The sequence below is a fragment of the Eumetopias jubatus genome, unplaced genomic scaffold, assembly GCF_037043125.1.
Source record: "Eumetopias jubatus isolate StellerSeaLion01/CBP00866 unplaced genomic scaffold, mEumJub1_p1.0 scaffold_3, whole genome shotgun sequence".
In the NCBI taxonomy this organism is placed as follows: Eukaryota; Metazoa; Chordata; class Mammalia; order Carnivora; family Otariidae; genus Eumetopias; species Eumetopias jubatus.
Genome location: NW_028274809.1, coordinates 79884627 through 80028805, shown reverse-complemented (window position 1 = coordinate 80028805; position 144179 = coordinate 79884627). Strand labels below are relative to the sequence as shown.

Sequence of the window (144179 nt, the reverse complement as noted above, 5' to 3'; positions counted from 1 at the left end):
AAACAGACTAAGATATACCTCTTAAAATTTCAGTTGAACTTTGTGATGCTGCATGTTCCTATGCTCCTTTGACTCTCCTTTACTGCTATTAAGAACTACCCTTTGATCCTCTTCCTTCTTCCTGAATGAGGTTGCTCCTTCTTGATCCTTCTTGTTTCTCTCTGTAGCTATCTGTAGTCTTTCTAAGAATGAAACTTCTTAAAAAATGCCTCCAAACTTTCTATCATGGCAATGATCTTTCTCAGGCCTACATCTCCAGTTGTTTGCTACATATTTTCTCCTACAGCATGACCCATTGACTCAAAGCCAATGCGATGAAAACTAAACTCCATTTTTTTTTCTCCCTATTACTACTTTAGTTCATTCTTTTATCACTGGTTATCAAGAATGTAATACCTTCCTAACTGGTTGCCTAACTCCCAGATCCCCTGCTCATAATTCATGCAAATGTGAATACATTTTTTAATGAGATTATTTTTTGAACTTTGGCCCTGTTTAAAAACTTTCAGTAGCAGCTATTGCTTACTGAAGTAAACCCAGTGAGAACCTTGCTTTAAAGACACTCTACGATGTGGATATACCATATATTTTCAGGCTTTTTCTTCTAAAACCCTCTACAAATTCCCTATGCTGCAGATAAAACTGACAACACAAGTTTCCATGAATATGCTTTGTGCATTCTTATCTCCATTTCAACAAACTGACATACAAAAATGATAAATAATAGTTTATTTTTAAAATGGGTACCAGTGGATTCACCCTTATGATTTGAAATCATGAACTCGGAGATGCTATCTATCCCTAAACTGTCTCTCAGCATAGTTAAGAAAAAAGGTGGAGTGGAGAGGTATATCTCTGATGTTGTAAGTTGTTTGCCTTTGATCATAACCAGATTTTTTTTCTATGTCTTTCGCCACCCCACCCCCCCAAGGAAGACTATAAGCTCTTTGGGGACAGTATATGACTTACTCTTCCTTATATCTTCCAAAATATGAAGCACACACAATACATATTCCACATGTATTTGCTGAAAGGATATGTGGATGGTTAAAGAATAGATACTGTACATACCATCCTTTGAAACAATATATCTATTATTTATCATGCAAGCCTGGTTTCCCATTCCCAAATGAAAACTCTGTGGTAAATATTGGAAAGCCTAGACAAATGGCAATTAAGCTGCTCCCAAATATATCTGGTGATTACAAGGCACTTTGCGATGCTGTTCCCATTTTATCTTCCAGCTTAATTTTCATCTGGAAAGCAATATCCCGCGATTGGCCCTAGCAAGTGACAGATGCCAGCTGGGGGAATTTTGCCATTTATAGCATGAGCCATTAAGCTTTTTCACAAAATTTCCAGGTTTTTTTGAGGCTGGTGATAACTACAAGGATAATGCACATTCTGTATACCAAAAAATGTGAATTAATGAGGTAAAGGAAACGTTTATCTCTTGCAAATGACCAGAGAAGTTTTGCCAAATCTCTTCAAGTTGTCTCTTCTCTCTTGGCATTTTCTTGGAAAGATTATGTTCTGGTAATGAGAATTGTACATGATTAGAGAGATATTTATGAACTGATGCAGGCCCTACATGGCCTCAATTAGGGGTTTGGGGGATGCTGAAAGTTGACATAGTCTTTGAGACACCTCTAGAATATATATTTAAATGCGATCAGTGAAAAATGTCCAACCTCTAAAGTACATCTACACATCCAATGCAAAGTCATGTGCTGTATATATTTGTGTGTGTAGCCAGTCACCTGGAAATGATAACCCTGTATGATATCACTGTATGATATCATAACCCTCTGCTTTTCATTCACTAGACCACTGGGTAGCGTGTGTGTGTGTGCACGTGTGTGTGTGAAAGGGCAATTGGAATGCTGAAAATAAGGAAACATTCTAGAGAAAAGCCTATCCTGGTAAAACTGACAAAAGCTGATATATTTAAAGTAAAAATCCTGGATGATTGAGGATATAGACAGCCACTCTGGGTGATTCTTACTCTTAGAGTAAGAAAGGAGAGAGTTTCAGGGGTTCGTGCTCTATACTCTGAATGGTTTGTATCCACATAACTACATAATAGACTCTGTACTTGGAGTCCACATACAGTTTTCCTTATGCTCACAGTCTTCAACTTTTAACACATTCATGACAAAGTGAAAATACTTTTTGCTCTGATTTCCTAGGCCAAATAGTCCCTTATCCAGGTCAACAAATTGACCTCCACCCTAAAGGGCATGGGGCAAGTGGAACTCTTTAGGTAGTTTTGTTTTGTGGTCTGTTGGATACCATCACTCCCAGATAGCTAGAATACACTCTTTCCCTTTAGGACTTGATTTTGCTTTTATCTGCCTTTTTTCTTTCTCTCTCTGTCAGATTTTCCCTCATCTCACCCTTTACCTTTCCTGCTCTTTCTTCTGTTCCCTTTGTTTTCAGCTGTATAATTCTAGATGCTTGGAAGTTAATGTGGCTTGTTAAATATTCTCTGCACAGAGCCTGGAGAAAAGTGTGCTATATATGTCATGCAAATAATGATAAGGAATCAAATTCCGCTCTGTGCTTTTGCCACTTACTGGTAATAAGTTATGTAATAATGTACTAAATGATCAATTGGTAGCCTGGTGAGGTGAAAGCACTTCTCTAAGTGCCTTGTGAACACCCTGGGAGTGACTTAGGTATGGGGAAGAATAAAAACCAATAATACATGTCAGCTCTGATCCACTTGAGAATTCACATCCTGAGAAATTTCAGTGGAAAAATGTAATTTCTCATCCAAAATGACATTTGATTTGCATTCAAAGAGGGATACTTTTCTGGTCTGGTTGCTCTAGGAGGGAGTTCAAAACTCAGGAAACCTTTTATATCCTTAAGTTTTGTTCATTTCCCATTGTCAGTGAATGCTTACTAAGTTCATGGCACTGCCTGAAAGGAGAACTGAATTAAGAGCAAAACTGGTCTGGCTGGTGCCTCTGAAAGCTTCTATAGCCCAGTCTTACCAAAAGTGTCTCTTACCTGGAACCCAGCTAAGAGTTCCTTCAAATTGTTAATATCCCGATCTTACAACCTGCATGTACAAAAAAGAAAAGCCTGTTATCTGTCATGCATCGATAATCCCAAATCCAATATAACTCCTGCCCACAACTTTGTTGAAAAATACATATGCACATTTAGGAACAATGTCAGTCTATAAGAAGCTTAAGGGAATGCATACAGAAAGACTAGGGAAAGTAAGATCTGCTACAACTATTAGAGGGAAACTCAGGGGAATGGTATGACCTGAGATTGGCCTTGAAACAAGAAGAGCTCTGGCTATGCTGGCCAGTGTGGTGTAATGAGAAGAGAAGGGATTTTGGGGACAATTTGTCCTGACTGAATTCTGCATGGCTACTTATAGGCTGTGTGACCTCAAGCTAGTTGTTAAACCACTCTGCATCTCAGTTTTCTTCTGAGAAAATTGTGCTGAGATGCATAATAGGTGCTCTTTAAGTCATAGGTTGAACTGGGTGGAAGAGTGTGGAGAGAAGGCACTTTAGGCACCTGGAAGAGCTAAGCAGGTGTGGACCACAAGGGAGCAGGATTGATAGGGTGGAAGAGAGGCTACTGATTGGCTAGTGCAAAAGGTGATCTGGACAGGAGTTAAAATCAGCTTAGATTATGGGAGAAAGTAGAAAGCGTGCAAGTCAAATGTTTTTGAGTTCAGTTAACCAGAATTCGGTTAACCAGAGCACTCAATTCTCTGCTATGAAGCGATCTATTGTATGAATTGACACTCTCCTAATAATGCTTCGGGTCTCAGTTTTCATGTCACCTCCTGGAAAAGCCTTACCTGATCCCATTACATTTCAAGTGTGCTGCCTTTCACTCAAGACGAGTGTGTTGCTTGAAGACAGGTCAAATGGTGCCTATTATTTATTTATATGTGATTTATTAAACACAGAGTATGTGCTTAATAAATATTGACGGCTGGGAAAAAGGGAGGCAAAGGAAAGAAAAGGGGAAGCGTGAGAGGGTGAGGGAGAAGGAAGAGGTAACTAATGCAGAAGTTGGAGTGAGATGATTCCAGTGTGATGAGGACAAGTGCTTTGAAAGCTGGGTGGTCAGCAGGGAGCAAGAGCTGACCTTTGGCAAATCTCTGACTTTGGCTTTTGTTTAAAACAGGCAAGGAATTTAACTTTCCAATGCCTAAGTGATTCAGAGACACTCTACAACTACCCAACAGAAGTGCATTTTCCTTAAAAGCCCTGCTCCTCTCTTTTCTGCAGCTATTTTCAACTGCTTAAGTGCAGCTGCAGAGAGAAGGGAAGTCAACAATTCCCGTAGTCATTTCTTGAAAAGAGCAAGCAACAAGAGAGGACCACTTTCAGAAGTAACTATTTTGCTAAACCTCCACCCCTCAATTATACATTTATCACTGATTCTAAAATATGTTTTTCATATTTTAACATCTCTGCAATCAGGATGCATTTTTAATCCATGGCATATTGCAGTCATAAACAGTTGTGTTTTTTCTTTCTTGGTCATAAATAAAATAGTTATGCCTCTTTTTTTAAGATTTTATTTATTTATTTGCGAGAGAGAGTGTGTGGGGGGAAGGTGCAGAGGGAGAGGGAGAATCTCAAGGAGACTCCCTACTGTGCTCAGAGCTCGATGCAGGGCTTGATCCCAGGACCCTGAGATCATGATCTGAGCTGAAAGCAAGAGTCAGACACTCAACTGACTGAGCCACCCAGGCGCCCTGATAGTTCTACTTCAAGTACATCTTAGATAAGATAAAGTGAGGGTTCAGCGAATTTAGGCTTTTTCTGAAAGTAACCCTGGGATTTGGTAACAGAGCTAGGATGAGAGAACCCTGATCTTATTCCCAATGTGTCACTCTGCTCCTGATTATGCTCTCTTCTCTCTCTTAATCCATATGTCAAAAACTGCATATACTTCATGGTAAAATTGCTTTTCTTTCTCCACTACAATAAGCAAGTCCATTTTGGGATTGGGAAAAGATCACTTAGGAAACCTGAAGAATTTATGATGATCAGTGTGGGATGCAGAATCATTCAAGAAGATGCTTGCCACCAAATTAGTTCAAAGGGACTCAGTTCCACCCCTGTGAAACCAGGGGATGCAGCAGGGACACCATGGCAACATACATTTCCATCATTGTTCTGCTGCCTCTTCTCAGCCCTGAGGGCCTATATAATGAGACCTTGACTGGCCTGGACTGGATCAAATTGTAATGCATTTTGTTGTTCAGTGACTATCTGGATTTTAATGCCATCATGCCCTGGATGGCCTTGCCTGACAATCTGGAAGCCTGAGGGAAATAAGTCTCTTTATATTATGCATGATTTGAGGGTCCCACAGTCAGTCATCTCTGCTCCAAATAATGAATGGGCAAATACAAGTCTCTGTAGGGAAGGAAGATTTGGAACCCTGAGGTTTTGGTCACACTATTCACAGTGAGTGTCTTGCTTCAGAACACTCATTCAGTTACATTTAGCTGGTTCCTGCATATATATATATTATCCTCGTCTCACAAAAAAATAGTTTCTCATGCTAGAATTTTCTACACTCAACATTGGGTCTTGTGTACTTGTCATTTTCTCTCTAGGCTACTTTGTGTAATTTATTATGTTAAATATGTGGTTGAAGAAAATTCCTAGAATTTGCTTGGACTTGGTCATTAAGTTGTTGGGGTATTTTCATGGGGCTCTTATATAACTGTTCCTATATGTTACACCGTGACAGAAATCTATGAATCTTGCTCTCTGGCTGCATCTACACCACTGAAATTCTCTAATTCTCTAGAGAACTTAGTAATTCTCCTAGGATTAGACTTTATCTTTATGATTCTACAAGAGAGTCAAATTATCCCTTAAGCAATCAACTAATTTCAGAAGGAAAAGAAGGAAATTGAATTAGAAGAGGGATTTAGAGACACTTAAATTAATTAATTAAATGTTGAGACAGAAAATAAATGAATAAAATGTTGAGACATGAGTCAAAGACATAAAAAGAACAATTTATGATCTTTCATATGATTGTCATCACCTGCACACATTTACTAAGTTGTTACTTCTAAATAATCATATAACATTTGAGCACATCTATGTGCAAGAGATTAAGTTGTTGGGACTTTAGTCTCTGACTTAGAATTTAGAGAACCTGAGTAACTGGTTATATAGATTCCCACTGATTTTTTTTTTTTTTCTGTCTAGGTCTGATTTTTTTTTTCTGGGAAATCTCTCTCTCTTTCTCTCTCTCTTTTTACTTTTAAATGTCAACTTTTAATAACAAAGGTTTCATCTGTGTCTACACCATACCACCCTGAATGCACCTGATCTCCTCTGGGAAATCTCTCTTATCAAATTCTCTCCTCATTAGAATGGAAATAATCAAGATATTGCATCATCCTATGTTTCTGGTCATAGTCCAGAGGTTCACAAAAGACACAAATTGGGTCTACCAGGGACCCTTCCTTAGGAAATTGGAATTGGGCCAAAAAAATTCACTGGGTGCACCTGCAGCATGTAGACTCAGTACCTGCTAGCCACCTTGCTTTCCCTCATATAGTTATCTGAAAGAGAGATAGAAATATGGAGCTGGAGATGAATAAAGGGTATATGTAAAGGGGAGCAGAGATGAAAGTTGGGAGGTGTTTCTGATGGTATCAGAGGCCCTGTCCTAAAGCTCAGTTTATTTCCTGTCCTTGTAGCCTCCTGGTATTTTTCATTTTATTTTTCTTAATTAATCATGAGTGGGTTTCTGTTACTGGCAACCAAAAAGTCCAGAGTAACAGGGATAAATGTTTAATGTGAACCGATCTCATAGGGCTATAAGATAAAGTAACCCAGGTCCAAACTCAGTTTTGAATTCTGTCCTAATTAGTTTAGAAAAGCTTTGGGGAATAGGTGGGGTGCTCAACTAAATGAAGAAAAGATCTTCTAAATGTATTTTCTGACTATTCTACTTTCTATATTTTGGATTGTCTCCTCAACAACTTTTACTGAGCACCCACTGTATGAAAACCATTGGAAAGAACTATAAATACAAAGATACTTCATACTCCGTACACTCCCCATACTTAAGGATCTTGTAATTTAGTTGAGAGAGAAAATGCATCGAGGAAAAATTCTTAAGTATACTACCAAAGCACCAACTGTATAAATACAAATTCAACAGAACAAACTCATTGCATAAATGCCAAGGGGTGACAGAGTAATGAGCAGGTTCAGGGGAATGATCTCTAAGGTCTGCTTCAGCTGCAAAATGCCAGAGGGTTGCATATGGCTGATAATTGGATAAGGCAGCATTTAGCAAGAACCCTCAGCCTTAGGGAGCTTGAACAAATCAGGCCAAAGACAAGCCTTTGCTTGTCTTTGGATAAAGCTTGAACATTGGGAATGCATGTTGTTCTGGGTTGCAACAGATGCTTTCTTCTCTGATGGCAGCAAGGGGACTCCTGATGGGGATTTGGAATCCATCTGAGAGAGGGAGGCAAGAGAGGACAGACCCCGTGTCCTCTTCCAGGAGGCTTTGGCCAGGAGAGAAAGGGGGATGGCTGCTCTTATCACACTATCTTTGCTGGCCTTCTGGATTATTTCAGTTTGAGTTCCAAGTCAGCATATGTACATATTTTAATTTTCTTATTTCCTGTCATTCATTTAGAATATTTCTTTTGAAGATCCTTGTTTTAAATGAATACTATAGAGGGGAGAGTCTTTGGCTTTGTGTATTAAGAGATTTTGATATGAGCTAAAGCAGCCTAAACAACTTCATTTCTGGAATTATCAGGCTCTATATTAAAGCGATGCTTATTTATCATTTTCCCTCCCTAAACTGTTAGTTCCTTGACCACAAGGAATATAGCTGTTGGAAAAAAAAAAATGTTTTCCCTTGTTCTTAGCACAATAGCTGACACCTAATGAGCACTAAATAGAGGTGGAATAGCTGAATAGTTAAAGAGTATAGACTATGAAGTCAGAGATTTGGTGTCAAGTATTGACTATGCAAATTGGGTATGGACCCTTGGGCAGGTGAATGTCACTTAGTCTTCTTCTCCATAAATGGAGTAATAGTGTATACCTTATGTGGTTGTTACGAAGAGTCAAAAGTGATAAGGGAAAGCACTCAGCACAGTGCCTGGTACATAGTAAGCTCCTAAGAAATGGTTGCTGTTTATTTATGTATTAATAGCTGCTTGTTGAATAAATAGATAAATAAATGAATGGTTTGATAGCATTTTATGAGAGAGAGGTTTTACAATAAATATTTTGACCTAGAAAAAGATATTGAAATAATCAGAAATTTAAAAAAGAACCTCACTATAATTAGAGGCTATAAGATTGGTTTCATTTTCTATTACATTTTCATTAGTATTATTAGAAAGGATGGGAACAGAGCTCTGTGTCTTTAATTCACTTAGATTTGTGTGTAACTGGGAACACTGACATGCCTACAGGCACATGGCTTATAATGTGGAGATGAATCTTACTGCTGCTGGAAGCATCCCTGAAGCCTAGAGATATCCCCAGCTCTCCTCTGGATGTAGTGACAAGCAGATTTGCAGATGCGAGATGGTACTGGCAGAGGCTGATTTGTCAAGCAAATAATGGTAAGTCTTTTGTCATTTAAACTCTGGTTCATTTGGAGGGTGGGGGAGGGAGAATTGCCTTTTGTGCTGAGGCTGTAATACCAAGGCATTGTAGGAGCCAGAGTCTGTGGATCTTATCACTAAACTTCCTTAGGTCCTACAACATGAAGTGAGGATCTCTTTTAATAGTGGAACTCTTTTTACAGCTTAATTTGCAGCAGCAATGGAATTAAGATTAAATTCCATCTCTGAGGCCAAGAGAAGATAATTCACTAAAAGTAAAAATCAGAACAGCCATTCAGCTCCTACTAGTCAAACTCACAAAATAATAATGGGGAGCAAAAAAGGAAACAAAAGAATTTTGGTTAATGTATTAGTTTCCTAAGGCTGCTGTAACAAAGTAACACAAACTGGGTGACTTAAAACAACGGAAACTTAATTGTTTCATAGTTCTGGAGGCTGGAAGCCTGAAATCAAGGTGTCCCAGGGCCATGCTCCCTCTGAAACATGTAGCGGAATCCTTCCTTGCTTCTTCTTAGCCTCTGGTGGTTTGCCAGCAATCTTTGGCATTCGTTGGCTTGTGGATGCACCACTCCAGTCCTCTCTGTGTGTCTTTGTATGGCCCTCTCTGTGTGTCTTCACACCATCTTTCCTCCATGTTTGTCTCTGTGTCCAAATTTCTTCTTTTTAAGAGGACCCCAACCATATTGGATCAAGACCCACCCTAATCACCTAGTATTAACTTGGTTACCTCCATAGAGAGCCACTTTCTAAATAAAGTCACATTCTGAAGTACTGGGGTTTAGGACTTCAACATATTGGTTTGGTTTTGTTTTGTTTTGTTTTGTTTTGTTTTGTTTTGTTTTTGGTGGGGGGGAGACAGTTCAGCCCACAGCAGCTTTGTTAATAAAACAAAGCTCTAAGTCTTTACCTATTTCTAAGGGGCATGCTTACATTAAGCACACTTTATTGAAGCTGAGGAATTTTTCTCTCTAATTAAGTGTTGTGGAATGACCAACTGTAAAAGAAGTCAGCTTGAACTCTGGGATACTAGCTATGAAGGAAAAGAAGTCCTCAGCATAGAAACACCAGTGTTTGCCTTAATAGCAGGGATCATAAGAAGGGTATTTGTAGCAAGTAAGTTAGCCTTTCTTGGGGCTTCACTGCCTGAGCAAGGGGACCATCTGGGGGCTGTCACAGCTGCTCTGACCACTCAGCCTGCCCTTTAAAAACAGGCTGGGAGGAGCTGCTGGGCATCTCTGTCGGGGCAGCCAGGCCCTCCCAGCCTCTGCCCCAGGACCACCCACTACTTCATATTTTAGTCTTTTCCATGTGCAGACGGTGGATGCTGAGGATGTTCTGGGGGTGGTTCTCAGGATCATTCTGTATGCAGATGGACAAATCTCATTGGTATTGCATGTAAAGCCATTAGTACAGCATCTAGCAGATGGGCTCAAAAATAATTTGAGGTGAATTTTAAAGTATAATCAGCAATGAAAATAACCGAACTAGATTAAATTTTAAAAATCAAAGGATTTTTTTTTTTTTTGTCAGCACTTAGGAAAAATGATAATCATGGTGTTTAAGGATAACTGTTTGGGGTAGGCTAAGTGGTCTTATATCCCAAGTAGATTCCAATCTTTAAAAATTAGAAATCAGGGCACCCTGATGGCTCAGTTGGTTAAGTGGCTGCCTTTGGCTTGGGTCATGATCCCAGAGTCCTGGGACTGAGCTTCTGGCTTGGCGGGGAGCCTGCTTCTCCCTCTGACCCTCTCCCCTCTCATGCTGTTTCTCTCTTTCTCTCTCTAATAAATAAATAAATAAAATCTAAAAAAAAAATAAAAAGAAAATAAAAAGAAAAATTAGAAATCACTGCACAACTTATTACTTATTACCTGTGTTGTAAGTATGAAAACTTTCAAATGAATGTAGGACAGTGATTTAACAAAGCAGATATTGATTGATATACATTGAATTTTAAAACTGAAAGTGACTATTATTCATTTCATTAACTATAATAAATTTAATGAGGAGGAAAATAATGCTTCCCATTTTATAAAAAAAGTGTGTAAAGTGGAAGTTTCTCAGAAAGAAGTGTTAAAATCAGAATGATTTATTCTTAGGTACAACATTAAAATTTATGTCATGATAGGCTGTCTGTATTTTAGTTAATTACAGCTTTATGGATTAAGGGTTTTTTTGTTTTGTTTCAGATGGAAAGTGTTGAATCTTTGTCACTATTTGAAGATAAATATAACTTTTAAATATTTAAACTAATATGTATATAAATATAAATATGTATATATATTTATGTATATATATATATATATAACTTATCTCCATATATATTGTTAGAAAATGTCAGTAAGATAGAGGAAATGAGAAATGAAGACTGAAAAATGGGATTGAGAAAGATAAATATAGGGAGTGGGCTCAGGGAGATTCTCTCATTTTAAACTTCCTGGATAAATGCTCTACAATTTCCTGGCCCTGGGGAATGTGCTTTTATCTCTGCAGTTCTGTGTTTTCTATAATTTGACTTATCATTTGTTCAACAGATCATAAAGCTTTGTTTCCTTTGGTCTATAGTGCTGGGGTTGTTACCTTCCCCCCACCTGAGGAATTCTGCTCATAAATCACTGTGTCCAGTCACTTTTTGAGATGGAGGCTACCTTCATGTCTGTAGTTTCCTGACCTTTTATCGGAGGATGGAAACTTTCCGGTAACATTTCCTCCTGCTCTCCGAAGAACCAAGTTGAGATAAAATTTTAAGGTCTCAGGCCATAACTAAAGGAAGTGTTCTTTTCTCTCTCTAGCTAATTTCAGTGCTGCTTATCAACAAAGGTGTGCATGGAAATGGCAGGGCGGAGATGTGGATTATGCACTAAAGGGTGTTGGAAGGCAACAGAAGAGTGGGGACCATGGTAGTAGAAGGCTTTAAAGCTAGCTGTAACATCCCTTGTCTTTGCTTCTTCTCCTGGAATCCCTGTCCTAACCCCACTGCCCATAATTCTTCCTTCTGTCACACCTTAATTTGCAGTCAACACAGTGGACATAGTAATCCCTCTTCCATGCCTTGGCTTACAGTGTTGACCATCAAAATGAAAATTCAGAATCCAGCTCTTGGAGTCCCCACACGATGCATCTTTCCCATTTCATGTGTCTCTCCTAATGGGCTTCTTAAACCTAAAGCTATATTGTGTCAGCTTTGGATTTTAATGTGCACCTGCAGCTTGGAGAATAGCCCAGGACTAGTGTCTCAGTGAGAGGAGAGATGCCTGCAAGGACTTGGGGCAGCAGAGCAAAGGGCTGTGCTGGGGTGTAACTGAGGTTACTGAACCAGGTACACCATGGTATTTCTGCCTCCTGTTGACTCAAATTTTTTCTTCCTGAAACAGCCCTGCCCATGAGTGAAAACTTAGGTAGTCCTTTGACTTTTCTGGTCACTTTTAGTGACCAGACATAAAACACATACTCAGATAAGTAAGTGTAATGTCCAGTCTCATATAATTATCAAAGCTCCCAACTTGATTTTAAGTTGAGGCATTTCTTCTCTCTCCAGTTTGGGATTATTGGACATTGCAGGTGGAAAGTCCCTGATTGGGGAACGGTGTTGAGCTGCTTTTCTAAACTAGTGGTTCTGATCTTCCCCCTCCATATTCCTATGGAGTCTGGAATGTGGGGCATGGTGAGGAGGAGGAGGGAGCATTGCTTTTAGTAGAGCATACTTCCATGAAGGTTGTCAGTGTGCCATGGACTTGGCAGGTGTTTAAAGTGGACTCTGGCTTGTAAGGGTCCCCTGAAGGCCCTTTAGACTGCCCCCCTCCCACCTCCACCAGCCACTGAACATCTCTTGCCTGCAATTCTCTGAAGAAGGGTAAGATTAAATGTACTGCTCCTTCGGCTGGACTCTTGTTCCTTCTTAGGCATTTAGTGGTAGCTCCAAATTTTTTCTGTTACACTTTTCCATTACATTCTTTCATATCTTTCTTTCTCTTATTTACATATTATAAAGTGTAATTAGAAAAAAATTTCTCAACATGAACTATAGGGAAATAAGTCAAATCTTGGGCATAGTCCAGAAATTTTCTTAGTACATTTATTTCTCTTGTATTTCATAGAACAGATGGTGTCGTTGTCGGGAAGACTCTAGACTCAAGTATGTGGAGAGTAAGCACTGCATCAAAAGTGACTCTTCAGTACTTTTGATTCTATTGCAAGTTAATGTGGATTAAAGCATAGTCAGCTCAATGAGTTGTGCCACTTAAGGCAGTTGAAAACTTTATAATAAAAAGAAGACATAAACCAGTGTTCACACGAACATAGTCTTTTGTAACTCTTAGTGATAATCAGTCTGTGAGTGAGGTGTCATCAATTCCACTTGACGATGAAATCAGGTTCAGAGAGGCTAATGACTTGGGTGAGATCACTGAGCAATATAGTGGGACAAAACCAGAATTCACATTCAGAGCTTTCTGACTCCAAATTTTGTAGTATTTATACTACACCCTGTAGTATTCTGGAATATACCAAAATGGTTGAAACTTAAGTTAGGGAAATCTGGTCAATAATTTCAAATATTCAGGAAAAGATGCAGAGGGAGAGGGGCTAAGAAAATGCCTTTGGGTGGGAGGACCATATGAAGGTCACTAGTTCATTCCATTTGGCTGAGTAGGCAGGTGGCAGCTTCTTCCCTTCACTTTCTGATTTTCCTGGGTAGAGGAGCATTCTTTGGTCAAAGGGCTGGGATCCCCGTTCAAGTCTCTAATTAAGCTCTCACTAACATTTTGTAGGGGAATGTAGAGAAGAGTGTATATAATGTGGTGCTGTCACTAGGACTCTTTAAGAGCAGTTTCAATAGTATGTTGGGTGGAGAAGGAAACAAAGTAGCATCCTTTTAAAGACAGTCCAAAATAAAATAAAAAGGGAAAGAAGTTCAAAGAGGGCTTGGTCTCAAATATTTTTTTTTTATTTTAGGTTTTTCAAGACCTAGATACATTTATAAGCAGGGAAAGAAGACACACAAGGAGAGGGACAGAGATTAATTTTGCAAGGAAGGAAGACCATGACATAACTGTGTCATAGCCTAGAGGATATCACAGACAGACAACAGGACTGCTCATGAAAATAAACAAGTTTTCTGAGTCAGAGGTAGAAAGGAGAAAAATTGAGAGAAATAGGGTAAGACGGAGAAGTTGAAAGTCTTCTGTATAATTAAGGGTGATCATAAAATTTATCATCTAAACTACATCCCTTTGAGATTGAAAGGGGCTCCTTCTGGAAGAGATGCTGAGATAACAAACATAAGCTCTAGCTAAAGGTGATGCCTTCCATCTTCTTTCTAAAATTAAAGCCACCCCCCTTTCTTTTTGTTCCCCAAACGTTCCTTACTCTACAAAGTTTACTTCATACCTTTGTGGTAATTAGTCATTAAAAAAATATTTTCCAAGTACTTTTTATGTGCCACTACATGCTGATATATGGTGCAGCAGCCAGCAAAATGTTTCTGATAATGTACCCTATTAGACTTTTTGAACATGAATCCTCAATAAAAATAAACTTATTTATTCATAAATTACATCTGCTACAGAATTAATATATCATGTCCATTTTACTGTAAAAGAGGAGAGTTTGAAGGTGAGATGAAGTTGCAACATGTAATATTTAATAACTGTGTATTCATTAATGACAGAATCATTTTGTTTCACATGAAGTACTAAACTAATTTTTAGTACCGAATTTTACTAGTACTAAACCTATCACAAATATTTTATTATTTTTGAAATTATTTATTTAAAATTTGAAACACAGTGATTCAGAATCAGCTTCTAAGTAGATATACTTATGCACAACTGGACAAACCCCCCCCCCCCAAAGCACAGGATATGCAAATATGTAACATATACTAAGACAATATTTACAATGTTGGATATCAACTCATACCTTCAATAGACTTCATAATTTTTTTTTGGCTTGACTTTGAGTCAAAATCTCATATGTCATCATTGTGTTTATCTGGTTGATGGCTGACAAAGAGCTCATGACTGTGCCATTCACATGGGCTTATATCACTGGCATTCTCACCAATCTCCCACTTCTTTGGAGGAATATTTTGAAGCCATCAGTCTATCTCTGAGGTTTATTAGTTTAAAAGCAGGTAATATAAGTGACTTATCTAGGTCCCATACTCTACAGCATCATTATATACTAAAGCTAACAACTAAATGAGGAGACCACTGTCATCCCCTCTGTTAACCCCTTCTTCCTTCAGGATACTCTGTGAACCATATGTGGTATGTCGTTACCTGATCTGGACTAAAACAGTCCTACTGACAAGCATAAAGAAATAGAAGTGGGAATTTTGAAGTCTTCTTTCTGCACCTTGGCAGGTTGACTTGGGGATGCAGGCATGGATTTTGATGTAATACAGACTTTGATTCAAAATTTGCTCCAACATTTAGAAGCTATGTGATCCTGGACAAGTTACTTCATTTCTCTGAAATTCAGCTAGCTATTTGCTGTAAAATAGTGATAATAATACGTGACTCAGGCTTTCTTTCTATTTCTCTCTCTCTTTTTTTAAATTGAGAATTAGCTACAACAATAGCCATGAAAGAAATCCAACCAAGCCTAATGCATAATACATGCAGGTGCTCATTGACCCATAGGCTGCCTCTCTCCCTCTCTGCTTTTCTTCTCCCATCTTCCTTCCTGACCTAGCATGATCACTCCACCTTTCATGCTTTGTTCCTGTGTTTGAAAAGTGATGGAGAAAGAGAAACTTGGTATATTTCACCAGCTACTCTGAGACCTCAGATTTATGTTCCTAGAATAGCGGTTTGCAAACCTCTCTTCTCTAACAGAAAATGGGCAAGGGAACCTCTCCCCATATTCATATATGCCACACATTTCTCCCATGACTCATCAACCAGAACAACATATGAGGTCACATTAATAGTAGTAGCTCAAAGTCCACTAGTGTTGCTGGCTCTCCCTACTTAATTGGCAAAAGACTTAAAGCCACCCTGCTAGCCCACCCACTGGTATTTCTGGAACTCTCTAAGGGGTGCCTTAAATGTGCTCACAAGCAGTTTCAGCCTATACACAACCAACAACACTGGGAAGTTTGGCCCTTCCTTTGCTCTTCTGTGCATGATGTCTCCCTGACACAGCTCTATATACTCTCTCTTGCTCCTTTACTGGACATTTCAGTCCCTCCTGTGGCTCTACTCAGCATAGTTAGCACCTGGACTGACTCACCAAAGAAGACCTGAGCTCCATCCTGCCAAATCTGCCTAGGGTCTGTGTCAGGGGAGTGAGAAGGAGTAGGAGGTGAGGGAGGAGGTAGATTTTCCTCCCTGTGCCTAATCTTCTGGCAGGATAGGGTCACAACAGATATAGTATACAATGTAAAAGAAATAATTATTTTAATTAATAATTACAGCTCCATTTCCCTCTCTTGGGCTTCTACATGTGTCCAGGAGGCCAGGACAGGGACAGTTCTGGAAAGATGTACCCAGGATCCCTACTCCATTTTGCTAACTAAACCTTTGTCACGGGCTCAGATCATCATTTTTATTTTTTCCCTTAGCTTAAGTTCCTTATGAATAGACTTTCAGCCTCCATCCAAAAGACCTTTGGGCCATCAAGTTATCTAGCTATATACCCAGATATGCCTAAGCCCCAGAAGGAAGTGTGCTTGAGTTCTGGTTCCAAGGGACTGGCATCAATCTGAGAAACTCTGGTGAGTACCATCTCTCCAGTTCACTGGAAAGCAACAGCATCAACCTTATCCTCATTCTGATCTTCATCCTTGGCATAATTATAATAATCATCATCATCACTGTAACAGCTACCATTTAGGTGCTTCTTATCAACTGGATGCACTTCATTAAATAGTGCATGAAGTAATTTCTTACATAAGACTTGCTCAGGCATGACCAAGTCCAAGATGAATTTCTACTACGTCAGGGTCTTTTTGTCACCCCTGACATTACTGAACCCTGCCATACTAGTGAGAGGAGATGCACAGTCAGGAACTGGAGGTGAAGACTGTAGAGATACAGACTGGAGAAACCATAGCATAACTTGTATAGATCTGAGCTACCAAAAGCATGTAAGAAGCTGAAAATGTTCTTTTGGCTCCAAATGATGAAGTTCCACTATAATTTTCATAAGTTTGTTCTACATAATTCATTTAAAGGGCAAAAGTAACTTATTTTTTCTGCATTGTGCATTTTAATGAAATGCCCTGGAAGCATCAGCATCTCCTTATCTTTCCCTCCTTTGGAAAGAGCAATGTATAATGAACATGCTGACATTGAAATGAGTTATTAATATGCAGCTTGTTTAGTCAGTATGAATCAGCGTTTTTATGATGTTTTGCAAGGATAGGATTATAATTGGCAGGATTTCTGCCTTAAGGTTGATAATTCTGGATTCTAGAAGAAACAAATGTATGAAATATTACTGTTAATTTGTCTTATAAAGCACATAGCCTTACAAGGGATGAGTAAAACTTACAGAGGAGACAAATTAATAAAAACTAATTAAATATGTACTGGCTTTTAAATATTCAGGTCACTGAAATTTTGTGACAACTCTCGAATTATTCAGAACAATAATTTTAAAATTATTGTTTTATTTTAAATGTAGGAATTTTCATCCATGATATGTTATCTATAAGATTAATAGATTCTTCTGGATTTACCAGCTTTCCTCTCATTGACCTCAAAATAGTTATAATTCAAAGTGTTTGTTGACTTTTCCAGTTACCTGATTTGCTAGAACATCTATAGTATTCTTTTTTTTTTCCCCGTCTATAGTATTCTTAGAGAAAGCTCACTCAACCAAACCTAGTTTAGAATCCGTGTTTCTTCCATAAATGCAGATTGTTCTCTCCCTTGGCAAACCAGTTCAGCCTCTGAGCCATTGCATAGGCCTCCCTCTTCCTTCTCCATCAAGTTATTTCCCTCTCTCTTTAGAAACCCCACTCCAGCTTTCACAACATTCTTCTGATTCATCCTCTGTGACCCTCATCTCTACTAGGAAGGACTTAGCAAGTATGTTTTTTGGGAGCACAGCTCTTCTGTGATGCTTTGGGTAAAAGAGTTTCATAAAGAATGGAGGGGAATGTTGCTTTTATTATATCCCTCTGAGAGACTAACAGCATGTCTTAAAAGTTTTGCTGTAAGAAGCTTATCTTGATTAACTTATTTGATCACACATTTATATCCCTAGGAACCATTTTGTGGAATGTGCTCTAGGAACCAACTACCACAGCTGTGATATTTGGATTCAGTTTGCTGCTATCATTTTCAGAGTTTTTAGTCATTCTTTCCCCATTTGATATAAAGTTCTTCAGTTTTGTTGTCCCATCTTGCCAAACATCCACATGCACTCTGCTCCAAGCTGGCTTTTATTCACATCTCCCAAATGAAAAATGGAAGGTTACTGTGGCAGACCTAAAAGTTGCCATTCCTATCTAGATTTGAAAAGATTCCTCCTATTTTTATAAATGGGACCTAGCAAGTCTGTCTTCTGTGACCTTGTTTGTCCCTTCTTTAAATTCTCTAGTCACCACCTTAGTCACAAATGCTGCTAAACAAATTCAACTTCAAAGCCTTGTCATGGGCCTTGTATTTTAGTTCCTATTGCTGAAGTCTGGCCCTTCTCGGGTGTGCAAGCCACAGCTGGTAATGATGGGGACCAGATGATGGCCCAGCAGCACATTAAAGGTTTTTACCAGGATGTGGTTTGATGGTTTTGCTTGGGTATTTTGTTGTTGTTATTTTTTCCTTTGGAATGTGAGTTGTGGCCAAGAATTATTTCCCTGATTGCATTTTTGCTATCCCTCTGCATTTGGAGAGTTGGAAAATGTACAGAGACATAAGGAACATTCTTGTAAACTACTTCTAAAGCTCACTAATAAGCTTTTGTACAGTGATTTTTAGCTGTGATCTTTTGTTTATTCAATAAATATGCTTCTGTTATGTCCAAAGTACCATCCCGACATCTTGGTCTTATCACTTTTACCAAGGCTTCATTATACTAAGTTTTTAAAAAACTCAAATATTTATAGGCATCATTCTTTGAATATTGTAGGACAAGTGTCTAACCTTACACTGTATGTTCACATGTTAATGTGGTGGAATGTGCATAGGTATAGGATCACTGGTGGAAGTGCACTGTGCACAACATATAGGCTATTACTATTTAAAATATTTATTGCATTTTTCTCATTATAGAATCATCACATGTTCATTGTAAAGAATTTGAACAATATGGAAAAGGGCAAGAAAGAAATTTAAAATGATCTATTATTTTACCACCATATACATCTTACTCTTTATTTCATGGTTGGCGGAAAAAACAATGAGATAAGTAAAATTGACACTCCAGCCACTAATTTCAGCATTATGGCTGGACAGTTTGCCTATTAGTAATATTTGCCAGACACAGAACCTGTTACTGATTTCATATGCAGAGGTTTTTAATGTGGGAGCTCCCCAATTCTGAGATGCCTTTCTTCCTTCCCTGCCCCTCACCATACTGATCTCTCTTTAGGATATCTTTACCAGTCCCCAGACTTCAAACTACATATCTCTCCCAAAGGTATCTCTCTAACCCTGGCGACTCCCTGGAATCTTAACTCATATACCCAACTGCCATCTTAACATCTCCATTTATATGTCCAAGAGGCCTCTCAAATTGAAAACCAAAGTCAACCCCTGATATTCCTTTCTTCAGACTTTTTCACATCTTAATGTGGAGCATCACATCCATCCAGAGGCTAGATCAAAACCTGAGAAGTTATTCCTGGTTGCTCTTTTTCCTTCACCTCTTGCCCTCATCTAGCATCTGTGAGTCTGGAGAGAGAAAGATTTGGGGTAATGCCAGATTTGCCTGGGCCAAGTCATTATTAAAGAATGTAATTTATAGGGGTCAGTTCTCCCCCTGCTAGAAGCAAATGGTCCTGTCAACTCCTGTGCTGGGGGTAGGCATGGCTTTGGCAGAACAAATGTTTTCCATATTGGAAAAAAGGAAGAACCTTTACAGATGACCCAGCAATATGTAGCATACTTCAACAATTGCTGTTTTTGGCAGCAAAAATGAACCCCAAGGACTGAAATGTTCAAGCAGTGGTCTTCTGAGTAGCTGCCAATAAAGAGTGTTCACCAGGTTGGACAAAGAACAGACTTCCATCAAACCAAGAAATTAGGGGAACTTGGATCAGAGATATCAGAACCAAGAACAGTAGGTTATCTTTTGGGATAATATGTTAATCCATTTCCCCTCTTCTTCCACAAGGCACTTGCTGGAGTGAGCTGTTGGAAGGGGGCTTGGGGGAGAGAATTGGGAAAGGAGTGGAAAGAAAGGAAGGTAAGGATACTCTGGTACAGTGCTTCTCCATGGGAGCTGTTGGCCTCTGGAAGAATGGTTTGTGTTGGTACAAACTTCACTGCACACTGGAAGATATTTAGCATGTCTGATCCTGAATGCCAGAAGTAAATGCTAGTAAATGCCAGAAGGGCCCATCAGCCATTGGGATAAACAAAAATGTCTACATTTCTACGAATATGAAACAGCCCCAACTTCCTTGGGGTCTCTTGGAATCTATTAGGAAGGAAAGAACATTTAAGAGAGATATGAAGGAATGATGTATGTGTGTATGTGCTTGTGTGAGAGAGAGACTGGTGGGTGAGAAATGTTCTTTTACTACCACGGGCGGTCAGACTCAGGAGGATGTGGAGACTTACTGGATCAAGAGCAACGCCTACTTCAGGATCCTCAAGGATTCCTAACACAGGACAGAGTGTCCATTGCCAGGGTCCTATGGGAGAACTCCTTCATCCTCAGCTGACAGGGATTTCTGAGGCCCAGCCAAGATTAGATTTATTTTGTCATATGCATCTAAAATTCTGTTTGAGTAGGATTCTCTTACAAACCCTTAAATAACTACAGTGTGTGACACATATGAACATCTGTGATGTCATTTTCTTTGTGGTAACATTCCACTGGCCTGAGTAATACTACCTAAAGACATATGCTCTAGCTTCCTACAGTCTGTGCTTGGGAGCAGGAATCACTTTGCTGATCACATTTATATAGAAAGATATGGTGAGGAGAATCTTAGCTTAGACTCAAACCTGCCAAGAATATTTAATCTTATAAATACACCAACATACAGCATACCCTTGGGCTGGTTATTTTACTTCTCTAAACCTCAGTTTTCCTATCTGTTAACCAGCGCTGTGGACAGTTACTTTGCAATGTTGTAGCAAAGAATGGATAAAATTATTATGAAAGTATCTGATACACATTTCATGACTTAATAAACATTAATTCCCTAATTGGCCAAATAGTCCAGATAATACCTGGGGTAAGGAGACTCCTTTGGAGTAAAGGCCTTATAGAGTTTTATAGAAGTCTGTGTTCTTCAGGTACTTTCCAGCCTTCCTTTTGACCGTCTCATGATTTTGCACAGCCAGCACTAGACAACTTAGAAAAATGAATCTTACCCTCATATGTTTGATTACACATCATGCTACATTTTAAGCTGGAGCATCAAACATACGGGGCTATAAGCAGGAGAAAAGTTTCCATAATATTTATAGAGCCAAAGGAAGGGTACGGTATACATTTCAATCTGGGTGTCAGATGCCAATTTTGTTCTAACAATTTGGTGGAAACAAAGAGGAAGAGAAAAAATTCCACTGAACTGATTTGTGCTTCAGGCAACCCCAGCATTTATACTCCTCGCTGCATGACTGAGCATTTGTTTGCTGTCACATAAGGCAACGTTGTCAAAGACTTCTGAATTATCTGTGAAAAACTCAAACAATTAGGTTTCTTAAGAGGCATGCAGAAGTTACACAAGTCAGGAATGCCGGTAACCACATAAACATTAAGATGATAAAAATGAAGTCGGGATCCATGTAGTCAAACATGAAAATGGAACGGGATGTTCAAGGTGCTTTGACTGTTGCTCTTTCTTGCACACAGCCTTTATTATTCACGAAGCTCCACCTTCTTTTCCCTAACCCCCATCTCTGGTTTCTTTCTCATCTCGTCACAGCACAGCCCATCTTGTCGCAACACAGCCCCTATACTCTCCTCACTTGGATGTCCCTGAGATATCCGACCAATATCCCCGTACCACAGAATGGATATTAAAACATGTCTTTATAAGTTTACATAGAACATGAACCTAAAAAAATAATTACAAGAATTGCTGAAGCAAAAAATGTAGCGAAGTCCCAATGCTCTCACTTACTAATTAACCCAGACAAAGGCACACTTTCCAAAACTGCTTTCATTTCAGGTAAGAGTGCCAAAATTAATGAACTATTTAACTAATTTACCTCAGCCAGAGTCTCAAAAATGTGGCACCTAGTTCTTAGGAGAAACACTTTTATCTTTTTAATAGAAGCAGAAAAACTGGGAAATGAGCCAATGGCTTCTGCTTCTCTTACAGTATCTTCTCTCTTGGCCCGGAGGTTAAATATACTCATCACAGACACAGGCACAGACATAGGTGACCTCATAGGGGCTGAAAAAGGAATTAGAAATAGCAAGAGAGGCAAAAATAACACTGGATCGTTGCTGAGATTTGTATCATACTTGTGCAAAGTAATCATAGCTGAGCATGAACTGGGTACTTACTATATCTGTGTTGAGCCCCCTGCTGAGTGCTTTACAGGTGTTATTTATCTGTTCCTCCCACAGCTCTAAAAGGTAGGTATGCAATGATGATAATAGCAAATATCCATGTAGCATTTATTATGTGTTAGGGAGAGGTCTCAGTACTTTGTAAATGTCAACTCATTCAATCTTTGTAACAATCATGTGAGACAAGTACTATTAGTAATCCTATTTTACATATAAGGAGATTGAGGCAGAGGGAATTTCAGCAATTTGGCAAAGATCATAGTTAATAAGTGGTGGACCTAGAATTTGAACCCAGAGAGAGTTGGTACCAAATAGTGTTAGCCTAAATTTCTCCTGGGTTAAAAGGATCATTAGCATTTTATATCCAAAGTTTTTGCAGACTTTATACCAAAAGTTAATGTCTTCTAGGTTGCCAAGATTAATATTGCTGAGAAGGGAGACTAGAGTGACCCCAGTTAGGGAGGGAATGAAGAGTGATATGTGGAGAAGATGGGTAAGGATGTGCCCTGTGAAGGCAAAAAAAAAATGGAAGGTGAGGGAAAACCAGTAAACAGGCACCTAACTGGAGGTGAACTCTGGTGGATTTTAGGTGGGAAAGCACTTCATGTCTTTACAGTGTCTTCAGCCTTAATTCCTGAGGGATGCATTCCCAAGTTGCTTAGTGGCAGCAACTGTGTGCAAATAGCCATCATCTTTTATCTAGACTGGATTCCTAACTGCCATTCATGTTCTTCTATCATCCTTTCACCACCTAACAGCCAAGAGAAGGAGCATTTAAAAGTATAAATCAGATTATGAGGCTCCTCTGTTGGGAATCACCCAAAGCCTTCCATCTTATTTGAAATAAAATGCAGACTCCCCATCCTGCTGTTCAGAGTGCTGCGTGACCTGCCCTTTGCCTAACCAGGTGGAACATTTTAGTCTTGAGAAGGATATTACCCAATGGGTATACATTACTTAGCTGAAAATGTCTTCCTTAATATAATATTCTGCATTACCACACATGGTGGGGAAATTTACATTTACCTGCTCAATAGTTTTTGGATATTTAATTGAAAAATCACTCAGGTTTTTTTTTTCCTCAGATAATTATTTAATTCTAATGTTTGCCCCTGTGCACTGCCCCACAGCTGGAAAGCTCATAGTTGTAAAATCACAGCTTGGTTTTAGGGTACTAAGCCAAAAATACATAGCAAATCCTTTCTTGAAAAGCAGTAATGCACACACTGTATTTGAAATATCTTTTAGAATAACCCCTGAACAAATTATATGTTGAGTGGGAAGGAGATCAGAATATGCTACCCTAAAATATGCCACTTTGGCAGAAGGGTCTTGAGCTGAAGGCAATTGAGAATCAACAGATGCAGGAAGAGTTCTTGCCTTCATCTGCCTACAAACAAGGCCTAAATTTCCCTTTAAGAAAGGAACTCCCCTCCGTTTCCCCACCCCCATATCAAGAGAGAATAACAACACTTATCTTTGAAGATGGGGAGTCCATACCAAGATGAGTTTGTATAAACAGACCTTACTAAAATAGACCCTTTCTTCCTAGTTCCCCCATATATTGCCTAGTAACTTCCCCACAATGTATCATCCCTTGAAGCCAAAACCTTCGTTCCTTTGTTAAAAGGGTATATAAACCCCTGAATCTAACTGCTTCTTTGAGTTTCACTTTTTTCTGTGAACTCCTCTGCATATGAATATTAATAAAAATTATATACCTTTTTTCCTGTTAATCTGTCTTTTGTTCGTTTAATTTGTAGGCCTCCGACCTTAACCTATGTGGGTAGAGGAAAAGTTTTTCCTCCCTGACAAATACATTTATACTTGTAATGGGGTTTTTAAATGGAACTAAGGGACATTAAATACCATACTCCAAAGGGGGTGCTAGACTATAGTTAGAATTAACAAAGTAGGTCACAAAAACTTAACCTTTCACCCACATCAAGGGCATAACTGCTGGCATTTTCAGAGAGGTAGAGGTGTTAGTGAGCTTTGAGTCTTTTCCTTCGAGGAGAAGGACTGGGGATATACATGAGTCCTTCTTTCTTTAACTTCATCCAAGAGAGATTAAAAGGTGTCAAAAGCAAATTCACACTTAAATAAGGAGAGACTTCATTTAGAAACTTGCAGGAGAGAGAATGTTCTGACCATAGGATCTGCAGGGATCTGAAAATTAAATAGAAAGAAGGTTTTCATTTATAGGGAGGAGTGAACAGGACTAACAGGAACTCTGTGGGGAGCAGGGCAGGTGATGGGGGGTGTAGACAGCATGATCAGGGAAATTTAACAGGGAATGTTTCTTTAGGGGATCAGCTGATTCTTAGAATGAACCATGAAGGGGGATGTTTTGCACTTGAGTGCTTTAGTGCTTGCTCAGACTTGGGGACAAGCCCAAGTTTAGGGATCTATAGGGAGGAGAGAAGCCTGACTAAAGTTTGGTCAAACTGGTTTACTGGGTAATGAGCAATTGTAAGCCCTTGGTCAAAGGGAATTATCAAAAGAGCTTAATGCCTTTTTGAAGAGACACAGTGGACTGGGGTCTGCTTTCTTTGTGGGAAATACATAAATTGAGAGGCTGGCCTACAGTGGCTAGTGGCAGCAAAAAAATAAAATAAAATAAAATAATAAAATAAAATGGAGGGGGCTACTATTTAAAGAAAATAATTGCACTTAGAGTTAGTTGAGGTAGAGAATGTGGGAGTTTTCCCTGGCCTTCTTGTGAAAGAGGACCGTCTGGAAGAACGAACAGATTTTGGCAGAGAAGTTGATGGTGCTACTAGGTTCTCAGAGGCTGAGTCAGAAGGATAAAGATATGTTTCTCTTTAGCAAAGGAAGAGCAGGCAATGGATCCTCAGAGACTGAGGTCTACAAAGAACTCATAAATGAACTTCATAAGAGAATGAATTAGTTTTCAAATCTTACCAGGCTCAAAAAGCACTGGTGCTAGGTTGACACAACAGTATCAGTCACACATGAACTTTCCTGTGCCTCTTTGCTTTTATTGTACTCCCCTGCTCCTTCCTAGATGTCATAAATTGGTTAACAAAATGTGTAAGAAAGAGAAACTGTGGCTGTTGAAACCTGGCTACTGCAAAGTTTTAAATTAAAAGCAATAATGATTCCAAATAACCAAACAAGGAAGGGAACAGCTTGGAGCAAGAAAGGCATGTATGCCTAACTTTGGAAATATTCAAGCCACAAAGTAAAATTACCTAATCTTGTAAATTATTTATCTAAAAGTGCCATCAAAATAAAGGATAAAGTTTCAACATGTAGGTTGCATTTTTATTTATTACAGGTCATTGTCAAAAATATTAAGGGTTCTTTAATCACTGGTAAGACCTTGCCACTTACTCATTCCTCCATACCACAATGGAAACAATGATTTTCCTTTTGTTTGGAGAATATTTTTGTTAACATTTGGTTAATAAATACCTCAGACTGTTTGGAAAACTATAGAGAAGTGTGGAAACCAAAGTAGTCAAACGGCTGAGTCATCCATTAAGATCCTCAAACCTTTTTGAATACCTTTGGCTGAGTTCCAATTAACAGAGTATGATGACTAATCGCATCAGTTCTCTTTCTGCCACAACATTACCCCTAGGATTGCATCTCACAGAAGCTTCCCATAGATCTCTTCTACAATATTTTGAAGTCTCAATATTGATTTCGTTCAGAGGGGCTCCCTTGAGACATTGTGCTAACCTCATCCAATGCTGACACCCAGCTCACTTAAGGACAATCGATCTATTCTGGACCTGATCAAATTGCTTGGTGTTTCTGTGATTATGCAGCCTCCCGGACTGAGAGCAATCAGGCAGAGAATTATCAGGACATTGACAGATTAGCCTCATCAGTTACCTGCTGTGACCACCAGCTTTCTGTATATTAATAAGAAAAAAAATAGCCTGCTGATTGTCATTTAAATTACATGAGGATATATTTGTCTTTTGGAACTCCAAGGCATTTAAATGTGATGTAAGATCAAAATTCATTAAAGAAGGCCAAAAGATGTTCCAGCAAACATTTCCCAAGAGGCTGAAGTATAACACTTGCACAGTAGAGAAGATAAGTACATTTTGTGCTTAATCATTTTTAATATGAAACACAATTTAATCCAAAAAATGTTTATGTAGCACTTGACTATAGGCAAAGTACTATGCTGGGCCCTGTGAATAAAAGGGTGTCTTGTGGGCATGTACCTTCCAGTGTACACTGGTCGTTTCTCACGGCAACTCTCCTGAGAGCTTTCTTTGGCCGTGGGACATGCTCAGTGAGCATGCAGAGCAGGTTGGAAAAACCAGGGAGTTGATGCCCTTAGGAACAGCCCAGTCAGTGACAAATAGGGGCTTTCTTGCCCCTCAGGTGGGCCAATTCTTGGGTGTATGCTACACCATCTCTTAAAGATACCCTGTAGGACTGCCCTCCGTAGTACAGAGTGCTTGATGCTCATTAACTTACCCTACATTGGCTTTCCTCCCTTGCCCACCTCACTCCTCCACTCTCCCTGTGGGTGCTTCCTGGGATCACTTTCCAAATTAACCACTTGCACCCAAATCCTTGTAACAAATTGTGCTTCTGAGGAATTCACCTCAAGACAGCCGACAAGCAGAAGTGAAATAACCAGCAAACCGTCCATCTTGTTTAAAGTAAGAAGTGAGTGTATAAGGGAAATAATAGCGGAAGCAATAAAGTTTTTGGCTTTTTACTCTTGTGCCAGGAATTATGTAAAGCACTTTTACACATTCTATTGCATTTAAAAATCAGAAAACACCTATAAGGTAGGTACTCTTATAACTCAGAGGTACAGAGAGGTTAAGATGCTCAAGATCACACATCTGTCCAGTGGGGAAAGCAGAATTCAACTGCAGTTCTTTGAGATGCAGAAATTATTTTGAAATTCAGTGCTCTTTTGCATCCCTGATGTTGTGTGGTTATTAAATGCCAATTTGCAGAGTTTCTACCTACCTGGAGGGGCACTGAGTAGCCTTAGAAGTTCCTGAAACAACTGAGGAACAACAGAGGGGATGCCTCAGGTTGGTTGGTATTCTAACAAGAAAGAGGAATGTTAACACTATGAGCAAATCTGCGGTCTGGAAACATCAGAGGAACTCCAGCCATCCAGGGCCCTACCCAGACACCCCCAGTGCATCTGTAGTCCACGTGTGGCCACTGTTTGGGGAGTAAAAATTGAAATTTAGGTTCTGATTCCATAGACAGACAAACCTCAGTCAGAGTTTTTGAGATTTTGAGTGAAGTGGGTTACCTCCATTCTTTGAATCTCAGGCTTATTATTTGTAACAATACAAGTTATTTCATGAGGTTGTTGTGTGACTAATCCATTTAAAGAACTTTGTCTTTTGTTTGGCACATTCAATGTACGTTAGCTGTTATTTATGTGAACTTATGCACGTGCGCTGACCCTTTTCACATCTCACAAAATTTAGCCTCTTCACAAAATTCAAGTACACAAAGCATGGCATTGCTTTACTGAAGATTTGTGGAACTAATATACAGAATGAATAAAGAGACAAATTCTTGGCAAGTTGTTCTCATAAGACCTGTTTCTCTGATCCTTTCTTACTTAGCTGTCAGAGTCTTGTAAGACTGCCAGGTGGGAAGCACAGAGACAGTGGGTCCTGCTGGGAATGTACCCTGGCATGTGTGTGATAAGGCCCACTTTTCAACTGCCCTGGAAAAAGCTCTAGTGGGAATACTTCTGAAGGCCAAGTTCATGGGTGCTGCTGCTGCATTTTGGCATGTATGGGAGTATACAGAAGTCAGAAAAGACATGTTTAGCCACTAAAAGGCAAACTGGTAGAATTATACGCAAGTTTGGTGCTGACTCCAGATGGCTTGGATTTTAACCTATTGTAAAACATTCTTCTATAATACCCTTTATGTTCAGATAATACCACTTTTTTTTTGTCTTAAGTGGAATTTGGAACATGTGTTTCCACAAATTATCGTCCATATATCTGGGGATATTTTTCATTGCAGTGCAATTTGATTAGGTGTGAAGGGTGTTTTGCAACTTAATCCCAGCCTTGTGCTTGATCTTATGAAGAATCCAGAGAAATGCAAGCCACATTTCCTTCCCTAAGAAGCCTATAATTTCACAAGGGGGAGGAAACGAAGGAACTAGCACATGTTCAATGCAGAGAAAGAAGGAAATGGCGGAGTGGGAATGTTCTTAGGAAAAGGGAAATGCAACATGAGCTTTGGTATTTAAGATGGTTACGATTTAGGTGAGAGCTTAAGGTGAAATTCATGAAGCAAGGAGTAACGTGGACAAAGGTGGGAGAAAGAATAGGAAAGCTTTGTGTAGGTGACAGCATACTGGCCTGGCAGGGATGGGAATCACTGAAGGTAGATTTGGGAAAGGGAAGTGGAACTCTTACTGGGGGGGGGGGGGGAGGTGCTTTTTTGCTAAAGGGAGGCAATATCCTCCAAACATTGTTCCAAGCTACCATCTTTTCCCTTTTATTGATGCCACAGGATCCCATCTGGTCTCCTGGAATCCAATCTGTACTGCTTATGTCCAGTGAAATATTTAAAATAAATACTGAACTAACCTTGTCACCTCCCTGCTGAAGCCCTTTCCTAGTTTCCCTTTGCTCTTGGGAGAAAGACAAGACCTTTAAGAAGGCCCTACAAACCTCTTGTTTCTGCCGACCTCCCAGCTTCATCCCACCTCCTTCACACTGTCTTCAGCTCTCCCCCTTTCATACTCTCCCCTCAGGCTCTTTGTTCAGCCACACTAGCCTGGATTCAGTTCCCCAGTGAACACTTCCACCCCACTGGAAGCTTTGCCTGTGCTTCTTCCTCTGCCCAGAAGGCTCTCCCCCTCCACTTACCTGTTTGACCTCTATCTTACATACCGAAGCTCACATAAAACTTTCTAGGGGATGCTTTCCCTAACTCCTCAGAATATATCCCGTGTTGTATGCTCATAAAACACCCTGTGCCTCTGTCTCATTAGACAATCTCAATTTGTGCTTACTGGTTTATTTATTTCCCTGTTTTAATGCCACCCTCTTCTACTGGACAGTGACACCAAGAGGAAAGAAAACACAGCAGTTTGCTCTCCATTGTTTTTCTTGCATGTAGCACAGTGCCTGGCAAAGAGTTAACAAAGATCTCCTAGATTAATGGATGTTTGAATGAATGGATTGGTGAATGAATCATAAATTGACTCACAAGAGTTTGGATCGAATTTGATATCTACTTTCTCATTACTGTCAAGTTTATTTGAAGAATATTAGTTGCTTGTTTTGTTTAAGAGCTTCCTATGCTGTCTTCAGCCAGTTAGCTATCTCTAGAACTGCTGTTTATGAGTTGTGAAACCAATGCTACACCCACCCTTATCTTTCTTTCCTCTGAGTCTTGCTTGTTTTAAAAATGAAGAGAGGAAAGTAAGCACTCCAATTTTGTGGTTCAGTTCATGTCTCACTTTCTCTCTTATTCTGAACATCTAAATGGTTTGAAAAACCAAACTTTTACATTTATATTGCTGTTTTCATTGACAAATTTCTAAGAGCTTTAAAAACATGTATTGAGAGATGATGGACTCTGAAAAACAAACTGAGGGTTCTAGAGGGGAGGGGGGTGGGGGGATGGGTTAGCCTGGTGATGGGTATTGAGGAGGGCACGTTCTGCATGGATCACTGGGTGTTATGAACAAACAATGAATCATGGAACACTGCACCAAAAACTAATGATGTAATATATGGTGATTAACATAACAATAAAAAAATTAAAAAAAAATAAAAACATGTATTGATACTAAAAAAAGAAGTATTGATACTTTACAATAGCATTCCAAACTACAAAAATATATATACATTAAAGCTCCTTTGAGATATAGATGCTATTAACGGATTCCCGATACAGCAGGAACAGTTTCAAATACAGATGACGGTTTTGAGTAAACCCACTAAATTGACTAATGATGAATTCCTCCAAGAGGCACCTGTCATTCTAAACCCAACAACAATAATGTCTGTTTAAAGAATACATGGATTTAGGGAGTTCTGGTTTAAAAACTAAAGGATTTGAAACATTTGCAAAGAGAAAAGGGTAGGATAACATTATTCTATTGCTGACTTCTTGAGAATTATAATTGGATCTTCAGCTCTACATTTTTTCCTAATGTATACATATAAAGCTATCCATTTTCCTTCAAGCACAATTTTTTTCTGTACCCTGTGAATTTTGTTATGCCATATTTTAGTTATTTTCACTTCAACACATTTTCTAATTTCTATTGGAATTTCTTTATTTGGCCATGTGTTCTTTACAAACGTATTCCTTAGTTTTCAAGCATGTGACCACTTTCTATTTACCTTTTTAAAAAATTTACTATTGATTTCAGCTTTAATTCCACTGTGGTAAGAGAACATTCTCTATATGATTTCAGTCCTTTGCAATTTATTAAGACTAGCTACATGGTCTATATGCAAAAATTTACAATTTTTGTAAGCATTCTGTGGGCGTTTAAATACATATTCTTAAATGTGTGTAGTATTACACATATGTCAACTAGATCAAGTTTGTTGTGTTATTCAAATCTTTTATACCCTTCCTGTTTATTTTAGTCTGTGTTATCAATTACTGAGAAGTGCTTGCTAAAATCTCCAACTATACTTGTGGATTTGCCAACTTCTATTTATTCTGCCAAATTTTACGTGCTATATTTTGATGTTATGCTATTAGTGCATACATGTTAAGAATTATTATATCTTCTGAGAAGGTTGGCACTTTCATCACAGAATGTCTCTCTTTATCACCTTTTTTTAACCTCTTTTTTTGGTGATTTCAACATAGCTATATTAGGATTTCTTATTTGGTGGGAAGGTCATTTTACATGGGTTTTCTATTTCTATTCTTTCACTTTCAACTTATCTCCTTATATTAAATATGTGATTTCTAAATAGCATATAGGTTTTTTTTTTGTATCTGTTCTTATAGTCTTTGTCTTTTAATTAGAATATTTGGTTTGCTTACCTTTAATGTATTTGTTAATGTATTTGATTTTTCTCTTTGTCCCACCTGATATTCATTCCTAGTTTCTCTCCTCTGGTCATCTTTTGGGTCAATGTATTTTATTTTCCCATTTCTTTCTACTGGCTTGTTAACACATATTCTTTCATTTCATATTCATTCATTTCATGATTATTCTATTCATTTAGTGGTCACACTAGAGGTAATAATATGCATCCTTAACTTTGTTAGTGTCATCTGTAATTTAGCACTTTTAAACTTCCTGACAGTGGAAGGATGTTAAAACACTTGAACTCCATTTAAGTTCTTCCATCTTTTTATGCTATTCTGGATGTGCATTTCAATTCTATCTATATTTTAAATCTAACATGTCATTTTCATTGTATTATAAAGTCAATAGCAACTTAGATTTTCCTTGCATATTTTACCCCTTTCAGTATTCTTTGTTTCCTGAAATTCCATATCTCCAATGAAATAAGTTTTCTTCTACTTGAAAGACTTTCCCTAGTATTTCTTTTAGTGTAGGTCTTCTGGTAGTAATTTTTTTAAAAAAATATATTATATTGCCTTTTCTTTTTCTGTGCATTTAAAAAGCTTTTTATTTTGCCATAATTATAAATCCAAAGAAGTTGCAAAACTAGTATAGAGAGTTCCCATGTAACCTTTATCCAGATTCCTCTAGTTGTTGCATTTTGCATAATTGTGATAGAATTTTAAAGCTGTCTCCCCAAGATTCCCATCCCTTAATTATCCAAACACTAATCTAGATACTGCTGTGAAAGAACAATGTGGATGTCATAAAATTTATGGATCTTAAAATAGGGACATTATCCTAGATTGTCCAGGTGGATATAATCTAATTACTTGAATCCTTGAAAGCAGAGACATTTCTCCAGCTGCAGTCAGAGAAACAAAGGAGGAATGAAGCAAAAGGAGAGATCAGAAGATTCAGAGTGAGAAGGACTTTACCTGCCACTGCTTCTGTGAGGATGAAGAAAGGAGTCCATTAGCCAGGAAATACAGGCAACCTCTGGAAGCTAACGATGGCTGCAGCCAATAGCTAACATGGAAGCAGAGAACTCCATCGTACAACAACATGGAACTGAATTCTGCCAATAACCTGAAGGAGCTTGAAAGTGGATTTAACCCCAAACTTCTAGAAAGGAGTTCAACCCTGTCAAAACCTTGATTTTGGCTCCATGAAACCAGGAGCAGAGAATCAGCGGAGTCATACTGTGCCCAGACTTCTGACCTACAGATGAACTGTGAGATAGTAAATTTGCATTGTTTAGGGCCACTAAATTTATGGAATTTGTTACTGAAACGAAAATGAATACAATATCCACTTTATAATATCAAATCTAGGAAATTGATATTGGACAGTGTATGTGTATAGTTCTATGACATTTATCATATGTAAATTTATGGAACCACCAATGCAATAAAGATACAATTACAAAGATCTCCCTCATGTTACCCTTTTATAGTCACACTTCCTTTCCCCCATCCATTCCTAATCCCTGGCAACTACTAATCTCTTCTTCTGCTCTCTTCTTCTATACTTGTTAAAATTTTAAAAATGTTATATAAACAGAATCACAGGGTGTGTGACTGAGGATGGGTTGTTTTTTTTTTTTCTCACTCAGCATTATGCCCTTGAGATCCATCTAAGTTGCTGCATGTGTCAGTAGTTTTTTTTCTTTTCTTTTCCTTTTTTTTCCCCATGATATAAAACACACAACATAAACTCAAACATAACCATCATAACTATTTTTAAGTATAGAGTTCAGTAGTGTTAAGTATATTCTCATTCTTGTGAAACAGATCTATTAAACTTTTCATCTAGATTTGAAACTCTATACCCATTAAGCAACAGTTCCCTTTTCCCCTCTCCACAGCCCCTAGTAACTACCATTCTACTTTCTGTTTCCCTGAATTCGACTACGTTGGGTACCTCATATAAGTGGAATCATGCAGTATTTGCCTTTTTGTGACTGGCTTATCTCAGCATGATGTCCTCAAGGTCCCTCCATGTTGTAAGTAGTTTTCTTTTTATCCCTGAGTAGTACTCCATGGTATAGATGTACCACAGTTTATTTAGCCATTCACCTATCAAAGGACATTTTGGATGTTTCCAGGTTTTAGCTACAAATATTTGTGTGCAGGTTTTTGTGTGGACGTAAGTTTTTATTTCTTTGGGATAAATGTCCAACAATGCAATTGCTAGGTCAGATGGTTAATGAATAAATGTTTAGTTTTAAAGAAACAAACTGTTTTCCAGTGCAGTTTACATTTTACATTCCCACCAACAATATGTGAGAGATCCAGTGTCTCCACAAAATTTAGTATTGTCACTTAAAAAAACTTTCAGCTGCTTTCATAGATGTGTAGTGATAGTTCACTGTGGTCTTATTTGCATTTCCCTAATGGCTAGTGATACTGAACATTTTTTCATGTGTTTATTTGCCATCTCTACATCTTTGGTGAAATGCTTCATCATATCTTTTGCCCATTTTCTAATTTGATTATTTGCTTTTTTGTTGTTGTTGTTTTCCATCAAGTTTTTAATAGTTCTTTAAATGTTCTAGATACAGTTCTTTGTGAGATATGTGGTTTGCATATATTTTTTCCTAGTCTTTAGTTTACCATTTCACACTCTTAACAGGATCTTTCCACAGTAAATTTTTTAGTTTTGCCTGTCTAATTTATCAATTTTTTCTTTATGAGTTGTGCTTTTGATTTCATGTCCAAGAAATCCTCACAAAAGGTCCTGAAGATTTTCTCCTACACTGTGTTCTAAAAGTTTTATAGTTTTACATTTTCCATTTAAATCCATAACCCATTTTAAGTTAATTTTTGTGTAAGGTCATGGTTTGATTGAGGTTCATGATTTTGCCAATGTATATCCATTATTCAAATATTTTTTAGTCATACTCTTTTTCTCCTCTACTCCTAGGATTGATACAATACATATATTTGATATTTTGCTTCTATAGGTTTCTGAAGCTCTGATCACTTATTATTTTAGTTTATTTCTTTCTGTTGTTCAGATGGGTAATTTCTATTGTTTTATTTTCAAGTTCACTTTTTTTTTTTCCCTCGGTCCTTTCTATTCTGCTGTTGAGGTATTCATCCAATGAGGTTTTTTTGTTGTTGTTTGGTTATTGATTCTTCTTTATGTCTTCTGTTTCTTTGCAGAGACTTTCTCTTTGCCAAGATGTTGTATTTCTTCATTTGTTTCAAGCACATTTATAATTACATACTAAAGCATTTTTATGATACTTGCTTTAAAATCCTGCTCAGATAATTCCAGCATCTGTGTCATATTGGTGCTAGTGTCTGTTGATTGCCATTTCTTATTCAAATTGAGATTTTTCTGATTCTTGTTATTCCAAGTGATTTTTAAGTATACCTGTGGATTTTGGGTATTATGTTGTGAGACTCTGGATCTTAGTCAAATCTTGTGTTTTAGCTGACCTCCTTTTAAGCTGGGCTGGTGGGGAGAGTTGGGTGCCACCTCATTACTGCTAGGTAGGGGTAGAAGTCCAGTTCTGCATTCAACCTCTTTTGACACTCCAGCAGGGGAGGGATTCCTCATTATTGCTAGGCAGAGATGGAAATTCTGGAAGTTCTGGCTTTCCATGAGTCTTTTGCAGTACCATGCTGGCTGGGAAGGGCAGAGGTGCTTTGGTACTGCTTACCATTGGCTTCCACCAACGCTGACACTGTGGTAGGGGGTATCAGGGCCAGAGGGAGGGTTGGCCTCATTACACCTTGGAGGTGGTAGAATTCCTGATTCTCCAGTAAGCCTCCTCTGACACTTCCCCAGTGGGGAGGATACCTCATTACTGATTGGTGGGGGTAGAATTACAGGATCTTCCCTTCCCCCATGATTTCTACTGACACCACAACTGGAAGGAGGCTTGTTACCAGTTAGTGGGAATGAAAGTCACGTTTACCACTTGGTCTCCTCAGACATTACTGTGTGGGAGTTGATTACACACCTAGTTATAGCTACATAAGGTGAAAGCCCAGTGTCCCCAATTGGCCTGTGTTGGTAGAGATGGGGTTGAAATCAGGTTTTCCTGTGTTGTTTGCTTTGAGTTGAGTGATTCTTGTATAAAGTTTTCTGTATTGCTAGGCTAGGCTGTCTTTTTCCTGGTCATTTGGCTAGAAAGCAAGCTTTCCTTGAGACTTTGTTGCCTGTACCCATTGGTGTTCTGTGATGCTTCTTTAGGTTGCTTATTTGATTTTTTTTCCCCCTGAAATAGCTATTGATTCAGATCTTAAATGTTCATAATGTAGAATATGCCAGAAATTAAAAATAAAAAGCTTTATACCAATGTCATTATGAAAGGCTAGGGGAAATATTTTCAAAGTTGTGAACTCTTAGCTATCCCAAAGCCAAAATTTTACTAAAATCAGATGTTTCTATCTTATGACCATAATGGATAAAATGTTTTTCTTTTAAATCCATGAATAATTAAGATGTATTCAAGTCAAATATTTGTTTGCTTAACACTTTTTATCATTAACATATAATACTATATAAAGTATAATAGCAACTTTCTTAATATATATCAGAAATCATTGGGGAAATAAAGCAACCTGGCAACAAAATCTTCTTGGATTTGGTATTTAGAGCTAAATAAAATATACTCTTTTTTCATCTAATATTTATAAAGCAGTCCAATATCCTGTGGGTGATAGTGAAGAGCATATGAGGGTAGAAAGACAATGGCATTCACCCCATATCATCTGCATGAAAGTCCTTTTAGAAAAATATTCTCAAGAACAGATTGTACATTTTTCAGGTATTTATACTTGATTTTCAGGTAGGAATCGTTCTGGAATAAGGCCCTAATCTTAACATTTTCCAAATAACCATCATCCAGGATTTGTTCAAACAAGAGACAGTTCATTATTGCCTCAGAGATTGTTGCTCTTTGAAGTAGGAAGAAAAGGCAATAGATGCCAGATTCAGCCATCAAGTACCCTTTTCTCTCCTAAGATCCTCTTAGAGTTCTTTCCATATAGGGTCATAGTTGGCTGTAAAGTGAATTACCTTATGTTGTTAAATCTTTACAAATTAGTGATTAGAAGTACAGACTTTGAAATCAGACAGAACTTGTTTTAATTCTGAGTTCTGCCACTTATTAAATGCTTGACTTCAACAACTTATTTAGCATTTCAAAACCCATTTCTTCATCTAAAATGGACAATAGATGTTCTAATGATAATTTAATTGGATGCAATAATCAAATTAGAGTATGAAAGTGTTGTACTTAGCATACTATGTGATCTGTACACTTTATCTTTTGATTTATGATTATAAGGAAAGAAAGAGAGACAACTATCTCATTTAGAATGTATCCCTTTTTCTGGAACTTCTTAAATATCAGATAAAAGAAAAATGGCCGCTTTGGAGTGGTGTCTAGGGATTGTTATTGATACTGAGTCCTCTGTCTTGGGAGACGAACATGTTAGCACTATGCCTCTGAGCACTATGCACTTTGAGTTGGGTTAGCACATGACTCTGCAAAGACAAAAAAAATAGATAGCAAGAATATAGACCTTGAATGTCAGGTCAAAGCCTTGCCCATTTAACAATGACAATGCAGTATAGTGTGGTGGTTAAAAATGTGGAAACTGGAAACAGATTACCTAAGTTTGAATGTCTTTACCAATAGCCAGGTATAAACCAGTTATTTTACTATACCTCTTTGTATCCCACTTTACCATATATAAAATAATGATAGTAACAGAATCTACTTTCTATAGTTGTTGTGCATATAAAAATATTAGTGGATATGAAGTGTATAGAACATTGCCTGGTATAGAGTAAACATTTCTTTAATATTAATTACTATTTAACTCTGATCCACATGGACTAGCACAGTATATCAAGGCCTAGTCTGTTCCATTCCTACCAGATAATTTATTTAAGTTTTAACTAGGAGAGAGATGAAAGAATGAGGTTTTCTAGTCTTTATATTTTGTACTTTGTGAAGATAATTTTTGTATGCTTGCTACATATTTTTTAGAGAAACTGAGAAACTTGCCTCCCAATGTCCCAATTGATAACGAAAAATTCTATGTAACTAGCTGTCATTACTGTTAATTATTTTGTTTTTGTTAACAAAAGAAGTGATGACTTCATTGGGAGAGTGAGGATGAGTATCTAGAGTCAACAGGGATGCATGTATATGGTTTACCTTTTTAAGATGAGAAGTGGAGTTGGTATTCATTGCTACCCAGAATTTTCAATAGTTTGAGGAAAGAGGCCTTCCTAGCAGAAAGCTGAGAAACTAATATATGTAACATCTGATTATTGCTTAATAATATCTTTAGTAAAAAATGAAGGATAGTCTCTGATTGATAACTATCTGTTAGAGTTCTGGATCCTTCATTCCTTGCCTTACAAAAGAACTGTTCATCCATGTAAAGCCTAGAAAGGAGAAAGGGGCTTTTCCTTTACTTTTGAATTAAAAAACCCCACTTAAAACAGCATCCCAATATTTTTACACAACCAATATTTTGAGTACATCTGTATTTTTTACTTATTTTTACTGGTATGTGAATAGACTTTAAAGACAATACTCAGGTTTTAGGCTTGTTTTTTTTTTCTGAGTTGAATATATTGCATTAAAACAAAACAAAACACTTTATAGAGGTGTAATTTTCCTACAAATAAATATATGTTTTTGAAATGTGAAGTCTTTAATGAGTTGTCATACTTAAGAGGAGGTAGGAGTGTGGACTGTATTGAGTACTTCCCTGATGACCAGATTGTAGTATTTTTCACTGGGAGATTTTCTCTTCTTCCCCTGTTCTGATTTCAGCTTTAGTTCTTTTTATAAGCTCTTATTCACTGACCCTCTGGTGTTTCCTTCACCATTAACCTTAGCACTGAAAGCACTGGGAAAAGAGCCAAGAAGAAGAAGAACCAGTTTTGTTTTAGTTTTTGTTTGTTTGTTTATTTATTTATTTGCGAGGGAGGGAGAGGGAGAGAGAGAGAGAGAGCAAGAGCAAGCAGGAGGAGTGGGGGGGCAGGGGCAGAGACAGAGGGAGAAAGCAGAACCCCTGTGAGCAGGGAGCCTAACATGGGGATGATCCCAGTGACCTGAGCCAAAGGCCAATGCTTAACCGACTCACCCACCCAGGACCTCAAGAAGAACTAGTTTTAATAGTAGAGTCACACACATTTCAAACCTTCCTTGCTTTCACTTTAACCCATGAAATATGTGAGATAAGCCTATAGTCCACATAAGAAATGACTTAATTCCGAGAATCAGGATCAGTGATTTACTTGCTTTCCAGATTATAGGGAAATTCCAACTTCTTTTCAAACTTGGGGTTTCCCTTCATTTAGTTGTTTTATGCTTTTACAATCACTCAAATTCATTTATTTGGGTTCTATCATGAACATCATCCTAAAATGCCTTCATACTCAGGAATAAAAATCTCAAATACTGCAGCGTTCTTAGAAGCTTTCAAACCCTCAAACCTTCAATAATATAAACTCTGAAAATCAAAGACCAGTAGATACAGCAGCATCCAGACCTTCAACTCTGCTTGTGAAAGATTCAGAGCATTCAAAAGAGAAATGTATCACTCAAGGTAGCAATTACTGAGCTCAACAGCCTATTGTTAGGATATTAAATTAAGGCCAAATAAGATACCTAACCAAACTGCCTCTTAAAAATAGTGACTCATAGCCTAATTGATGTGAGAATCAAATAAATATTATGGAACTCCTTTAGGGTGAGGGAATTCCTTTGAATTTAAGTTTCACTTAATGGAATTCATTGAACCTCTTCAAAATTTTCCATAAATTATTTAATAAAAAAGCTTGAAGTCTTGAAAGAGTTTAAATCATCTTTTAAAAAGGGATGGTGAAACTCTTTCCCTTTTCCTCCCACCACATGAGAAGAGGAATGTAGTGCTGTAAATTCCCCTGTAATTTTAACCATGGGACCTAGATCTGGAGGAGAATGTCTAGTTAAAGAGTGCAAGCTGGCACAATGCTGCCCAAAGCATATAAGAAAGTGGGTTTTTAAGAGTTCTTACTGAGGTGTAGTTGAGTGGAGGGACTTTACACATTAAACAAATCAGTCCCAGAGTAAATGTTCATTCAGCATGTTGGTTTTTTTTTCCTTATGACAGAGTGTTGGTTTGGTAAGTTCTTTCTTCTAATTTGCTCTCCAGGTTTCACTTATAGGTTGTTTTTTGTTCTACATTGGCAATTTAGAAACATTTTTACCTATTAAGCAATCCTGATGACTTTTGCCACTACAACTAGATCCCTTCCAGTCATGTTGAGAGGTTAGAGGAGGTCTTAATGTGAAAAAGAACTTGTAGAGTATTTGGCATCACAGAATAGAATTTTGATTCCTTCTCTGCTGCATTTAGAGGTGTGTTTTTCATTGAATTGTTAGCATTTTGATTCTCTGCTTTCTCACTTTGAAAGAGAGGATAAGAATAATTCACTTAGGGGCGCCTGGGTGGCTCAGTCCTTAAGCATCTGCCTTTGGCTCAGGTCATGATCCCAGGGTCATGGGATCCTCCCAGCTCAGCAGGAAGCCTGCTTCTCCCTCTCCCACTCCCCCTGTTTGTGTTCCTTCTCTCACTTTGTCTCTCTGTCAGATAAATAAATAAAATTCTTTTTAAAAAGGATAATTCACTTAGAGGAATGTTGTATAATTAAAAGAAGTAAGTATGCAAAGAGCCAGCCAGGTATGTAGTAAGTACTAAAAAGTTTACTTTGACAGTTTATATTTTAGAGGTTTATTTTCTAGCCTTCTCCTCTTTGAAAATTGTTGCTTTCAGATTGAATGTGCCTCTAGGTTCCTAGAGGTAAGTGTTTTTGTTTGTTTGTTTTTACAAAAAGGTAATATCATCATAGGTCTACTATGTTTACAATTTTTTTCATATGCAATGCACAGTCCCCAGTTAAAACTATAAGTCATATGAAGTGATAAGACAATAAGAAAGAAAAATTTAAAAATATCAGACAACAGAAAGAGACCCACTTGGCCTCAAAATATGGAGCAATCAGATATAACATTTAAAATAACTATTCTTAATATATTCAAGGAGTTAGAAGACCAGACTGGGATCTTGGGAGAGCTTAGTAACTCTTAAAATTCCAAAAGAGGTTATAAAATTGGAAAATAAAATATCCAATATTGAGAAAACATGTGGAGAGTAAAAGTAGATTAGCTACAGCTAAAGAAAAAAAATAATAGGAGGATAAACCAGAATAAAATATCTAGAATGAAACCCAAAGAAGCAAAAGAGTGTGGAAAGTAGAAGAGAGGGAAAAAACTAAAATATACAATAAGAAGGTCTCACATACTTGTAATTGGAACCTAGAAAAAAGAGATAGAGGGGTGCCTGGTAGGCTCAGGTGGTTAAGCATCTGATTCTTTGGCTCAGGTCATGAACTCAGAGTCCTGGGATTGAGTCCCATGTCAGGCTCTATGGTCAGCACAGAGTCTGCTGGAGATTCTCTCCCTCTCCTTCTGCTCCTCCCCCTGCTGTGTGCTCTCTCTCTCTCTCTCTAAAATATATAAATAAAATCTTTAAAAAAAGAAAAAGAGAGAGAATGTACAGAAGCAATATTAGAAATAATGCCTGAGATTTTTCCAAAACTAATTAAAGACATCAATCCTTAGTTTCAGGCTGTACACATTTAACCCTAAGCATTATCCATTTTTCTGAATGCCCATCAAGGGGCCAGATGATACAGTTTGCTAGTGCTGGAGAATTACTCCTCATAAATGGAATTGAGAATAGTTAGAAATGGGAAGTATCTGGGAAGATAAATTACCCCTTTATTTCTTCTTCCATTGAATACTCTTAGGTGTGGTTCATTCTTGCAACTCTTATAAAGAAGTTACAATGCCAGAAAGTAAACTCAGCTCCTGAGCAGCCTATCAGGTCTCTTGGCAGTGTGATGTGATAGCTAGTATGGTAATACATTTCATCACATTCTTTGTATATGCTTTTGCCTTATTTTCCCTTTTACATATCCATATCACCCTGGATTTGTACATCTCAAGGTAATGGCACTTTACTACCTGTCACCGTGTCTACTGTCTTGACCCAAGCTGAGAAACTATAAATCACAAGAAGTATAAATTAAAAGAAAGATACACCTAAGTAGATCATAGTATAACTTCTGGAAACCAGGAAAAGATTTTAAAGAAATGAAGACAGATTACCTTCAGAAGACCCACATTTCACTGACAACAGCCTACTCAACAAAAACAATGGAGGCCAATAATACAGTAGAATAGCTTTGTATTGGTGAAAGGAAATACAAAACAACCTAATCTTTTATGCATAGCCAAAAAAAAAAAAAATCCTTTATGGGCAAAGGTGAAATAAATATATTTCTGGAAACAACAGTAAGAAAACTCATCAGTGGAGATGCACATTACAAGAAATAGTAAAGCTTACTTTTTCTTTTTTTAAGATATATATTTTTAAAGATTTATTTATTCATTTTAGAGAGAAAGAGAGAGAAAGCATGAGTGGGGAGAGGGACAGAGGGAGAGAGAGAGAATCTCCAGCAGACTCCTCACTGAGCATGGAGCCCCATGTGGGACTTGATCCCTGAGCCGAAATCAAGAGTCAGACACTTAACCAGCCCAGGCAGTCCTAAGGCTTATTTTTTTCAGGTAGGATAAAAATGATCCCAGATACAAGTTTGGAAATAGAAGAAGAAATAAAGAGCGTGAGCAAATCTAAAGGACTACTGACTATATAAAACACTATCTAGATATTGACTATATAAAATAATGATAATGTCTTGGTGAATTAAAATGCATATAAAATTGGGGGGGTGGGTGGGTAAATGCTATATAAAATTAAAACAGATTGTTGAGAGGTAGGTAAATGACAGTATAGTATTCTACTGATTTTGCATTATACAGGAATAGGGCAAAAGTACCAGGTAAAATTATACTTTATTAGTAATGGATGTATATTATAATTTCTTGAGTTACTACTAAAATAATATGAAAATTAAGCCTGTTTTATGGGAAAGAGGGAGAGAATAATAAAAAATCAATATAAACAAAGGAAAGAAAGGAGAAAAAAATATTACAAAACCTGGTAGAACATATGTGCTATGGTGAGCGCTGTTAATTGTGTAAGACTGTTGAATCACAGATCTGTACCTCTGAAACAAATAATACATTACATGTTAAAAAAAAAAGAAGAAGATAGCAGGAAGGGAAAAATGAAGGCGGGGAAATCAGAGGGGGAGATGAACCATGAGAGATTATGGACTCTGAGAAACAAACTGAGGGTTCTAGAGGAGAGGGGGGTGGGGGGATGGGTTAGCCTGGTGATGGGTATTAAGGAGGGCATGTACTGCATGGAGCACTAGGTGTTGTATGCAAACAATGAATCATGGAACACTACGTCAAAAACGAATGATGTAATGTATGGTGATTAACATGACATAATAAAATAAAATAAAATAAAAACCTGGTAGGAAAAAAAGAGCTCTGTAAATTGTAGTAGATTTAAACTATTATAATGGTGATTATACTATATGTAAATGGGCTCAATGCTCTAATTAAAATACGAAGATTGTTAATTGGATAAAACAAAAGCACCGCCAACTATAAACTCTTTGTAAGAAATGCCTCTCAAATACAATGATACAAATGAATTAAAACTATTGAAAAAGAACTATCAAAAAACATTAAACAAAAACTAGTATCATTATATCATCATCAGACAATATAGACTAGAAATATTTACAGAGAGAAAGAATGTCTTGATAAATGGTGATAAACTGTTGACCTCACCAAGAAGATGTAACAATTTAGTGTACAGTTAACCCTTGAACAATGAGGGGGTTAGGGGCACTGACCCCCACCCACCCACCAGGCAGTCAAAAATCCATGTATAACTTTTGACTCCCCCAAAACTTAACTACTCATAGCCTCCTGTTGATCCAAAGTCTTATGGATAACATAAACAGCCAATTAACACATATTTTGTATATGTATGCATTATATACTGTATTCTTGAAAAAAGTAACCTAGAGAAAAGAAAATGTTATTAAGAATATCATAAGGAAGAGAAAATACCTTTATAGTACTGTACTGTAAAAAAATCCTCATATAAATGGACCTGCACTGTTCAAACCTTTGTTGTTCAGGGATCAGCTGTACATCTAAAAATCTAGCCTCAGATATATAAAATAAATGCTGACCCAATTAAAGAGAGATATATTCAAATATATAATCATAGTGGTATATTTTAAGATACTGTTCTCAACAAGTAACAAATCAAGCAGATAAAAATTAGTATGTTGTTTAAGTAACTCATGGATCAAGAAAAGACTCCAAATGGAAGTTGTGAATCTTTTGAATTGTGATAATAAAAGAATGAATCTAAATATTGTGAGATGCAGCTATAGCATAAAGAGAAATGTATAGCCTTAAATGGATATATTTAAAAAAAAAAACGTACAAATCAACAAGCTAAGCATCCATTACTAAAAGCTAGTAAATGAATAGCAAATTAAGTCTAAAGAAATATGAAGGAAGAAAATAATAAAGGGCAGAAATTAGTTAACAGAAACAAACATACATTAGAGTGAATTTATAAGGAGAAAATTATCTCTTTGAAAGATTAATAGGATTAATAACACTGATTAAAATAATGTGTATAGAAAAAAGTCTAGGAAAGAAAAAGAGAAAAGGCACAGAAAATTATGGAAAAATAACAGGCACAAGTAACCAATACCAGTCATGAAAAATGGACATTACCACATATTCTGTATGCATTAAAAATGAAATAAGAAACTTAAGAACAATTAGATGCCAACACATTTAAAAATAAAGATGCAATGAACATATTCCTAGAAGGTCATAAACTTACTGAAACTGACACAAAAGAAAGGGAAAATATGTGTAAATGTGTGTAAATGCTATAAATATTAAATACATTGGCTCTTTAAATAATAATCTTTCCACACATAAAAGACTAGACCAAGAAGTCTCCACTACTTGATCTTACCAAATATTTTAAACAAGAAATTTAAAGGCTTATACAAACATCTTCAAGAATAGTGAAAAAGAAACATCTCAAACCTGTATTATGAAGCCAGCTTAATTTTGACCCCAGCAGAATCTGGCAGTGGTACAATGAAGAAGAATTACAGCTCGATCTCACTTTTGAACATAGATGAAAAAAATCCTAACTAAAACATTAGCCAAGAATATGCAGCAACTATGAAAAGAGAGAATTCACCAATTTAAGTTTTTTAATTTTTCAAAATTAACCAATATAAATCACCATATTAACAGAATAAAAAAGGAAAATAATGTGAGCACATAAATCATGCAAAACAGTTTCTGATAAAACAAAACATTCATTCATGATAAAAAATTTGTTGCAAATTGGGATCAGAAGAACTCATCTTTAATTTGGTAAATGGTGTCTACATTAACCTATTGCAAATATGATACTTAATGGTGCAGTTAAAACTTTCCCTCTGTTATCAGGAGTTACAAAAAGCTGACTGCTATCACCCTGGATATTAAATCATGTAGGAGTCCCATTCAACGAATAAATGAACAAAAAGAGTAAAATATATAAGGATTAGAAAATTAAAAATAAAACTCATTATTCTCAGATGACATGATTGCATACATAGAAATTAAACATTCTACAAACAAGTTATTAGAATGAATGAGTTTAGTTACTTGCTGAATACAAGTTAAATATAAATATTTAATTATATTTCTCAATACCATTAATGGACAATTAGAAAATACATTTTAAGGGGTGCCTGGGTGGCTCAGTTGAGCATCCAACTCTTGGTTTCAGCTCAGCTCATGACCTCATGGGTCATGAGATCAAGTCCTGCATCAGGCTCCATGCTTAGTGTGGAGTCTGCTTGAAGATTCTCTCCCTCTGCCCTCTTCCCACTCACAGGCTCTCTCTCTCTCTCTCTTCCTCCAAAATAAATAAATCTTAAGAAAAAGAAAATACATTTTAAGAAAGATACCATTTATGATAAAATTAAAAATACTATCTACTTAGAAATAAATTGAGTTAAAGATGTGCAGTGTCACTACAAAGAAAACCATAAAACATCATTTATAGAGATGAAAGACCTAAATAAACCTAGTGACAAACCATTGTTAAGGCTTGCTATTGTAAAAATGCCAATCCTCAAAATTATCTATAGTTTCTATGCACTATCATTAAATACCTCAAGAAATTGTATATGTTTTTATGCATGTGTGTGTATGTCCCTTGACATGCTTATTCTAAATGTAATTGGAAGCACATAGAACTAAGATTACCTACACACGCATAAAGAAGAACAGAATGGAAGTATTTTCTCTATAGGATATTAAAACTTAATATACAGGTTTATAAATTAGGTTAATTGGTATTAATTCAAATTGACTAATAGAATTAAACAGAGAGCTCAGAAATGGCCTGACTACAACATGTATGGATAGTTAATTCATGATAAATTCTCCAGTGCAGAGCACTGTGGGAAGTTTTTCTATCAGTGGTGCTGAGTAAAATAAATAAGATATAGAAAAGATAAATTTCACCTCTAGCATACACCATATAGAAACATCAATTCCAGAGCGTAAGTTTAAATGTAGAAAACAAAATAAAAAATCTTCTAGAAGAAAGTAGAGGAGAAAGTGTTTATTCTCTTTGACAGAAAAATATAACCACAATGGAAGGATTTATACATTTCACTATATTAAAACTGTTTATCAAAATACAGAATGTAAAGGCAAACTACAGAGTGAGAAAAGACATGCTGCACATATAGCTGATGAGGGGATTTTGTATCCTGAGTATATAAAGAAACAGTACAAATTGGTAAGCAAAATATGGATAACAAGGAAAACACTGGAAAGACTTGAATGGTTATTTTGTAAAACAAGATGAACAAATGGCCAACAAGCCTAAGAAATGTCCATTAAGCCTAAATAAATCTCACTAGTCTTAAAACTGAATTAACACCAAATAATATGCCACTGCATACCTGTTACAGTGAATAAAAATGAGGTTGTCAACAATACCAAATGTTGGCAAAAATCTGGAGCTACTGGAACTCTTTGTGAGTGAGAGTACCAATTGGTACAGCCACTTAGAAAACTTCCACATGCTCTGTGACACATCAATTTGATTATTAGAACAATACATATCAATAACAAGAGTACAAGAGTGTTTATAGTAGCATTACTCTTAAAACCTCCAAATAACTGGAAATAACTTAAATATCATTCAGCAATAGACTAGATCACTAAACTATCAAATATTAATACAAAGGAATGTTATGCAGCAATGAAAGTAGGCCAGATGTAGCTACATACAGCAACATGCATAAATTTCCTAAACACAATGTTGACAGAAAAATACCAGTTATAAAGGACTATATACTGGATGGTTCCATTTATGTAACACTCAAATATAGGCAAAACTAAATTATAATGTTTGAATTCAGGATAGTGATTACCTCTGAGGAAGAAGAAAGAATAAAGACTGGATGTGAGGCCATGAGGATAACTTTCTGTGGTGCTTAAAATTTCCTGTTTCTTTGACCATTTAGTGCTTACGTTAATGTGTACTTCATAAAAATTTATTGAATGGTACATTTGTTTTTGTGTACTTTTCCTTATATGTATTATAATTCACAATAAAAAATTTAAAGTATCACATTGAAACTTGTTTTAGGTATCTTTAAAAATATACAAAGGACAATTTTTGTCTCCTTATGGTTTTCATGGGTTTGTTTTTGTTTTTTGTTTCTTGCTTGTAATTTTAGCATAAAGCAAAGGTGGCCACAGGCATCTTTGTTAGGATTACTGATCCACAACTTACATAGATTATTTCTAATTCTCACAACATGCCTTCAGCTCAGGGTTATCACCATTTCATAAGTGAAGAAAGTGAGGCTCAGAAAAAGTGAAGTGATTTTCTCAGAGCATTCTACAATACAGGGTGGGATCTGAACAGGTTATGGAAAATTGAAAAGGCAAATATACACTTATATGAGCCAGAAAGATAGTAATAGTAATACTTTTCCTCTGGTTCCCTATTTACGCCCTGTTGACTGAAGGTATAATTTTTTAAAAATATGTATATTTTTTATCTCTATAAGTTCAATTTGGGTCTGTTTAAAAAAATATCTAGCATGTCTATAACTTCAAGCTTTACTCTACCTTGAACATATGGGGTACAGTTATAATAAATGTTTTAATATCTTTACTGGTTCCATCATCTGTGTCGATGTTTCACCAGATTCAATTGGTTGTTCTTTCTCTTCATTATGGGTGCTATTTTCCTGCTTCTTTGCATGCCTGGTAACTTTTTACTGGATGTCAGACATTGTAAATGTTTCCTTTTGGGGAACTAGATATTTTTATATTCCTATAAATAATCTTGAACTTTGTTCTGGAACACTAAGTTGTTGGGAGGCATTTGGTCCTTTCAAGGCTTGCTTTTAAGCTTTATTAGGCAGGACCAAAGTAGCCTTCAGTCTAATGTTGCCCAACTACTGAAGCAGAACCCTTCTGAGTACTCTTCCATGGATTATGAGGTTTCCCTACTCTGACTGGTAGAAGTACAAACTAGAATACAAATAAGTCCCATCACTAAGAAAGCTCCAGTGATTTCCCCCCTTCTCCTTTTGTGTGGTTCCTTCTCTGGCTGTGGATAGAGTTTCCTTACATGAAGGCACTGGTCAACAGTTTAAGACTCAAGGGGGGGGTGGTGGGAGGGGTCTCCAGATATCTGGAGCTATCTCCTCCCTGTGTAGCTTTTTTTTTTCAGTACCCTTCTCTATACTGTAAATTACAGTTTTTTTCTCTTTAAATTTTTTATTGTTATGTTAATCACCATACATTACATCATTAGTTTTTGATGTAGTGTTCCATGACTCATTGTTTGTGCATAATACCCAGTGCTCCACGCAGAACGTGCCCTTCTTAATACCCATCACCAGGCTAACCCATGCCCCCACCCCCCTCCCCTCTAGAACCCTCAGTTTGTTTTTCAGAGTCCATGGTCTCTCATGGTTCGTCTCCCCCTCTGATTTCCCCCCCTTCATTCTCCCCTCCTGCTATCGTCTTCTTCTTTTTCTTTTTTCTTAACATATATTGCATTATTTGGTTCAGAGGTACAGATCTGTGATTCAACAGTCTTGCAAATTCACAGTGCTCACCATAGCACATACCCTCCACAATGTCTATCACCCAGCCACCCCCTCCCTCCCGCCCCCCACCACTCCAGCAACCTTCAGTTTCCTGAGATTAAGAATTCCTCATATCAGTGAGGTCATAGGATACATGTCTTTCTCTGATTGACTTATTTCACTCAGCATAACACCCTCCAGCTCCATCCACGTCGTTGCAAATGGCAAGATCTCATTCCTTTTGATGGCTGCATAATATTCCATTGTGTATATATACCACATCTTCTTTATCCCATCTGTCGATGGACATCTTGGCTCTTTCCACAGTTTGGCTATTGTGGACATTGCTGCTATAAACATTGGTGTGCATGTACCCCTTCGGATCCCTACATTTGTATCTTTGTGGTAAATACCCAGTAGTGCAATTGCTGGATTGTATGGTAGCTCTATTTTCAACTTTTTGAGGAACCTCCATACTGTTTTCCAGAGTGGTTGTTTTGATTTCTGTGGATACCCAACTCTCTCATCTCAACTGAGGGAGACTATTTGGGCCTCCCCTGTCTTCTTATGTCTCTACTGTCTCCAGGATAATCATTTTGTTCAGCCTGAGGTCCCATGTCTGAAAGCCATTCTTTATATATTTTGTTGGGTTTTTTTCTTGCTTGCTTTTTGATATTTGTTTCAGGCTGTCATAGAAAGCCAGTCCCTATTAACTACATTTTAACTGGAAGCAGACATCAAATATGTTTGTTTTGATTACACCTTTTCTTGTTTTCTACAAGTGAAATCTATCTAACATATGTGTCATGTTACACTAATTGGGAATCATCTCTCCACCTATTAATGGCAAGTATTCAAAGTGAAGTCATAGTACTTTGTAGGTGCAGAAGTCTTCATACAATTGAGCTGTAACACGTTTTTTATATTAAGAACAATATTCCCATTCTCCTCGCAACTCACCCAAAATATTCACCTGTTGGGTGAATACACAAAACTTGAGACTCATTTGATTCTTAGTGAACTGCATGATCCATCTAAACTATTACCTGGGTCCAAACTCTAGCCATAAAGCAAAACTAAAGAAATGTCTTAGAAAGAAAGCTACTGTTTCTTCAATACCTACTATTAGGGACTGTATCAGCAGTTCTTACATACATAATCGATGGGTATTTCATGACACCCCTGTTGATGGGCAGCATTATCCTTATTTTATTTTCACTGATAACCATGCCAAATTAACAACGAGATAATAACTGTTCCAAATGCAGCAGTTATTACTTCAATTCTTGGTATCTAACTAGTGCTAGATAAGCAGGTTATGAGTAAGCCTTCCCACAGCTTGATTTTTGACATCAGAAAAGTGAGTGTAATGAGATCATTATTACCTCAAGGAGAATCTGTGGTGACAAATCATAAGGTAAAAATTTAGTGTGCATTCATGCTGCACTATTTGGATCCTAATTAACACTATTCCCTGCTTCTGCCTTGCAGGAAAGCTAGTTCTAGGAAAGAGTTACTCTTTCTTCTAAGACATATTTTATTCAATTCCCAACATTCTTTTCCTTTTCACTGCAGAAACAGGACTGTTAATCAGCATTTTGAATCAAGGTTATACAAGGCCAAGCAGTTCCAACTTGCAAACTGATGATGTTTGGCAAACCTAGTCCAATTTCCAGGGCGGCAGCTAAGCACAGCACACCTGCCTGTACCTTCACCTGCACTCCTACTTTGCCAAGTGAACTTTCTCAAACTTCGCAGGACTGAGAGCCAGGACTAGGATGCCTTCAAACCCAAAACAGATCTCATTGCTTATGGAATTCCCTGCATGCAAACTTAAGGGTGTTATAATATAGACCTTACAATTACATTATGAGTCCTTGTGTGAGACTGATAAGTGAATCGATTTTTTTTTAAGATTTTATTTATTTGAAGGTGAAAGAGAGAAAGAGAGAGAGAGAGAGAGAGAGAGAGAGAGAGAGAGAGAGAGAGATCATGAGCAAGGGGAGGGGCAGAGGGAGAGGGAGAAGCAGACTTCCTGCTGAACAGGGAGCCTGATACAGGGTTTGATCCCAGGACCCTGGGATCATGACCTGAGCTGAAGGCAGATGCTTAACCAACTGAGCCAGCCAGGCACCCAAGTGAACCAATATTTTGTTCCTTGGTTCTCTTCCCCCAGCTTTAGCATGCTTTCCACTCCTTCCTTCAGTGTCCAGTGCTTTTTCCTGCTGCTTGACTACCACAGTTTTTAGTTCAGTTGTAGCAAGTGGGTGTAGATTCATTATGGAGAAAAACCTAGTCCATGTTTGTATATTACCTAATTAATAGATCACCTTTACCAGGGGACACAGTGACTGAACCAAACTAAAGGGAACATTTCTTAAGGAGGCCGAGAGGTAAGATAAAATCTTTCTCACATCCCATTTCACTGACATAGCTGCCAAATCTACTCTTTCTACATGGGAGGCCTGTCTTAGTCTTATTTGCAGTCTCTAGGATATGGTCTATCTCACATGTATTCTTTTCTAGATTATATTTTTTAAAATTAATTAGCACTTATTGTGGGCTTATTATGTGTTTGGCACGAAGAAGTTTCACAATTTCTTTATATCTCACCAAGTCTCAAAGACAACTTGTGAAGTAAATATTTTAATCCTCACTTTATAGATAAGAAAACTGACACCCAAAGAGGTTAAATGGCTCTTGAAGTCCTCCCAGTAAGCTGTAGAGCTAAGACTCCCGACTTCTATCTAGTTCTTTCTACTACACACAGTTTGGAAGCAAAAGTAATTAATATCAAGATTCATAGGCTGTGTGCTTTAAGCTGCTCTTTTATGCTTAGCAGGTCTGTTATAAAATCATTATATTTATAAAGAACGGGATTGTACATGCAGTTTGTAGTCAGATACATAGAGAGATAAAACTACTTAGTTCATAGTGCTTTGATCTTAGCAAAGGAAAGATCTTTCCTGAATCCATGGAACAGATTGTGAGGCATGCTCCCTGAGGTAAATAAGGAGAGAGAGGTGATATTAGTAAACCTTTTAAAACTAGATATGTAAAGAGAATATTTGGTGATATAGCACAAAGCTTTCTTACATTAAAAGTATAGTTTGACTTAGGTAAAAAATTTACAACAGGATGACTTCATGGTTGTTCAAGAGTGTATTCAACTTCCTTATTGAGCATATACTTTTTTTTTACTGCAAGAAATTTTGGTGCTATTTTAACTATCTGAAGTTCTACCTGCCTTTTTATATACATTATTTCAGGAGTTGATGTTTGCTGGAGATAAAGTAAGAGGAAAAAAGTGTATATATTTTTATGGTTTTAGTTGTTTAATCTATATAGAATTGTATATCTCAAGGAAGTTCCTGTGGCATATATATAAGCAAAATGTTTTAGGAAAGTGTTAGATTAACTGAGAAGGCCATGTTATATTTTTCTTAAGTTGAAATAGGAAGGTAGAAAGACCTGCAATTATTTTCCTCTTCATTATATTTCCCAGCAATTTACAAAAGTAATATGTTATAAAATAATTCAAATAAATCAGAGATATAACTCAGAAAGAAGATGTCACCTCACCTTCCTATCCCTTCCTCTTCTATCTGTCAGCTTCACTTTCTTCCCCAGAGGTCACCATTGTTAACAGTGTGGAGTATAACATTTCAGGCATTATTTTTCTTAGCAATTCATAAACCACACACACACGCACATGCACACACACACCTATACAACATGTCATTCAATATGATCTCATTCATAAATAAGGCATTAGCACCGTGTTGATACATTTATATCTTTTATGGTAAAATCTAATTAACCATCTCTCTCATGGAGAAAACTGGTGAGTTCTGATGATAAAAACTCCTGAGAGATTGTCAGATGGTTCAGGCTGGGATTATTTGGTCCATTTGCTTTTATGACTCAGCAGATGAGTTAATGGGTCACAGTATCTTATTCAACTGTGGCATTTGTTTTGTCCTTGTATCTTTGGTTTTAGTGAATTTCAAGCCTTCTTGTTGTTGATGCCATTGTTGCTGATTTGGAGAATTTGATAATATATTTGTACATGTTATATCTTATTGTGTTTGTTTTTGTAGAGAGAGAGATCCAAAAGATAAATCTGTCTTTTGGGTATTTTCCAACAATATGTACCATTTCTAGAAAGTGACTGTGATGAAACAGTTACCAGCTCAGGCTCTGTTTTCAGAGTCCTCAGCCCCTCTACCCTCTAACTGCATGACCCAGTTCTTTGCCTTGCTTATGCCCAAAACCTTAGACTCATCCCTAACTTCTCTCTTCTCTCACTCCACACCCTGTATATCTGGATATCCCTTTGTCTCTACTTTTCATATATAAACCTACCATTTCACCACTTATTACCATCCGGTTACCACTCTAGTCTGAAGCACCATCATCTCTTGGATGAATTTCTACCCCAGCTGTCTAACCAGTCTCCCCACTTCTCCCCTAATTCCCTGACTGTCTATTCTTAACCCGGCTCTGGAGTGATTCTTAAAACTGCTACTACCTGGATTAGAAGCATCAGCAGAACCTGGGAGTTCATTAAAAATGCAGAAGCTTAGACCCTACTCTAGACCTTCTGAATAAGAATCTGCATCTTGACAGGATCCCTAGGTACTATAAGACTATCTGTGGTAAAAGATCATTATTTTGTTCTCGGTTTTCATGGGTCTATTTCTGCTTTTTGTTTGTTTATTTAGTTTGTTCATTTGTTTTGTTTTTTAGATTCCACATATAAGGGAAATCATATGGTATTTTTCTTTATGTGACTTATTTCACTTAGCATAATATCCTCTAGATGCATTCATATTGTCACAGTTGGCAAGATCCTTTTGTTTTTTATGGCTGAGTAATATTCCATTGTGTGTGTATTATATGTATGTATGTATACATACCACATCTTCTTTATCTATTCATCTATGGATGGACACTTGGGTTGCTTCCATATTTTGGCTATTATAAATAATGCTGCAATAAACATAGGGGCACATGTGTCTTTTTGAATTAGTGTTTTCATTTTCTTTGAATGAAACACTCAGTAGTGGAATTGCTGGATCATATAGTAATTCCGTTTTTAATTTTTTGAGGAGCTTCCATCCTGTTTTCGACAGTGCCTACACCAATTTACATTCCCACCAACAGTGCACAAAGATTCCTTTTCCTTCATATTCTCACCAACAGTTGTTATTTCTCATCTTTATGATTCTAGCCATCCTGACAGATGTAAGGTGATATTTCATTGTGGTTTTGATTTGCCTTTTTCTGATGATTAGTGATGTTAAGTGCCTTTCCATGTGTTTGTTGGCCATCTGTATGTCTTCTTTGGAAAAATGTCTATTCAGGCCTTCTGCCCATTTTTAATTAGATTATTTGGGGGTTATTTTGGTTTTGAGTGGTATAAGTTCTTTATATGTTTTGGATATTAACCCCTTATTGGATATATCATTTGCTAATATCATCTCCCATTCAGTAGGTTGTTTTTTTGTTGTTGATGATTTCCTTTGCTGTGCAAAAGCTTTCTATTTTGATGTAGTCCCAATAGTTTATTTTTGTTTTTGTTTCTGAATTGCCTTAGGGGACATATCTAGAAAACTGTTGCTATGGCTAATGTCAGAGAAATTACTGCCTACATTTTCTAAAAAACCAACCAACCAACCAACCAACAAAACAAAACAAAAACAAACAAACAAATAAACTTTGAATCCATCATGGACCAAAACTTTTGTAAAATGCAATAAAAGTAAAAAATTATATTATCAAACATACAATTAAAGATATGAAAAATAGACCTAAAAATACAAGCCCTATTACTGTATTATTTCATTTAGCAGATTTAAAATTCCTCTCTCAAACCATCGTAGATGTTTCTAGATACTTACTCCCAGTGTCTGCACTAAGGTTTTTGCAGACCAGTTTTTGGACTGGCCCCTGCTCAAGGCCTACTCTCCCTTCTCTTAGCTCTAGCTGCTCTCCCCAGACATCACATGTGTGCTCTCTGGCTCAGGGCCTTTGCTCTGCCTATTCCCTCTGCCTACAGCATTCTTTCCTAATTACCCACGTGGCTAACTCCATCACCTTTTCAGTTCTCTGCCCATTTGTCAACTTCTCATGGCCTTCGTATGTGCTCTTCCTACTGTTTCAAATGTTCTTATACTTCTCTTGCCTCTTGTCCTTAGGTCTTTCTTAAATGTCAACGACTCAGTTCTTTTATCTAAATGAGGATAATAATAAAACCAACAACATAGGGTTGTTGTGAGGATTAAATAAAATTCTATTTGTAAGGAACTTAGAGCAATGCCTAAATACATATTAGTATTATAAAATATTAAATATAATTAATAATTAGTATAACTTAAATACAGAGACAAAGGCCTGCTAACTGTGGTTACATCCTGGAAGGGAGTGGAATTGATGGTGGGATATAAAAGATTTCATGTGTTTCATTCAATACATTTCTACCTAATTTCAAATTTTGACAATGAGTATTGATATTTTAACAGTTAATGAAACAAAATAAAGGAGATGAAAGAAAAGCTTTTTGTTGCTGATCTACTTTTTCTATTCTATTCCCCAAAAGGGACATGCATTTGAAATTAAATTGTCATAATTATAACCATTATGACAGCAAAAAGAGTAACAGTTTATATAGTAGTTACAAGATGCTTGGCCTTGTGCCAAGTGCTTTACATGCATTATCTCATTTACTTTTTTATTCTATATTTCATTAATTTTTATTATTTTTATAGTAAATGTTGTGTCAGTTAATTAATTTATTGCCTCTCTACTCCCAGTTGACTCTCCAATACCTTCACTGTGATAATGGATGGAGCTCCTTTAAGCAGTTCTGCTTTAAAGGAGCATGAGTTTAAGTATCCTTAGCAGAGGTCACTAGAGGGACATTACAGGAGGAAAGGGCTCTCCTATGTTTCCAGCTGTAGAATGGTGGGTTGGTGGTGTGGGTGTGAGGACTTCTGGTGGTCTTTTGCCATATGCTCAGAATATGCTGTCCTTTGGAGGTCTCACAGTGCCAGTATGGCTGGTGATCACCTTCCTGTGGTCTTTTCAATATGGACATCCTGCTCCTCAGTCCTCTTGCCTGCCCTGGTGCCCTGATTCTCTCTGCCCACTCATCACCCTCCAGTGTGTCTCTTACAGCCTTCCCAGCAGGGATATTCCATGCTGTAAGCTGCCTCCCCACTGGTGCTCCATTCTTTCCTCATGCCCACATGCTAGCCACCAGCTATGGCTCACATATCTGTCTAGACCTCCAGAGGGTTGTTTCCTGCTTGCTTGTGACTGCAGACCGCCTTTAGCCTGGCAAATCAGTCAACTTCTTTGCCACCCAGTGGGTTCAACTATACCTTCTCCAATGATATAATCAAAACCCAGCCTTGGAGAAAACCCCAGCATTGGAGAGAGTGTCCTCTTCCAAGGTTGTCCTTCTTTGGGTAATGTCCCTCAGACTTAGGATATCATATGAAGTTTACTTATGTCCTATACTCTTTTATCATATTGTAACAATTCTTCATATTAAGCTTCTTTGTTTAAATTACTGTGTGTTTTCTATCTCTTGATTAGATGTAAACTATGCAGGTATTCCATTTTCATTTTTTTAATCTTTTCACTCTGTTATAATGTATATGAAGTAAAGTGCACAAATCTTAAGTATATAACTCAATGAATTCACATGCACAAACACACACACACACGACTGTACCCAGATGGATATATAAAATATTCTATTTACCCTGTTTATATCTGGCTTCTTTCTCTCAACATGTCTTCAAGATTCATTCACATTTGTGCATATCAGTAGTTTTTTGTTTTTTTTTTAATTTTGTGGTATTCCAGTATAAGAATGAGTCGTCTTTATTTATCCATTCTTTTGATTGATATTGGGTTGTTTCCCATTTTGGGTTATTACGAATAAAGCTACTTGAATAGTACAGTAAAAGTTTTTGGTGAACATATACAATCCTTTCTCTTGGGAATATAAGTAGGAATGACATTTCTGGGTCATAAATAGGCTTTTGTTTAGGTCTAGTAGATACTGCCAAATAATTTTCTAAGTTGACTGAACCAATTTACACTCTAATCACTAATGTTTGATAATTCCAACATCCCTATCATGTCTGGTTCTGATGCTTACTCTGTCTCTTTAAATTGTGTGTTTTTGCCTTTTGGTATGCCTTGTAATTTTGTCTTGATAGCCGGACATGATGTACTGGTACAAGGAACAGATGTAAATAGGCCTTTAATAAAGTGGGGGTCAGAATGTGAGGTGAGGTGAAGCATTCTGTAGCCTTATGGGTAGACCCCAGTCTTTGGTGAGCCTTTGACTCTGGGCTGGAAATTTCACAAGTGTTCCTCAGTTGTTGTTTTCCTCTCCACTTTAGGTGGAAGAGGGTGGCTAGAGTGGGCCAGGATTGGGTATTTTCTTTCCCCCAAGTTCAGTTAGGCTCTGATAATACCGCAGCAGGTTGGGCTCTGGTTAGCTAGTTGCCCCTGAGGACAGACCTTACTAAGAGGTGCAGCATGCTCTTCAAAATGATTCCTTTTCCCTTCCCGCTGCCAGAAGCACAAGGGTATTTTTTTCCCAGTATTTATTCCTGGAAATAAAACTCACAAAAGTGTGGTAGCCTCTGATGACTTGATCCTCTTGGAGTTTTAATTCTCAGATTTGTCAACACTGAGCCTCCAGCAATTCATCAATCACAGTTCAGGTTCCTGGGGGGGTTTCTGAGAAGTGAGTCTCTGCTTCGGTAAGACACTATCCCCTATGTTCACCTGTGTCCTCCAGTCATGGGGGCAGTGGTTTGCCTGTTGTCCTCACCTCACTTACAATCCTATAAGAGTTGTTAACTTTTCAGTCTGTTCAGCTTTTTACTCGTTAGGACAGTGTGGCAATTTCCAAGCTCCTTACCTGTGGAACAAGAAACCCCATTACTGTTTAAGAGTTCCAGTTGCTTCACATTTTTGCTAGTACTTGGTGCTGTCAGTTCATTTTTTTAAAATAAAAGGTATTTTTAGAATACTTTTGATTTACATAAAAATTGCAAATTTGTTACAATTAACAAACCAATATTGATACATTGTTATTAACTAAAGTCCATATATATTCAGATTCTATTAGTTTTTACCCATTGTTCTTTTTCTGTTCCAGGATTTCATCTAGGAATTCACATTACATTTAATTGGCAGGTAGTAACAGTTTCTTAGATCTACCTTGTTTTTTGAGAACCTTGTCAGTTTTGAAGACTACTGCTTAGATATTTTGTTAAATGCCATTCTATTGGGATTCAACTGCTGTTTTTCTCATGATTAGAGGGAGGTTATAAATTTTGAGGAGGAAGACAACAGAGGTAAAATGCCTTTTATTTTTTTAACATTATATATAGGGCACATGTTGTCAGCATGACTTTATCACTATAGATGTTAACCTTGATCTCCTGAGATAGTGTTTGTCATGTTTTTCTACTGTGAAGTGACTCTTTTTAACTATCCCACCCCTTTTCCATACTGTACTCTTTGGAAGAAAGTGATTATTTGCAGCTCATACTTAAGGGGTAGGAGGTTGTGTTTCGCCTCTTTGAGAATGAAGTTTCTATAGGGGGCACCTGGGTGGCTCAATCAGTTAAGCTTCCACCTCAGGTCATGATTCCAGGGTCCTGGGATGGGGCTGAGTCAGGATCCCTGCTGTGGCAAGCCTGTTTCTCCCTCTTCCTTTGCTGCTTCCCCTGCTCTTGCTCTCTCTCTCTGTCAAATAAATAAATAAAACCTTAAAAAATTTATAGAGAATGAAGTATCTATAAATTATTTGGGAATTTTTACACATGGGAGATTTATCTTCCTTCCCTTATTTGTTTATTCAGTCATTTGTTTATATCAATATTGACTCATATATATTTATACTTTGAGGTACAATTTAATACTACTTTATTTTGTTGTTTAAATTGTTCTATCTTTGGCCATTGGGGAGCTCATTCATTTGGCACCTGTATCCTTTTGACATACCCCATAATTGTGGGGGTTTTTTGTTTTTGTTTTTGTTTTGAGCAGTTCCTTATTTTCTGACACTACGAGATACTTCAGGATCATTTTGTACATTTCCTATTCCAAGTCCTAGAATCAGCCATTTCTCTAAGGAGTCCTGGTTCCTTTTAATGGAGAACAGTATTAGAAACCAAGTTCTGGGTACTAGGTGTGCTAATTGCTGATGTGACGCTGTCAGTGTTTTTAATTTTAGCCACTATTTTGGATTTGTGTTACTGGGATTTTAATTTTCTTTTCTCTGAGGAGTAAAGGTTAAGTGCCTTTTTATATGCTTTTTAACTATTGTATACCATTATTTATGTTGTGTCCAAATCTTTTGCCCATTTTAATTCATTTCGCATTGCTTTTCACTGCTTTTTATTGTTTTTAAAGGGAATTATAGGATTCTTTTGTATATTCTGAACGTGATCAATATGAATCTTTGTTAAATATACATACACACATCAGTATGTTGCAGATGTCTTCTCTAAGTCTGGCTTGCCTATTCACTTTTTAATCAATTTATTTAAAATTTGCATATAGTGAAATTGACTTATTTTAATGTATATATAATTATAGATATATTAAGGCTTAAATGTGTAATTTTATTATTTGTTTTCTGTTTGTTTCTTCTGTCTCTTGTTCTTCTGTTTCTCTTTATTGCCTTTCTGAGAGTTCCATGAACATTTATTGGATTCTTTCTTCATTTATAGTGTTTTTAAGTGTATCACTTTGTATAGTGTATTGCATTGTATAGCTTTCTTAGCAGTTGCTCTAGATATCATAATATACATATCTAACTTATCTTAATCAACAGGTATCAGTGAAGTGTGGAAATGTTATGTTCATTTAATTCCCTTTGCCTCCCACTTTTTAAATAATTTTTTAAAAGAATTTTCTCTACATGTGTTGAGCACCCATCAAATGGGGTTATAATTTTTGGTTCAGTCATCAAATGTGATTTAAGAAACTCATAAGAAGGATAGTCTATTATATTTGTTATTGTATTTATACCCCTATTTTTACCCATTCCAAAGATTTTCTTTCTGTTCTGGAGTTCCAAGTCTTCTTCTTCTTCTATTTTGTTCCTCAGATTTTTAATTTTTTTATTAATATATAATGTATTATTTGTTTCAGGGGTACAGGTCTGTGATTAATCACACTTACACATTTTACAGTGCTCACCATAGCACATAACCCTCCCCAATGTCCATCACCCAGCCACCCCCTTTTATCATTTAGTTTGTGTTTAGAGCAACACCATTAGCCATTCTTCAAGGGTAGGTTTACTGATGAAAAGGTTTCTTAGTTTTCCTTCACATAAGAATGTCTTTAGTTCTCTTTTGTCCCTGAAGAATATATTTGCCAGATATAAAATTCATAATTGACAGGTCTTGAAAAAATATTGTGCTACTATCTTCTGGCCTGTTGCTTTGAGATGAGAAATCACTCAGATTGGTATTCCTTTACAAGTAATGTGTCATTTTTTAAAGACCTTTTCTTTGTCTTTAGTTTTCAGAAGTTTGTTAATTATTTTTTTTAACTTTTTTATTGTTATGTTAATCACCATACATGACATCATTAGTTCTTGATGTAGTGTTCCATGATTCATTGTTTGTGCATAACACCCAGTGCTCCACGCAGAACATGCCCTCTTTAATACCCATCACCAGGCTAACCCATCCCCCTACCCTCCTCCCCTCTAGAACCCTCAGTTTGTTTCTCAGAGTCCATCGTCTCTCATGGTTCGTCTCCCCCTCTGACTTACTCCCCTTCATTCTTCCCCTCCTGCTATCTTCTTCTTTTTCTTTTGTCTTAACATATGTTGCATTATTTGTTGCAGAAGTACAGATCTGTGATTCAACAGTTTTGCACAATTCACAGCGCTCATCATAGCACATGCCATACCCAATGTCTATCACCCAGCCACCCCGTCCCTCCCACCGCCCCATCACTCCAGCAACACTCAGTTTGTTTCCTAAGATTAAGAATTCCTCATATCAGTGAGGTCATATGATACATGTCTTTCTCTGATTGACTTATTTCACTCAGCATAACACCCTCCAGTTCCATCCATGTCGTTGCAAATGGCAAGATCTCATTCCTTTTGATGGCTGCATAATATTCCATTGTGTATATATACCACTGCTTCTTTATCCATTCATCTGTCGATGGACTTCTTGGCTCTTTCCACAGTTTGGCTATTGTGGACAATGCTGCTATAAACATTGGTGTGCATGTACCCCTTCGGATTCCTACATTTGTATTTTGTGGTAAATACCCAGTAGTGCAACTGCTGGATCGTATGGTAGCTCTATTTTCAACTGTTTGAGGAACCTCCATACTGTTTTCCAGAGGGGTTGCACCAGCTTGCATTCCCACCAACAGTGTAGGAGGGTTCCCCTTTCTCTGCATCCCCGCCAACATCTGTCGTTTCCTGACTTGTTAATTTTAGCCATTCTGACTGGTGTGAAGTGGTATCTCATTGAGGTTTTGATTTGGATTTCCCGGATGCTGAGCGATGTTGAGCACTTTTTCATGTGTCTGTTGGCCATTTGGATGTCTTCTTTGGAAAATGTCTGTTCATGCCTTTTGCCCATTTCTTGATTGGATTATTTGTTCTTTGGGTGTTGAGTTTGATAAGTTCTTTATAGATTTTGGATACTAGCCCTTTATCTGATATGTCATTTGCAAATATTTTCTCCCATTTTGTCAGTTGTCTTTTGGTTTTGTGGACTGTTTCTTTTGCTGTGCAAAAGCTTTTTATCTTGATGAAATCCCAAGAGTTCATTTTTGCCCTTGCTTCCCTTGCCTTTGGCGATGTTTCTAGGAAGAAGTTGCTGCGGCTGAGGTCGAAGAGGTTGCTACCTGTGTTCTCCTTTAGGATTTTGATGGACTCCTGTCTCACGTTCAGGTCTTTCAACCATTTGGAGTCTATTTTTGTGTGTGGTGTAAGAAAATGGTCCAGTTTCATTCTTCTGCATGTGGCTGTCCAATTTTCCCAACACCATTTGTTGAAGAGACTGTCTTTTTGCCATTGGACATTCTTTCCTGCTTTGTCGAAGATGAGTTGACCATAGAGTTAAGGGTCCATTTCTGGGCTCTCGATTCTGTTCCATTGATCTATGTGTCTGTTTTTGTGCCAGTACCATACTGTCTTGATGATGACAGCTTTGTAATAGAGCTGGAAGTCCGGAATTGTGATGCCACCAGCTTTGCTTTTCTTTTTCAATATTCCTCTGGCTATTCGGGGTCTCTTCTGGTTCCATACAAATTTTAGGATTATTTGTTCCATTTCTTTGAAAAAAGTGGATGGTATTTTGATGGGGATTGCATTGAATGTGTAGATTGCTCTAGGTAGCATTGACATCTTCACAATGTTGGTTCTCCCAATCCATGAGCATGGAACATTTTTCCATTTCTTTGTGTCTTCTTCAGTTTCTTTCATGAAGTATTTTATAGTTTTCTGAGTACAGATCCTTTGCCTCTTTGGTTAAATTTATTCCTAGGTATCTTATGGTTTTGGGTGCAATTGTGAATGGGATCGACTCCTTGATTTGTCTCTCTTCTGTCTTGTTGTTGGTGTATAGGAATGCCACTGATTTCTGTGCATTGATTTGACATCCTGCTACTTTACTGAATTCCTGTATGGGTTCTAGCAGTTTTGGGGTGGAGTCTTTTGGTTTTCCACATAAAGTATCATATCATCTGCAAAGAGTGAGAGTTTGACTTCCTCTTTGCCGTTTTGGATGCCTTTGATGTCTTTTTGTTGTCTGATTGCTGTGGCTAGGACTTCTAATACTACGTTGAATAGCAGTGGTGATAGTGGACATCCCTGCCGCGTTCCTAACCTTAGGGGAAAAGCTCTCAGCTTTTCCCCATTGAGAATGATATTCGCTGCAGGTTTTTCATAGATGGCTTTTATGATATTGAGGTATGTACCCTCTATCCCTATACTCTGAAGAGTTTTGATCAAGAAAGGATGCTGTACTTTGTCAAATGCTTTTCCTGCATCTATTGAGAGGATCATATGATTCTTGTTCTTTCTTTTGTTAATGTATTGTATCACGTTGATTGATTTGCAGATGTTGAACCATCCTTGCAGCCCAGGGATAAATCTCACTTGGTCGTGGTGAATAATCCTTTTAATGTACTGTTGGATCCTATTGGCTAGTATTTTGGTGAGGATTTTTGCATCCATGTTCATGAAGGATATTGGTCTGTAATTCTCCTTTTTGATGGGGTCTTTGTCTGGTTTTGGGATCAAGGTAATGGTGGCCTCATAAAATGAGTTTGGAAGTTTTCCTTCCATTTCTGTTTTTTGGAACAGTTTCAGGAGAATAGATATTAATTCTTCATTAAATGTCTGATAGAATTCCCCTGGGAAGCCATCTGGCCTTGGGCTTTTGTTTTTTGGGAGATTTTTGATGACTGCTTCAATTTCCTTAGTGGTTTTAGGTCTGTTCAGGTTTTCTATTTCTTCCTGGTTCAGTTTTGGTAGTTGATACATCTCTAGGAATGCACCCATTTCTTCCAGGTTATCTAATTTGCTGGCATAGAGTTGCTCATAATATGTTCTTATAATTGTTTGTATTTCTTTGGTGTTGGTTGTGATCTCTCCTCTTTCATTCATGATTTTGTTGATTTGGGTCATTTCCCGTTTCTTTTTGATAAGTCTGGCCAGGGGTTTATCAATCTTGTTAATTCTTTCAAAGAACCACCTCCTAGTTTCTTTGATCTGTTCTACTGTTCTTTTGGTTTCTAGTTCATTGATTTCTGCTGTGATCTTTATTATTTCTCTTCTCCTGCTGGGTTTAGGCTTTATTTGCTGTTCTTTCTGCAGCTCCTTTAGGTGTAGGGTTAGGTTGTGTATTTGAGACCTTTCTTGTTTCTTGAGAAAGGCTTGTATTGCTATATACTTTCCTCTTAGCACGGCCTTTGCTGTATCCCAAAGATTTTGAACAGATGTGTTTTCAGTTTCATTGGTTTCCATGAATTTTTTTACTTCTTCTTTAATTTCCTATTTGACCCATTCATTCTTTAGTAGGATGCTCTTTAGCCTCCATGTATTTTAGTTCTTTCTGACTTTCGTCTTGTGATTGAGTTCTAGTTTCAAAGCATTGTGGTCTGAAAATATGCAGGGAATGATCCCAATCTTTTGGTACTGATTGAGACCTGATTTGTGACCTAGGATGTAATCTATTCTGGAGAATGTTCCATGGGCACTAGAGAAGAATGTGTATTCCGTTGCTTTGGGATGGAATGTTCTGAATATGTCTGTGAAGTCCATTTGGTCCAGTGTGTCATTTAAAGTCTTTATTTCCTTGTTGATCTTTTGCTTAGATGAGCTGTCCATTTCAGTCAGGGGGGTGTTAAAGTCCCCCACTATTATTGTATTGTTGTCAATGTGTTTCTTTGCTTTTGTTATTAATTGCCTTATATAATTGGCTGCTCCCATGTTAGGGGCATAGATATTTACAATTGTTAGATCTTCTTGTTGGATAGACCCTTAAGTAGGATATAGTGTCCTTCGTCATCTCTTATTACAGTCTTTGTTTTAAAATCTAATTTTTCTGATATAAGGATTGCCACCCCAGCTTTCTTTTGGTGTCCATTAGCATGGTAAATGGTTTTCCACCCCCTCACTTTCGATCTGGGGGTGTTTTTGGGTCTAAAATGAGTCTCTTGCAGACAGCATATTGATGGGTCTTGTTTTTTAATCCAATCTGATAGCCTTTGTCTTTTGATTGGGGCATTTAGCCCATTTACATTCAGGGTAACTATTGAAAGGTATGAATTTAGTGCCATTGTATTGCCTGTAAGGTGACTGTTACTGTATATTGTCTCTGTTCCTTTCTGATTTATGCTGCTTTTAGACTCTCTCTTTGCTTAGAGGACCCCTTTCAATATTTCCTGGAGGGCTGGTTTCGTGTTTGCAAATTCCTTTAGTTTTTGTTTGTCCTGGAAGCTTTTTATCTCTCCTTCAATTTTCAGTGAGAGCCTAGCTGGATATAGTATTCTTGGCTGCATATTTTTCTCATTTAGTGCTCTGAAGATCTCATGCCAGTCCTTTCTGGCCTGCCAGGTCCCTGTGGATAGGTCTGTTGCCAGTCTAATATTTCTACCATTGTAGGTTACATATCTCTTTTCCCGAGCTGCTTTCAGGATTTTCTCTTTGTCTCTGAGACTCGTAAGTTTTACTATTAGATGTCGGGGTGTTGACCTATTTTTATTGATTTTGAGTGGGGTTCTCTGTGCCTCCTGGATTTTAATGCCTGTTTCCTTCCTCACATTAGGGAAGTCCTCTGCTCTTATTTGTTCCAATATACCCTCTGCCCCTCTCTATCTTTCTTCTTCTTCTGGGATCCCAATTATTCTAATATTATTTCGTTTTATCATATCGCTTATCTCTCGAATTCTGCCCTCGTGTCCTGTAGTTGTTTCTCTCTCTTTTTCTCAGCCTCTTTATTTTCTGTCATTTGGTCTTCTATATCGCTGATTCTCTTTCTGCCTCATTTATCCTAGCAGTTAGTGCCCCCATTTTTGATTGCACCTCATCAATAGCCTTTTTGATTTTGACTTGGTTAGATTTTAGTTCTTTTATTTCTCCAGAAAGGGTTTCTCTAATAACTTCCACGCTATTTTCAAGCCCAGCTAGTATCTTTAAAGTCATGATTCTGAACTCTAGGTCCGATATCGTACTAATATCCATATTGAGTAGGTCCCTGGCTGACGGTACTATCTCTTGTTCTTTTTGCTGAGGTGATTTTTTTCATCTTGTCATTTTGTCCAGAGGAGAATAGATGAATGAGAGAACAAAATGCTAACAGGTTAACAACGTCCCCAGCAAATATACTCTATACAAATCAGAAAAGACCTGAAACCAGGGGAAAAGAAAGGGAAAGAAAGAAAAAAGAAAGAGAAAAGAAAGAAAAAAAAAACAAAAGAAAAAGATAAAAACAAAAACAGAACAATACAAAAAAACCAGAATATGATCAAATATGATCAGGCTAGTGCATAGATTAGTGCCACACACTAGATTTTGGGCGTATTTTGGTCTGTTAGAAAAAAGTGCCTCCTAAAATTTTAAAGGAAGAAAGACTTATATATGTACAAAATAAAGGTTGATACAATGAAGGGATGGAAGATGACTGTAAAGATGAAAATTATAAAAGATTTTATAAAAGGAATTGATAAGATAAGTAGTTGTTTGAAAAAAGAAAGAAGAAGATTTAAAAAAAAAAGAAAAACGAAAAAAAAGGGAGAGAATGTGATCAGGTAGGAGATTAGAACAAAGCCATACACTAATGATTTAGGGTATATTTTGATCTGTTAGAAGAAAGATTTCTTTCTAAATCTACTATTTTCTAAAGAAAATCTAAAGATTTTCTAAAGAAAATCTAAAGATTTTCTAAAGAAAATCTAAAGATTTTAAAGAGAGAACAACTTATATATATATGCCAAAAATAAGGGTAACTACTATGAAGGGATAAAATATGACTCTAAAAATGAAAAATAAAAAATGTTTTTTTAAAAAAGGGGATTGATAAGATGTTGGTTGAAAAAGGGAAAAAGAAAAATTAAAAAAACAGTTAAAAAATTAACTTTGAAAAACTAATGAATCATGGTAAAAAAAGCCATGAGTTCTATGTGCAGTATTCCCCTAGCGCTGGAGTTCTCCTTGATTGGTAAACTTGTTCTTGGCTTGCTGGCTGTTCGTGCTGATCTTCTGGGGGAGAGGCCTGTGTGGTTTCCAAATGTCTTTGCCAGAGGTGGAATTGCCCCGCCCTTGTCAGTCCAGGCTAAGCAAGCTGCTCAGCTTTGCTCTTAGGAGCTTTTGTTCCCTGCAAGCTCTGGTACAGCTTTGGAGGACCAGGGTGAAAATGGTGGCCTCCCAATCTCTACTCGGAGGAGCTGAGAACTCGGGGCCCCGCCCCTCAGTGCGCCCCCAGAGAAAAGCAGTCACTCCGGTCTCCCTGGTCTCCGGCTGCACTGCGTGCTCACCCGGCCTGTGACCAAGCGTTTCTATCTCTGGCACTCGACCCTGTGTGGAGTCTCCAAACCCAGCAGATCCCTGCGGTGCGCTTCCGCGCCGCTCCTCCTGGGGGAGGGAGGGGAGTCTCCCTGGATCTGCCGCTTGTTGGGTCCCTGCTGGAGGAGCAGTGGCCTGACTGGGCCGCAGATCACAGTTTATGGCAACCCCGAGCTGAGCGCCCCCGCCTCGATTCCGTCTCTGCAGCCGGCTTCCCCGCTCCAATACCTGGGAGCTCTGCTGCACTCAGGCACCCCCGGTCCCCCGATGACCCCGAGGGTCCTGAGACCACACTGTCCCGCGAGGGTTCCACCCCCCGCTTAGCCACTGGAGCCACGTCCCTCAGCGGAGCCGGCTTCTAAAAGTTCCAATTTTGTGCTCCGCGGCTCTATCACTTGCCAGAAGCGGCCGACGGAGGCCCCCTCCCCCGCCGTCTATCCTCCCGAATATCGCCTCGGATTCACTTCTCCGCATGTCCTACCTTCCAGTAAGTGGTCGTGTCTCTGTTCAGAGAGTTGTTGCTACTCTCTTTTTCGGTCTCCTGTTGAGTTCGTAGGTGTTCAGAATGGTTTGATCCCTATTCAGCTGAATTCCTGAGACCAGACGAAATCCAGGTCTCCTACTCCTCTGCCATCTTGCCCCTGTTAATTAATTATTAATTAATTTCTTTGGGTTTATTCAACATGAGGTTTTCTCAGCCTCTTGAATATCTGATCTTATATCTTTTCCCAATTGAGGGAGTTTTCAGTCCTTATTTTATATGAATACTTTTTTTTTGAGTTCCATTTTTTCCCTTTTCTCTTTCTGGGACTCTGATGATATGACTGTTAGCTCTTTTGTTATTATCACTTAGACTTTGTGAAGTTTTTTCAGTCTATTTTCTCACTGTTGTTCAGGTTGAGTAAATTCTGTTGATCTGTTCTCAGGTTCACTGCTTCTATCCTTTGTCATCTGCACTCTACTATTGAGCCCATCTATTATGTTTTATAATTCTATAATTTTCATTTGGTTCTTTTTTATAACTTCTTTCTGTTTTTGTTGTCAAGATTTTCTAGTTCTTCATTTCAGAAGAATTTCTAAGTGCTCTTTGAGATATTTTTATGATGGTGGCTTTAAATGCTTGTCAGATGTTTGCAAGGTCTGATTCATTTCATCTTGGCATCTGTTGGTTGTCTTTTCTCATTCTAGTTGTGATTTTTCTGCTTCTTGGTCTGATGAGTGACATTTGGGTGTCCTGGACATTTTAGATATTATGTAATGCACCTCTGGATTCTGTTTCATACTTTTTAGCATATATTTCCCACGTTAGGTGTAGCATCAGGGCTGGGTGGGTATATCTATTCCACTTCTCAGTATGCAAATGTGGGGCACTGATTCACACTGCTTTGTGGCAGGTGGGTACAGTGGCAGTTCGATTCCTCTCTTAGCTGCCCTGACACCTTGCCAAGTGCAAGTGGGGCATTGGCTGAGCCTGACTTTTTGCTCTGAGAGGGTCCCAGCTAATGACAGAGGAAGGGAGGAGGGAAGTCAAATGCCAACTAGTGCCACTTTTTTCTCATCCCCTCCTTTTATCTCTTGATGCCGGCTCTCTGTTGGGTCCCACTGACACTGGAGTGGGGGTATGAAGCAGAGTGGTGATGAGCCCCAATAGGCTTTGCTTGGAGACTTTTGGAGGGGGGGGTCTACACCTGCTAGAAGTTCTGGGTTGGAGACTTCTGCAGGGCCCTGTGTGAGGCAATAAAGAAATCCAGGGAATTCACCTCAAGTCTCAGGGTCCTTAGACAGTTTGCCCTTCCACATTTCAGAGCCCATCTGTGATTGTTTTCATGTTATATGGATGGTGAGAGGGAGGATCTGGGAGGAAAGGGCTAATTTATCTTCGTCAGAACTGGAAGTCACCAACAATATGTTTTTTCTTTTTCTTTCTTTCTTTCCTTTTTTTTTAAATTTCACCAACAGTATCTTTTGAAGAACCTACGTTTTTAAATTTTATGAGATCCAAGTCATTTTTTTTCTTTCATGAATCAGATGCTACCATTAAATAAGATGTTAACTGTTGATTTTTCATAAATGCCCTATACCAGATTTAGGAAGGTCCTTCCTACTCCTAATTTGTTGGGAGTTTTTTTTATTAGTCATGTATGTTGAATTTTGTCACATGTTTTTCTACATCTGTTGAGATGATTATATGTTTTTTCTTAATCTGCTGATGTACTTTGATTAATTTTTGAATGTTAAACTAACTTGTACTTCTGGCACAAACCCCACTTAGTCATGATGTGTTATACTTTTTAGATTTGTTGGATTTAATTTGCTAAAATTTTGTTTACAAATTTTTCATGCATATAAATTAGGAATATTGGTTTGTAGTTTATTTTTTATTATTATTTCTTTGTCGGTTTTTGGTATCAGGGTTTTCCTTAGATATTACTTGGTTATATTTTCTAGACCTTCTCAATGCCCATAAACATTTCTATTTCTTGTTTCAGCAGGTCTTCTTTTGATATATTCCCACCTTGCCAACAATAATTAAAGCCTCTGATGGTTAATAATTAACTTCAAGGTCAAGAATAAATTAGTATACATTTGAATTACAATCTTTTGATTTATAGTGGCCCAAAAATGAAGGTAATTAAATGTTACAGCATTAAACTGTGATCAAATCTTTAAGGATGAATATTCAAGTAGTTCATTTAAATAAGAAGCCTGAAATTAAAAAACTAAAATTTTTGCAGAAATTCTTCTAACTACCATTTCCACATCAATTTTTTTTAGCTGTTTTTACTAATAAAATACTTTAGTGACCATAAAAAATACAAACATGGAACATACTTAAACTTGTTCCTTTTTTCCCCCATTGGTTTAACTATTGTGAACCAATTATGCAAAGTGTGATAATTAATTTGCATCTTTAGACAAGTGAAAGCTTTTTACAAAGGATGTTTATTAAATGTTTATTATCTCTAAGGAGGTTGGAGAAAGAAAAATAAATAAATCCATATTACTAGAAGAAATAAGGGGTTTGCAGAACAAAAGAACACAAATAGGGATTCTTTGATGCTAGCTCTGGTACAACTAGGAGAATCTGCTGTTTCTTTTCCCTGCACTACTTCTCCATGGTGCAATTCCCTTCATCTTTCATTACACTAATGCCTTAAATTTGATATTAAAAATCAGGTGATCATTAGAAACTCAATTTTTATTAAAAAATTTAAGCTAGGTATAAGATTATCTGATAAATAGAACATGAATCTTCCCTATGCTTTAAATTTTTATATTGTTTTCCCTTGCTTATAAAAAGCTTAATGCAAATCTTTAAATTTCCAGGTAGTTTTAATAGCATTAATGTTTTTAGGATTACTCTTTTCTGATATAACCTCATATGAAATGTTTCCATCTCTCAATAACTGTATTTTTCATCTCCATTCTATGCTTGATATGTGTCAGATTTAAGGGGATCCAAAATACTCTTGTGCAAGGTAATGTGATAGTATAGTATAACTTGAATGAGAGCATTACCACAAAGGAAGCTGCACTTTATCAACCTTCTCAAGTATTTTAGTAGTACAGCAGAGGAAGGGAACTTTTCTTCAGGACCTTCTCTCCTCCTTCTATCCACTAAATCTCAGCGAGGGAACTCTTGGTGTTCCCTCAGTCTTGATTTTCAAGATAATTAATCCCTGAAAGCTTTTGGTTTTTCAAGAGTTGTTCAAAATTTTGGGCTTACCAATTAAACTCTGTTTTTAAATTTTTTTTGAATCTTTAGAATATGTATTTTCTGCCTTTATATGGCATTTGAGCAGAAGATGAGGTGTTAAATGTGCTATCTTTATCAGATATACACTTTATTTAATATTCACAATAAGTCTGGATGGTAAGTAATGTTATATATACCTTTTTTTTTTTAATAGTAAACAGAGGATGAAACTCCAGCTCGGAGAGACTAAGTTTCATATTCAAGATCACATAACTAATTGATAACAGAGCACATACTAAATCCAAGGCATACTTGCACCTACAACCCATGATCTTTTCTTGAATTATGGTCAAGATGGCCTAGTACCAATTTAGAAGAATGTCCAGTACAGGTGGAGATTCATACATCATTTAAGACACCATGAAGGCTTATTCTGAGACACTTTGCAACATTATCTAAAATCATAAATGTTCAACTATGGCAGATACACAAGTGACTGTAAAATGAACGAGCATCATTTTTTTTAAAGATTTTATTTATTTATTTGAGAGAGAGACACACAGGAAGAGAGGGAACACAAGCAGGCGGAGTTGGAGAGGGAACACAAGCAGGGGGAGTGGGAGTGGGAGAAGCAGGCTTCCAGCTGGACAAGGAGCCCAATGTGGGGCTCTAACCCAGGACCCTGGGATCATGACCTGAGCTGCAGGTAGACACTTAACAACTGAGCCACTCAGGCGCCCCTGAATGAGCATCATTGTCTACTTCCATGAATTAGCAGGTTTGCTTATCAAAACTTCAGAGGAGTAAGTGAAATCTTATCTTTCTTTTTTTGCCCAATTAAAATTACATAATCAATAAACCCCAAAATTTCATAAAAGCCAATATTTTGATTTTTTACATAAAGACAGTAAAATAGAGGGAATTAGAATATTCTGAAATCTTTGGGAAAGATTAAGAGATATCTCAAATATCATCTACAACTTAAAAATCCTATTCTTGGCCAAAAGTATGGCTGTATGACCAACATTAATGGCTAGAATTTTGTATTTCTTTTTTTTTTAAGATTTTTATTTATTTATTTGACAGAGAGAAAGACAGCGAAAGAGGGAACACAAGCAGGGGGAGTAGGAGAGGGAGAAGCAGGCTCCCTGCTCAGCAGGGAGCCCGATGTGGGACTCGATCCCAGGACCCCGGGATCATGACCTGAGCTGAAGGCAGACGCTTAACCACTGAACCACCCAGGCACCCCAAATTTTGTATTTCTTATACTTAAAGAAGATTTTATTTTATATTCTTTATTAAAAGAAAACCTTTATTTTTTAATCATTTGAAGGATTGATTTTGTTACCCATTGTCTTGTAGAAAAATGGGATCATAGATAGGATGGAATAGTCAAGAAAATTACATTTTATTTTTTATCTCTATGCATGTGTTCATTGCCTAAAGGGTCTCATTAGCCTTTAAGTTTACCAGGCAGTCACAAAACTCTGTTTGATATGTGATTGAACACTGGTTCTCAACAAATGACATGAAAGCATCACAGAGTGTGGCAGACTCTTTGGACATCTCTCTTAGAACCTGGGAGAGCCCTTTGAAGGGTTGTAGTTGTTGCTGATAATAATTCACACTTGAAATCTATTGGGTGACTGGAGGTACCTCATCCAGAGAGGTCTGAGGGTCCCAGGGTAATTTCTTGACTGATAGATGTATCGAGTACTCACTGCTTTGCTTCCAGAAGGGAGATAGCAGCCTGGTACAATCCGAGAGTCAGACTGAGTCTAGGTGCTCCAGAAATCAATTCCTTGCTTAGCTTCTCTGACTTTTCATCTTGCTTCCTTCACTTCTGTTCTCTCCTGAGAGCACTCCCTTAAAAAATAACTTGAAGAATCTTAGTCTCAGAGTCTGCTGTTAGGGACCTAGACTTAAGACTTGTGGCAGTTTAGATATCAGAACTCACCTTGCTTGCCTATATTTCAAGATGTGCCTAGGTTCACTTTTGATCTATATAGATGCCCATATAGCCATTAAGATTGCTGGTTGTGTTACTTGATTCTGTTTTGCCTTTTCTCTATACCCTTCTTCCATTGATGGAAGAGTACTGAGGTTATGTATTATAAACATTACAAAGAATTTCTTAAGCTGTTGAATGTGGAAAGAAAATGCTCATATTATTTGTATTTTTGAGGAAATTACTAAGAATATGACACATAGCAAATTCACAATCAATGGTAATCACCTCCTTTCTTCCTGGATGCTTTTAGAAATAATTTTATAACCACTCTTCTGTCTGTTCCAGATTTTATTGTATCCCACCCATTTCTCCTGCTGGCAGCTTCTCACTGGGTTTTATGTATTTGTCAGTGTTACCTGATTAGAAATATAATAGGTATGAAACAGAAGCTGATTTTTACCCCCATCCAATGTGGACACCATTAATTTATAACAAAGCTATTTTGCCATTACTGAGAAAAGAAAAGGAAAAAAAAAAAAGCAAACAGCTGGTTTGATGGAAAAAATCTGCCCTAATCTCTGGGGAATGAGGAGTTCAGACGTGATATAAACTGACAGAGGGTGAAAAAATAATCTTCAGGCGGGTAAGTTAGTGCGGCTAGGATGGGCAGGACAGGGTGGCATCCTGGAAAAGAGAAACACAGGGTATCCCGGGGCCACACTGTTCACTTAGAAAAGGTGACATCAGGGAATGACAATAATCAGTTTACCAGTGTTTACAACAATGAAAGAGTGCTAAAAATATAGAATTGAAGTTTTGGATATATCATATATAAAGGAGGTTCATCTGCTTAGAATCCTTTTAAGATTATTTTTCTATCTCAGTTGATATTTTCCTAAACACCAGTAGAGGCCTCCAGACACTTCATTAAGTAAATAAACACACCGTCCATACACAGGGGAAAGGATGATGCCTATTGTGTCCACTGACAAGGAGAGGGATCAAATGGAATCTTTGATGAAGGTGAATTCAGTGAGAATCAACTATGATTAGAAGAGGCACTAAACTTTGTTGTATAACCTACTCAAATGCCCATTAAAAAAATACTTCATCTAGAATAGAAAGACATGATACATGCAATTATTGTTATTTCAGATGATGCATGTAATTATTGTTATTTTAGATCACATTTAACTAATTATCCCAATGTGGACATTTCTCTGTTAACAATTTATCATGTCAGTAAGACCATTCTTTCAAGAGACCTAACTTGCCCAGTATTCTTGGAATCAAAACATTGTAGTTGAAGAGGATGGCCTCAAGGTAATCTGTGGACCCCAACCTGAGTTATTTGGCAAGTAATACTTTTCTGTCTCAAGTTTTGAACTGAGCATGGTTATAAAGGAAAAGTTTGGGAAATAGTTACTAGCCATGAAAGCTTTACAGAAAATACAACTAACTCAATAAAGAACCTACTAATGAGCAGTCTAAAGCTCCTCTTTTTTTTAAGATTTATTTATTTATTTGAGAGAGAGAGTGAGGGCGAGTAGAGAGAGAGGCAGGAGAGAATCTTCAAGCAGACTCCCCGCTGAGCACAGAGCCCACCTATGCCTTGGTGGGGCTCAATCTCAGGACCTGTGAGATCACGACCTGAGCCAAAACCAAAGAGTCCAGTAGGATGCTTAACTGACTGAGCCACCCAGGCTCCCCACTCTTCTTTTATTTTTAAGTGTATGTGCATTTACATGTGTGATTGCAAATAAGCAACAAGATTTACATGCCTATTATTGATTAATCACGTATTTTCCCCCTAAGTTTTAATGAATAATCACAATTAGAAATCACCTAGGTCCTGTAATGCCCTAGGACATCTGCTACTTCTGAGGTAAAACCATCAGATTCTGTGAATCACTGATAAAATCCGCTCAGCCCCAACCCCTTATTAACTGCTTTAAGAAACTCCAGCAGCTTCATTATATATTAGACATTTCTCTGACTCTACCTTTAGCTGACAGTATAAATACATTCATTTTGCTGTCACATTAATTGATTTTAGCTAATTAGAAGCATTTTTTTTTTTTTGGTCTTAATTTGATAAGGAAGTGTGAATGCATTTTTCCCCCACAGCAGGTTTGTTATTTGCTGGGGTGTTAGGAGAGTGTTAATTAGGCACAGTTCTGTCAGGTTGACGGTTCTAAACAGCATTCACCACACAGACTAAAATGGGCAGGGCGGAAGCTGAGTTTTGGCCACCAGTGTGATTTGTCGGAGTAGGTTAGCTACCTCTGGAATAGGAATCTGCCATAGGTGAATATGTGTATGCCAGGGAAGCACAAAATCTGTCCTTTCCTTCCACAAATGCTCCTCATAGCTGAGGTCTCCCTTTTCCCCATTTCAGAACCTCTCAGGAAGCTGTCTTTCTTCAGTCACTGTCATTCTCTCCCAACCCTCCAGCAACCAGTTTTGTGTTCATCCTGACCCTTCTTAATTTTAAGGCAAAAGTCACGGTTTTTGAAAATTCACTGGCCCTGAAGTATTTGCAGAAGATCTTTTGAGCAGTTTGGGCCCAGAGATTTCTTTGTTCAGTCTCTTCGGCTGAAGGCATAATGGGGCTGACTGACTGCTGTCGGCCAGGAGCAGTGAAGCAAAGGGAAACAGAGCCGTTGAGATTCCTGCTAGGAGCTTGTTTGTAAATGGAGCCCATTCAGTGTCTTTTGTCTATTTGTGAGGCTTTTGGTAGGGAATGTATAAAAAGGGACTTGAAACAAGTAACCGTTTAGGAAAAGAGGAGAAGGGATGTTTGACAACATCATTTTCAATTTTGTGAGAAATGCTCATTTATATCATATGAATTTTCTGTGAAGATGCATGCAGTTGTTCTCTAAGGCATGTGCTTTGTATTTCCTTTGTTTTCTCTTGCAGCTTTACACTAACCCTTAACCATTTCTCTCCCATCCTGCTTGTGACCAATCTATAAATAATAGGAGCAAATAAAATCATCTCTGAACATCCTCCAGTTATTACATTCTAGCATTTTGATTCTGCAAATCAAACCTCAAATGTTAATCTCACTGCCAAAATACCTTTTTAAAATCTTCATTGGAAGTATCTGCTGTTGTCTGCTGTTTACAACTACCTTTGAGTCACAGAGTGTCTAAAAGAGGATGGAGGGAGGAACCCTTAACAGAATGACGAGCTCTCTGACAGAAGTATTGATAGAGTGGAAAGAATATATTTGGAGACTCCATTCATCTATTGGTTATAAACTTGTTTACTTGGTTTTGTGAGTCTTACTTGTCTTCATAAAATGCAGATATTAATACCTATTCTGCATAGTTGTCATTATTAAATGTATTTTTCTTTTGTCATCCTAGTGTTCATCGTGGTCCTTGTTAATTTTAAAACAAACGTCACAATCATTTAACAATGGTTAGCAAATAACAGGTGTTTGCTTATGTGACTGTTGTCTGTTGTCCCCCATTACTATAAGCTCCATGAAGCTGATGTATATGTCTCATTTCAACACTGTGTCCCCAGCTCCTGGCATGTGGCAGACATTCAATAAACATTTGTTGTATAGCTGTGAAATGTCAGCTATGATGGCACCTAATATTGATATGATTGTAATTTTTTGTAGTTAAAATTTACTAGCTAAAATCCAGCATAAACACAAATTATATAAAAACAAAAGCAGTATTTATATTTATATTTGAAGTAAGTCTGAAAATGAATTGTGTAAGCTTGCATCTCAAGAATACAGGAAAAAAACAAATCAAAGCCAAAGAAAGTAGAAAAAAGGAAATCCTAAAAATAAGATCAGAAATCAGTGAAATAGGAAACAAATAGGAAATAGTGAAAATCAACAAACAAAAGGTAATTTTACTAATCAAATTACTAATAAAATTCCTAAATCTTTAACAAAATTGACCAAGAGAAAAGAGAGAAAATGAAACATTACCAGTGTGATTGAATAAAAAAAGTGGTTACTCTGCGGCACCTGGGTGGCACAGTTGGTTGAGCATCCAACTCTTGGTTTCAGCTCAGGTCGTGGTTTCAGGGTCGTGAGCATGGAGTCTGTTTTGGATTCTTTCTTCCTCTCCCTCTGTCGCTCCTGCTCATTCTCTCTCTCATCCTCTCTTTCAAATAAATAGATAAATCTTAAAAAAAAGTAGTTATTACATGGATACTAAAAAGTTTAAAAAGCAATATTGAGAAAACTTTAGACATCTACCATGTAGATGAAATTTTAAAATTTTACAAAAAATAATTACCAAAAGTGATACCATTTAATCATCTATATTTTGAGGAAATTGAAAATATTATTATGAAAACCTCCCAGAAGAAAATTCCCAAGACTAAATGTCTTCCTCATGAATGCTTCTTAGTATTTATAATGAGTGAACTTGTAAAAACCATTCTAGAGTATAGAAGAAGAGGAGCACTTCTTAACATATTTTATGAAGTCAGCATAACCTTGTTACCAAAATTTGACCAGGACACTACAAAAAAGGGAGAATTAGTAACCAAACATATTCATACGTGAATAATCTTTAAAAATTAGTAAATATTATATAACAATATTTAAATCCCCATGATTTATATATAAAAACCTCATCTTTAATGGGGTGATTTAATAATGAGATATCAGTCAATGTCACAATTATGTTTATAGCAACACTATTTTTAAGTTGTATACTGGAAACAATCCAAATGTCCTTTAACAGAATAGGTATATAAATTGTGGTATGTTTATAAAATGAAATACTATACAGCTATGAGAATAAATGAACTCTAACTAAATGCAAAAAAACACAAGACAGAACATAAGTGAATATCACAAAGATAGTATTGAGCAAAAGAAACCAAAGTATTATAAATCAGATATTGATTAAGCTTGGATGGAGGTAGTAGTGACTGGGAGGAGGCAGGAATGAGGTTGGAAATTGTTTTTTCTTGATATGGGTGACTATAACTTAGATGTGTTCAAAAGTGAAAATTCATGAACATATTCAATTATGATTAGTGCACCTAAATGAATGTTTATAGTACTTCAAAAAGTTTGGATGATGCCACACACACACAAAATGTAATAATGTAGCCAAATACTTGACCTGCAAAGCTTAGCATGGTCTGTGGCAGCATACTCCCATCGTGACCACAGTAGTGTTAAGCAAATCGTATTTAGTATAAAGTAAGGGGAAAGATTATGTAAATGCAATAACTAAGTTGCTTAGTCTGGACATCAAGTGCTCATATAAATGTATAAATAGATGAGTCCATAATATGAATATTGTTCTTTTTACTTATTCTTTTTCCTCTTAGGGGTTTACACTGTAATCATTCTTCAGCGCTAGTAAATAAAAAAATATTTTTTAATGTCCAAAGAGCATTTTATTACATAGATATATTAAAATCCATTTAAAAATTACTTTTGTCTGAACATTTTAGGTGGTTTTCAAATTACTGCTATTCTGAACAGTGCCTCAGTGGTCTCCCTTTACAATGACTGGAGTGCTCTGCTTCTGGCAACCTGTCATATGCATTCCATTTTATCATTGTTCACTGCCAGGTGCACACAATTCACATGGCAGAGAGCAAGGCCGTCCCAGTATTCTTAATCATTCCTGAACTCTTCTTTCCCAGAGTGGTATCTCATAAGCCTATTCTAAAATAATGTTCTTTGAGACCACTCCTGATTAGAGATGTTAGAAGGTCTAGGTAAAGAAACAATTCAAACTTTATTACCTTAAGCTCTGCTGTATTCTTTGAGGAGGCTGGGATGTTATGGTGCAGTTTGTTCTGAAACTTTCCAATAACTAACATTTTGCATATTTTTTAACCTAAAAATGAAGTGCTCATTTTGTGAGTATATTTTTTTTAAGATTTTATTTATTTATTCATGAGAGACAGAGACAGAGAGAGAGAGAGAGAGAGAGAGAGATAAAGCAGAGGGAGAAGCAGGCTCCCCGCTGAGCAGGGAGCCCGATCTGGGAATCACGACCTGAGCTGAAGGCAGACGCTTAACCATCTGAGCCACCCAGGCGCCCTTGTGAGTATATTTGAAATTCCTAGTAATGCCTCAACTTTTCAGGCTTTCTTATTCGAATAGAACCAAATTCTGCTTAAAAGAAAATGAAAGAAAGAAAAAGGAATAGAAGAATAGCTCTGAAAACATACTGTTCCTCATTTTTCTTGACACTGTATTTCCATCTAAATGAATGCGCATTATGCTTTCAAAGTGGTAAATAGATGTTCATAATTCATTAATCCGTAGTTCAAAAGCAAGGACAAATGTTATTTCTAGGCCACCATTTATTTAAAGGAGAGTAAAAGAATGTGATTCTGATTTCACTGCAGTGAGATTATTCACAAAAGAAAAACAAAATGGCCCTTCTTCACATGAGATGGAACATCTACATTGGCAAACACAGCTGACTCTTTGCAATAGCTCTCTAAGAGAGAATAAGAGAAGATAAATCCACTGAGAGAGGGGCACAAAGCCAACTCAACCAGAGACTCAAATCCTGTAAAACTTGATTTGAGTCAAGCAAGGAGGGAAATTTCCTCTTCAAAATACACGGTAGATGGCATCTCCTTCCTTTAAAATGTTTAGGTAAGATAAGCCAGTTTGTAACAATATACAGTGTCACTTTCCCAGGAAAATATGTCTTAGGGAATGACTGATTCAGTTTTCTTTTGTTAAATAAACTTTAAGTGGTCTCGCATCCATTTCTTTCCCTTCAATCTGTCACTTTACACTGGTTTATAATGAATTCAATCTGCTTGTATGTGTAAGTAAAAATTCATAAAAACAAAACTAGTAGACGGGGGGGGGACATGTGGTGTCATGTATTTTTATTTTTCCATGCCTTTGAGAAAAGTTCTTGTTGATTTTGTACTCTAATACCAGGGTAACTTTGAGTAGCCATGATTTGAGGATAATTTGCTTTGATATTCTTGTGTACTGACATATTTGCTAAAGAGTGTTTTTTCTTCCCTTTAAAATTGTTGACTACATAAGATAGAGATAGAGCTGCTTCAGAATCCACAGAAAGGTGACAAAATAGTAGGATAAATGCACTAATTGTTCCTCAAATAAAATCTCTGAAAAAAATTTAAATGAACATCTGGTTGAAGAATAGAGCTATTAAAGGGAATGTTCTGCACAAACAATATGCCACGCAGAATAGTTGTACAATAATGCTGTGAAATTGTTTAATTAACTCTTAAAAGAGGGAATCTAGTACAGGAAATGTATGCAGTGCACTCTGGAGATATTTGACAGTCTTTAAGAGCAGATGTGATTATGATTATAATTATTTTAGTAAATTGAACCATAATTTCTCTTTCTGTTGTAAAATAAGGTGCGGTATATTATGAATCCTAAGTAAAAAAAAAAATCTTTAAACATAAGTAATTCATGCAAATCATGACTTTTGTTAAAGCTAAAGTATTGCTATCATCACCTTTTTAAATTGAGGTTTACCTTTGTAAATACAACGGAGAAGAATAAGTTTTCAACATGTAACTAGGTCGAATTTTAGGTGTACTTTGTGGAAATTGGTTTCAATATTTTGTAGACCTGACTTTCACCATAGATTTGGATTATAAAACAGTATTTTTATCTCTTATTTATAATATCAATTATTTATTTATTATATATAAAATCATGGTGCGTAGGAGTATGGAGTAATTTTATTTTATTGTCAGAGAAACTCTATCAGAGACCCTATAGTACTGAACATGAAGGCTACGAGAGTTTTTCTTTTCTCTTTCTTTTATGTGTGAGGTCAACTGGTTTGACTGGTAGTGGATTCATTGACTACCATTATCTATATTAAGTTTGTTTGATATTACTATGCAAGTTTATTATATCTATGCCCTTCTACTATTTTTCACTCTTATTCATTTTGGAAATTGTGTATTTATATATTCATAACTTTAATCAGTAATTATAGGAATGTTACATTTTCTGTATATTGCCTTTATCACTCGTATTAACTAAAATTACTGCTAGAAGGAAATTAATCAGACAAATTAGTATGCTTATTCATGAAACCTAGATTATAGTAAACCCCAAGATTAAGACTAATGAAACAATTATTTATTTAATCATTATTAAAAATGAGAACATTGCTCAGATATTTGACAGTAACTGCAGCAAGCTTTGAGAGCAGACAAATGAATGTGTTTTTCTTGACTGCTCTTTCATGAAAGCAAGATTATTATCACCTTCTGGGAGTTTTGCTTTCATATTTGATATTTTCCCTGGGAAAGAAAGTCTCTCCTTACTAGAAAAAGAGAAAGTTTAATTTCTCCAATAGACTTCTCTCTTTGAAACTTAAGCTATTCTGACTCTGACTTTTCAAAATTTAAGATGTACATGAAAGTGTTCTTAAGTCAAGGCTATAGACACTTATGGGCACAATAACATTAAATACCATACTAGACGTATAAATATTTGCTTAAAGTATTCCTTAAAACAAATTGAAAAAAAAATTTAAGTTAAACATGTATTAAAAAGCAAAAGGTATTATAGCACTAATAATAAAAATCCATAATCCTCCATATCTACATGTTATGTCAGCAGCTTTCTGGTGCCCAATGACAATCATATTTAATCATGCCTGTTTTTAGGTCTTCTAGGTAAATCCTTTAATGTACTGCTTTTGTTATTTCTCAATTTAGACATCAGCAGAAAGTTAGTGATTTTCTGCTATGATAGCTAAAGATTTTATTCACACTCTTCCCATATTTTATTCCCTCTCTGTCTAAAAAGTTCTGGGTTAGTAACTTTATTAGGTGCTTTTGCTAATCTAAAATGTTATATTAAAAAATATCTATTTCTTTTTGTATCAAGTCCAAACACTCTTGATTCATGATGTTGTAAGGTAAAAATTTCAACATTCCTAACACTTCCTTACTCTGCTTTCTACCATACTTGGGTTGTTGGACAAAATAGTGGATGAAATTTGAATTTTACATTTGAATTTTAAGTAAACAACTAATTTTTTAGTATAAGTCTGTCCCAACTTTGTATGTATTCATTTTTCAGTAGATAACATGATATTTGATTAATTAGACTTGAGAAAGAAGAATATAATGGGGGGTACAAAAAATAAGATAACCAATTTACCTGTGTAACCCCCAAAATCGTAGGAGTTTGGGGCACCAGATACTTCTCAATTGGGCTTAGGAGACAAAGCTAAAATAAAAAAGATTGGTGAGAGGAATGTTTTATCTAAGGAGTAGCTAGACTCCCAAATCACCTCCCAAGCCATCATAGCCAGGCTAAATCCCAAGTCAGAAGAATTTCCCAGCAGAGGAAATGAAGTTTCCATTTCTGGCAAAGTTGATCTAAAGAGACTGTTAACTCGGGGACAATAAGCAAAACAAGAATAGGGTGTAGCCCTGAATTGGAAGCAAGCAGATTGAGTGAAAATCTCTGTTCTGTACTTTCAGCCTTCTTTAAGCTTTTTGGCTCTTGGAATGCTGATGGCAACACCATTGAGAAGTAACCTAAAGAGTTCCCACCCTGGGCTCAAAAGACTGACTCAAAACAAAAGGTTTGCAAAACTATCATTAGGACATATCAAGTGAAGTAGCATGGTCCCTTCTTCTTTGCTCATGGTGAGAGCTATCAATCCAAAGATTTTTTTCCTCCCCCAAACAGAGTTTTAGGACCTCACATTTAAATCTAAATTGCCAACCAGAGAAAATCAAACATTGGAACTTCCTAATGCAGAAGGCAAAGACCAAAATAAACAAGTAGGAAAGGGAGACTCAGAGGATACAAACTTGATAAAGGAAAGACAATAAAACTTAAAAAACAAAGAGCCTTTACATGCTACCTGGGTAGGGGTCATACAGCCTTGTTTTGCATTCCCGTTGTAACTTAAAGGGAAACTTTTATGATGTCCAGAGTCCATGATGTTCTGAAAATAAAGGAGGAGGATATCCTCAAATTCCTTACAGCAGGAACCCACTTAGGTGACACCAACCTTGATTTCCAAATGGGACAATACATCTACAGAAGGAAAAGTGATGACATCTACATTATAAATCTGGAGAGAACCTGGGAGAAGCTTCTACTGGCAGCTCATGTCATTGTTGCACTGAAAACCCAGCTGATGTCACTGTCATATCATCCAGGAATACTTGTTAGTGAGCTGTGTTGAAATTTGCTGCTGCTACTGGAACCACTCCTATCACTGGCCACTTTACTTCTGGAAATTTCGCTAATCAGATCCACACAGCCTTCCAGGAGCTGAGACTTCTGATGGTTATTGATCCCAAGGCTGACTATCAGCCTCTCACAGAGGTGTCTTATATCAACCTGCCTACCATTGCTGTTAACACAGAATTTCCTGTGCACTATGTGGACATTGCTATCTCTTGCAACAAGGGAGCTCACTCAGTGGGTCTGATGTGGTGGATGCTGGCCCAGGAATTTCTACACATGTGTTGCACCATTTCCTGTGAACAACCATGAGAGGTCAGGCCCGATCTCTACTTCTACAGAGATCCTAAAAAGATTGAAAAGGAAGAATAGGCCTCTGCTGAAAAGGCTATGACCAAGGCGGAATTTCAGGGTGAATGGACTGCTCCAGCTCCTGACTTCACTGCTACTCAATCTGAAGTCGCAGACTAGTTTGAAGGTATGCAGGTGCCCTCTGTGCTGATTCAGCAGTTCCCTACTGAAGACTGGAGTTCTCAGTCTGCCACTGAAGACTGGTCTACGGCTGCCACTGCTCAGGCCACTGAATGGGTAGGAATAACGACTGAGTGGTCTTAAGTTGCTCTTCCACAAAGGCAAACAAAATGGAAATAAGGTTGACAGAAAATAAACAGTTCCTAAAAAAAATAATAAAAGAAAAGAAAAGAAACTGCAAGTAAAGTTCTCAGTAAGATAAGACATTGCATTTGAAACAAAAACAGGATATTTTCGCAAAGGAGCTTCTCTTGAACAAGAAAGAACGCTTTCAAACTACAAGCAGGTTAAGAATAAACCTGAAAATCAGTAGGATGTTTGGAGTATATATTTGAGGCAGTCTTCCCAGAGGTAACATCAAAAGACAAAAGGTGAAAAATTGGAAGAAAAGTTAAGAAAATAATATTTTTCCAAAAGGTACAACCAGTGAATAATATGAATTCCAAAAAAGAGAACAGAACAAAGTGTAAAAAATTATGAAGTAATACGTTTCCTAAAACTGATGAACATAAGTTTTGAGACTGAAGAGTTCATGAAGAAAAAAAAATCAACAAAAAAGCACTAACACTGGAGAAATGGGTCATGAAATTTCAGAACATCAGTGATGAAGAAAATAAAGGTCTGGGAAGGAGAGTAATGGGGAGCAGGAGGGAAGAGAGGAAAAGGAGGGAGGAGAAAATCGTATCATATAGTTCAAGTATCAACCTCTTTTCAGCTTTTCAATAGAAACAGTGAAACCTAGAAAACAGTAGAGTACTGTATAAGAAACCCAAGGGAAAATAATTTCCAACCTAGAATACTATACTCAGCTAAACTATCAATCAAGTGTGAAGGCAGAAATAAAAATATTTTCAGACAAGCAATGTCTCACAAACTTACTTCCCATGAAATTTTTCTGGAAACCACTGAAAAATGTGCCAGTAACAAAGTGGGGTAAACTAAGGAAGAGTAAAACATGGAATCTGAGATACAGGGGTGAAACAGAAGGAAGGTAAAGAGAATTTCAAGGTAATGGTGCAGGAAAGTCTCAGGAAAATAGTTTCTCAGCAAGTCCAAATTGGAGATGAGACAATTTTCTAGTAGATACAGAAAGCTTACCTGATGTGTTTGACCACATTTAAACATATTTTTAAAGGTCTCTTTTACAATTTGAGAATGAACTAGTGTTGATTACTTATAAAGCAAAATAAATGGACTAAAAAAGATATAATTACTAACTTCCAGAAAAACCAAATGTTTGCAATGAAGGGAACATAATTATAGTATATTATCTGGCTGAGCTCTAATAAATATAGTTATAGTGATATATGTATTAAATGTTAATTTGATAAAAATTATGACATAGATTGAGAAGATGGTGATAAGGTAAGAGAGGGAAAGAGAGAGAAGTGGAGGTTTGTAGAAAGACTCAAATACTCTTCTTATATTATCCAAAGGTATTAGATATTCTAAAAAACTGAAAAATCAAGATATAGGTATGTAATATTTTATTTACAAGTAAGAGGTGAGTAGCAGAAGAAATAATTTTAAAAAGATGAAAATGATTACTTTTGATGATCAGGACTTTGGAATAGAGAGAAATGACACTTTTTTTTTTCTTTTGTTGCCTATAAAGGTTTTTGTCTTTAAAATTATGTGTATGTATTACTTTGATGTAAATAAATGAACAAATAACAGTAATAAATAAACAGATAAGACTGTTATATATTCATTTTCTTATAGAAAGGAAGAAAAGAAATAAGTTAATTAAGCCAAATGAACACAGTAAAACAAAGTATCAGAGTACCTGCAAGTATTAGAACATGGACATTTTACAGCTTAGAGGAAAAGTGATATTATTTTTCTGGAGCAGTTCACGTAGCGTAATCTGTAAGCTAATAAGAAACAAAAAGTAAACTGGCAGGGTTCCTTTTTTGTACTACCAGCCCTAAGGCCTTTGTGGAGAATGGCAGTAGGCTCGTATAGTGGATTCTTGTTGGAAGTGGAAAGGCAGAGATACCACAAGGCTGCCTATGCTTGTAGGAGCCATAGACACTGATACTCAGAGACTTGATGCATTTCATCCTTCTCTAACTTGGTTTTTAAAAGCCTAGAAAATATGTCACCCCTGAAGTGAAAACTTCATTGCTGCCCTTTGCAGACCAAGGCAATTCTTAGGACTCTGTCATTTGGCATGATCATCAAGCATCACAAAATGACTCGGCTTTGTTTGGTGGAATCTTGAGACAAATGAAAATAAGCAGAAAGAAAGGAAGAGGAATAAAAACTATTTATTTTTTTATGTCTGTTATGGGATAGGCCTTAGGACATTTCTATGTACCCTATATCATATAATCTTCCCCAAAGCAGTGGGAATTAAATATAGTACTGATAACATATGGCAAAGAAAAGTAACTCTTAGATTTCTATGAGATACCACAACTTTATTAAGCAGGTGCTGAGCTCAGTAGAATTCAATTTTTTATAGGGTTAGTAGAATACTACTAGCAATGCAAAGTTAAGCTAGACTAATAATATTATGGAATCCAGATCAAGGAAGATAGTGGTTTTACTGTACTTTGTCTGGGTCATACCACATTTGAAGTATTATGGGATTTGGTTATATTGGGACACAGGCTGAATAAAGGTACAATGTCAGGAGAATTAAAACCAAATTGTGAGGAGAAATCAGCATTCACATGTTATATTCACATGAGGAACATTTAGAAGAACCAAGGATTTAAGCCTGTAGGAAAGAAGACCTATTAGAGCACATTATGGCTGACTACTTTTTAAGCATTCTTGCATAGAAGGAATGGATTTTATTTTGGATTACTTCTAAGACTCGATAGATAGACACACAGAAGTTATAGGAAACACATGATGGAGTAACTTCTAATAAATGGTGAATGGCAGACAAATAACAAATTCTCACAAATTATTTACTGACCCTTTGTTAGAATTGTTTAGGGAACAACCAGATGATCATCAGTTAAACACTTTGAGAGAGGATACCCATATTGGAATAGAGATTGTACCAATTGCAATGTAAAGTCTGATCTGATCTAAAATTATAGATTCTTAGATATGTCAGTTTTGATATTCAGTCTCCAAATATTGATTATTCAATAAATAAATATCAGCCATATCCAATATGTCAGGAAACAAAATAGTCATTTTCTTACCTACTGCAATGTTGAATCTAGCAGAAGGGCTAATAATTAAGCAGATAATTGCAGAAATAATTGATTTTAATAGTAATGAACATTATGAAGAAGTAAAGAATATTATGACAACATATAACACATGGTCTAATCTAGTTTGGAAGGACAGGGAAGATTTCATTAAGTGATGTTTAAGCTGAGACTCAAGGTTAAGTTAGACTCTACGAAACTACTCTAGATTCAGGATTGAGGTCCAGAAAAATGTCTTGGATTGGGAAACTATACATACTGAAACAAAAGATTCTAACTTAGCACTCAGTCAATCTTACAAATGTCCCTTAGCATCACCCTTGTTTATTGATGTGCTATTGATATTGTCTGAAGGTTGCTTTTCTGCTTTATAGGAAGTCCTTTTTTGCTCATAGCCTAGATGTTTTGCTTTGGGTTCATACTTTGGGAACTTTTAGTTTGATTGGGTGACTTTTGTTGTTGTTGTTGGCTATGACTGACACCCGTACCTACTACTCTATATTTGTAGGAATTCAGATGAGTCAGATTCTGAATTCTAGGCCACAGAGGCAAGTGGGATTTGCATCCCTGCCCTTGACTTTAGAGTACAAAATACCGTGGTTTGAATGCCACCTGTATGGGTGCCTTGGTGGCTCAGATGTAAGCATCTGCCTTTGGCTCAGGTCATGATCTCCAGGTCCTGGGATCAAGCCCCATGTTGGGCTCCCTGCTCAGTGGGGAGTCTGCTTCTCCCTCTCCCTCTGCCTCTCCTCCTGCTTATGTTCTCTCTCTCTCTCTGTATCTCTTTGTCTCAAATGAATAAATAAAATCTTTTTTAAAAAAATAAATGCCACCTGCAAAACAAAGAAGTGAGTGAGAAATGGCTGTAGAAATAAATGAACTCATCCTTTTCCTGAGTGTATTTCAGAAACTTACAGAGTGAAATCTTTCATCTAAATTAAAGATGGACCCCCACAAACTTCAAAGAGTTTGGTGATGTGAAAGGAGTAGCCAGGGCCTACGAAGTTCTGGTGAATAATTATAATCTGAGATTTATTGGTGACCACTCTTGTGTCATTAAAAGGTTGGCCGACCAGATAAAACCAGGCATTGGCTAGAGGCAAGAATCTTGAGCCTCCCAATCTTTTGAAATTTCTAAGGAGTTTTCCAAGGGGAAAATCAGTATTCACATGCTATATAGGAAGATCTTTACATAGACCGAATGGATTCAGCTGGCTCAGGCTGCTTCATTTGACATCTGATTCAGTGCCTGAGAAATGTCATTATCCTTTAGATCCTAGGGATATTCATCATGCCTGCTAAGAGTTGAATGGAACATTCTTATGTTTGTGATGTATATTATTGAATCTCCAGTGTTGGTCAGCTTCAGATCAATTCAGCAAAAAAACATTTTACAATGACATTAGACACAGACCTTATCAAGGACTGTGTAATCAAAAAGTGTCACCTATAACATGATTATGTGGACATTCTTGAGTGAGTTTTCATAGCACTGAGTAGTTCTCATAGTGTGACTCAAGGTAAGACACCCAGATAGTGGCTTTTGCTTAATACCTAGGATAGTGAGGTTTCTAAATGCTATGAGCACCAGGTCCTTTTAATAATAGAGCTTACAGATGTGGTCTTCAAGTTATATAACTATCAAATAGTCACACTAAAATTAAAAGCTGAGCATTTGGTCCGTGACAACTTTTATTCTCACTCCAAAATCTTTCATTTTTGAAAGAATTGTTTGGTTGCACAACTACACTAGAAAAGATAGTTTATGAATGAAACAAACTGGTCACTTTAGTTTATCTTGAGTAATACAAATAAACAAGATAAAACAGGAAATGTGGAGAAAAAAATCTGAAGACTGATTTATCAGTTATTCCAAGTCAATTATTGGTTTTTGAGCAATTCAAGCATCATCTATAAATATCACAGGACATATGGAATAACAGATCTCAAGATTGCAGAGTAAAACACCTTTAAATTAACAAACAAAATTTGGCAAAAACAATAATAAACTCATCAAAGAATTTATTATATAAAATATGTAACTTCTGTACATAAGATAAACATAAACTGTGTAAAAATTATTCCCAGTTTCAATCACTCATCCTACATTATAGACAGATATTTTTCAATATGTATTAAATATATTCTCGATATATTATTAAAAAATAATAATAGCTCACTGTGTTCTTGGCATAGCTAAACTCTTTACATATATCATCTCCTTTACATTCACAACAACTTTGTAAGGTAGGCACTATTGTGATTTCCATTACAGATGAAGAAACTGCTTCTTAGAGGGGAAGGAAATAACCCAAGGTTATATGGCTAGTGAGTGTTAAAGACAGAATTTGGATTAAGGCTTTCTGAGTTCAGAGCCTGGCTCTTAATCACAAACTGTACCTCTGGCTACATAGCAATACAACTGATTGAAAAACAATGAATTTAAACAACTTATCCCCTTTGCACACCCTCAAACTGCTAGTTTGCTTTTAAAGTGATTTCTTATTTTTAAAAATGCATTGTTTTTGAACTGAGTATTTTGAAATTTTGCAGACATTTTTACAAATCATACCCCCATTCACCTGAAGTAAGATCACAGTGGTATTCCTGTGTGAGTCAGGGATGTTGAGAATTCTGGAGGTAACATATGGACCCTAGTGTGACATTGGTAGGCTAGTTAGGACTGGAGGCTGATTCCTTTTCTTAATTGCTTTATCTTCTAGTTTATATTAGACCTGTAGATCAGGTGGATGGTGACTTGTAACAGGTAAATGAAGAATTTAGGGGGAGAAATCATGAGCCTACTTTTTGGGAACAATTGGGTAATCAAGTTAGAATTTTTAGGATGGAGACTTTCCTTTGTCAACAGTCTCTCCCCTGAAATATGCCATTCCTCAAGTTCCTTATAGCTTTCAGAAACATGATATAATTTATTTTCAAAGGTCTGCTTGTTATGTTAGATGAGGTCAAGAGCCTTGAGAGTGAAGATGGCAGCCATGTAGAGAAGGCAAAGAGAATCTGGCAGGCAAAGTTAGCCCCAGAAAAGCAAAGTAGAAATTGGAGCAATAATGTGATATTTGAACAAATTACATACGTTATGCAAGTTCTTCCTTTTCTGGACGGGCTTTTCTTTTCCACTATATGATTTTACAGTTTTAACTTTTTAATATATTTTTATCCAAGTGTCTTTGATTGAAAGTTTATCTATACAGACAAATCTTATGTTGAGTATTTGCATTCTTCTGAAGTTTTGAAGTTTGGTTACTCATTGAGAGAATCTTGAGACCTAAATGAATGGTTGAAGTAATAAGGCAAAGTTTTTGGTTTTCCCTCCAGATAAGATTTTCTTCTCCCCTGCCATACTGTTTTCATTGTGGTAATATGTAGTATGATGTCCTTGGGCAAGGAAACATTTGGCCTTGATATTTCACTGGAGTAAAATCATTTTTGATCAGGTATTACTAATTTCTCAATTAGTAACCTCAAAACATGAATGAGGTTTCTTTTTTCTAATTTTGTTTAAGTTATGTATTTTTTAAAATTTTATTATGTTATGCTTTATAATAAAATAAAATTTTATTTTATTTTATTATATAATAATAAATATAATAAAATAAAATGTCCAAGGAATTTAAATCTCACTCTTGAATTAAGTGGTGAATGACAAAAATATTTTGACACATGAATGAGGTTTCTTTTTTCTAATTTTGTTTAAGTTATGTATTTTTTAAAATTTTATTATGTTATGCTTTATAATAAAATAAAATTTTATTATGTTATTACATACATACATATGTAATGTATGTATTCATCATACATTACATCATTAGTTTTTGATGTAGTGTTCCATGATTCGTTGTTTGCATGTAACACCCAGTGCTCCATTCAGTATGTGCCCTCCTAATACCCATCACCGGGCTAACCCATTCCCCTAACCCCCTCCCATCTAAAACCCTCAGTTTGTTTCTCAGAATCCATAGTCTGTCATGGTTCATCTCCCCCTCCGATTCCCCCCCCTTCATTTTTCCCTTTCTACTTCTTTTTTTTTAATTTTTATTGTTATGTTAATCACCATACATTACATCATTAGTTTTTGATGTAGTGTTCCATGATTCATTGTTTGTGCATAACACCCAGTACTCCATGCAGAACGTGCCCTCTTTAATACCCATCACCAGGCTAACCCATCCTCCCACCCCCCTCCCCTCTAGAACCTCTGTTTGTTTTTCAGAGTCCATCGTCTCTCATGGTTCGTCTCCCCCTCCAATTCCCCCCCCTCATTTTTCCCCTCCTGCTATCTCCTTTTTTTTTTTCCTTAACATATATTGCATTATTTGTTTCAGAGGTACAGATCTGTGATTCAACAGTCTTGCACAATTCACAGCGCTCACCATAACGCATACACTCCCAATGTCTATCACCCAGCCACCCCATCCCTCCCACCCCCCACCACTCCAGCAAACCTCAGTTTGTTTCCTGAGATTAAGAATTCCTCATATCAGTGAGATCATATGATACATGTCTTTCTCTGATTGACTTATTTCCCTTAGCACAATACCCTCTATTTCCATCCACATTGTTGCAAATGGCAATATTTCAGGTTTTTTTTTTTTTTTTTTTGATGGCTGCATGATATGAATGAGGCTTTTGATTCAAAGACTAAATTCATGCAAGGGTCATTATTTTGTTAATTTTTCATTACAGTGTCCAGCTTAAGGGATGTGTATTAATTAACATAGGATCCAAAGGCAAAAATAAAAGTCCATATACCCAATTCTAGCTACAGCACATGCCAGTAGTAAGTGTCTGCTGTGTAGAAAGACTGGGAAAGTTTCTTAATCAAATTTCTTACAAATCTTTGATGTCTGCTTATTTATTTTCTGCAGAGCAGCAGCCTCTTCATGTTTGAGGTCCCAGTAGCAAGAGCCTGTTTCTGTTGAGTTTGATTATAAAAAGAGAGGTATGCTTACAGGGAACCCAGCTGGATGTATCCAGCTTGCTGCCTTAGTTTATTTCATCCTAGATGAGAAAGGAGGACAAAGAGCAGTTATAGAATTGGTAATTGTACTACTGGCAGAGCCACAAATGATATTTATTCTATTATACTCACTTGCAACCAGAGAATTCATTTTTGCAGCAGATGGAAGGTGGATAGCATGCAAATGCTTGGATTAAACACACTGTAATGCTTCGAAACCCTGACCATTGGTCTCTGTTACATAACAGTGTTGTTCATAGACATATTTTGCAGCTGTTACATTGGTGCTTATTTAGAGCAATTTATAAGAAAAACTAAAGCTATTTGTTTGGTTGTAGTTTTCTACCAAATATTTGAATAGGAGTCAGGTGACTATTAGGCTGGAAGGAAAAAGTACAAAACTTTAGGATTTGGCCATGTTTCAACAACTGTTAAGTTTTAACAATTCTGGTAATGTGTTCAGTCTCTTAAATGTTATGGGACTGATATTTCTTCACTTTTTTATGGGAAGAGAATTAGATTAATTGTGAGGGGCTGTCACTGGAAACCTTTGGTTAAGGGTTACTTTTGAGTTTATTCCTGGAAAGGAATGAAACTGACAGGGACAAGATCAGCTTTCTGTTATGTCTGATGACCATTTCCAGGAAAGTTTGGTTAGCCAAACCACATGGATTCTTGGTTTCTTTTGTAATTTGCCAAAAGGGATGTCCCCCCCCAGGGAAACTGTTAACACTTGTTTTTATAATATTGGCATCTGTAAGCTCTTCATTGTTATCTCAAGGAATAAAATCTTCAGAAGGAGGCTGAAAAGATCTACATCCTGAAATTCAGAAAATGGAAAACATTCTCTTCCACAATTGGAAAATCTAATCATCCCTATTGTATACACTGGATGGTGGGGAAAATCATTCCAGTAGTGAGAGAGGTTTTGTGTATTCAACCTTCTTAATGGTCTCTGATGGGACTTGATTTTAATTCATATATTGTAATTCAAAATGATATTCTTAAGAAATCAGCAATTTATCATAAACATCAAACACCTGAGACATTCAAATTAGAATGAGGATAGTAGTCATTCATTCCACAAATATTATTGGGCCAGACACAAGATATTTGTGAGACAAAGTGAGTAACATAAACACTCCCATTTTCATGGAACTTTTCACCTTGATGAAGTCATTCCAAATAATGGGAAATTTTCACTTTAATGCTATACTTTATATTACAAGAAGAAAACTTATGGATAATCCTCAGCAGGCCATGCAATCAGGATATTTTTTGTTGGTTGGCATGTGCTCATTTAGATCTATGCACATTCTGTGTTTCTGATATACTTGTGATAACATTAACATTTTTTAGACAGGTGACAAACTTTGTTTAATATTGGGTCTTGCAATAATGTTACTTATGAAAGAGTTAATTTATAGCACTGACTTTATTTGTTCTAATACCTAAGCCAGTCAATTGCAGTATTAATTGAAGTTCTTTCTTGGCCTTGCAAAATTTAGCATATACTAGATACTCATGATTATACAAAGGTATATCAGCCTGCTGTTTTTAAATCTACTTTGTCCCTTTTAAGGACATACAGTCAGCGATTTTGAACCCATTAATTGTGGGTAATCTTACTAATAAATCTGTAACTTATTAGTCATACATAATGTTTAGAAGACATACAGATTATGTCCATGCATTCAAAGTGAGATAACAACTCTGACAGTTATATGGTTTCTGCAATTAATGCAAACCAGAAATTCTTCTTGGAGTAATGAGTCATCAATTAGTTGTTAGTTCTGCTACAACTAATTATTTTATAAAAATAAAATATCAAAATTTGTGAATGATTGAATTTGTAAGATAAATTAGAAAGGATTCAAGTTAGCCTTATAACAATTCCATTAATTATTATGCATTATACATTATAATATACTTTCTTGAGAGGAAGGAAAAGAAATGGAATTGCTTATAAACCTGGATGTGCCCATGGGAGGGATTTGAATATGTTACTTGTATTTGTCCTGTGTTTATAGTGGAAGCATGTGTGATAGACTTTGGCCCAGGCAGAACTAGAATACCAGTAGTAGAAAATCTGCTCTTCTGACTGCCCAATTGCCCCTTCTCCACCAATATGCTCTCATTTCACATATTTCGGAAAAATTTATTTGAATAGTTTTCAGAGAATATTCACTATTCAGACTTGGCGGTTAAAATGGCTGAGAGAAAAATTCTCATTGCAAAGAGAAAAACATTTTTTTCTTTTCCTTTTTTAAAAATTGAAGTATAATGAACATACAATGTTATATTAGTTTCAAGTGTACAATATAATGATTCAACAATTATATACATTATTTGGTACTCATCATGATAAGTATACTTTTAACCCCTTTCTCCTATTTCCCCCATCTCCCCACCTACCTCCCCTCTGGTAACCATCAGTTTGTTCTCTATAGTTAAGAGTCTGTTTTTTTGTCTCTTTTTCCTTATTTGTTCATTTGTTTTGTTCCAAATTGCACATATGAGTAAAGTCATATGGTATTTGACTTTCTCTGACTGACTTATTTCACTTAACATTATACTTTTTAGATCCATCCATGTTGTTGTAAATGATAAGATCTCATTATTTTTTGTGACTAATATTTCATTGTATATATGTTTCTGTGTGTGTATATATGTGTGTGTGTGTGTGATATATATATATGGACATATATATATATATCTTTATCCATTCATCTATGGAGGGGCAAGCACTTGGGTTTCCTCTATACCTTGGCTATTACAAACAATGCTGCAATAAACATAGGGATGCATATATCTTTTCAAATTAGTGTTTTTGTTTATTGTGGGTAAATACCCAGTAGTGGAATTACTGGATCATATGGTAATTCTTTTTTAATTTTTTGAGGAATCTCCATACTCTTTTCCACAGTTGCTGGACCAATTTACGTTCCTACCAACAGTGCACTAGGGTTCCTTTTTTTCTCCACATCCTTACCAACACTTGTTATTTCTTGGCTTTATGATCATAGCCATTTTGACAGGTGTAAGGTGATATTTCATTGTGGTTTTGATTTGTATTTCCCCAATGATTAGTGATATTGAGCATCTTTTCATGTGTCTGTTGGCCATCTTTATGTCTTCTTTGGAAAAATGTCTATTCAGTTACTCTGCCCATTTTTTAATTGGACTGTTTGTTTTTTTGGTGTTGAGTTATATTAAATTCTTTTTGTATTTTGCATATTAACCCCTTAGCAGATATATCATTTGCAAATATTTTCTCCCTTTCAGTAGGTTGCCTTTTTGTTTGTTGATGGTTTTGTTTGTTCATGATGATGAAAATGGCTGAGAGAAAAATCCTATGGGAAACAGAAAACATTTTAATTAATACATTTCAAACCTCTGTCTCTCTATTTAACCACCATATTTACCTCTTAATTTAGATAGGTTTCAGTTTTTTTCTTTTGGCGGCGGGGGGGGGGGCTGGTGATCCTGTGTCTTTATTGTAAGCTGTCTCAGATCCTCTTTGAGAACAGATTACTTGTTTGTAACAGAGTTTAGTCAGGAAAACAGATATCACTCTAAGTGTTTCAAATAGAGGGCATTTACTACAGATAATTAGTAACATAGGTGACAGAACTAAAAAGCCCAACAGAGAAAGGAGAAAACCCCAAAATTAGCAGCAGCAGGAAACAGCTACCATACCTAGGTTTAAAAGGATAGGATGAATGGAGAGGAAGTAGTCTACCAGACCTTAGATGCCAAGGCTGTCTAGTGTACTTATCTGGTAGAAGCTGCAGCAATGCATGCCACCCAAATTACTACTTTGGAAGGGTAGAATATCCTGTTTTTCCTTTCTTTCCACCATGCCCTGACCCCCAGTCTGCTGCCAGTATCTCCTTTTGACCAGGTCAGAAACCAGCACACACGGGCCTGGGAGACACAGTCTGCAGGGTCAGTCTCCCTGTGACACAGCACAGAATAAGGGTGAAGAAGGGATTTGTAAGCAAACAAGCCAAAGGAGATTTGAGTCAGTCAATCGATACCAATAGTCCTTTATTTATATTTGCATCTTCCGTCAGAGAGATAAAGTGATTAGTGCTAATTTAAAAATTAGCATTGTATACTTTGATTAGCTTTCAAAAATCTTGAAGTATCCAAAAAAAAAATTGAAGTGTCCACTTATCAAGAAGTAAACCGCAAGCTTTATTCACCTACTCTTTACCATAGCATTTTGTTAGCTGAATGTAAAACCCAGAGACTGGATTAGTTGGAGAACTTGTGTTGACTTTTTAACTGCCCCCCCCGAAAATGTTCAGAGAAAAGTTAAAGAGATTATCTGGTTAAGTTAGTATAAATACAATTCTGCTTAGAATCTGGTAGTTCTTTATAGATAACCATTCTAGCACTATAAGTTTGTAGGTTATATCTGCTAAGTTTATAATTCTGTCATTATTAGATGTTTATTTTCAGATAGAAATCAATTAGTTGGACCTAAAGTACTTGGAAGGTACTCTGGAAAATAGAGAACTATATACAAAGCCTGCCTGGATTTGCAACCTTCTTAATATGATATAACAGAGCAATAAGTAGGATAAGTAGGTGTTCATGTCTAGAGATTTCCAGAATGAAAAGCAGAAGGTTAGAATGATCCTCAGAGCTTACTTATAAGGGGGAAAAATACCTCTTATTACTTAACAAGAAAAGACATATCCTACAAAGCATTTGTGATCTACAGAGTTTTAGTAAAATTAAATGATTAAAATTGAACTTTGGGTGAATACTGTCAAAATCAATGTGATGCTTTTTTACCTTTTTTCCATCTTCCTTTTTGCAACCTATATATACTCTAGAAAGCTAATAATAATGATGGTGATTATACTTAATCACCCATCCCACTTTATGATTATACTTAATCACCATCATTATTATATTGATATATAGTAATATATAATTTTATTATGATTATTATTATGTATAGTTTCAAGGTAGTGGACAGTGACTTTGGTATTCCTCTATAGGCTTCTTTGCAAAGAAATATTATTCTAGACATTCAGCATTTTTCTATCAAATACTAATCCCATTCACTAGAAAGTATAGGAATTCTTCCACTCTGGTCAGCTTGTACTATGAATTGAGAATGCTATCAGTGCCTACCTCATAGTGTTGCTATGATGGTTAATATTTGTGAAGAACTAGACTAGTGCTTGACAGATGGTAAATGCTGAAGAAGTTCTTGGTGAATAAATAAATGCATAAATAAATAAATAAATCTCTATTCTATCCAGGCATATTAATTCCCATCTTCCTTCTAGAGCTATGATATTTTCTCTGCTTGAATTCCCACCCCTCTTTCTATTTACCTAAATCCTGTGATTGAGAACTCGTTCAGATTCTACCTGTTGAGACTTTTGTGACAACTGCTGCCTCTGCTGACTTCGTCTTTCTCTTACACTCTATTGCACTTATCCTCAAACAAAACATGCGTGTTTACTTAGCCCTTACCTTTGGTTCTTATTCAGGAGAGAGCATTGGAATTCCCTGGAGAACTTTTCTAAAATATATATCCCTGGGCCAAACCCCCAGAGTTTTTAGATTCAGTAAGTCCTCGCTGGCACCAAAAACATGCATGTTTTGATTAAAGCTCTCCAGTAAAACTGATATAATCCCCGAGTTAAGATACACCGATATGTGATGATCTGTTGGAGTATGTGCATTTTCTTTCTCAACGAGACTATAAATTTCTTAAGGACATGGACCATGCTTTGTTTTTCTTGTGTATCTCGCCAGTGCTGGAAACATGACCACTACTGAATAATACTTCTTCTTGTTTGACTGCAAGATGTCTGAGTGTGGGACCTAGGATATGCATTGTCAAGGGATGTGGAGGGACAGAACGGATCATTCACCTGTTGCCAAAATTAGGCTGTGTAATGAGTAGCCACAAAACTTCAGTGACATGTAATGAAAGTGTAATGTTTATCTTTCTGGAATCGGTAGGAATAAGCTAGGCTCTCTGCTGAACTTAACCTGGGCTTACTCATGTGCTTGGGTGTTCCCACTTTATGGGCTGCAGTTCAACAGCTTACTTAGGCATCTGTGAATTGGCTCTGTTCCACGTAACTTTGATGCTCCTTCTGGGAACATTAGTCTCGTCGATGCAGATTTATCATGGAAAAGAAGACAAGAGGGCAAGCCCAGATACGTAAGCCCATTTCAAGCCTCTATTTGCAGTGCATTGGCCAAAGCAAGTCACATGGTAAAAGCCCATTTATGGGAGGAGGGTACAGCACAATTACATTGCAAAAACTGTAGATAGAAGGAAGTGGGAAGAACTGATGGCGTTTTCCCCAAACTACCACAATGGGGCTCTCATTAATGTCTCTTCTGAGCAGAGCCTACTTTAATGCCTTATTGAAGGTCAATTTTTGTTGTATATAATCACAATCAGGATGTTTTTAAAACAATCTTACCACCCCTGAGTAAGCAAACAAGTAATTTTATTCAGATAAAAAAAAAAGTTGCAAATAAACGATCACACTAATGCCACATCACTTGCCATTAAATAGAGAAATATCACCTTGTATTTCACAGACTCGACACCACCTGGATAATATGTCACACTTCATTAAACGAGAACATCAAATACAGAAAACAAAATATTTGTTGTTCAATAAGATTATTTACTACTTGAGCAAGGTTTGAGAAATTGTCAGCACAATGTGTTTGAATTCAGGAAATTAAACCAAGCACTGTGACTGGAAAAATATTAAAAACACCACAAATTTGTTTTGAAATGATTCAACATCTTTTTGTCACTTGCGATTTGACTACTGGTTCCATCTTTATTACCTGTGGTACTGCTTAGTGAACTGTTGCAAAACCACCATGCAGTCTATCGTGGAAGTTCAATTTAGTATTTCTCAAAGAGAGTTTGTGCTAAGTGCCTCAGCTTTCAGAAAGGCCACACCATCTCCTTGTGTAAAGGACTTCATCTCCTAAAGGGCCAGAGTGTTAAAACCTTGCAAAGCAATTACATAAATTATACATATGATATATATATATTTAACATATAATATATTATTCATCACCAAAATAATAACTAAATTACTGTGACCACTTTTCTAAATTAATGTGCTAATTTTCCATTTTTGATTCTTTACTTGCTCCCAAGGTAGGTACTTCAGTGACTCTTGGAAGCAGGACTGATCAGCAATACAAATATTACATAAACTATAGTAAGGGAAATTTCTTTTTATTCTTGCTTTGTCCTTACTGTGTCATGGGATTTTAGGTAAACCCCTTAACTAATCAATTTTCTTATCTATAAAAGCAGGCAATTTGGGTAAATGAATAATTAGGGTCCTTGCCTATGTAGCCAAATAATAGGTAAAGAACCTGGAGTTTATCAGTAAGATAAATATCTTTGTTCATAGAGAAGACTGTATAGCAGCATCCTGTGTGGGTAGACTTATACTAAAGGTGTTATGCTAAGTTTTGCTTGGTTTTCCTTTCTAGGAAGGAAGGATGTTAACTTGTAGAATACAGAAAATAAAAGACAGCATAAACAGAAACACATACTAAGATGTGGGCTTATGCAATATACTTAGTAGAATTCGGTGATTGAAATTTTTTAAGTCACAACTACAGAAATAAATGAGGCAAATTTGGATTTTGATATAACCAAAAAGTTTCTTCTGAACCTTTCTAATTGCTAGAGAAAACTGAGAGAGTCATATAATAAGCTCTTTCTCTGTTAAGTGGAGACATTTTAAAATTTTACATGAATGTAATTGTGATGGAGCCAGAGAACAGGTCCATTTTCCTGGAAAGTCAAGAATGATAGCATTCCACAGCACTGAGGACCTTCTCCCTTTTGCACACATACAAATAAATATGCCCAATTCAACTATAGGCAACACAGAACCCATGGGAGCAGGCTGGTTGCAAAGCGAGTCCCTCAAGAAAGTGGAGATTAAAGCCTCAATTTTACTTTTTTAAATAGAAAATTCTGTGGAACTAACATTGTAGTCTCTCTTTTAGCCACAAAGAAGGAGTAGTTGCTTTGGAAATTTGGAAAAAAAGCTTTAGTTCCTCTACATACTTTTTGATAGAGCTTTGTACTTAGTGCTACTTGCAGCAAAGAAAACTTAGCAAGCACTTGGGCAAGCTAAACTGGGCTTAGAACACCATATAATTAAGTTAAGTTAGCAGGATGGTTCTACAAGAGCATGAGGAACATCACCTGGCCCTGCACTTGGGACCAGCCCGTATTAACCTTGGCGGAAATGAAGGTTATAGTGGGAATGAAGCCAGTAGCAGATAACCAGCCTGTATTAACCTTGGGGGAAATGAAGGTTATAGTGGGAATGAAGCCAGTAGCAGATAATTAATTATTTCAAAATGTTTATTTTCAACAGAGTTTGAATCATGGTGTCTTGTATATGGATAAACAGGCAATGCTTGGAAAAGCACAGTGCTATGAATGTTTAATAGTCAATTGATATCTTGATGTCAAAGCTACTTATACGTACATGCATTTTTAACTTGATTTGGCTGCCACAGTGAGACAAGCTAAAATTGAAGCACGGTTATTTTCAGGACTTAGAAGTTTAAAAATTCAAACTGCATGGTATTGTCTTAGGATGGAGGAATGAGGACAAAGTCATTCCTGTAATAGCAAAAAGGAGAAAGCATGGAAAAATGGATAATTGATTCCTAGATTTATAATTCTGTACTCATCAAGAAAAGGGAATAACGTATTTTTAGGAAATATCCTGTATACTAGGATAAGTATTCTATTTAATTTGCATATAGAAAAATTGGGGTCATGTTTCCATAAAAAAATTGTGACTGAATATAGCAAGAACATTTCATTGTGTGACTAATGCGTTGGACCACCATTTCCCTATCAGAAAACTAGCCTGAGACCCATTTTGCTGGGAATGTATTTAATTAGATGACAGGTTTTAATTAGGTAGGACCATTCAGCCTGCTTACTCTCCATCTTTATCTCTCCATGAGCCATTTCTCCATTAGAAGGATGCAATAGCCATGATTATTCCAGTTATCCTAAAGAGAATGTTTTAAAATACAGTAGTTAGCTGTCAAAAGAAGAAGGCTAATTCCCAGTTATGAGAGCATTTTTCCAATGGAAATCTTCCTTTCATTCTGGGTGTTTCTAGCTTTATTGGGTTCAATTCTCTCCTTCTTGGAGAGCTAAGTTCTCTTGTAACTGTTCAGAATTAAATTCTTCAATTCCAGAAAACTTTCTGCCTGTTTTTAGCTCTAGCCAAACTGTCTACATTACCTAAAAAAGTACCTAAAACATGATACATATAATAAAAATGCCCAGAAGAAATATAATGGAACCAAATAATTTGAAAATATTTCCCATAATATGTGGAATTTTAGTAGATGTAAAGTTAAAAAAATAAATCGTCAAATATTTGGGCAATTATAGGCTAAGTAAACAGATTTCTTTATTCTAGGAGTTATCAGATTGTTTACTCTACTGATAGGCATTAGTTCATTGGCATCAGACTTCCAGATCTTTCTACTTCCATTGTATTTTCATGGGAGGAGGAAGCCTGGAGGAGAGTTTTCATTTGGATAATTAGTAATATCACACTTTTATTTGGTTTTCTTTGAAACCAGGACTTGAAAATATCCTCCCTCGATGTCTGCTATTAAAAAGTTTAAAAATGTTTCTCTGATTCCAGTTGTAAAGCAAAAACGAGAACTGATTTTGTATGACTGCCAATATGTGTTGGGTTACTTGTCAAAATGAGCTAGGTACATGGGGATGCACAATGTCTAAGTTTTGGCCCCTCAGCCTTTACTTTTTAGATAGAGATGTCATAGCCCAATAGGCAAAGAATGGTTGATAAAATTTTAACATTAAAAAAATTATACATGAAAATATAGTCGCTTATTTGACACGGTACTAAAATTAGAGTATATATTATTGAACTATCTGGTTGTTTGGTGGCTGTATATTAGAAATGATAATCTAAATAATATTTGGTTTTAACTCATGTTATCATCGCATTTGCTATCTCCTAACTCAAGCTGCCATCATCTCTTTCCTTTACAATTGTAATCACCTTCTGCTGGTCTCCCTGCTTCTACCCGTGTCCCACCACAGAATATTCCTTTTACCCAGTATCCGGTGTGACTCATTTAAAAACATAAGCCAGATTGTATCCCTATGCTGCTCTAAATCATGGGATAGCTCCCTGTGATAGACAGAAATCTTAGATGGCCCCCGAGAATCCCACCCCTCCATGTACATACTCTGTGTGATTATTGGGAAGAATAATAATAGAGTTAATTAACACTACCTAGGCTTGACCTAATTGTATGAGCCCTTTTGAGGGGTCTAGGTCTTCTCAGAGGTCAGAAAGATTTGATGTCAGCAAGATGCCTTCCTGCTGTGCTGAAAGAAAGCAGCCATGTTGTGAGCTAGGGGGTGGTGGGAGGAGTGTGCATTTAGCCAAGGTCTATGGGTAGCTTCTAATTGCTGTGAGTAATGTCTAGCTGACATGCAGCAAGAAATTAGAGACCTCAATACTACAACCACAAGGAGATGAATTTTGCCAATATCCTGAATGAGATGGGAAGAGGATCCCAAGCCTTAGATGAGATTATAGCCCCTGCCGATATCTTACTTTCAGCCTGAGAAGACTGAGCCGAGAAGCCATCTGTGGCATGCCCAGACTCCTGACCCACAAAACTGTAAGATACTGAATTTGTGTTGTTTTAAGTTTTTAAGTTTGTAGTAATTTGTTATGTAGGAAACTAATAAACTTACCATCTCTCACTGAAGAAAATATAAAATGACTTGAGTAAGGATTTTGGATTTTATTCTGGTGTTTGGCCCTGACTTTCTGTATTATCATCTTCTAGTCTATCCCTTCCTCACTTTGCTGCCACCACGTTGTTCTCTTTAGAGTTCTCAGAACACTCCAGCATGTTCCTGCCTTAGGGCCTCTGTTCTTGCTGTTCCGCCTTCCTGGAACTTCCTGCCCCAGCACAGCCACGGCCCTCCTGTCACACATCATTCAGGTTCCTATCAGAGAGCTCCTCCCTGGTTACCTAGATTAACCAGGATAGGCCAGGTTTTGCCATGCCAACAAACAATCCCCAAATCTCACGGACTTAAAATAAAAGTGTGCTTTCCATTTCCCTATATATCTAGTTTGGATCAGGAAGAGAGTTCTGCTCATCGTAGGCATGAGGGACCCAAGCAGATGGAAATTCCATTTTGTAATACCACTATTTCAGTTTTCTTTTAGTATTAGCATAGTATATATATTTCCCTATCCCTTTACTTCCCCCCCATCCCTTTACTTTTAATATTTTTGTGTCATTGTATTTTAAAGTGGGTTTCTGGTAGATAATATATAGCTGGATCTTGTGGGCTTTTTTTTTTTAAAGATTTTATTTATTCATTTGAAACACAGAGATACAGAGAGAGAGACAGCATGAGCAGGGGGCAAGGCAGAGGGAGAGGGAGAAGCAGGCTCCCCTCCGAGCCGGGAGCCCGATGTGGGGCTCGATCTCAGGACCCTGGGACCATGACCTAAGCCGAAGGCAGACGCTTAACCATCTGAGCCACCCAGGAGCCCTTGGGCTTTTTTTTTTTATTATTTGATACGTCAGTCTCTGTTTTTTAATTGGTATATTTAGGGCATTGATGGTTGAAGTGATTATTGATATAGTTGGATCAGTATCTCCCATATTTGTTACTATTTTCTATTCACTATCCTTGTTCTTTGTTTTATTTATTTATTTATTTATTTATTTATTTATTTATTTATTTATTTTGGTCTTCCATCTTTTTCTGCCTTCTTGGTTTTAATGTGTGATCCTCTCTTAGCATATTAATTGCATTATTTTTAACTTTTTTTAGTGCTCGAGTTTGCAATATACATTTACAGCTATACAAATCCACCTTCAAATAACAGTATATCACTTCAAGTACAGGTACCTTATAATAGAGTATTTTCAATTCCTCCCCCCCATATTTTAAGAAATTGCTGTCATTTGGGTGCCTGGGTGGCTCCGTCGGTTAGGCCTCTGCCTACAGCTCAGGTCATGATCCCAGAGTCCTGGGACTGAGTCCCGCATCAGGCTCCTTGCTCAGTGGGGAGTCTGCTTCTTCCTCTGCCCCTCACCCCACTCATGCTTTCTCTCTCACTCTCTCTCTCTCTCTCTCTCAAATAAAAAGGTCTTTAAAAAAATTGCTGTCATTCATTTCACTTTTCTATAAGCTATATTACCAAATACATTGTTGCTGTTATTATTTTGAAAAAACTGTTATCTGTTAGATAAATTAAGAATAAGAAAAATAGGGGCTCCTGGGTGGCTCAGATGATTGGGCGTCTGCCTTCAGCTCGGGTCATGATCTCCAGGTCCTGGGATCGAACCCCATGTCAGGCTCCCAGCTCGGCGGGGAGTCTGCTTCTCCCTCTCCCTCTGCCGTTCCCCCTGCTTGTGCTCTTTCTGTCTCTCTCTCAAAATGAATAAATAAAATCTTAAAAAAAAAGAATAAGAAAAATAAAAAAAAAATTTACCTTCATTTATTCCTTCTCTAATCTATTTCTTTCTTTATGTAGATCTGAGTTTCTGACCTATCACTTTTCTTCTTTCTGAAGAATTGCTATTTTACATTTGTTGGAAAGCAGGTTTACTGCTAACAAAAGTTCTCAAGTTTTGTCTAAGAAAGTCTTATTTCTCCTTCACTTATGAAGGAAACTTTTGCCAGATACAGGTTGGATCTAGGTTGATGGTTGTTTTTTTTCTTTTTAACATTTTAAATATTTCATTTCACTGTGTTCTTGTGTACATTGTTTCTAAAGAAGTCTGATATAATTCTTATTCTTGCTCCTCTATAGGTAAAGTGTTTTATTCTTTGGCTTCTTTCAAGATTTTTTTCTTTGTCTTTGATTTTCTACAGTTTGAATATAATGTGCTTAGGTGTTTATTTTTTATCTTTATTTTCATTCTGCTTGGTATTCTCTGAGATTTCTTGATCTTTGGTTTGGTGTCTATTATTAATTTTGGAAAATTCTCAGTCATTATTGCTTGGAATATTTCTTCTGTTTCTTCCTTCTCCTGGCATTCCTATTATGAATATGTCATACCTTTTGTAATTGTCCCACAGTTTTTGGATATTCTGTTCTATCTTTTTAATAACTTTTACTCTTTGTGTTTTAGTTTTGGAAGTTTCTATTGACATTTATTCATGTTTACTGATTCTTTCCTTGGCTATATCTGGTCCATTGATGAGCATACCAAAGGCATTTTTCGTTTCTGTTAGTTTGGATTTCTAGCATTTCCTTTTGATTCTTTCTTAGAATTTTTATCTTTGCTTATATAACTCATCCTTTCTTGCATGTTGTACATTTTCCCCAGTATAACTCTTAGCATATTAATCAGAGTTGCTTTAAATTCTGGTCTAACATTTCCACATCTCTGCTATGTCTGTGTCTGTTCTAATGCTTGCTCTGTCTCTTCAAACTGTGTTTTTGTCTTTTAGTATGCCTGTAATGGACCTTTATTTAGTGTGAGGTTTTATGTTTACCTGGTTAGAAGTTAGGTTGTGATTATTGTTTGCTGTAGCTATCAGTAGCAGAGGCTAAAATTTCCTTCTTGGTGTCCTTGTTTTGTCTCCCCTTTTTGTCTTTGGGTTTCCCTAGAAACTTCCGAAATGAGGTCTGAGGCATGCAGTTCTTTCCATAGTATCCACTTATATTACACAGGAGCCCTCTTGATGTTGTGGTAAGATGTGGCAGGAGGAAAGCATTCTATAGTTCTATACTTTGGTTTCAATCATTTAGTGAGCCTGTGCTGTCCCCTTGGGCTGTGATCTTCACAACTGCTTCTCAGTCTTTCACCCTGATAGTTAATTGACATGGGAAAGCTAGAGGGGAATGTAGTTGGGTATTTTCCTTCTTCCAGATCAGTTAGGTTCTGGCAAAAAAGTCAATTAGGCTCTGGTAAAATAGTTCCTCTTGAGGGCCTACTTTGGAAAGCACCAGGGAATTTTTCTCTGATCTTCAATGTAAGAAGCTCACTAAAGTGCAGGACTTTTCCTAAGACTGGGCTCCTTGGGTTTTTTTACTTCTCAAACTTGTCCATATTAATGCTCCAGCAATTCCATCAGTTACCGTTTAGGTCTTCCTACCTTGATACTGGTTCTGATAGAGGTTTCTGCTTAGGGTTTCCTCTCCAGTAAGTTGCAATTCTCAATATACACCTCTCTGTCTTTTCAATTTTGGGGGCCATTCTTTGCCCTGTGACCTCAATGCTCTGTTGAATCTAAGAAAGTATCGATTTTTAGTTTGTCCAGCTTTTTTCTTGTTGTATGGACAGAAAGTAGTAACTTCTAAGATTTTTACATGCGAGACTAGAAACTAGAAGTTGCCACTATTTCAACATGAGACTTAAAAAAAAAAAATGAGACTTAAAGATTTGCCACAAAAGGAGGAAACACTTTAGAGAATTGCACGGTGGCCCCTAAATTCTCCAGCCTGACAGTGATGTGTCATTTCTATTGATATTTCATTGGCCAAAGTAAATCACATGGTCACACCTAAGTTTTAAAATGTGAGGAAATGTAACCCTCTAGTGTTCCTAGAAGATGAGCATTAGTAGTACTGGGGAACACCAGTGACCAGAGGTGACCAGAGCTTTCTATATAAGATAGTATTTCCAACTCCATTTACCACTTTGGTCTCTTACCATATCATCATCTTTCTAGCACTTTATAGTACTATATTATAGCATACATAAGATATTATTAAAAAACCTATCATGGTAAATACTCTGTTTATTATTTGTCTCTCCTCTCCTACCTCCACCAATGAGAGGATCATGGGAACAGGAACTTCGTCTATTCTAGTCACTTTTTATCCCCAGAACCCAGAATATCCAGTGTTCAGTGCATATTTGGTAAGTGAGTTAATGAATATATTTTGTTTTAACCTTGGGAGCCCAGAAAAATGAACCCTTGCTGAACCCTTTGCATCAGCCGAATCTGGTTCAGAAGCTATCTTTCCTATAGGAATGAAGCTGCATAGCCTTGTGCAGAGCCCTTGTCAGGCTAGTTGGGCATATCCTTTGCTATTAGACAGCAAGGAAAGAATGAAAAAGCATCAGAAGTTCCCTGGAACATGGTGCTGTTTGAAGGCAAGGGTATACACAACCTGAGGGAAAATGAGTTTGAAAATGAGCTTAGGCTTTTAAACAATGCAGGCAAAAAGTGTCAATAACTTGAAAAATAGGTAAATTCTCAGTTTAACAATCTTCTCATCTCAGGTTTGTTTATAATCAGGGATATGCAGTTTTCATTCCTCACTGGAAAGCAAAAAGCTAAATCACCTCTTGAATATGAAATTTAGATACAATGCTTGGAACATTCTCCTCAAAGAGCAGACCTCCCAGATCCTGTGCTGGTTCAGGCACATTGTCTTTGTGCTTTTTATGCTTATTGTTCACTCTGAGCTTAATGAGTGCGTTCAGGCATGTAATGAAGAACAACACCATCACACAAACAATTCATTGAAGTCCAAAGATATGGTGATTTTATCAATTATATTATTCAGTAGAGTAAATTTACAATTTATTAAAAAATACATAGATTGAGTGGCATCTGGAGCACTGTTGTGTTGACACTCAGGGTTTTTGCAGCCATGATGCAAACCAAAATCTCGAATTGATGGCATTTGATACAGTGTAAAACTTTTGTTTTTCTACTTGCTAGAGGAAATAGATGAGAGCAATGCAGTTGTGGATCACAGGCCCTCTGGTGTGAAATTCATCCTAACTAAGCTGAAAACACTTGATGTCCAAAGGCACAGATTCCCATAGCAAATAATCTTCATTTTCACCTCCACTAGCTTTGGCTAATGGGATGAACACAAGGCTGGAAGGCAAGTGAACCCCACTAGTTATCCAAGAGTTACTTGATGTAAGCAAATTACTTGCCTTTTTTCTCTTTTCTTCTTTTTAAAAATAAAGTGTTTTATAGAGTTTTCAGAGCATGTTTATATATATCTTATTTAATCTTACAACAGCTCAGTGAGATTAGCTGGTCAAAGGTTCTCACTTGCATTTCTATGTAAGGGACACTCAGAGAGTTGAATGGGAAAGAGGTCAGAGATTTTGACCCTAAGCCCAATGCTTTTTTTTTTTTCTTCATTATACAACAACGATGCTCTGGACCTCAATTTCCTCATTTCAAACCAAGGATAAATATACTTAGTTTGTTAACTTAAGTTGTGGGGATGGCAAAAGATAGTTGAATTTTAAATGTTGTGATTAGGCAAAGCCTTTTGCAGTTGAAAAATTATCATCTTGCTTATGTTAAGTCCAAGGGCTCTTCCTTAGACCGTAAAGCCTTCTTCTCCACATTCTTAAAAAAAAAAAAAAAAAATGTCCAGCACTGATACATGTGTATAGACCCCTGGAACTTTCCATTGAAAACATTTAGGAATGAGCTGTCTTAAAGGAAGAGTGGAAAGTCATTTAAAAGCAGCCAAATAGCAACTCAGATTTGGCCCTCTGTAGGGAGAGTTATCAAATTAAAAAAAAAATTTATGATAACTTGTTGATTTGCTTCAATGCTGTTCTGTTTATTTTCTAGCTCATTGATAAGGTGATCCTCTTACTTTTGACTAGGCATTGCCACATGGAGACATGATTTTCAAGGACAGCAATACAAAAATAAATAACTATTTTATATTCCAAAATATGTTATGACCGATTCTTTTCTCAAGTATATAGAGCAGGGGTTGGAAACTTTTTCTGTAAAGGACCAGCATTTGTAGAACATATAGTTTCTGTCACAAATACCCAACTTTACTGTTGTAGAGTACAAAAAGAGGCATAAACAGTATTTAAGTGGATGATCATGTTCTAATAAAGCTTTATTTATGGACATTGAAATGTGAATTTCATATCATTCTCTAATGTCATGAAATATTATTCTTTTGATTTTTTTCCAACCATTCAAAAATGGGAAAAACCATTCTTAGCTCATAGACCATACAGAAACAGGTGATTTGGTCCATGGGCCATGTTGATTGAAATCTGACCTAAAGCACAGGACAAACATTCACTTCTACTGTAGACCTAGTCTATACAAATGATTCTTTGAGTTGGAAAAGCATTTTTAGAGAGTCTGTTCTCACAATGCAAACTTCCAGCACTGTCAGCAAAGGCAATATCTAACAGCAGGGTTCTAGAAGTTAGGTAGTCATCTCTGCATAGGAAAGGTAAAAATACTTCCTCATCAAAGAAGGGAAATTAATTAGCACCATTTGGTATATAGCTTACAAAATCTTGGGGCAAAGGCAGTCTCACAGGGCTAAGTACTTCAACACTCTCAATTTGGTGCTCAATAAATATCTTTGAGTTAATTGAAATTCCCACACAAAGTTCCTAAGTTCTTTCTTACTATGTAGAATGAAGTGAACATGGACTATGATTGTCTGTTTAGAAGACAAGGGGTTAATGAAATGAACCTGTTAGTAGCACTCTTCACTGCTATTTGATGAAGGGTGATTATGAAAGACTTAAATGACAGTGAGATTTTACAAAAGTGCTAGGCAGTAGGGCAAGGTGTGCACAATATCTAAATAATTAGCCATTATGTCCTTGATAATACCCGTGACTAAGCTAATCTGTGGCTATAAATTGGATATCTATGGAACCTGCTAAATTCTTCCTAGATCTCCCGTGTGTAATTTAATCATAATGAAGCAGCTAATTACTGGTGCGACCTATTATCTTGGAAGTTCACACATATTCTAAACTCCTTTGCCTCATAGTCAATGCCAAGATATGTTAGTACCTAACCTTTAGTTGGTTAAGAGCAAGACTGTGGATTCAGACAGCTGAGGTTCAAATTCCGCTTTGACATTTACTCAGTATGAAACTTGGGATACATTACATAGTCTCTCTTTGCTCTTGGTTTATTCATTTGTAAATAATAATGATAATAATGATAATAATAGTATTTAGGCTGGTTGGGATAGATTGCGTGCAAGCTAAATGAATCAAGGCATGTAAGGTTCTCAGAACAATTGCTAGAATTACGACTTCAGTAAATGCCAGCTAAAAATACACCTTTGGGTCCTAGTCTGATGCTATAAGCTGATGACTTCTCTAGTCCCTATCCCTGCATTAAACTCCACATAAGTTTTTCACTTGAAATACTTATGCATCTCTGCTTTGAAATAGAGTATTCATCTCAAAGTTATCATGGCCACAAAACACACTTGACTTCTTTCCCACCCCAAATCTGTTTTCCCCAAATTGAAAGAACTTTATTTTCCAGTTTTTTAGACCTAAAAACAAATACAATCCTGAGGTCATCTTTGACTTCTTTCCTTTTCTTACATTCCACATCCTATCCAATAGTATATTCTGTGAGTTCTAACAAAATGTATCTAAATCCAACTAACCCACCACCTTACCTATTATCCTAGTCCATGTCACAATTACCTTTTCTGTTCAGGGAGTTGTTGCTATTCTTTTCTTCGATCTCCTATTGAGTTCGTAGGTGTTCAGAATGGTTTGATCCCTATTCAGCTGAATTCCTGAGACCAGATGAAATCCAGGAGCCATCTTGCTCCACCCCCCCATGTCACAATTACCTTTTGCTTAGGCTGTGCTTGCAATAGCCTCCTAACTAGTCTCTGTTTCTGTCCATGATCCCCTGCTGTCTGTTCTCCATGCACCATGCACCATCTGCACCATGCTGTGTCCACAGTGTCTACACAGTTCCTGAAACATGGTCAGTATTCAATAAATGAATTAAATGAATGTTTGATTAAAATATTTTAAAGCTATTTGGCTTATAACCCTATGATAGGCATCGAAAGGATTTAGTTGAAAGTGATGCAAAATTCTAAATAGTCTCTTCTTTTCATGAAAATTGTCTTAATAATTCCTTTAGAAGTGAGTATAGGATGATAAGGTAGGACTGCATAACTTTGAAGTATCCATCAGACTAAAATTTTGTGAACCTATAACTTGATAAAAGCCATAAGACCAAGAATAAGGCAGACAAATCAACCTAGATGAACTCTTTGTAATATTCTAGAAAAGTGTACCAGGTTTAGAAATTTTAGTTCTGTGAGCCCTGAATTTGTACCAGAAAGGTTGATTTGTGAGTCCTACATTTGTACCAGATATGTATATTTTATATTCACACCCAATTAGTCAGGACCTACTATTGTATGAAAGAGAAAATACATTACGCTGTTAAATTAGATCTTTAACTAGGAAGTAAAAGAAAAATACTTTGTGTCAAACTATGAATCTCTAAATATCTTGCTTCTTTGGCAGTACTGTTCATTTATGAAACTTTTACTTAAGTATCTTAAAACAAATTAAAGTGTCTGGTATAATTTCTTCAAACTGCAAAGTTGTTGTTTAAAGTTATGTTTAACTATTGGGAGACTAAGTTTCAGGATGCTTTTAACATTAATGTCTGGTTTCTCTGACTTCTCTGGAGTGATTATGTCCAGACCAAGAGATGCTACAAAGGGCAATTGCCAGCAGCAACAGGCTCATCCTTTTGGTAGAGAACAAGGGGCTTGGTGGGCCATAGCCTGCTGCTGAAGGCTGGGAGGTCTGTTCACTTCCTAGGCCACTTCTCGTCTATAACACCTCTCCTATCCATCCCCATTTTTTTCTTGAATAAATGAGAGATGTACATGATTTCTATGTCTGGAAAATTCAGAGAATCTTTTCTCTTGATTATTAGCAAGAAGAAACTTGAAAATATAAAGAAAGAAGAAAAAGAAAGGGAGAAAGATAGAGAAAGGTAACCAGAGGAGAAAAGGAGAAAAGGAAAGGAGATAGGAAAGAAAATGAGGAAAGAATTCATTAATGCTTAATTTTTGAATGATATTGAAGAAAGAAACTAATGTGTGTGTGTTTGTGTGTGTGTGTGTGCGCACGTGTACATACCTCTGTGTGCTGAGAAGCCTTGAAGCAAAGCTGCACCTAAGCAAAGAGCACACCAGGAGCCAGGATCAGGGCTTCTTGGAAAAATGGCTGATTCTAGAACTGGAACAGGAAAGAACAAGATAGACCTGGAGCGTCTTATTGTAGCAGAACATAAGAAAGTGTCCAAAGAGTGACAGAGGCATGTCAAAGTGACATGAGAGCAGCCTGAATGGGCTTCTGCTGGGCAGATTTGGGAACAATGTGAGCATCAAAATATAATAAAAACAATAACAATAGTAATAATTGCAACCTATTATGTAAGTAAGAATTCATGAGTCTATTCTTATTTAAATTTTAAAAACCAGACCAATGGAGAGAGAAGAGAAAGCCACTCTTCTTTACAGCAGAATTATAACCAAAAAATGTAGAAGGGACGATAGAGTTAGAAAATCATCAATGTATGCTAAACCTGGTGAGTAAAATTTTGAAGAACCCGGATATTCACATAGACAAGTATCCCTAAACAAATTCTGTATTAATTACAGAGGGACAAATAGCTACTTTTCACTGAAGAAAGCTGGTGGATACCAAAGTAAACATCATCAATACTGGAACCACCGGTATCAAATACCTCCGGATATGGTGCAGAGAAAGACAAGACATCACTTCCATGCCAGAACAAAAACTTGAATTTAACCATGAGAAAACATCAGACATTCTATGAAGTAATTGGTCTGTACTCTTCAAAAATGTCAAGGTCGTGAAAGAGAGTCAGAGGAAAGATTCCAGATAAAGATTAAAGCAACATGACAACTAAATATAATGTGCGATCCTAGGTTGGATCCTGAACTGAGGAAAATGAAATAGCCATGTAAGACATTATTGGAACAATTGACAAATTTTGAATATAGACCAAGGATTAATATCTTTGCTTGGGCTGTCATAACAAAATACCATAGACTGGTAGCTTAAACAACAGAAATTCATTTTCCCATAATTCTAGAACCTGGGAGTCCAAGATTAGGGTGCCATCATGGTCAGTTTCTGGCAAGAACTCTCCATTTCTATCGTAGACAGCTACATTCTCACTATGTGCTCACATAATCTCATTTGTGCACAATGTAGGGGAGGAAGGTAGAGAAAGTCTTGCTGGTGCCTCTTCTTAAAGGGCACTAGTCCCTCAGGCTAGGACCCCACTCTCATGACCTTATCTGACTCTAATTACCTCCCAAGGCCTCATCTCCAAATATCTTCACATTGGGGAGTTAGGGCTTCAACATATAAATTTGGGAAAGGGAGACACAAACATTCAGTCCGTAACATTCTGGTATCAATGTTAAGTTTCCTGACTGTGGGAACTATGCAGGGGTTATGTGAGAGAATGTTCTTGCTCTTGGGCAGCATACCCTAAAATTTTTAGGGGTAAAAGAACACACGGTCTCCAAATTATTGTCAAATGGTTTCAGAAAAAAATGTGTGTGTGTGTATATATATATATATATATATATACACACATATATATATACAAATAGAGAGACCTACAGAATAAATCAAATGGGGAAAAACAAACAATTGTAGAATCTGGGTAATAGGTATAATGGGATTTCCTTGTACATCAAACTAAAAAAGTTTAAGCAAAATAATCCTTGGAGTTACAAGGTAGACCCTTTTTATCCTTCGCCAATCAACCTATTCTCTTCATCTGGGATTAGCAAGCTTCCTCTATTAATTTATTCTTTCCTGAAGAGTTGATTAGTCCTCTTTCAGAGAAGAAATAAAAATCTGAGGGTCATCGGGTAAACACGGCAAAAAAAATTCTCAGCATTCATGACGTCAGGTTAAAATCAATAATGTGGCATTTCCCTAAAGTGCAATTTAATAGGAAAATACAAAGTCCCACAGTTGAATTTAAAAAATTAATTGTTTGAGGGCACCTGGGTGGCTCAGTTGGTTAAGCAGCTGCCTTCAGCTCAGGTCATGTTCTCAGGGTCCTGGAATCGAGCCCTGTGTCGGGGTCCCTGCTCAGTGGGGAGTCTGCCTCTCCCTCTACCTGCTGCTCCCCCTACTTGTTCTCTCCCCTCTCCCCGTGTCAAATAAATACAATGAAATCTTTTAAAAAATTAACTGTTTGGAACAAAATTAAAGAAACAATTTAACAATTTCTTACATGAGTAATAATGAGCAAATAAAATATAAACTTAAAATACAACTAAGAAAAAAATAAAATTTTTAGCTTCTCTCTTAAAGTTGTCAGTAAGTCACCAGTTTTTCCTTATGGAAACTGTTTAGCTTTAATTGCATGTGGTTATTAACTTATAATCTATTTCTTAATGAAAACATAATTTTTAATGAGGCACTTTTATTCAAAGATACTAACATTTTCTTCTCTTTCTGCAGAAAGCAATAATTTACAAAAATAGGAACTGACATTGATCTTTTTAAAAATCATAACTTCCTTTTTTATCATATAGAGTTTATTTTGTCTGCCTTTCCAAAATCCGTGAACTTGAAATAACAAGAATATATCCATTCTCATTTTCCATTTAAGAGAAATGTGTCACCTCTCAAAATTTGCAATATATAAAACAAAAAATATTTATATGAGTTACAGATACCACTTTTATGCCCACATATGGTAGACTACTTGAAAAGTTTTTTTTTTTAAGATTTTATTTATTCAATTGAGACACAGAGAGAGAGAGAGAGAGCATGAGGAGGCGGGGGAGGCAGAGGGAGAAGCAGGCTCCCTGCTGAGCCAGGAGCCCGATGTGGGACTTGATCCCAGGACCCTGGGATCATAACCTGAGCCAAAAGCAGACACTTAACCATCTGGGCCACCCAGATGCCCCACTACTTGAAAAGTTTTATTCCTACCTAGGAGAAGGTAGGAGCTATGTTTCTAGATTTTTGCCTTCGGTCAATAATTTCCAAGTAGCGTTCTCCCATATATTCTTCTGAGGCCTTGAATGCTGTGTACTCGATTCAAGGTTAGCAATTTGAGCAGGTTTGGTAAATAGTGATCTACTTCGTGAACCGAGTGGTAAAAATCATCACAATTACTCCAGATATGGGCCTGTAATTACCCTGCTCTCCCTGTGACCTTAAAGAGTAGAGAACTGCATTCCATGGGGTTGAGACCTTGGAGACCTTGGAGGAGATGCAGTGAAGATTAGAAGCAGGATTCTTTACAGGAATGGCATGATGGATAGATCTGACAGTGGTGTGAATTGTGTGGACAACAGGAAGGGAGTAGGTGCCTCCAGCGTGTCTAGGCTGTCAAGGGGGAACCCAAAGAAGAGAGTGCTGTATATGTAACTTGTGGAAGGGTTTATAGAACAAAGAGAAGCCCCGTATCCAGCTCCCTTTGTGCTGTAAGGAATCATACGGTCAGATGCTACCACTGAATTGTTGACCCCTCATCACTGTAAATTTATTGCCCATTTTGCCTGATTCTTTACTAAAACACCATGTGTCTCACAGAAGTAATACTTTGTCTTTCAAATGCCTGTCATGGCAACTTTGTTCCTCTCCCAAAGCTTTCTCTCACACTATAAACCATTCTGCTTCACTTTTTTTTTTTTTTTGCAGGATCCCCTTCCCTGGACCCGTGCTGAGGCTCCGTGTGAATCTCCAAGATCTCCCCGCCATCATGCAAGGTTTATCAAGCACGCACAGGAGCCCACCGTACTGCTCCGCCTTCCTTTCTGTGCACCCCGAGTAGACTGCAGTTTATCAGTGTGTCAGCTAGTTCTCAAGCCTGCTGTAGTCCCTCTAGCACATAGATTAATTTTTCTTCAGAGAGCCAAGAAGGGACATAAGCATTTTCCTACTCGAAAATCTGCCAGAAATTTCAAAACAATCTAAAAGTGTTAAAGGGTATATGCAGCAATCTTCTAACTTCTTCCTTTTGCAGAAGCTTACACTTCAGCTCAGGGGCATTTTCTCACCACTTCACGTCCTGCCCACATCCCTATGTGCACACTATTGGGCATTATTACATCCATGCACTTCTTCCTGACCGGGGACTTAAGTCCTTCTTACATAGGGTCGTGGGTGGAAAGGTTTTTTCAAGAGCATTGTATGGAAGCTGGGAGAGGACAGTTATAAAGGGAGGGTGACATTCTATTACACTTGTGGTTTTGTGGTCACAAGGGATTGAGACCAGATAGAAATGTAAAGAAATAAACAAGTCCATATTAACACAGCTGTGTACAAGGGTATTCCAGAAAGACCTGAGGTGATCCAGGAAAAAGTTTGGGATGTTTTCTTTTCTTCTTCCACTGACAACAAAATCTATTGTTCCCTTTTGAAATTTTTGGGAAAGAGATGGCAGGTGAGGAGGTTAGAGCTAGATGTGTATACTGCAACTGTTAACCCAAAAGCACAATTGATTTGCCACTATTGGTCTAAAAATAAAATGGGAATGATCCAAGTGAAGCTGAATATAGGATACAATCTAGTTTCCCTCTTTTATTATAATCTTTGGCTACTGGTGATCATTTTGCTTTTCCCTTAGGGAGTAGGAAAGACAGAGGAGGGACAAGATTCACTATAACATTTAAACAACAGTGCTATGGTGCTTGTGAGAGCCATCTCAGTGTGATGTCATAAGTAGCTGGTGTTGCCTTGGCAACACTACAATGGTAAACAAAGATGTTTTCTGGATGGCTAGAGGAAATGTGTCTTTTATATTGTCTCACACCCTCCTGACCCCAACTCCCTATCTTTGGTAGAAAAGATTTTCTTTCCTTTTGCTATAAATCTTCCACCTTGGGATAGACCAAGTGATGTGAGACACTATTTTCTTCCTCTGTTTATTTTTATATTCCACAATTTTACAATGCTGGAAATTTTGTTGAAACAACCACTCAATTTAGAGAATATGATATTGCATATTGAATTCTAAAATCCCCTGTTGTGTGGCATTGCTAAGAATGCATGGGGGGACATTCCGTTATGTGAAATCTCAGGGTTATGACAAGTTTGACAAGATGAGCGTGAATGACCTTACCTCATCTGGCCACACAGCCAAGTCTACTATCGAGGTTCTTGAAAACAGATAAGGCAGATGAGGAATGGCTCTCATGAGACAAATGCAGAGCTGTTGTAACTGGAGTAGAAAAAATGAATCTAGGCCATTTTAAAGCATTTTTAGTGAATAAAATAATGTGATGTGAAGAATGATAGAGGACAGGCAACCATGTGGGTTTGTACTCTATAGGCTTCACAATAAAGATTACAAATCATTATTTTGTAAAAGCAAGTATACATTTTAAAATTCAACTGGGAAAGGAGGATGAGAGGAAATAAAATGTGCCAAAAAAGGCATTCATTAAAGTGTTTATTGGTGAACTGTGGCTGTTTCTCATGAGCCACTGATACCTACTCTACTATATAGAAAGACAAAGACAATCCTCAAAGGTAATGTCCCTTGAGATCTTTGCAATATTTCTCAGTTAAGAAGGGCTATTTCCCCTGAAGGGAAGGGTTTAATTTTTTTATATAAGGTTAAAAAACAAGATATAATGCATGTCCGTATCAGACACATTAGTATGGATAGCTTCTTGTTTCCTATTTTCTAGGGAAAATTAGATGTTTGGTGGGATGTGGGAACAGAGGGGGCACACTTTGGGGTAGAGATTGGGAAACAATGGTTGGGACCTAGAGTTTGGGTGAAGATGAGCCTGAGTGATCTTCATCTAACAAACCTGGGTCAATGCCTATGATCTGGAGGGAAACCATCCAAGGGGGAAGGAACTGGGGACCAGCGTTGTTACAAAAACACTTCTGTTCAGGATAAAGCAAATTTCTCTGCTTGCTGAGCCATAGCCTAAAAAAGTTAAGTTTAGTATTTACAATCTCTGTTTCTCAAACTACTGAGAGCAAGTTTCAGGACTATAAAGAGAGGAAGAGAAAAGGAGATTAGCTTGGCATTTGAGAACACATGACCCTCACTGACTATCTGTCTATGGCAACTAAGAGGTTGCAGGAAAAATAATACAGTGATGGGTAGGTAGCAGAGGGAAAGGGAGGAGGTCCATGAAGATGAGAAGAGAGAGGGAAAAGAGAGGCAAGAAACAAAAGTGGTTTCAAAATTTGATTTTTCCTTTATCCTGTCTCCACCTACCACTTCATGATTGCTATAGGTATAGAGAGTACCTTAATTTGTGAGCATCTGTTCATCCGACTTGAATTCCATATTCTCTAGGGGAAATTCTGTGATGCAATTGAACATAAAATGCTCGCAGAGCTATTAGTCACAGCAGAGGAGGGAAGGGGGTCTCTTACCTGAAGTGCTGCTTTGAAAATGTCGTCGGATACTCCTGGCTTTCCTAATTAAGTGCTATCAACCCTGCAGATGGTAAAATGATGTATATATTTTGCTGAATTCCCTCAGCAAGGAAGCTGTCAGTGGGGGAGTGCAATAAGAATAATATTCTTTGAAAAAAGAGAAGGTCCCACTGGAATCTGTAAACTTAAACCAAAGTAAATAACACCTGAAAACTATTTTACAAGAGTATATGAATCTTTGACTTTATGCTAAAAGATTGAGAATCATAAAAACGAAGCATGTTTTTAAGGAGATTTAAAAGGAGGAAAAGCTTTTAGTCTAACTTTAAAGTCCTACTCTTCTCCATCATCAGTGATTTAGCAAAAGCCAGACAAGTACATAATTCCTAAAGATTTTCAGGGAAAAAATTTCAAAATCATACTACAATTTTGATAAAATTTATCATCCAGAATGGGACATTTTCAAAACTCTAAGGAAACATCTTTATTAAAGATTTTATTTATTTTATTTAGGGGGAGAGAGAGAGAGAAAGACAGAGAGACGGAGAGGGAGAGGTGGGGGGAGGGGCAGAGAGAGGTGGGGAGAGAGACATTCTCAAGCAGACTCCCTGCTGAGCATGGAGTCTGATTTGGGACTCGATCCCATGACCCTGAGATCATGATCTGAGCCAAAAACAAGAGTTGGATGCTTAATCAACTGAGCCACCCAAGCGCCCCTCTCAGGAGGCATTTTAAAAAATAATTATATTAAGACAACATGCATAAGCCAGGATTGTCCTAGGCAAACCAGACAACTAGTAGTACTGGCCAACCTTCCTTACCTCTATCTTATAGAAGTACACAGATGGTCTTGGAACCACTGCTGCAGATCTTCCTACAGACTGGAGGAGAAGCCACTGTGACATTACTCATTGTGTCCTCACATTGTCAGGTCAGAAAGCTGAGACCCAAGAAAGTTAAGTAACTCTCTCATGGTCTTATAGCAGTCTGTGCACCATTCTCTCTCGACTCTTCAAGGTAGCCTTCCTGTCATTCCTAGATTGCCAGGAATGTTCCTTATTGACTCCTTGAAATTAATTAACAACCATAACTGTAACACCCCAGGGACAGTTTCAACAGTGTGCTTTCTTTTCCTCAGCACTGGGAACTTATGAATTATACTAATTTTTCTAGACCTCAATGCATGATTGTCTGAGTGCGGTCATATTAATAGTGATGTTCAATTATGAAATTACAATATTTATTTCTTGATAATAGGCAATAAACTAAATATACCTTTGAATATACTCATGAAGTTAAAGTCTTTGAATAAGCCCAAGTTAAAGGATTGTGATTGTCAGCTCATCATTGTTTCTGGATGGTGTGTTCTTTTTCTACTTCCCCTTCTTCTTGAATGGAATTTAATTTTGTTCATGTGGAGAGAGAAAAAGGAATGTCTAACATTTAAGTCTCTTTGCACTGCTAAACTTTCTCCTCTTAGAAGCAAATACTAGGAATGAACTCTGCAGAGCAGAAGTGGAGTAGCAGTAGGAACATGAGGGGCAATGCTTAAGCTGAGTCTTGAGAGAGAAATTTATATCAACAAGGGCTTTAGGATGCTATATATACAGACCAAAGCATTCAGGAGAATATTGAAAATCAGGAGTTTTTGCAGGGTGAGTGGAATATTTTTGGGAAATGGCACTGAAGAACCTTGCATAATGTGCTAAGGAGCTTAATTTTATTCTGTGTCCAGTGGGAAATGATTGAAGGATTGTATGTAGGAGAGAGATTTATGGTATGCACCTTTTAAGAAGAAACTCAGGTGGCTTTAAAAAAGCTAGGTTGTAGGGGAATGCGACTCAATGCAATATAATGCCCAAAGAGCAGCTAGGAGACTCTGGCAAAAGCTCCAATAAGAGAGGGCAAATCTGAGCTAAGGACCTGTCTGAGAAGATTGATAAAAATGGATGGTTCAGCAAAAGATTCAGGTATTAAACTGATAGGACTAGGTTTTCAAAAAATAAAAATATGTAGTGAAAAGATAGTGAACCACTTAAGGGAGGACAATATTATGAAAAATGGAAGAGGAGAGGATGACTAACAGATTTCTAGCTATAGAAACAAGACAGTTGGTGGCATCTAAACTGAGGTTATTACTGGAGAAAGAGGGAGTATTAGTTGGGTGTCAGTAGAATAATGAGTTACATCTCGATATATTACTTTTATGTTTCATGGAACATCAGACTCAGATGTCCAGAAACAGTAAGTATCATCAGTCTAACTCCTTTTTCTTTAGGGGGATGCTAAGATTCAGAGTAATGAAGTAAATTTATGAAGATCACCCTTACAGAGGTGGAATTAAAACACCAAGCCCCTGAGATTCAGTCAAGTTTTGCTGTGTCTCTTTCTGTGAACCAAATTCTCCATGTCGTGCCATTATTTATTTGGTTGGTTAAAAGGAAAGGTGGTTGAGTTAATTAACATTTTCATTTCTGTAAAGACTTTGCCTAAGTATTGCCTTTTTCCTAAGTTACTGCCTTGCACCCTAGCTTTGTTTTGGCATTGTCTGCATTAAGAAATTGCATAAATCCTGCTTGTGAAGCAAAGTTCTCTAAGGAAGATGACACATCTCTGTGATGTCAGGGGTTCCTGAGAGGGTTTTTTAAAAGTTTTTGCTGAAGGCAATAATATTCAGTCTGGGTGTCCCCATTTCCTCTTTTTGTTTTATTCTGTGCAGCTGTGTTGGAAGCAAGCAGAGGAAGTAACCAAAAGTGGATCTGGATTAGAATGATTCTCAAACTTCCCTTTCTAGCATCTGTCTTGCTATGGGGCAATTCAAACAGGAGGCGACCTCACAGACAGGCCTTTGTCAGAGCTAACAGCATGTTTTCCTTCTGCGAAATGCCCTTTTGCCTAATGTTGGTTTTGAAAACTATTGGTCATCAAAAATGGAAGTGTTTGACCCTCATTGGGGACCCCAGGGGCTGGTAATGTCACTGCTTCCTCAAAGTGAAGGCAGATGTTTGCAGGAGGGGATTGATACTGAGAGAAAGTTTTTTAGGCTCACATAAAAATATCATTAATAAAAGATTAGTATTTTTTAAAAGAAACAAAAAACTTATGGCTTGTTTTTCAGGCTTCAGTGAAAGTTGTCTACAGGACTCCACAGGATATTTTTCACAGACTGTTTCCAAATCTATGATTTCAACAAGATATTTATTTAAAGTTACAGTGACTCAGAGAAGTTTCTTTGGTTATTTTGTTGTTCGAGCATTAGCAGAAGATAGAACATTTTAGGGTATTAGGTTAAATTTTAATCAGTGGTCTACATTTCCACAATCACATTTTTTGAAAATATCACAGCATTTTCCAGATATTTACATTGATTTCTTTTTTTTTTAAAGATTTTTATTTATTTATTCCAGAGAGAGAGAGAGAGCACAAGCAGGGGAGGAGCAGAGAGAGAGAGAAGGAGAGGGAGAAGCAGACTCTCTACTGAGCAGGGAGCCCGATGTGGGACTCGATCCCAGGGCCCTGGGATTATGACCTGAGCCGAAGGCAGACGCTTAACCAACTGAGCCACCCAGGTGCCCCATACATTGATTTCTTATAGTGGCTTTGCTCAAGTTGGATTAGCCAGACATGACTCCCACATTTTAAATGCTTGCTGTGACTTTTACCTTGTAAGTCTTATCACCTCTGGCTTATTCTGAATTACTGCTTAGCCAGGAAAAAATTCTGTGGGTTTTTGTTGTTGTTGTTGTTGTTGTTGTTGTTCTTGTTTGGTTTTGCTCTGTTTTGTTGGCTATAGTTAAGAGCTAGATATTTATGTTTATTTAATCTGTGGCCTTATTGTCTTTGGACAAATTATGTACCTGAACCACTCCCCATCAAATGCATATACATGAGCATAGCCACCCTGAGGAATGTGTCTACTTCAGGGGGATACAGTCTTAAGCTATGACAAGTCCTCCAACTTGTGACACCCAAGTTATTAGTCCCACAATCACTGTAGTCAGGAAGTTTCCCACGATCTGTTTCAGGGCTTAGTGGTTAGGATTGTATCCATGTATTAGCCCCACTGTGAATGACATACTTGCTAAAATGTGCACCAGTGGCTTTGACCTCTTTGATCGCATGAAGGAGGGGAAGGAAGGAGAGAGAGGAGTTAAGCTTTGTGACTATCTGATTCCCACGAACCATTTTGCTTGTTTTGTTGCTTTAGCACTATAAGGCAAATGCTACTCACTTCTTTCAAGAAATCCCAGCTGCAGGAGTTGCTGACCACAACAGAGGCTGTTGCCAAAACACTCTATTGGAGTGCTATTGTGGCCCAGAAATAGTTGCAAATAAGCAGAAGTTCTCAGAAAAAAAAAAAAAAAAGGAAAATTAAAGCTCATGGCTCATGGAAACATTTTAAGATAAAAAGGAGCTTTATCTCTGGTTATGCATATGTAAATGTAGTTTGTGGGTTTAGGGACTAGGTCTGAACTATTGTTCGTAGTATTCAGACCCTTTTATCCAAGCAGAGTTAGGGAAATATTTCCTTTGGCTTAGATGAAATCAGATGTCAATTGATGGCTTTGTTATATTTTATTTTAAAAACCTACATACTATGAAAAAGTAAAATATAGTTAATAATTTGGTTACTTTGCTTAGAGAAGATAAACTTTGATATTATAGCTATGGGCAGAATGTACAGCTTGTTCTAATGCTATTTCTCTGTGTCATTGGGAAAATTCTTTCACATTCATTATTTTTAGTTTACTGTGACTCAAAGCATGTCATTAATCCTAGGCTGTAAATGGAATATGGCAAGTAGAGGAAAAAAGCATGTAGTTGGATATATCAGTATTATTGTTTCAAGCTACAGGCATAACCCTGGGTGATGGCACTGGTGAAGATTAGGATGAAGATCTTCTACCATAGAATGAATTATAATGAGACATTTTTGGCCATTTGGAGACTTTTAGTGAATCAACAAATAATACTCCTTTTTCTCTTTCCTGAGCTTGGAACCTATTGAAAAATAAGACAAAGGCCAAACAAAGAGAGATTGAAATAATAGTTTTATTATGAGTAAAAGCTGCATCAGAGAATATAATTTAATATGGATATCTAATATCTTTCTTTACTCTTCAAAATGGATTTAATTTGGCATTCAAAACTTCAGGCATCCCACTTACAGGGTTAGGGATAGCCCACATGATTGAGAGTAGAACATGATGCCTTCTCTGTATAGGCAGCTATCTCCATGTAAGTGAGCACAGCCCTCAAGAGGCTTCCCCCAAACTCACATCACATTGACTTATCCTCTCCTAGGGAAGAATGGGAAAGGAATGAGGAGAAAGGCCAAGGGAAAGAGCAGGAAATCCCTCATAGAAATATCAGGTAAGTGAAGTTGAGCTCCCCCTTAACATCCATAAGCAGCATAAAGAGAGAGGAGAGTGTGAATTATAATTGCTGAAGAGAGAGAAAGGTCAGCACCATAGAAGTTCTAGGAGTGAAGTAGATAAGACAATGAGCCTACTGGGTTTAGCGGGGTTAAAAAAGGGGGAAAACAAGAGCAAATGGAGAGTAGAGACCAGGGTTTATGTCCACTTTTGTTGGTTCAGATGGGCAGGTGAGCAACTGAACAGTATATTTAACAGATTAAAAGGGCTAAGAGAACTAAGACTCTCAAGTTCAGTCAAGGGGGAGATCCTGGTGGACGTTGCTTTCCTGAGATTTGGAACCCCAAACGGCTATACCCTAGGAGAAAGGTAAACTGAAAGTAAACAGGTTCTCATAGAAACTGCAGCTCATTTTAGGATCCTCCTAATCCCTTAACCAATTGAGGTTATCCCAGATTGCAGGTTCTTGTAGGCACCTGATAAAAATTAACAAAAGTACTTCCTGATGGAGTGTCCTATCCCAGTCCTCAATTTATTTCTACAAACAATATTACAAATAAAATGTCTGGCACATAATTTTTAAAAATCCATGTACATGGGAAGACAAGATAACATGAATAGAAATGAATGGAAACACCAGACAATAGAAATAGGTAATCAGGGTTTCAGATACTGGTGTTTTCAGACATGGGCCTTTAAAATAACTATTCTTTATTGTTCAAAGAGAAAAGAGACAAAAGTGAGAATTCTGGCATAAAAAAATAGAAACTGTAAAATCTAACCATACTGAACTTCCAAATTTAATACTACAGTAACCCAAATTTAGAACTCAGTGGATGGGTTTAGTTGCATATTAGATAGAACTAAAGGAAGAATTGGCAAAATGAAATATGGATCAGAAGATGACATATAGAATGAAGTATGAAGAGACTAAAGGAATTGGAATATACAGAAAAGAGCATAAGAGAAGCAATGAGGGGCACCTGGGTGGCTCAGTCGGTTAAGTGTCTGCCTTCGGCTCAGGCCATGATCCCAGAGTTCTGGGATCAAGCCCCGCATCAGGCTTCCTGCTCATTGGGGAGTCTGCTTCTCTCTCTCCCTCTGCCTCTCCCCCAGCTTGTGCTCTCTCTCGCTCACTCTCTAAGGAAAAATAGAGAAGACACAATGAGAAAGTGGAACATATTGCGATCCCAAAAGAAAAGGAGAGAGAATACAAGGCAAAAGCAATATTTGAAAAGAGAATAGCCAAGAACATTTGAAAACTGATGAAAGATACATAAAATATCCTCAAAATCTTATTCAGCATGTATTTTTTAAAAAGCGTATCTACTACTTATATAAAAGTAAGATTATCAAAGAGAAAAGGCAAAGAAAAATTTTAAAAATCATCTGTGGATAGGACTGTTGTTGGTCATGAAAAGACAAAGTAAATGTAAAGAATAAAAAATAAGGCTGAGAGCTGACTTCTTAGCAGAAGCTGTGGTAGCCAAGAGGAATCATATATTCCAAATCATGATAGCTGATTGAAAAAAAAAAAACAACCAACCAATAAATAAGTATCTTGTGGGAAAATGCTTAGAAAATGAAAGTGAAGTAAAAACACTTTCAATCAAACAAACAAACAAACAAACAAAAAACCAGTTGTTTCTTCACCAGCAGATCCACAATGAAAACAATAGTAGTTCGCAATGTTTAGGCAGAAAAAAAATGACTCCATGTGGAAGCTCAGAGACACTTCCAAGAGAAAAAAGAAGGCTAAATAATTAATTATTATATAATTACTAAATTAGTATTATCTGTATAATACTAATTTAGTATTAATACTTTAGTATTAATAATACTAAATAAAGTTTTATGTCATATAGAGAGAATTAAATTATAACAATGGTGCAGAAGTTGGGAAAATGAAATAAAGTATTAACAATCAATATAATTTTTTTACAAGTCTCTAGGGAGGCACTGAAAAATGAGTAAAAAAAAAAAAGCATATAACTTCCAAGTAAGAGGGCAGGTGTTAAAGTAATAGAAAATAATCCCAAAAGAAAAAAATAAAGAAGCAAATAAATAACTAAATAAACAAAACAAAACAAAGACATAGAACAGGTGAGATAAATAGTAAAAGAAAAGAGTAATATAGTAGATTTAAATTTTACATGGAAATGTAAAGTTGGTTAGCTAAAACAATTTTGAAAAATAATAATGTGAGGGAGTCATTCTATCTGATTTAAAAACTTATTATATAGCTATAATAAAGACTGTGGTATTGACAGAGGAATGGACATTTTTATCAATGGAACAGAATAGCAAACCCAGAAATAGTTCCACACTAGTACTGCCAACTGATTCTTGACAAAGGTCAAAAGCAATTCAATGGATGAAAGATAATCTTTGTTAACAAATGGTGCTGGCTAATTGGATATCCATATCCCACTCCATAAAAAAAGAACCTAAACCTCATGCAAAAATTAACTAAAAATGGATCATAGATTTAAATGTAAAACATAAAACTATAAAGCTGATAGAAGATAACATAGAATAAGATCTTGAGGACTTAGGACTTGGTAAAGAGTTCTTAGACATGACACCAAAAGCAAGATCCATAAAGAAAAAATATTGATAAATAGCATTACATCACAATTAAAAACTTCTGCTGTGCAGAAAACCATGTGAAGTGGATCGAAAGACAGGCTATGGACTGGGAGAAAATATTTACAAATTATAATATCTTACAAAGAGTTCATATCTAGAATATAGAAGAACTCTCAAAAGTCAACAGTAAAACACTCCCAATTAGAAAACAGGCAAGAGATATGAAGAGACATTTCATCAAAGAGGATATATGAGTGGCAAATAAGCACATGAAAAGATATTCAGCATGACTGGCCATTAGGGAAATCAAATTAGGACCAGAGTGGGACATTACTGCATACCTATTAGAATTGCTAAAATAAAAAGTGACAATACCAAATGCTGACAAATATGTAGAGAAATGGAATCTCTCATACATGGTAATGTAATATGGTACAGTCACTCTGGAAAATCATTTGGCAATTTAAAAAAATTAAACATATACTTACCGTACCTAGTATCAATTGCATTGCCAGGCATTTATCCCAGAGAAATGAAAATATGTTTCCACACAAAAAATCTATACTTGATTTTTCATAGCAGTTTTGTTTGTAATAACCCCAAACTGGAAACAACTAAAATGTCTTTCAATGGGTGAATGGTTAAACAAACTGTGGTACATCCATACCATGGAATACTGCTCAGCTGTAAAAAGCCAGAAACTATTAATACATGCAACAACTTACATAGATCAAAGGCATTATGCTTACTGGGGAAAAAAAGTCTCAGGTTACGTATTGTATGATTCCACTTATATAACATTCTCAAGATTACAAAGTTATAAAGTTAGAAAACAGATTAGTGGTTACCCTGGGTTAGGGCTAGTCTAGTGGGGTGAAGGGTGGCTGTGACTATAAAGAGGTAGCATGAGAGAAATCTTTGTGGTGATGGAATAGTTCTGTTTTGATTGCAGTTGTGGTTGCACAAACCACATATGTAATAAAATTACGTACCATGCACACACATTGTAATCATGTCAAATTCTTGGTTTAGATATTATACTATAATTACAAAGACATAGACTGAATAAAGGGTACAGGGATCCTTTCTGTACTATCCTCACAACTTCCTGTGAATCTATAATTATTTCAAAATGTAAAGTTAGAAAAAGCTGCAAATTTATCAATCATTACATTAAATATAAATGGATTAAATGCTCCATGTATAAGACAAAGATTACCAGGCTAGATTTTTTTTTTTTTCTTAAAGCCAAATCCTGTTTACAAGGGATATTTTTAAAACATAGGATACAGAAAGTTTGACTGTATGGTTTTCAATCAGTCACTAACCAAAGAAAGATGGTATAACCATATTTTTATCAAAGTAGGTTGAAGCAAATACTACTAATTGAATAATCACTTGTTTTTGAAGATCCACTCTTTTGACTTTTGTCTGGTGTTGTAGATTAGCCAGACCATATTGTCACTATGACTGAGATAAAAAAACAAAACGAAAATTTATGCCTCACTAATGATGCAGTGGGACCATCACACACACACACACACACACACACACACACACACACCACACACCATATTGTAATAACTTACTTTAACATCAACTTAATTTTTAAATAGCTCAAAAAATTGGTAGTACATTGTGGTGGTTCATCTGATGACTATTTCAAAACTTTCTAATGAAGTTATTCTATACACATGGTTTTGGGTTTTTGTTTTGTTTTGTTATTTTTTGTTTGTTTGTTTTTATTGTCTGGTTCCGTTTCTACCTGCCAAATGGGCTGACAAATTTAATCACTTTGGCTTCTACAGACTGAATAGTCTGTTTAGGAATTTTTGGGAATAGTATATATCTTGTTAAGTTTGCTTGAATAAACATTTTATTAGTAGCCATGTCTGGATTTCATAAATATCTCTATTGATTTTGTACTTCAACTTCCCAGTATCATAAAACTGTTCAGAAAACAGCAGTATTATTAAAATGCAGAAAGTAAATGGATCTCTCTGGGAAGAGGAATATACAGTGAGCATCTAGAAAAGGAGAGTCTTTGTAACCATACATAAAAATAGCCATTTTTCATGTTAAAATCAGCTTATTCCACTTCGATTTCTCCCATGGATTATTTTTTTTTTTTACTCTCAGAAACTCTTTAATAATGATCCATCATGAAGAAATCCTGTTTGAAAATGAAAGCACAGTATGTTACTCTAAGATTTAGATGCCATTTACATTTATTTTTATGCCAATCCTGCTTAAATACTAATAGCTATTTGCCCAATTTAGGGGCAAAGTATTTGTTATTATTGCTATTATTAATATTATTAACTTTGAGATAATGATTAATTTGGCCATTTTATGTTCATATAAAATTTTATATTATACAAGGCAATTATCATAAAGTTTTATATTTGACCTTCATGACTGTGATAAATTACTCATGGCAATGGTTATTATTCCCATTTTCAGAAAAGGAAACTGAGGCTTGGGAGTTGCATGATTTACCCAAACCACACAAGTATTCAATGTGAGAGCATGGTCTCAAACCCAGTCTTCATAACTTCTAGCCCAATGCTATTTTTACCTTGTCACACTGCCTTCCTTTCTTTATTGATTGAAGTGCTGTAAATCCTGCTCTTGTGAAATGGGTATCTCAAGAAGAGTGTATATTCTTCATTCTGTGTTCTACTTCAGGCTCCCCTTTCCCTGGAGCATGGCTAGTGCATGGGTTTCAGGCTGCATAATCTTCCTGCTGTGAATTTGTCTTTCCAAAGCAGATTTAGATGGTTGTTTCTGCAACAGCATGTGGTCCCATGGCAAATTCATGGCAGGCTGATTGCTGGTTTTCTTGCCTCCCAATGTCTGTAGAAGCCAAAGTGATTAAATAAAACCCAAATCAGGGAGAGTGAGGTGCCAAGCACAGCCCACAAAAAGCCCCAACTTTGGAAATGAGATTGGCAGTGTTATAAGTATTGAATATTCTGATAAAATTTCACTGATGAAATGCTGTTAAAGACTGCTGAAGAAGAGAAATGAAAACAAAGCATTGGTTTTATCCTCAATAATAATAAAAAAAAGACAACGTTATTTGGACTCACATAGTAGTTTAATTATTGATTTCATCACCACAAATGAAAAACAGAAGGACTATAAAGAAGTTAAGAGCCAACAAAAACATAGCAAAAATGTAGGGAGAGAGTGGAAGGAATGTAGAGAAATTGTATACAGGGATATAAAGAACAGCCACCTTCAGAACAGCTTTATGTAACTAGGAAAGATAGAGTCTGCAGTCACTTGTATCTTAAAAGTTTCTGTGCAATCAAAGCCTAGTGCCTGTCTTAAAATGAGCTTGAGAATCGCACAGTGGCTGGGATGTAGCTAAGCTGTTTGTGGATGATGCGATTCATCTGGCTTGGAAGGGTGGCCTTGTGCACATAAAATCATTTGAAATCATTTTTTCTCTAATGTATACACTAAAAATAAACTGCCTTAGAAGGCTTTCCTTTTGGGAGATGAACCATGAGAGACTATGGACCCTGAGAAACAAACTGAGAGTTCTAGAGGAGAGGGGGGTGAGGGGATGGGTTAGCCTGGTGATGGGTATTAAAGAGGGCACGTACTGAATGGAGCACTGGGTGTTATATGCAAACAATGAATCATGGAACACTACATCAAAAATTAATGATGTAATGTATGGGGATTAACATAACATAATAAAAAAAAAAAAAGAAGAAGAAGGCTTTCCTTTTATGATGGCTTTTGGAGTGTCTGCTGTTTTAACCAGCCATAGCAGAATCTACTGTCATGTACAAAGTCAGCCTTGATTATTTAGAACTTAGACTAAGTCAATCTGAGAACTCCAAAGAAGATGATCAGGAAAGAAATTTAAGAAAGTAGGGAACAAGCTTTAATAAATAAGTTGAGACTTTTTTGAAGGAGAATTTAAGAAAGAAGGAAGATTCGATTGTGGGAGAATGATGAAGAGGAGGTTAGACTAACCACCGACCTGACCACTGACCAGATTCCTTCAGTTGGTCTGTTTCCCAAACTTCAGTCATTTTCAAAAACATGTTCTTGATTTTTTTCATATCAACCTTCAACTGTTCAATTTTTAAATTATTATTTTTAAATTATGATTTAAAAACAATTTTATGCCATATATCATAAACAGAAAACCAATAACACCTTATATAGAGAGAAAGAAATGTAAAATTTTAAAAATTTCATTAAATTCTAGCAGTGTGCTATGGTTTGCCCTAAATTCTAAGCTTGAAGCTGCACCTTTTTGTTAGTGCTAGAAAGGGAGATCAATGTGTGTTACAGGAGTTTTAAAGTTAAGCCATTATTAAACTGATTCTCTCTTTTTAAAATATTTATTTATTTATTTGAGAGAGAGTAGGGGGAGGCACAGACGGAGAGAATCTCCAAGCAGACTCCCTGCTGAGCAGGGAGCCCAATGCGGGGCTCAGTCCCTCATCCCATGAGATCCTGATCTCAGCAGAAACCGAGTTGACACTCAACCGACTGAGCCACCCAGGCATCCAAACTGATTATTTCTTTTTGATGTAGTCATTTTAAAGGAAAATTATAAGTTGAATCATATTCTTATTTTATGAATAAATACTACTGTTACTGTATGTTTTTGTTTTGTTTTGTTTTTTATTGCAAGCAACGAAAACCAATATTAGGAGAACATGAATTAGATAATGTGAACTGATCACTGGAAAGTTGTTTCTGAATCAGCTTAACTGTCCACCACTCCACATACACAATTTGTATCTCTCTGGTCAAGGCTGAAAGATTCAGAGCAGGAAGCCTAATTGGCTTAGAGAATATTTCCATTCCTTTAATAGAGAGGGCAATGAAGTTGAGCAACAATTCCACAAGAATATATGCAATGGGAATGTGACAGTTAATTTTGTGTGTCAACTTGACTGTTCCATGAGATGTTCAGATATCTAGTTAAAGATTATTTCTGTGGTGTCTGTGAGGATGTTTCTGAAAGAGATTAGCATTTGAATTGGTGGATTGCATAAAGCAGATGGCCTTCTTCAATGTGGGTGGGCATTATCCAATCTGGTGAGGGTCTGAATAGAACAAAAGACTGAGGAAGGTTGAATTTCCTTTTGCCCAATTGTTTGGGCCAGGACACTTATCTTTCCCTGCTCTCAGTGCTCCTGGTTCTTAGATCTTCAGACTCAGACTAGAATCTACATCTCTGGCTCTGCAGCTTTCAGGGCCTTCTAACTACATCACTGGCTTTGCTGGGTCTCCAGCTTGCAGAGGGCAGATTGTGGGACTTTAGCCTCCATAATTATGCAAGCCAATACCTTATCATAAATCTCTTTATATGTATAAATGGTTCTGTTTCTCTGGAGAACCCTGACTAATAGAAGGAGAGAAGTTATTCTTCCAAAAGAAATTGGAGCTCTGATACCATATGAAAGAAAGAAATTTAATGTTGCATAATCAAAAAGCAATAAATGAATAAATAATTGCTGCATGTGTTTATCACCCTGAATGGGTACCATCAGTGATTTACTATCATCCCCAACCCCAAAACTCTGGGAAACACTGTGCAAACAGGATTACTGTCCTTTCTGGGAGAACATCTGTAATGGTCTTGGTCAAGAGTGGGGGAGTCTTGGGACTGTAAACTACTCAAAAACTCATAAAATAATCCCTGGGACAACAAAAAAGTCATTAAAGCATGGGAATGACATGACAACAAATGATTAAATTAATCTTTTTTTAAGGTATTATCAGAAGAGAGGATTTCAATAACTATTCAACAGTTCAACAACTGTTCTGAAAATCTGGAGAAAAGTAGAAAAAAAATCTGATTTACAACCATTGGGATTATAACAAGGCTATGATAAATTAAGAAGCCAATGTTTTGGAAAAGAGGGAAACTCCATTGAGACCTCTGCTGCTTCTGGGTTGAAAAAAGTAGCTGAGTGGTTGAGAAGTTGAGCCAAGCCTTCAATAGATTTATGAGACAAGGAGGACCACAAGAATCCTCAAAGCATAGAGCCTAAGGAAGACACTTCTCCCCCCATATTGTAGATTAAACATACATAAAGTTGGATACTGATTCTCATACTTAATAAAATGTTTTTAAGGTTTATCCATGTTCTAGCATGTACTAGTGCTTTATTTTTATTGCTAAATAGTATTCTTTTACATGGATATACCAAATTTTATTTATCCATTCATAAGTTTATGAGCATTTTGGGTTGTTTCCATTTTTTGGCTATTTTGAATAATGCCGCTTTGAACATTAATGGACAAGTTTTTGCATGGACATATGCTTTCATTCCTCTTGGGTATATGCTTAGGAATAGAATTGCTGGGTGAATTGTAAGTCTGTGTTTAACCTTTTGAAGAACGACTAAACTTTTTCCAAAGTGGCTATACTATTTTACATTCCCACCAACAGTGTATGAAAGTTCCAGTTTCTCCTTATCCTTGCCAACAATTGTTATTATTGCCTTTTTGATTATAGCCATCCTGGTAGGTATAACGTAGTATCTTGTTGTAGTTTTTATTTGTATTCTTTAATGGTTAACGATGTTGAGAATCTTTTCATGTGCTTATGTCCATTGTGTATCTTCTTTGAAGAAATGTCTATTCAGATCCTTCGTCTGTCTTTAAAATTGAATTATCTTTTTATTATTGAGTCATATAGTTCTTTACATATTCTAGATATTAGTCCCATGCCACATAGATGATTTGAAAATATTTTCTCCTGTTATGTGGTTGTTTTTTCACTTTCTCAATGGTGTCCTTCAAAGCGCAAATGTTTTTAATTTTGATGAAGCTCAATTTATTTATATTTCATTATTACTTGTGTTCTTGGTGCCATAATTAAGAAGTTTTTGCCTAACCCAAGGTTACAAAGATTTGCTGCTATGTATTTTTTAAGTGTTTTATATTTTTAGCTCTTGAGGTCTATGATTCATTTTGAGTTTATGTTTGCATATGATATGAGGAAGAGAATACTGATTCTCTATATTACTGTTTGGATCTAGAGAGTATTTAAAGAGATAGGGCAAATTGCAACATTTGTGATAATAATTTACCTTATGAAATTAAATATTTTGTAATGTTTTTTGGGTAATAATCTATCAAACACAGCTCCATTGTAATACTTGATCATGGTATGTATAATTCTTGGTTAAATTTGACAATTGACAATTCCAGTTGCTGTAGTCTCAGTGGAATAAAATTTCTCGAAATTGAGGTTAATTTAAAACCATCTGAAGGCTATAATATTTCAAGAAAAAAGGTTAAATTTGTCAATAGAAAATGAATTATGTGAAATTTTAAGTTATACTAATATAATTAATAATTTGCTGAAAATAATAAAAATATTTTTTTCTGGAAAAAATATAATAATTATTATATAGGCATTTTTATTATATCTATCCAAACACTGTCATTCCAAAATAGAATGCCCAAACATGTACAATGATAATTAAATTTAGGCACCTTCATATTTTGCTAAATTTCAGTTATATAATGGCCATGGCTTTACAAATATTCTAAAATATTGGCATCTTAAGGATATATATTTTGTCTAGATAGTATATTATTTTTTAATCAATAGCAATTTGAGCCTTATAAGTTTTAGAATATTTATATGGCAGACTCAAATGTTTGGAGCAAGACTTTTGAAAGAGAACAGCAAATTTAATCCAAAGAAAGCAAAATGAAAGAGAAAGTAGATAAAAGCAGAAATTAGTAAAGAAAGAAAATAGGGCTATAATTGACAGAATCAACAAATTTGTTCTTTGAAAAGCTTATAAAAAATTGGTAAACTCATGATGAGATTGATGAAGACAATGAGAGAAGGCAAAAATGGATATCAGACATGAAAATAGGGGACATCACTACAAATCCTACAGACATTAAATCCACCATGAGGGAATATTATGAAACAAACTTAGATGAAATGTAAAAATTTTTAGGGAAGATAAATACTTAACCAAAATTGAACTATAAGATATAGCCTATTGAATTGTTCTTAACTCATGAATATGTTGCTTATGTAATTAAAATTATGCCCCCAATGAAATTCTAGGATCAGATAGCTTCACTAGTGAGTTCTGCTAAGTATTTAAGAATGAAATAATACTAATCTTACACAAACTCTTCTAGAAAAAAAGGAATAAATACTCCCCAGCTTATGTTATGAAGCTAGCATAAGCTTGATTTTAAAACCTAACAAGGACATTAGGGCACCTGGGTGGCTCAGTTGGTTGGGCAACTGCCTTTGGCTCGGGTTGTGATCCTGGAGTTCCGGGATCGAGCCCCGCATCGGGCTCCCTGCTCAGCGGGGAGTCTGCTTCTCCCTCTGACCCTCTTCCCTCTTGTGCTCTCTGTCTCTCATTCTTTCTCTCAAATAAATAAATAAAATCTTAAAAAAAAAACAAAATAAAACCTAACAAGGACATTAGAGAAAACAAAAATAATAAGGCAATCAAACTCATGAACCAAATCCTGCAGCATACAAAAATTCCAGTATATCACAACAAATTTAGATTTATTCCAGTAATGATTAAATGCACTATATCACAACAAACTTAGATTTATTCCAGTAATGCAAGGGTGGTTTAACATTCAAGAATCAATCAATGTCATTCACCAAATTAACACAATAAAGGTTAGAAATAATATATTCATTTCAATAGATATCCCAAAATAGCACTTGATAAAATTTAGCATCCATTTATGATTAAAAATTAATAATTCTTACCATAGCAAAAACACCAAGAATAAAAAGAAAGTTTATTAATCTGATAAATAATTACAAAATACTTAAAGCAAATATCACATTTAATGGTGAAATGTTGAAAGCTTTATCTCAGATTAGGCACATGACTTCTATTTAACAAAATATTGGCACTCCTAGCTAGTTCAGTTAACTAATAAAAAGAAATAAAGATATAGTATTTAAAAAGAGAGATTAAATATGCCATTATTTGCATTTGATCTGACTGCATAATTAGAAAAGTAAAAAAATATCTATATGTGAATCCTTAAAATAATAAGTGACTTTGGCAAGGTTGATGTGTAAATGTCAATATACAAAAATGAATTGTTTCTATATACCAGCAAGAATCTCTAAGAAAAGAAAAATCAAGAGCATGCAACTCTTGATCTCAGGGTTATGATTTCAAGCCCCACGTTGGGTGTAGAGATTACTTAAACAAATAAATAAACTTAAAAATAGCTTTATAATAAACAAAAATATTAACTATTTAGTAATAAGTCTAACTAAAAATGTGAAAGATCACCTATACACACATGGGTGCGTGTAGAGATAAATTTAAGGAGAATTAAACGACAGGAAGTTTTATCATGTTTATGTATTAAAAGACTCAATAGAGGGGTGCCTGGGTGGCTCAGTCGTTAAGCATCTGCCTTCGGTTCAGGTCATGATCCCAGGGTCCTGGGATCGAGCGCCACATTGGGCTCCCTGCTCAGTGGGAAGCCTGCTTCTCCCTCTCCCACTCCCTCTGCTTGTATTCTCTCTCTCGCTGTCTCTCTCTGTCAAATAAATAAAATCTTAAAAAAAAAAAGACTCAATAGAGAATCCAGAAAGGGAGCAATGCTTATACAGACACTTGATCTCTGTTAAAAGTGATACATAGGCTAATGGTGAAGAATTGACTTTTCATAAAATATTAGTTTAAGTAGATGTTTTTACCAAAATACTAAACAAATAAATAATAAGGAAAAAAGAAATCCTATCTCAAACCATATAAAAAAATTAATTCCAGGTTCATTACAGATTTCAATATGAAACTCAAACTAATACAGCTTATAATAGGATAGTAAAGGAAATCATTTAATGTTCTTGGGATAGGGAGAGATTTTTGAAGAGGACACAAAATGCACCAACTGAAAGGGAAATAATCAATACATTTGACTATAATAAAAATGACCACTTCTGTTCATCAAAAGGCATAATTACTAAATAGCAAGATATGGGGCGCCTGGGTGGCTCAGTCATTAAGCGTCTGCCTTCGGCTCAGGTCATGGTCCCAGGGTCCTGGGATCGAGCCCTGCATCGGGCTCCCTTCTCGGCGGGGAGCCTGCTTGTCCCTCTCCCACTCCCCCTGCTTGTGTTCCCTCTCTCGCTGTCTCTCTCTCTATCAAATAAATAAAACCTTTAAAAAAATAAAAAAAATAAATAGCAAGATACGCCGTGAGAGGAAGTTCTTGCAATCCAAGTAATAGCAAAGTATTTACATTCAGGCTATTTAAAAACCCCTTCAAATGAATAGAACCATGGGCAAGAATCTTGGATAGATACTTAGAAGATAGATAAATGGCTGATAAACAACCCTATCAGTAATAAGGAAAATGCAAATAAAAATTACAGTGAATAATGTCCAACAACTGGTTGATGGATAAACAGATTAGAATACATTCCCACAATGAACTACAACGTAGCAATAAAAAGGAATAAACTACCACCACATGCAACAACATGGATGAATTTTGAAAGCATTATGTTGGGTGAAATATGACAGACAAAAAGATCGCATACTCTATGGTTCTATTTATGTAAAATTCTAGAAAGACAAAATTGTAGTGACAGCAGATAAATGGTTGTCCAGGACTATTGGGGGGAGGTAGGGTGGGGTGGGGTTGACTGCAAAGAGACATGAGGAAACTTTGGGGGTTGTTAGAAGTTTTCTATGTCTGGTGTCAATGGTGGATACATGACTTTATTTTTATTAAAACTCATTGAACTTCTTTAAGTAATGAAAATGAATGAATCATTGCGCTACCATGGATGGATTTTAAAATATAATGTTGAGAAATAATAATAATAAAAGAATTAATATGATCACCTTATAAACACAGGTAAATCTAAATCACAGTGTCCTAAAGTCAGAATAGTGGTCACCCTTGGTAAGGGAGTAGTGATTGGAAGAGGACATGAGTTGGGGGAGGGTCTCGTGAGAGCTGGCAATGTTTACTTAGTTCTTCACCTGGGTAGTGGATTCATGGGTGTTCACTTTGTGATGAGTTACTGAACTGTGTATTGATGTTCTGGGCACTTTTCTAATGATTATGATAAATGTCTGGCTGTTAGGTGGGAAGTGGGAATATGATTAAATGTATGGTTTGTTTTATTTTGTGTATGTGTGGTTTTTTTTTTTTACTTTGAGATGGAAGATACTTGAGAAATATCACTTTTTTATGAAAGTGATCCATAGAAAAAAATGGAAGACAGTTAGTTTGAAGGGCTAATTAATAGTGTGAACTTTCTGAGAAGAGAGGATTTAGAGTCTAGCTAAAAGGATTGGCCTTATATTAATCAGAGGGAAGAGGAGAGAACATGTGCACATGTGGGGTTGTGGGTGGGGAGTAGAAGGATTTTCCATCTGATGGCTTCTATTCTCTCTAGAAAAATTAGAAATGAGGTAGCTTCTTGAGGAGAGAGATGAGCATATTTGCAGTTTGAGAAATGTAGAAAAATTTGAAATACTAATTGCAGAGAGGGAAAGGTCAGATTGACCTGGAATTCACTGTAGGAGTGCTTGTCAGTGTTTGGGGCCTGAAACAGCTTGGTGAATTGACTATATAGTTTGTGTTCTTGTGAGAAAAACCGCTATTCTGGACTCAAACCATAGCAGTTTGTAGCTGGCCTCTGTAACAAGCTCACTGTGGCTAAATTCCAGATCTCAAGGGGCACATAGATTAAGCATGAAATCACTGTTGCTCTAAATAAGTAACCCCAACTTGTTCGAGGAGTAGGTCATAGAGATGGAGTCACGAGTGAGATCTGTACCTAGTATGGACAAGGAGGCTAAAAAGAGGAACATTTACCAGTAATCACAGGTACCATGACAATGGGGTATTCTTCTTCAGATACAATGATGCATAAAATTAGAACAAACATCCTTATACCTGAATTATTTGTCTAAGTCATAGGATTCAAAGACAAAGAGCCATAAAAGTAAGTGATTATTAGAAATGATTAGAAATGGATCTTATTTTGCCAAATGCTGGTTTCAAATCCAAAAGTAAAATTAGTAAATAATAATAATAATAATAATAAATAAATAAATAAAGTAAAATAAGTGAGAAAGTAGGAATGAATCAATATGAATCCTTTTCTACTCTTTGAAAGTAATTCAAATAAGTTGTCATAGAATTGGCCAGTAGTATTATTTTTGTGTGTGTAATCATGTAATATTGTTTTTAATAACATTTAAGCTAATCTCATATATTGCAAAGGATATAGTTCCTTTGAGGGCAATTATAGTTACTTTGTCAAAATAAAGTGACACCCAGTTCAAACTATTAAATGTCAATAAAAGAGATGAAAGTTTATTATACTCCATTAAAAATAAAAAAGAGCAAACAAAAAATTTTAAGTAGCATTCTGGCATTGAAACTTTGTTATTATGTCTATATTTTGTTTTATTTTTAAAAGCATATGCACATTTTCTTCGGGAAGAAATTAAAAAGTAGTCAGAAGGCAAATATATAAACACATTCTTCTTAGTTTTTCTTATGCAAGTTGAGAAATATAGATATGGGACAAAAGGAGGCTTTAGAGAGATTTAAAAATGAAAGATTTACCTCCAGGCTCAGATGGGAAGCAAAGACCCCCTTGAAAGAGTCTTGATACCAACTAAAGATTTGGGGTCAATTATAAAAAGAAAGATTATAATCAAGGTTTGTGTATATAATTAGTGACTATACAGTTAATAGCTACAGTTAAAGGACCTTGGGAATCTTTGAGTTCATTTTGTCAACCAGTTTTGTTCATTGCAAAAATATATTATTATTTTTTAAGTTAAACAGTAAAAACTTATAAATGAGAAGTTAATATTCTCAACTCTCCTTGTTTCTTGAGCTACCTAATGTTAATTGTGTCTCTATTTTCAGACATTTCTGTGTTTGTTTGATCATATACAAACAGGTTTGTTTTTTCTGTGTGTGTGTGTGTGTGTGTGTGTGTGTGTGTGTCTGTGTGTGTATCTGTGTTTGAAAACAATCATGGGATCTAGCTAAACAGATTACAGTAGTCTGCAGTTTGCTTTTATCATTAAACAATATCATGGTCCAGTAAGTAGTATAATATAATTATACTCACTAATAGTTGCAGAATATTATATAATACGTATATGCACCATTAACTACTACATTCTACTACTAATATACATTCAAGTTATTTTCATTTTTTGCCACTACAAAAATAATTTCAATGCATACCTTTTTATACATACTCTTGCATGCAGTTGTTTTGTTTTTGGGTGTGAATACAGCATTCCTATATTCCAAGAAGTTTGTAGCATTCCATACTCCCATCAGCAAAGCATAAGCATGTCCTTTCCCCTTTACCATTATTTGTACTAGCTGTCCCAATCTTTTTGTTCATTTAATGAATGAAAAATAGTATCTCATTCTTGAAGGATATAGTGAGAAATGTATTCTTTGGCTTTAAGTTAGAGTAAGCCTTTGGGTTTCTTAGGATATCATTTTGTTAAATTTCACCTTACTAAATAAGATCATAGTGCATCTAACAGAATTTATATATATATATATATATGTATATATATATATATATATATAATTTATGGAGAATAAATCAAACCCCAAAGAGTAATCAATTTTAAAAAAAATTCCAATGACATTTTTCAACGTGCTAGAACAATCTTAAAATTTGTGTGGAATCAGAAAAGACCCCGAATCGCCAAGGAAATATTGAAAAAGAAAAACAAAGCTGGGGGCAACACGTTGCCCTATTTCAAGCTATATTACAAAGCCATGATCACCAAGACAGCATGGTACTGGCACAAAAACAGACATATAGACCAGTGAAACAGAATAGAGAGCCCAGATATGGACCCTCAACTCTATAGTCAAATAATCTTCAACAAAGCAGGAAAAAATATGCAATGGAGAAAAGATAGCCTCTTCAATAAATGGTGCTGGGAAAATTGGACAGCCACATGCAGAAGAATGAAACTCAATCATTCTCTAACACCATACACAAAGATAAACTCAAAATAGTTGAAAGGCCTCAATGTGAGATAGGAATCCATCAAAATCCTAGAGGAGAACATAGGCAGTAACCTCTTTGACATTGGCCACAGCAACTTCTTTCAAGATACATCTACAGAGACTAGTGAAACAAAAGCAAAAATGAACTCTTGGGACTTCATCAAGATAAAAAGCTTCTGCACAGCAAAGGAAACAGTCAACAGAACAAAGAGGCAACCCACAGAATGGGAGAAGATATTTGCAAATGACACTACAGATAAAGGGCTGGTATTCAAGATCTATAAAGAACTTCTCAAACTCAACACCCGAAAAACAAATAATCAAGTCAAAAAATGGGCAGAAGTCATGAACAGACACTTCTCCAAAGAAGACATACAAACGGCTAACAGACTCATGAAAAACAGCTATCAGGGAAATTCAAATCAAAACCACATTGAGATACCACCTTACACCAGTTAGAATGGCAAAAATTGTCAAGGCAAAGAAACAACAAATGTTGGAGAGGTTGTGGAGAAAGGGGAACCCTCTTACACTGTTGGTGGGAATGCAAGTTGGTACAGCCACTTTGGAAGACAGTGTGGAGGTGCCTCAGAAAATTAAAAATAGAGCTACCCTATGACCCAGCAATTGCACTACTGGGTATTTACCCCAAAGACACAGATGTAGTGAAAAGAAGGGCCATATGCACCCCAATGTTCATAGCAGCAATGTCCACAATAGCCAAACTATGGAAAGAGCCGAGATGCCCTTTAACAGATGAATGGATAAAGAAGATGTGGTCCATATATACAATGGAATATTACTCAGCCATCAGAAAGGATGAATATCCAACCTATACATCAACATGGTTGGGACTGGAGGAGATTATGCTAAGTGAAATAAGTTAAGCAGAGAAAGTCGATTATCATATGGTTTCACTTATTTGTGGCACATAAGGAAGAGCATGGAGGACATTAGGAGAAGGAAGGGAAAAATGAAGTGGGGGGAATCGGAGGGAGAGATGAGCCATGAGAGACTAGGGACTCTGAGAAACAAACTGAAGGGTTTTTTTTGGGGGGGATGGGTTAGCCCAGTGATGGGTATTAAGGGGGGCATGTACTGCATGGAGCACTGGGTGTTATATGCAAACAATGAATCATGGATCACTACATCAAAAACTAATGATGTATTGTATGGTGACTAACATAAGATAATAAAATAAGATTTTTAAAAAAATCATACAGGTAATAAATGGCTGAGATGACAAAGTAACTGCTGTGTAAAGTCATTCAATGATTCTTGCCTCCCATTTTTGCCTGATCAGAAAGAAGGGGGAACATAAGTCCCCTTGTTTTTAAGTGGCTAATACAATGTAGACATATATTTTCCTATGGTGGCCACCTGCCAGAATTGGAGTTAAATTATTTTGTAAAATTACAAAGTTTGAAAATCTTAACAAACAAGACTTGAGGATATTGGTGTCAAACAAAATGAAGCAGTCAGCCATGAACAGCCTCAATTATAGGCAGGATATACTGCTGCTTGTGGCATAATGCAAAGAGAACTGGACCAGAATTTGGGATGCCTGAATTCTTTGCAAAAATTTATCATGAAATGTTTAATATATTAAAATATTTTATGCATATAGATGGTTTAAAAATAATATAATTCAATATAGAGAATAAGAAGAATATGTTAAATATATCAGGTATATATCACCCAGCCATCACTCAAGTCCCCAGTGTGTTATCCTTCTTGTTCAATCCCCCTTCCTCCTCACTAGAGGTAACTGCTATCCTCAGTTGTGTGTTCATTATTCCCTGGAATCTCTTTATAATTTCCAACATATGTGTACATCATATTTTTATAATTTTACATGTTTTTGAAATCTCTACATAAAATGCCATACTATATGTTTAGGATTCTCAAGAGAAACAGAATAAATAGAATATGTATGTATATATTAAGGAGATTTATTTTAAGGGATTGGCTCATGTGATTGTTGGGCTTGCTAATCTGAAATCTTTAAGACAGGTTGATAGGCTGGAGACCCAGGGAAGAGTTGATGGTGCAGCTCAAGTCCAATGGCAATCTTGAGACAGAATTCCTTATTTCCTGAGGGACCCCAGGTTTTTCTATTAAGCCTTTCAACTGATTGGATGAAGCCCACCCACATTATGTACTTTATTCAAAGTCTACCAGCTTAATATTAATCACATCAACTATCAATTCACAGCAACATCTAGACTGGTGTTTGACCAAAAACTAGGTACTAGAGCCTAGCCAAGTTGATACATAAGATCAACTATCAAACTTTGTATATTCCTCTGGGATTTGCTTTTTTCATTCAACATATTGTTTTTGAGATTTTTCCAGACTGTAGTTCTAGTTTATTCAATATTCCATTGCATGAATGTATCACAATTTATTTATGCATTTGTTCCTGTTGAAGAACATTTGAGTTATTCTCTTTTTTAACTGTTATAAACACTGTTGCCTTGAACATTTTGGGTTATGACTCTTAGTGTTCAAGTGCAAGGTTTTCTTCCTATTGTATACCTAAAGCTAAACTTGGTGGGTCATAGAATATGCACACATTCAGTTTGCGTGATAATGCCAGATTGTTCAAAATGCTGTGCTAATTCATACTCCTACGAAGAGTAGGTGAGAGTTGTGCTATTGTGTTCTATCTTGGTCTTGCCAGACTTGTTAATGTTTGCCTGTGTTTTAGTCAAAAATAGGAATCCTGGATTCTCTCATGAGGTCTATTAAATACTAGGTGTGGAACAATTGTCACAGAACTATAAGGCACCTGCCAATCTTAAATTCTACTACTCTCAGACTCTACTGATATAGATACTGTTAGAACTAACAAATCAAATTTATGCCAGCTTACTGTGCACCAGTACTGAAGACATTTAATTTAATTTGGTTCAGGATGTTCACTGGGTTTTGAGTTTGATATGTTCTTTATAGATTTTGGATACTAACCCTTTATCAGATATGTCATTTGAAATATCTTCTCCCATTATATGGTTTGCCTTTTAGTTTTGTTGATTGTTTACTTCACTGTGCAGAAGCTATTTATCTTGATGAAATCTCAATCATTCATTTTTGCTTTTGTTTCCCTTGCCTCTGGAGACATGTCTAAATAAGAAGTTGCTACAGCTGATGTCAAAGAGGTTGTTGCCTATGTTCTTCTTTGGGATTTTGATAGTTTCCTATCTCACATTTAGGTCTTTCATCCATTTGAATTTATGTGTGGGTATGGTGTAAGAAAGTGGTCTAGTTTCATTCTTCTGCATGTTGCTGTCTAGTTTTCCCAATACCATTTGTTGAAGAGACTATCTTTTTCCCATTGTCCAAATTTCCTGCTTTGTCCAAATTAGTTGACCATATAATTGTGGGTCCATTTCTGGGTTTTCTATTCTGTTCCATTGATCTATGTGTCTCTTTTTCTGCCAGTACCATACTGTCTTGATGAAACTCAGCATCCAAAATAAATAATCGAGTTAAGAAATGGGCAGAAGACACGAATAGACATTTTTCTAAAGAAGATACACAGATGGCTGACGGACACATGAAAAGATGCTCAATACCACTCATCATCAGGGAAATACAAATCAAAACTATGATAAGATACCATCTCATGCCTGTCAGAATGGCTAAAATGAAAAACATAGGAAACAATAGATGCTTATAAGAATGTGGAGAAGAGTAACCCTCTTACACTGTTGAAGGGAATGCAAACTGGTGCAGCCACTCTGGAAAACTGTATGAAGGTTCCTCAAAAATCTAAAAGTAGAACTACCCTATGACCCAACAATTACATTATTAGCTATTTATCCAAAAGATACAAAAATACTGGTTCAAAGGTGAATATGCACCCCAATGTTTATAGCACCATTACGAACAATAGCCAAATTATGGAAAGAGCCCAAATGTCCATCAACTGATGGACAGATGAAGAAGACATGGTATATAATAGCCAAATTATGGAAAGAGCCCAAATGATGGATAGATGAAGAAGACATGGTATATATGTATATATATGTGTGTGTGTATATATATTTATACATATATTTATATAAATGGAGTATAACTCAGCCATAAAAAAGAATGAAATCTTGCCATTTGCAGCGATGTGGGTAGAGCTAGAGTTCATTATGCTAAGTGAAATAAATCAGAGAAAGACAATAACATATGGTCTCACTCATGTGGAATTTAAGAAACAAAACAGATTAACATAGGGGAAGGGGAAAAAAGAGAGGGAGGCAAACCATAAGAGACTCTTAACTATAGAAAACAAACAGGGTTGCTGGAGGGAAGTGGGTGGGGGGTGGGCTAAATGGGTGATGGGTATTAAGGAGGGCACTTGTGATAAGTACTGGGTGTTATATATAAGTTATGAATCACTAAATTCTACTCCTAAAACCAATATTACACTACATGTTAATTAACTAGAATTTAAATAAAAACTTAAAACAGAAAAAAAAAAAAAAAGGATGTTCAGTGGGTTGATGAGCCAGAATGTAAATCAAGCAGTTGGGTGTCAGTTTCTGAGTAAGGAACCTAACCTGTATAGCTATTTTCACAAAGGACAGTTGAGTAGGAATGGAATTACACTTTTCCTAGAGCAGTAGGATGATTGCAACTGAGTTTTTCAAGTTAAACAGATGTTACAAAGTCACTTGAAATGGCACAGTCCACTATGGCATCTTACTATTTAACATACTTTCTTTTAGAGGGCTATGAATTTGGTGGATCCAAGGGCAGTTGGATGGAGCTTTAAAAGTTAAGAGCTTTGCTTTATTAAGTGTTGATTTAAAGAAGCTTTTTCTGAATTTTTAAAAATCAATTTTCTCCTCAGACTGTTATTATTTCAAAGAGGGCTTA

At 36.6% G+C, this 144179-nt stretch overlaps 1 pseudogene; it reads left to right on the top strand.

The window, feature by feature from the left end:
* Positions 1 to 82114: 82114 nt before the first annotated feature.
* LOC114216527 (small ribosomal subunit protein uS2 pseudogene) lies at positions 82115 to 82995 on the top strand (annotated as a pseudogene).
* The last annotated feature ends 61184 nt before the right edge of the window (positions 82996 to 144179 follow it).